Here is a 144179-nt window from a genome sequence, read left to right on the forward strand (position 1 = left end):
TGAGTCAGAAGCTGAGATCCCTTATAAGATCCTCCAAATCTAACTATGGAAACAAAATCACCACTGATTCTAAGGGCAACCACAAAGCATTCTATAGCTATGTCAAGAATCACAATGGCAACACCCAGATCTGTTCTGAGTTACAGCACAACAGTATGAAAATTACAGAACCAACTGATATTGCCAACATCTTGGCAGATAGGTTCAGTGCTAACTTTACCCCGCTCTCACCCCTTAAAGGGTCCATATCTATACAGGATGAATGCAGAGTCCCTGTAATGACATCTATGCAGGTAAAAGTTGCACTCGCTAAAACCAAAAACACAGCATCCATGGGACTGGACAACATCTCAGATTGCATTTTTCATGAACTTCGGAATGACCTGGCTCCCCACCTAAGCACCATGTTCAATCATAGTCTCATGTCAGGCTTTGTGACCACTGACTTGCACACAGCAACAGTTATCCCACTCCACAAAGGGGGAACCACCACTGATCCTGGAAACCATTGCCCTATTAGCCTGACAAGCCTGTTCTGCAAGACCATGGAACATATTATCATGGACCTCATAAACAAAGACATTGGTAATCTCCAAACTCTGGACCCCACCCAGTTCGGGTTTGTGAAAGGCAGATTATGCCTTCTGAACCTGATCAACTTCTTTGAGGCAGTCACCAAAGCCGTAGACAAGGGTAAGGTGGTTCACACAGCCTATCTTCACCTCCAAGCTAAGGCTTTTGACACCACCACCCATTCTGGAATTATAGCTAAACTCACTAAACTTGGTATAAATCCCTACATCACGAGACGGGTTGCAAATTGGCTCACTGACAGAACCCACACTGTAAAAGTTGCAGACTCCAAATCTGACTTTAAACCAGTGATGAGTAGCACAGGGTTCAGTCCTGGGACCTCTCCTGTTTGGTATCAACTTCTCTGAGGTACAGGCTAACACAGAAGGCCTCTGGCTAATGAAGTTTGCAGATGATTGCAAACTAAGAGCCATAGTCGAGTCACCAAATGATGTGGACATCCTACAGAAGGGCCTCGCTGAGACAGATGTCTGGTGTCAGAGGTATGCCTCAAGCTCAATGCCAAAAAGTGCATTGTCATCCATTTTGGTAAAAACTCTGTACCCATGAACTACCACATAAATGGCAGTCTACTTAATGTTGAATGTGTGATAAGAGACCTTGGGACCCAGGTGGACAGTAGTCTCTCCTTTGATAATCACATCAGCACAGTAGTCAGGAAATCCTTCTATGTGGCACACCTCATCACAAAAGGGTTCTCATCCAGGAAAAAAAAGGTAATTGTTCCCCTCTACTCGGCACTCATTAGACCCATTATAGAGTACAATGCCCCTTTTGGAATCTACCTCACAAGACATCTGCAGCAGCTGGAAAGGCCAAAGAAATACCTCATAAAGAGGATTACCTGCCTCAAACAGATGCCCTAAACTGACTGTCTCAAACAACTCCAGTTTTACTCTGTAGCATATCACCTACTTCAAGGAGATCTCTTCCTAACATATAAAGCTATGTTAAACCCAGAGCTGTTAGACATGCTACACCTAAAGAAATCCCAATCCCTCTGAGCTACATGCTCTAGGGACCTAAAACTTGTCACCACAATAAACAGGACATGCTGGAGGGATTTATGTCCCAGAGACTTCCTATACTCTGGAACAAACTACCCATCTATGTCAAGCAAAGTTCCTCATTAGCACTCTTCGAGAAAAATCTTGATGAGTGGATGGGAAATAGGAAATACACCCTGGGGATCACTTCTGTGGCTCTGCTCGACACGGGCACAGGAAATTAACTTTCTTGGGTGGTGTAAGCCAGGGAACCTTGTTGGCTAGGCTTACTTAGGCCCTTGGGCCAATAGCCTAGTACCTACCTATGAACCTATGAACCACTGCACAATTGCTGTACTGCTTATGTTGTATGTGTCTTGCTATTTAACTTCTTGTGCTGTTTAAGCTGGACTAAGTGTAGCTAAGCAATGGGCATACCCGCGCAGCTATGCTTAAACTTTATTGCATTTATAAAAAAAAATTATTTTTTTTGTGTTATTTTATCTGTACCCTTCAGAATATCCCTGCTAATGCTGAACCTGTTATTTTGTCACCTTTCTGCTTTGTGGGACAATTGTCCCTTTGGGCTTTGTCCACATTCCTTACTCTGATGGGTTGGGTTGCGCTATGTGCTTATGCTACCTGTGTTATCCTAACAACTTTTGTCTTGGTACGGATGATTGTCCCTTATGCCTTTGACCAGATTTGTTATCCTGACGGGTTGGGGGTATTATGAGCATTCTTACATCTTTTTAAATTGCAGAAAGGCAATTCTGGAGTGCAGGGGGTGTGTGCATTGTGAAAGCTCTGTTCTCAGACACACCTCCTGCACTCGTACACAGAACCGTGTCCATTTTAGGACATGGTAGTGTGTCTTCATAAATATGCAGGGTGCACTGCTGGGCTGAACAGGAACAGTCCCTGCCATGCAGGAATAACTTATTCCTGCATGGCTGCTTGCTGAATCCCAGGGTATGTCTACCATCTATGAGTTCGAGTCTGACTCCGTAAGTGGAAAGTCGGGTTTTCATGTGCTCCTGGTGGTCTGCAGACTCCATAATTTCACCTTTCACTTATCTGGACATTGGAATAAGGGGCATAGGCTGCTGCAGCCTGAAAATAGAAAATTAACCTACATTAAATGTAGAGATCTCAGCAGAGGAGCCAGTAGCAAGTGCTGCACATACCGTAATGACCTAGCCCACTTTCCTCACTAGTGCCTCATCCTTGGAAGTACTTTGAAAATACTTTCTAAACTTATTTAGGCAGTTCATATTTCGATGATGATTTTGTTGTGTCAATAGCTATACAACAGATGCTTATGAGTTAGAGGATAAGCTACACTGCAAAATGTATATAAATTAGTATCTGCACTAAGGAGGTTCAGAGCTATGTCAATATAGAGTCATAGGTCTATGCTAGACTAAACAATGACAAGGGCCTTTTTAAACCTAGCTACGCAGCTCAAATGTTTCCAACAAGTTTGGTGCCCTAGAGATTATTTTTAGGGGGGGGGGTCTGTGTAAGGTAGGACATAATTGGTAAAACATTTGCAGGTTGCCTCTACCTATTAGAGATATAGGTGATAGACCAAGGTTGCATTTCTGATTTTCCATCCACTAGTCTGGGTTACCTTGATTGGGTTCAGGGAAGAACTCTGCTTCACATGATAAGGATGCCTGCTCCAGAGAAGAGGTATTCTCTGAAACACATACCTTTTGCTCTAACATGTCCTTTTCATGTCGCAAGCAAGGTTTAAGTCATTAGATCGGATAGATCTGGTGCTATTTGTTTGATGGATATGCAAAAGGTCCATTAGAATGCAATTCTGGGATGCCTTGTATGCCAAGATCGCCCCTCAACAACCTGTAGGAGACAAAGCATAGGGACAGGGTTTTAAGGTGACACTCCGGATACATCATTAATGCTCTGTATTCTTTTTATGAGGAACCGTGTTGGCATTCTAGCTGGTATATGTACCTGGTCAGGTACATACCATTGTACTCAATGGTGGGCCTGACGATGACTGAATACAGTGGAGCCATGACTTCTTTGGTCATAGACCCTTGTTTATAAGTTGAACAAAATAGAATGACTTCCTTACTACCTTAGACACCTGTTGGTCAAAATCCAAGTTACCATCTATATATGTCCCCCAGATCCCTGACTACTAAGGTTAATATTATAAAGTTATATTTATAATTGTATTGTATTAATATTTTATTTATAATTATAAATATTATAAAATTATATATAAAAGTAATGTTATATACTAACATATATAAGTAATGAATGATTTTAGAGTTTCTATGAAAGCTACCATCTTTCAGAACTGAGGAACGAAGAAATCAATTCATAAAAGGTAAACTGAAGCTTGTGTACTGGAAGGTTACTAGACTGAATTGCCCTGTTAAGGGGATAAAAATCTTTATGAACCTACGAAAAAAATGTTCTGCTTATATTGTTACTGTAGGACACATACCCACAGATGATGAACACCACATTGTATAAATAAGGTTCTACTGAAACCTTTTACACCAGCTAAACTAGTGGGTTTTTTTTAGTATATTTTTGAAAAAAAAACTAGAAAAATATGAAGTTCTTCAGAAGTGGCTCGACTTGAGGAAGCTGATAGAATCCATATACATATGGGTCATTAGGTATAAGAGCTTTTTATAGGCTGGACAACAGTTATCTCAACAAGGCATGTTTTTATAGCATGACATTTAAAAGTAGGTCTTATAGATATTTCAGAGAATGCTATGTTATGAGTTAATTTTGTATCACAAACATATAGATTAGATAAGAACTTAGCACCATGGAATCCAAAGCTTTTTCATTAATGGCTCTGATAGATTGTTCAGTGTTGTGCAATTCCTCTGTGCAGGGGCCACCTGGTGAGGGGTGTGAAGATGTTGAAGACAGCATGTGATATCTGCTGAAAAACTATAGTAAGAATTAATTTGATGAAAAAAACAGCACGATCTCTGAATTGGGAACTGACATTAAACAAAACACTTAGACACACTACAGAAAGACTAGCAGGCATACAGAGAAGTGAGGCTGCAGGCTGACTGCACACAGTCTCGTTAAGAGTTATGTAACACATCACCATAACTGAGTAAGCCTGTAATCTTGCATTGTAATACTGCTTAGTTACTATCTCATAATCTTCTCATCCGTGTGCACCACCATGCAAATCTGTGACATGTTAGATTTAGGTACAAAGAGATAACCCCTTAGATCTGCTATTTAGCAACTGTTAAGCATGAGACATTTGGCATTACCAGCTGCATAACTAGCAGGCAGTGCATAGCTTAAACAGAGAAGGCAAAGAAGTACAAAACTGGTATGTGCTGTGCAGCACTTTTTCCCCACAAAGTTAACATTCATGATATGTAGCTAAGCAGGTTGCTTATAATCTCCAAAAATCCAAAGCCAGATCAAAAGACAGGGTCTTGCTCCTAGAATGTCTTCCTCACTGGAGTGACTCCTTAAGATGGAGAAGATCAACATCTGTGCAGTGACAGAGACCTGGTTTAAGGCTCCAGAAAGCACCCCTGCATTACCAGGCCACAATTCTTACCACACCTTTCAGCCACCTAACCTGGACTGAAACTCTAAAAGAGGAGGTGTGTCCATATTCATAAAGGATATCTACACCTCCAGGCTAGTTGCTCAACATAATGCATCCGAAATTATCCAAGTACAATTAACATTGGGCAAGACTGCAATTCAGGTTGTAGCTTGTTACAGATCCCCTGCCATGCCCCATGATGCCCACTCCATGTTTCTCGATATACTGGATAATATTAAGGTACAGCCCAATACTTTAATACTGGGAGATTTCAACTACCCCACCAACTGGGAAAACTACTCATGTACTAACTCATCTGCCCAATGTTTTCTGGAATTCATCAATTCCAATGCCCTGGATCAGCTTGTCCATACCCCTACCAGGGGTAGCAACATCCTGGACCTGGTCATTACCAATATGGGTAACAGATGCTTCATGCCAGAGGTCATCTCCTTACTGGTCAGGTCCGACCACAAGCTAATCACCCTAGACATCCATATCCCACCTCCACCTCCCATTAAGGAAATCACCGTAAAAATATTCTACAAAGCCAACTTCATGCTTCTTAAGTCAGAACTGGCCAACTTCACATCACCCACACAGATGGAAAATAGAGACATGACTGCTGAATCATATACAAAAGCACTGTATAAGCACATACATGAGTGCATGGACAGTGTCATCCCCAACAGAACCAAGGCACTATCCTCCAAAAAAAAGGAAGCCAATCTGGTGGTCCCCTGCCATAAACAAACTGTACAACAGAAGGAAGAAACTGTTGCAAAAAAGAGTGAAATCCCATGATTGCAGGAACTCACTGGTCAACCTCAGCAAGAAACTGAGATCCCTCATAAAATCATTCAAAGCTAGTTAGAAAAATAAAATCACCATGGATTCTAAAGACAACCACAAAGCTTTCTACAGCTGTCAAGAATCTCATTGGCAACACTCAGATCCACTTGGAACTACAGCACAATGGCACTGCATTTAATGAACCAACTGATATTGACAACACCCTGGAAGACAGGTTCAGTGCAAACTTTACCCCCCCCCCACCTCCCAAAGTGCCCATCTCCATACTGGAAGATTGCAAGGCCCCTGTAATCATGGATGCACAGGTAAAGACCGCACTCTCTAAAGCCAAGAACAAAGCATTCATGAGACCAGACAACATCCCATGCTGCATTCTGCATGAACGACAGAATGAAATGGCACCCCTTCTAAGTACCATGTTCAACCATAGCCTCACTTCAGGCTTTGTGCCTATGGAATGGTGCACAGCGATGGTCATCCCACTCCACAAAGGGGTGCCACCACTGACCCTGCCAACTACCGCCCCATTAGCCTGATGAGCCTGGTCTGCAAGGCCATGGAATGCATCATCCTGGAACTTATAAACAAAGATATAGGTAACCTCCAAACTCTGGACTCCACTCAGTTTGGGTTTGTAAAAGGTAGATCATGCCTTCTAAACCTGATTGACTAATTCAAAGCAGTCACCAGAGCCATAGACAAGGGTAAGGTGGTGCACTCAGCCTATCTTGACCTCACCAAGGCTTTCGGCACCATCCCCTACTCTGGTATTATAGATAAACTCACTGAACTAGGCATAAATCCATATTTCACAAGATGGATGGCCAACTGTCTCACTGGCAGAACCCACACAGTGAAAGTAGCCGACTCCAAATCCAACTTCAGACCAGTGACAAGCAAAGTACCACAGGGTACAGTCCTGGGGCCTCTCCTGTTTGGTATCTACTTCTCTGAAGTCCAGGCTAATACAGCTGGTCTCTGGCTAATGAAATTCACAAGCAGCTGCAAACTAGGAGCCATAATAGATTCTCCTAAGGATATTCTACAAAGAGGCCTCACTGATACTGATGCTTGGTGTCAAAGTCATGGCCTAAAGCTCAATGCCAAGAAGTGCATTGTCATCCCCTTTGGGAAAAACACCATACCCATGAGTTACCACTTAGGCGGTACCCTACTAAACACCAAAAGTGTGATAAGAGAACTTGGGACACAGGTGGACAGTAGTCTCTTCTTTGATAATCATGTCACCACAGTAGTCAGGAAATCCTTCTATGTGGCACACCTCATCACAAAGGGGTTCTCCCCCAGAAAAAGAGAGGTCATCATTCCTCTCTACTCACCCCTCATCAGACCTATTATAGAGTGCAATGCCCCATTTGGCATGTATCTCGCAAGACATGTGCAACAACTAGAAATGTCACAGAAATACCTCACTAGGAGGATTACTAGCTTCAAACAGATGCCATATGCAGACCATCTCAAAAAACTCCAGCTCTACTCCTTTGCATATTGCCTACTCAGAGGCGACCTCTCCCTAACATACAAAGCCATGTCTAACCCAGATCTGATGGACATGCTACACTTTAGGAAATCCCAATCTCTTGGAGCCACATGGTCCAGGAACCTAAACTGTGTCACCACAATAAACAGAACATGCTGGAGGGATAGATTCCTCCTCCAGAGACTTCCCTTGCTCTGGAACAGGCTACCCATTCATGTCAAGCAGAGCTCCTCATTAGCCCTCTTTAAGAGAAATCTTGACAATTGGATGGGAAACAGGAAATTCACCCTGGAGATCACTGCTGAGACCCTGCTCAACAGGGGCACAGGAAAAATAATTTTCTTGGGTGGCAAAAGCCAGGAAACCTCGTTTGGCTAGGCTTATATAGGCCCTAGGGCCGATAGCCTAGTACATACCTATGAGCCTATGAACCTTATTAAAAAAGGATGAAATACATTTTCAAATAAAGACAAGTTCAGCAAGCTAATAACTTTACTTTACAGCATTCAGGTAGAACGCAAGGTCACTTTATTTGGTTCTTGATAAAATTAACCAGTTTGGTAATTTGGCTGAAAAAGGTCTTACAAATGTAATTTATTTTTCCATATACCTGGGACAACGAGCACCATGAAGTCTTGCCTTTTCTGCAATAACAGTTTACCAGTTTTATTGTCTAACAGATAACACCCTATTAAAATATAGTAGTAACAGCCTCCACCACCATCACCAACATTTTTGTAGCAGCATCCATCAGCTTATGCTGAGGGGAGTTATTTGCATTGGGACATTGCACCACTCATTTTCTACTGCTGTGTACTATGAATTTTGTAAGCATTGTTTTTCCCCTTTTCTACATTATCTACGTGTTTTAAATTTGAGTTAGACAGCAGATGCTCTACTACTTTGCTGATAATATGTACGTTGAATATTTAATTATTTTACTGTTTTCCCACTGTAATGAAGGATATAGATTGTTTGCTTTTTTAATTATATTAGCTTGAGTTATATTTATCTGAGATGAGGGTATTTTATATTTGCTTTACTGCAGTTTACTTTTAAAGTCTATCCCCGGGATTCAGCAAGCTCTGCACAGCATGCAGGAATAGTGTAAGAGCTGCTTCACGCAATATTGCCGAAGAGCGATCCAGGAACAAGCTCCTGGGACGTGCACATGCGCTCCTACACCATTCCTGCACAGACACAGCTCCTGCATGATAATTACCTCATTTGTAGGTGACAAACATGCAAATGAGGTGAATTAGCGATCCAGGAAGCAGGCAGGCATCTGTGCAGGAATAGTGTTACCTGCAGAAATGTATTCGGCTACTAAATAAATACATTTCTGCAAATTACAAAATGGAGGCATAACATCTCCAAAGAAAGTATGTATTCAATGTAGTAGACATGCCAATGGCCATTGGCATGGGAAATAGTTGCAAAATTATAAAAAATAACTTTTATTTTTTTTGGCCGATATTGGCCGTTTAAGCATAGGCCAGCGGTGCGCAAATGGGATCGGCCCAAAAATAAGACTAAAGTTGGAAATAAGTTTTTAAACCAAAATCAGTATTTTGCCATAATAGTCAAAGGCATGCATAAGACAACAATACCATGGAGTAGTGGTTGCTAAGGGGGAAGGCTGTGTCAGTTTTGTAACAATGCATTAGCAGTCAGTTTTATGCAAATTAGGGTAATGATACTGAATCACAGATTTCCCCTCAGTGTTAGCTTGCACCCAACTATGAAGGTGCAGCAACACCATGGTATAAGCATGAGGAAGATGACCTCATAAGGGGAAGTATCATGCATGCTGTAAGCTTATTGGTGCTCTGTGGCCCTTGTTTGCCCTTAGCTAAGCACAGCTAAGGAAGGGGAGGGTGTCTAAGATGGCCTAGCAGTGTTTACACTGCCTAAATGGGTGTGCGTGCTGTGCACCAGGTTTAAACAAAAAAAAAAAAAAAAAAAAAAAAAAAACAGGAAATAGCAGCTCTGTTCACATCTGAGCACTGGGTATGCATGGAGCACCTCGGGGCTTAAACAGTAAGGCAACGAGAAAGGAAAACAGCAGTAGGAAGGTAATCAAGGAGAACTAGCATAGCGGGCAGATGAAATGTATTAAAATCAGCCAATTACACAGGCAGCAGCCCAGCCTATCATATTACTATAAACTATGCAAACACCATTCACTCTGGTTTTTCCCACAAATTCTACACCACCGATGTACACAGACGGAGAAATTTTACCTGACAAAACTAACAAAATGATAGGGGCTACTGTCGCTCATACATCAATAGGTGGAAGAGGCTGAGGGTGGTGAGGATGAGAATGCATACGACAAAGCCACAGTGAGGAGAAGGAGAAGAGTGTACAGACCCAGGGTAACCTACCAGGGGCTATATGAGCCAGAGATAGTGGAGCACTATAAGGTGGACAGGTACATCCTACAGCAAATTGTTGAGCTGTGCTGGCCACGCCTCACACCCAGAACCAACAGAGGGGAACTCATACCAGTGAATACCAAGGTATGTGTAGGCTTAAGAATACTAGCCACAGGTACCTTCCAAAGGCCAGCTGGGAATATCATGGGATCTCACAGGCATCAGCATCCAGGCTACTCCACCAGTTCTTGGATGCCATGTCAGCACATGTCGGTGAGTACATATATTTCTTCAACACCCATGAGGCGTTGCCCAATAATATGCATCTCTTCCACCAAACAGCAGAATACCCTGAGGTAGTGGGTGCTATATACTGCACACATATACACATCAAAGCACCACCCGGTGAGTGGGGTAGGGTCTACATAAACCGTAAGGGCTTCCTCTCAATCAACTGCCAGGTTGTGTGGGATGCCCTGGGCATTATAATGAATGTGTGTGCTGGCAGCCCTGGAAGCTATCACAACTCCCACATCAGGCATATGACACAGCTGTACCAGAGATTTGCCAGTGGGGACATCCCATATGGCCACCTAGTGGGGGATGCTGTTTTTATTGTTTTTATATATATATATATATATATATATATATATATATATATATATATATATATACAGATATTTACAGATGAAGATGAATAAGCAACAGTGGTCTACTAATGTGCCCTGGGGCCTTACTGCATGCTCCTCATCCATTGTGTGGGTAGCACCCACCTCCACAATGCTATCATCAGGTTCATGGCTTGGCTGGCAGGCGGGTTCCCCAAGGCTGGCAAGGAGCTCCTCAGCATATGTCAATGGGGGCTGAATGGCATGATCCCCACCTGTGGCTGGCTGGTCCCTCCTAACTGCAGCAGCATGCTGATGGGCATGGCGGATGAGGTCATCGCAATGAGGTCGCACCTGCTCATAACTGCGGTTATGCAGGCCAACATCGTTTACCCTGTGGGCGAGCTCGTTCTACAGGGCAGTCCTCTCCTGCAGATCGTGGGCCATATGCCCAAAGAGGGTTCTGTGGTGATGCACGAGGTAGTTGATTATTATTTCATTCTCCTCTGGAGTATAAGCAGGGAGATGCTCCTGTGACATGGTACCTGGAATACATAAACAGGAAAAAAAGGTCTGAGAACCTCATACTGCAAGGATATAATTGTTGTTAATTGACATCTCCCCCCCTACCATGTCTGCAACAATAATCTGAACACACAAAGGTGGTGCAGGGCCAGTGGATGAGGAGGTCCCGGGGTGGGTCCCAGGTGTGCTGGGGCCCGGTGCCATGGCCAGATGAGGTGGGAGAGGTGGGTCCGCTGGGACCAGCCTTCCCATACATGCTATGGTGTTTGAGTTTTAAAACATATGTGGGTTAGTAATAGTCAACGCAATCCAGGATTAGTTATAACAGCATGCATAGATATTGCCATTAACCCAAAACACCAGATTTGCAACAGTTGCATAGCAAACAGAACACATGCATATATGGAACCACAGTAGCCATTACAATGGCATGCAGGTTACACTGATAGCAACAGGCCACCAATGATAGTATTTCAACATGGAACATTAATAGAAAGACATTTCAATATTTATTGAACAATAGGACATATGTCCCAACAGTAGATTTGGTGTAAACATACCCATTGATTTGTGTATTTAGATTATTGTTGCAGATATGGTGGGGGGGGGGAGAGATGTCAATTAACAACTTATATATCCTTGTACTACTCACAACTTTAATGATCATTGCTCTAATCATTAAGGTACAGGTATTATTACAATACCCTATGGCCTTGGTTTGGGCAGTGGTATGTTTGTACACAGTGTATACTTCAACTGTCTTATAGTTAAATTCTTACATCTCCTACCTGCTAGACCTGTGGAGAGAATGTTTGTTAACACTACCTGACTGTTTCTACACATATTCCCAGATTCTAAGTTAATATTATGCCCATACCTCTCGATCTCTTAATGCACTCATGCTGGCCAAAGCTTGACAAGATGGGGGTACAAATAGGGACATATTTTGAATATTGCTGTCATAAACTTGGAGAGTTGCATGAGTGACAGGATTTGTTTTAATATACATTTTCTGGAGGTTTTGAGGTCTGAAAATCAAATGTATGTCATTATTTCATGAGTACAATTCTGAGATCATCCCACTGATTTGCCAGAGGGACAGAGGAACAGGCAGAAAATATGAGCCAATTGTCTGGACATTCTAAAAAATCTGTACAGTTGAGAGGTATGATTATGCATACAGTTCACTGCCACTCCCAGGATTCGAACCATAGCTATGTCTGCTAAAAATACAATTTAAGTCACAGCAGAGTGTGCTTTTTGGATATTGCTGTCTATCTCTTCAGTGTTTTCTGTTTAAGTCTCTCTTGGCTGTGCAATCTGATCTTGTACTTACAACAGTCTTATACAGACATTCCTAGACATTTTTTATGTAGCACAGTGTGGGTAACAGTGGTTAATACAATATTACTATTCAGAGAATGCAACAATAAATGCCATACAATACCAGAGTAAATACAACCAGTCCAGGATTTAGAGCTTTATTGCCAGTCAGTTACAGTTTTATTTAAATATGACCTATATGGGACTATTACTGTCATATTGTCTGGTTTATTCAGTACAACCCATACAACAGCTTTTATATTGCCAGATGACTTTCTACTACTTTATATCTATTTGGTATGACTACTACAAGCAGGATTGTTACTCACCAGCCTTGCAACTCAGCCTTTGCAGCCTACTTGCATGGGCTTACTGATTCACAGCTGGCTCAGCTGCAGCTGTAAAGGAAATAAAAACATATTTAGTCTATCCATCACATACACACACTGGACTTTAGTTAACAGTAATGGTATGACTACTTACACACTGCTGGGACATCACCCCTCTGCCTTGCTTTTTGGGCCCACTCATTCAAGACCTTCCTCTTTTTCCTCTTCAAGTCAGCATAGTGGTGCCTGGCTTGATCACCAGTCTGAGGGATACCAGTGGTACTGATGAGATCACAGGCGAGACAGTCCCAGGCTTCCGCTTTATATTGGGAGCCCTGGTACTGGCCATGCAGCAGTCTCTCATCATGGTTTTCTGATAATATGACCTTGGACTCCTGTATACCCCAGCTCTGCACCTGGAAGCACAATCCCTCTCCAACTCCAGCCATCCTGCCTACAGTGGGAAGCTGCAACCAGTTATGAGCTGTATTCCCACCTGTGGGGTTTAAGCACAGCTGATTTCCTGTCCATTGCCATGGTTGGACAGTTTTGAATATGCTGAGCTAAGCTAAGCTATGGGCAAACCTGCTTAGCTAAGGTTGGCATTGTTTAAAGGGACAGGTTCAGCACTCCTTACCAATGGGCAAATCTACTTAGCTGGGCTACTCATTGCTTAGCAGTCAAATTTACACAATGCTTATACCTGGTACGCAGAGCTGTCCAATGCTTAGCATTGCTTATTTTTCATTTTATAGACTATCTGCTGTATGGCATTGATTCCTCATTCATTACATATTGCAAATTTGTTTACTGTTCCTGACATCCCCCAATGTGCTTTCATGGGGCACTTGTGTTTATATGGGGATTTCACAACTTTATTAAACTGACACCTCACATCTGGACCTAATGCAGTACTCCAGTTAACAAATATAAGTTATTTAGCAGGTAATACTAAAAAAAATTGTTTATGTACTTCTTTCATATGTAAAATGTGAATTGGTTGCAGTGAGAATCGAACAGCGAATGGCTGTTTGCAAAGCGTACACTGTAACTACTACACTATTGCAATTCTACCATCCATCAGTTGAAGCACAAGGACATGATGGACAAGAGGACATGCACGAGTCAAAATGCAGACATTTCTTGCTGCTAAAGTGTTCAGTTAGATGTCTCCTTTCAACAGTCTTTAGTATCAACTATCAGTTTGTGACTAGGTTTTATGGGCAGACCAGTACCCCATTTGTGACTTTCCTTTATTTTTTCAATGAGATGTGTAGTTAAAGAAAATCTTTTGTCTGTCAGAAAGGGGAAATAAGTGTGTGGCAGGCAAATACTTTACAAGGATACATGATCTGCATTTTCTGCCTTGGTGAAGGTCATGACATATGGTGTTGTGGCATTTACCTTCAAACTATTAACAGTGAGCAGAGTAGCTTTTCCTAGAAAATCAGAAACTAAATGTTTTTACTTAGGAGTCCATAAATACTAATTATTTGTCAAATTACCCCCCCCCCCCAATTCAATCCAAGAAGAAAAGAAAAATTGCTAAATAAGGTCTAGGAGTAACACAGCAGTCTATCTATTTATCCTGGCGTGGAACTGATATATCTACTTGTGTAGTTTTGGAGCCCAATGAACAATCATTGCAATATTACCAATCCCTCTGCAGATCTCCATAGGAAGCCAATAAGTGTCAGGAGTCCAGCGCAGCCAGTCAAACAGGACATTTTGCATCACGCAAGAAGGGAGAACCCTGATAACTTTTGCCTAATGGGGAGGATATTGTACCTAAGGTTTTGGTAAGAGAAGAAATAGGTTCAGTCGTGGAGGTAAGGACATCCTAATCCTCTTGGATTATTTGGCTTTAGACACCAAAAAAAGAAGTCTCAGAAAATTAAGCCTCTTTTCCAGCCTTCAACTTCAAACAATTTAAAGGTTAGCAAGAAAACAATTTTGCCCAGGGTTTCCTCAGGTCCCTCCAATCTTCTCTCCCAGTGCCTTCTCGTTCTAAGAAGGAAAGATCTCCTTTATCTCTGAAGAACAGGTGCTTTCTGAGTCAGAGTAGGAAGGTCTAGGTTACATCTGACAGCTCTCTTCTCTTGTCTCATATGAAGCTAAATCAGAGGAGATTTGATCTTCTGACTCACTTTAGAAGAGATTTAATTTTTGGATACTATAGTGAAGATGAACAAATTCATTAAATTAGAGGGTAGAGCGATTTCTAAGACACAGGAAATGGTACTATGATCTCTTGAATCTGTATTCCCGCAACCCCAGGCAATTCATCCACTACTTGTGACTTTGTAGGATGCATTTATTTCAGCTTGTGGTTCTTCAGATTTTCAGTCTCCTGTATATAAGAAGCCTAAAAGACTATACAAAATACCAAATTCCCACAAATATCCCTTTAGGAATCACGTAGTTATTTCCAAAGATAAGGATGGCAATTCTACAAACTTGAATTCATCCAGTCTTGTTGCCAGTGGAGTGTATAGCAAGGCATTTGATAGAAATATAAAGAAAGTATATACTTCATCAGCTCTTGCATTCAGGACAATCAACTGCCAAATTCAAAAAGCAAAGGCCTGTTGTTGATATTTTCAGACATGCGGCCACATAATTCAAACCTGTCTTTATCTGACTAAATTTCTGTCAGAACTGATTTCTGCAGTACTGCATGTCAAAAAACATTTCAGTCAATTCTCTTATAATGCAGTTGGTGCTATGTCATGGGCAGAGTGTAATGCAAATGCATGCCTGAGTCAGGCTCAAAAGTCTTGCAGAAGATGTTAACTCATTTCCCAGATTTCATATGCTCCATTAACAGAGTTCTTTTTTGGCAGTTTGTCTGCAGAGGTCATTAAAAGAAAGGGTAAGTTAATACAGGGACTGAAACAGTCTTTGATTTAACCAATCCCTAAACACAACAGAAGCTGTCTTTTAAACCCTGGAACTTGCTTCAAGAATCCATTCAATCCAGGTCTACAGAAGCCATGTGAATAGCAATATAAAAAGAAATGGGAAGAGGGCTTAAAGAAGGAGGAGGAGATGGAGGAGGATGGCCCCTAGGGGTCCTCCCAGCCTAAATGGTGTGCATGACTATCCAAGCACTCATTCTCCTCCCTCCCCTACCTCCATTCCCCACCCCATCAGCCAAAAAACAGCAGCTTATCAGTGTCTTTCCCAGCACTTCTAGGAAAATAATAACAACAGATTCTTAGGTGCTAAGAATTTTCAAAATGTCTTCCATCCCTCCAAAAGCAATAGTCAGTCTTCCTCTAAAGAGCTACAATCATTTGTTTCCTCACATTCTATGTAGATATGCTGCCTCAGGGTGTTATAGAATGAGTTCCTTCTTCTCAACAGGGTAAGTGCATTTACTTCAGGATGATTCTTGTACCCAAGAGGGAAGAATTACGGAGCCTAATTCTGGATCTCTCTGTTGTGAATTTGTTTCTAATAATTCCAGTGCTCAAGACATTACCCCACAGTTCCTTGTTCCTCTTCTTCCACCTTATTAATCTTTAGTAACTTTAGACCTCAAAGATACATACCACCGCATTACAGTTCTCAAAGACTGCAGGTGTCATTTAAGATTTTTGTGTCTATCTTAACATTTTCAATTTATTTCACTTGTCATTTTACTATTTACCACTCCAAAGGTGTTACAAAATGTCTGGCTCCGGTCTTTGGCTTCTGGAGATTTCAGGGAATCTACATGTGCTCATACTTGGATGATTGTCTTATTTTTGCAGATTCCACCTCATACTCAAGCATCATTGCTTTTCACCATGAACGTGTTTCAAAACCTAGGTTTCAAATTAAACCTGGAGAAATCTTCCATTTCAGATTAACATTTCTGGGATGTAGCCTGGGCGTCTCTCTTATGATGGCATAGTGGCATACTTCCCTCCAGAGAAAGTTTCCTTTAACCATCTACATTTCATAGATCTGGCTTACTGGTCTATTTCCACTGTAAGAAAATTCTTCAAAACAGTAAGCTATGTGGTTTCAACTATTCTCACAGTCCAGATGAGATTCAATGACTCCTCAAATCTGTTTGGACCCAATAACATATTCCCACCTTTTGTGTTCCAGTTTTGAACTTCATCAGAAAGAAACTCATACTCTGGGCAAATCTGTTTAAATGAAAACCAGGTATCCCTCTTTATCCTCCCATTGAAATCAGTTTCATACTATAGACATCTCAGACATTGCCTTAGGAGCAGTTTTCAAAAGGATTAAGGTTCAGAAATTTGGATTCTACACATCAGGGGAAAAACATCAACCTCAAAGAAATAATGGCCCCAATAAAGACATTTAAAGCTGTTGGTCTCCAGGGCAACTGTTTGTAATAACAGGTAACACCACAGTAATGTGGTGCATAAACAAATTGGGGGGGGGGGGGAGGTCTTATTCCCTCTGCAGACTAATCTTAATTGTCTGGGAGCTGGCAGTTCAGCAGTCTCTCTCATTGGATAACCTGCTTTTCATCAGAGTAGAACACCTATGCAGACTTCCTGACAGGGGTGGCTCGTGCTATCGAACTGCCAGTCTGCAACCCTCCCACCTAGAAAAACAAAGAAAAAAAATATGTGAAACAAAAAATCCACTCAGACTGCCTTTATCAGCAGTCTGAATGCAGAGAAAGAGGTACCGCACTGCTTCCCTTGCAGGTAGGGCCAATGAGGAGTGTGTGTGTGATGCCTCAGTTGCTATATACTGGTGGCTAGAGAGAACAAATGGTGATGGGTAGAGATACTCAGGCTTGAACTCTGTACCTTGAATGCAGGTGGCAAGGACCTGAATTCCCTATCCACCACCATTTCTAAAAAAAAGAAAATTGCAGATTTTTGCCTCATATTTGTTCTGTTCCTCATCAAATCTGTGGTTTCTGTATCTACATTTTTCCTTGGCTTGCAAAGTCTGTAGTGCAGTGGTGCACTGGTAGCATTACTGCCTGACAGCTGCAGGCTCTCTGGTTTGATTCTTGGCTGGGGTGCCTTCTGTGTGGCGTCTGCATGTCCTCCCATCTTACAAAGATGTGCCTGGAGTTTCTCCCTGCTCTGCTGAAAGTTGTCTTTTGTTCCAAGTCAGACTAGTGTCCTTGTTAAATGTTTAAAAACAACAGGCATTTGAATTTCAGACGTCATAGTCTTCAGAAAGTACATGGTAACACAAAACTGTTTATTCTAGCAGATGCCTAAGTTTATAACATGGATATTTGAAATTTGTCCCTATTTTTGGGACTGTATTCCCCCATTATTGGCTTTGTCCACGTATTTTGTGCTAAGGTTGAGCGCTATCTATGGTGAGAACTGAATTCATTTAATGTTTGGGGGCTGTATTCCCCCCCATTACTGGCTTTGTCCACATGTTTTATGCTAAGAGGTTGAGAGCTATGGTGAGAACTGAATTCACTGAATATGCTTGGGGGTTGTATTCCCCCATTATTGGCTTTGTTCAGGTGTTTTGTGCCAAGAGGTTGACAGCTATGGTGAGAACTGAATTCAATAAATGGTAGCCATTTAAGTTTGTCTTCCTCTCTTTCACAAAACAGCTGATTTGGCATAGTGGTATGTTTCTCTGACTGTTTTGTACAGGGTCCCCTGGATTAAAGACATGGCAGTGAAATGTATGGTGGTAACACAGCATTTTATTCTAGCAACTTTCCAACATTGTACAAGCAATGTTTAAAATGTGTCCCTGGTCTTTGGGCTTTTGTCCTACCCCCCCCCCAATAAATTGCGGCTTTTTAAAGATTTCTTGTGCTGCAAAGTTCAGAGATACAACTGTGTGTCAAGTAGATTTTACAAGGAGCTGAGAGCTGCAGGGGAACAAAACTTTAGTGCTGCTTATTCAGAATCTGCTTGCATTGTTAATAGCACAACAGGTAGTATACTTGCTTTTGATGCAGAAGGTTGTGGGTTCTACTCCCACAGTGGATAGATGCATTGTTGATACTGTACTGTGTTGTAAAGTGGGTGGATGCTGCAGTCCTTTTTGGCAAAGATACCTAGAGTAGTAACTATGAACCTGTTATCAGTTTGCCATACAGTCCCTATTGCGATATTACTAGCTTATCATTTTTTTAAATGCATGCAACATAGGCAATTTATTCCTCAAGGGCAACAGGCACTTTATTTGTAGATGAATAAACAATGACATATAAAGTTGTTTACTAGCAGCAACCTCTTCATTATTACAGATTTCTTTAATGTGGAATTATTTAGATGACTTTTGCACTTCAGAGATTGTGCATATTTACTGATACTGGTGGAGTGTAGAAGGTTGAGTAGACTTTTATGATGGAAATGTTCTGAATTGGGTAGTTTTGTCATTGGTGCATGCATTTTGTTTTATTGTTTACTAATGTTCAAAACAATAAATTTAAAATGCCCTCTAACAACTGTACTGTATTGTACAAGGAATACAATTTAATACAATCGGGAAGGTGTATCAAAGAGCATGTGTATGTTTCGTGTTCAAGGGGCCTATGATTTGAAAACAGCCCAAAGTTAATCTTTATCTGCCACTGGCAAAATGTATTTTCTTTGAATGTGGGTTTCAATGTGAGTTTCAAGGGCAGAGAAGTTTTAACGCTAAGTCTGTTTTCATTGTGAGACTGCATTGCTTTGTTTAGCAGATATCTATTGGGGTTTGTGCTGTAAAAATGCAAAATAAAACTTTCAAATGAAATCCAAATCATCACAGAAGTAAAGCAGTATGCACATTACAGTGTTTATGGTAAATGGGGCAAAATAACCGAGAAATGGGACACTGGAATGGTTGCAGGGGGGAGGCTCCAATCAACCATGATTTTGAGAGGGGAAGGGCAGCAAACTCAGACAGCCCTGGTTGAGCTATATCTCTCAGCTGTCCATATTTTTGCAGAATTAATAGATATTTGCTTCTTATTTTAGGTTTGTTCCTCATAAAATGTGTGGTTTTCTGGCAAATCATTTAGGAATGAAGTCACTAAATGACAGACATTGAGTTTTACGTCATAACCTTCAGAAAATGCATGCTAAAGCAAGACCTGTTATTCTATCAACTGTCTTAAGTTTAGACAAGAGCAATTTTTAGTAGTGTCTGTATGTTCCCCCATTATATTTGGCCTTGTCCAGATTTCCTGCATTAACAGGTTGAGAGGTACGTGCAAATAAAATTGCTTTATTGAATTAAGCATATCCAAACCTCTCAACTGCCCCCGATTTTGGCTCAAAATGTTGCTCTTCCCCTAATAATCCCTCTGCAAAATGGCAATTTTGGAAGAAAACATGGAGGGTTTACAATTAATAAATAACTGTAATAATCAGTTATAGATTACTTTTATTTCAGAAATGCATGTAGATTCTTTTATTTTGTCAGCTGCTCAAGTTAGCAGTACTAATATTAAAGGTGTCCCTTCTTTGACAGGTCCCAGCTGTATTGTGTGGCTATTTGTCAGAAAAATATGTATTCAGACATATATAAACTGCTAGAAAAATATGTACTCAGACATATATAAGCTGTTAGGAAAATATGTATTCAGACATATATAAACTGTTAGGAAAATGTGTGCTTAGGCATATACTCAAACATATATGAAGTGCAAAGGTTGAAAACAGTATAATATGTAATGCATTTAATTCTATTTTACTAGAATGGCAGTAGAAATGAACTTGCATATTATTGCTTGAGGCTTAGCTGTAGTGTGATTAAAACATTGACCCTGACAGTAGCTGGCTTGGCTGGCTCATGTCTTTCAGTGAATATTATTTGCAAAGTTGGAAAGTAATGAATCTGTCTGTATGTGTATCTTTTCCTGCTTCCACCGAGGAGAATGGCCTTGTGCGCACTATCAGAGATAATGTCCAGCTGGTGGACAGAGAGACAAAGAAATGTATTAAGAAGACATTCATCCATTGTATTCGAACTAATCTAAGAGCCTTGAATTAGTTACATCCTCGGAAGGACATTGTGACTGACCAGGTACCTTGCAAGGCTGCAATATTCTCATGGGAAAAACTTTTTGAAAAAGCATTACCTCAGCATTTTCTTATGAATTGTAGTGATGTAAAGACCCTGTCACTGACCACGTCAGTGAGGTGGGCAAAAGCTGATTGTAAATAGTATAAAATGAAGGGTATTTCCTGAATAAAGTTAGTCAAAACTCTGTACATGTCTATGTATGGTTTTTTGCCTCCTAATGTACATTAGTAGAATGCATATTTGTTTGATACTTGAGCATCCTGTATTACCGTCTGTCATTTTGAAAAACCTAATGAATTTTACAGTCTGATTTAACAATTTATTTAACATTTTGGTCCATCTGAAAAGCCGGAATTCCCTTGGTAAGCTGCAGGTCAGAGTGCATGGGTGATAATAAATCTGCGCAGGAGAAGCTGCCAAAACAAAATGGTTCTTCTTAAAGTGAAAAGACCTCCGACTGAATTGTTGTGTGTAAAGAGACTGTCCACTTTCTGATCTGTGGCTGAAAAGCGGAAGACTGGGCCCCAAGAAAAAAAAAAAAAGACAGTCATAAAGCGGGAGGCTCAGGTAAGAAGAATTTCCCTCTTTGTCTTTGTTTTAGATCAGGGACCAGGTTACACTGTGCTATTGCTAAGGTTTGTGATAGCAGGGAGAGAGATAGTCTAAGTATTGTATCTTGAGTCATAGATCAGGGAATAACAAAGCAAAGTAAACAGTCATTCTAGACACTACTGTGGATACGGGGAAATAAGATACCACGTGGTACAAGAGAAGGGTTACGTAACAGTCTTTTTAAGACATGGGAAATGAGTGCACTAAGGGGTCGAGATCCGCCTAACAGATGACAAGTATATGCAATTGCAAAGAGCAGACAATGTGAGGTATTTTGCAAAATGGGTCAACAAGTATGAATTTGACGGTAAATTAGATAAAATATCACTAGTGAAACTTTTGAAGCAGTTAAAATCTGACGAGAAGGTCAGGCAAAAACAACGACAGTTGGGTGTTCCTCAAGCACATAGGTGGATTGAGGAAGTGAACCGAGGGAGCAGAAAATTAAGAATGAAAGCATTATTTTTAGACAAATAGGATAATAATACAGTAGTAGCAACGGCCCCTCCCCCACCACCTCCTCCACCACCTTATTTAGCATATGAAGCGGAGGCGGGCTGGACCCCCACGCTATCCTGAGACAACAGGGTATTAAAACAACCATTTGTAAGAGAACCTGTTGAAACTAGATCCCGAACACGTAAAACACTTAGAGATGTTCAACTAAGCAGAGATTCATTAGATGAGAGTGAGGAAATCTGTCCATTAATTGAAGTACCAAACCCACAGGCAGGACAGGAGGGCCAGGCCTCAACTCTCTTAGTATATAGACCATGGACACCGGAGGACATCCGAAAGCTACAGAGGAATTCCCCATCCAAAAATTAACTTTGAAAAGTTTGTACAAGATTTACAGGGTATGAGATTGAGTTACCACTTAAATGGGGAAGAGGTAGAAAAAGTAGTTAGACAAATTATAGGTCCGGACTGGCACATGGTTTGTGGCGCCTGGAATGCCCGTGGCCAGCAACTTAGGCCACTCCTACATAGTGACGCAGAGCTAGATACTAGGTTGAGGGTCTTACAGACCGCATTACTGAAAATGGAAACCTAGAGCAGATTGGACTTGTATTAACCAATGCGTACAACAAGATAATGAAACAGTAGATGCATACTATGGTAGATTATTAGAATGTTTCAATAACCATAGTGGTATGACTATTCCTGAAAATCAGAAAAATGATAGCTCATATGAACAACAATTGAAGAATGCATTTTTAAAGGTTGCATTGCCCTATCACTAGCTTCATCACGAAGCATATGATAGATCATCGAGCAGTAGGCTTCAAGCCTTATTAGAGTATGCTAGGCATGCTGAAAGACACTTTAACAGTAAAAGAAAAGAAAACGCAGGTCTTCACAGCTGAAGACGGAGCAGAAGTCTTTGTAGTACAATCAGGCAAAAGGGTAAGCGAAATACTCAGGGCAACAAACGTTCTGACAAAGACCCAGAGGTTTATGAGAACAGGAAAAAAAGAGGTGAGTGCTTTAACTGCGGAAGGAAAGGACATTTGGCAAGGGATTGCAGGAATAAAGCACCTGCCGAACCAAAGGATAAGGATGATGAGGATTGACTAGATGGCAGTCATACTGCTCAGCAGTCATCAGGAGAGACTAATGAGCAGGGAAATAATGTAAACATAATAGAAGAGACAGATGACATGCAAACGGATGTAGAAGTTGGGGAAAGTGAAGTTTTGGATTTGGCCTTGCTGAGCTTGGAGCTCTATTTAGCAGACACAAAACCGGAAGTTACACTTCTGGTGGAAGGGAGGGAAATTAAATTCTTGTGTGATTCAGGAGCATCGCGAACTTTGATACACCCTTCAAAGTTACCGGAGCACTCTGAATCACCTGACTATATATTAGTGAAAGCAGCAACGGACAGCTGTACAGGGAACCACTTTCCCATGATATAGCGATAACTGACCCTGTCTCGGGGATAACCCAGAGAAGTAAAATAGTACTTTCTGCAAAATGTCCCATGAACTTATTGGGAAGAGATCTTATGCAGCTTTTTGGCATAGCAGTAGTTCCTACCATGAAAGGTATGGAGGCACAGAGACAAATGGATGCTTTTGTAGTGCGATCGGAGGGTGAAGCTTATTATTGGTACAGCCAGGACCTGGTTACAACCGGTCCAGGGGCAGTGACCAAGGAACTGATGAACGTAGCCGTCAGTAAGGTGCCTTCCCTCGACTTTGATCAGCAACATTTGTTACATTGTACTCTATACTATTGTAGCACATCAGGGCCTGATAAGGAATATGAACAAAAATTGTTCAGAAATCCTGCAAATAGATTAATATTACGGACTTTGTATTGGGATACTGAGGGTAATAGTGTGGTAAGTTGTTCATTACCTCAGGAGTTCATGGAATTGTACAAATCCAACAAACTACCGCATGTCAGTCTAACCAAAAACAGTGATGTTAGGTGGGTAGATTTGGGTGACAAAGTGACAGGATGGGAGAAACAAACTGACTCAGAATTGTCAGACCAAGGAGTACAGAAACAGAAACTAAATTGGTTAACGCAAGCACGCCCAGCTGTACACTTACAACAGAGTGAGGACAGCTGATTGGCGTTCTTGATAGAAGAAGAAGAAAAAGCTTTGAGTGACGTACCAAGCATTCTTTGGTCAACAGGGAAATCAGATGTAGGGCTTATTCGAACAGCAGGTCCAGTAACTATTACACCAAAATCGGCTTTTAGACCGAGAAAAAGACAATATCCTTTGAGGAAGGATGCGGAGCAGGGAATCAAACCTATCATAATGGCATTACTTAAGGAAGGGATACTGGTAGAATCCTCGAATTCACCATGTAATACTCCTCTGTTTCCTGTTAAAAAAGCAAACGGGGAATGGCGGATGGTACAAGATTTACAAGCCGTGAATGATGCAGTAATACCGAGGGCACCTACGGTGCCAGACCCATGTACTTTGTTAAATGACTTAAAGCCGCAGCAGAAGTATTTCACTGTGGTAGATATCAGCAATGCTTTCTTCTCAATACCTATACACCCTGATAGCCAACATTGGTTTGCATTTACATTTCAGGGTAAAAGGTATACGTACACCCGACTGCCACAGGGATATAGCGAAAGTCCAACAATATTTGCACAAGAGATGGCTAGCAACCTGGCAGGATTTACTCCACCAGGGGGCAGTCAAGTATTACTTGTAGATGACATCTTGCTTGCAGCCCCTACCTAGCAGCAATGTAGGGAAGACACAATAGCATTATTGAAGTTTTGGCAGAACAAGGGCATAAAGTAAACAAGCACAAATTGCAACTTTGGAAGAAGCAGGTTAAGTACCTGGGATATGTGATATCCAAGGAGGGTAGAACATTAGATGAAGATAGGAAAACAGCAATCTTACAAGCACCTAAACCAACTACCAAAAAGGAAATGATGTCCTTCTTGGGAACGACTAATTTTTGTCGAAGTTGGATACCGAATTATGCTTTGGAAACAGCTCCATTGGCTGATTTAATATTTAAAGCACCGATGGCAGCACAAGAAATACTACATTGGACATCGGAAGCAGAAACAGCTTTTTGCAGACTAAAACAATTGATAGTTTCATCATTAGTTTTAGGGCTTCCGAATTACCATAAGAGATTTTTTCAGACTGTAGATTGCAGGCAGGGATATATGACGTCAGTACTGACGCAACAACATGGCAGCAAGCAACGCCCCATAGCTTACTACTCATCGCTGTTAGATCCAGTGGCACGATCATTGCCACATTGTGTACAAGCAGTTGTTGCAGCAGCTATGGCAGTGCAAGCTTCGGCCTCAGTGGTGTTGTTTCATCCTCTCACTTTGAGAGTGCCTCATGCAGTTGCGATAATTTTACTGCAAGAAAAAATAGCATTTTTATCCCCTGCTAGACATCTTTCTTGTATGACCATACTATTGAGTCAACCTCATATGATAATTGAATGATGCACAACATTAAATCCATCAACATTACTTCCGATTCCTGTGGATGGCACACCACACAGTTGCCTACAGGAAATGGAACAAATAACCTTACCCAGACAAGATCTCACTGATGTGCCTTTAGCTGATGCAGAGGTGACATTTTATGTAGACGGATCATGTAGAAGGGGTCCTACAGGAAAGAATCTAGTGGGTTATGCAAAAGTAACAGATGGTGAAATTGTAGAAGCGCAACCCCTGCAGCATAACCTGTCTGCTCAAGCAGCAGAATTGATAGCTTTAACACGTGCCTGCACTTTAGCAAAAAACAGATGTGTGAACATATATACTGATAGTCAATATGCTTTCTCTACAGTGCATGTTTTTGCACAACAGTGGAAGAACAGGGGAATGATAACATCTACTGGAAAACCGATTAACCATGCACAATTGATTTTGAACCTGTTAGATTCCATTCAGTTACCTACTAAAGTAGCTATTTGTAAATGTGCAGCCCATACTAAGCGACAGGATAAGATTTCGAAAGGAAATGCTCGGGCTGATGCAGCTGCAAAGCAAGCTGCCTCAGACCCAGAGACTTTGTTTTCAAATGAAGAATTGCAACCTTCTGAGACTCTAGATTTAGATATGTTGAAAACAATGCAGACATTAACTACAAAAGCAGAGAAGCAAAAGTGGGTAAAGCGAGGAGCAATTCTTGAAGAAGGACTGTACATCTCCAAAGGAAAAAAGCCAATATTGCCATCTAATTTATTTAGATATGCGGCTTTGTTGAGCCATGGGCAGAGCCATGTCTCAACAGGGGGGATGGTACAGTTAGTTAACAGAACATTCCAAACATACGGATTCACGAATTATACACAAAAATTTTGTGCAGCATGTCATATTTGTAGTAAACATCATGCACAGGGAGCATTTAAACCGAAGCGAGGGAGTTTCCCTACACCACCATATCCGTTCCATACTATTTGTATGGATTTTATAGAACTGAATAAATGTGAAGGAAAGAAATACTGTTTAGTGATCATAGATATGTTTTCAAAATGGGTAGAAGCTTTTCCGACTAGGAATCTGGATGCAGCAACAGTGGCAAAAGCCTTAGTAAAAGAAATCATTCCTAGATTTGGCATACCGGAGAGAATTTATAGTGATAACGGAACACATTTTGTTAACCAGACAATTCACCAGCTTGGGAGATTTTTTGGGATTTCTTTGAAGAACCATTGTGCTTATCACCCCCAGTCAGCAGGACTGGTGGAAAGGTACAATGGGATTTTGAAAAATAAGTTAAGAAAATTGATGAGTGAGACTCAGAAGACTTGGATTTGCTGTCTGCCTTTAGCACTGCTGAGCATGAGAACTGTTCCAAATGTAAGGGGTTTGACCCCCTTTGAGGTAGTATTCGGAAGAGCATATTATGTGCCACAATGGAAAGCCCTCATGCCTGCAGAGCTGGAGGCCGATAGCTCATTAGCTAGTTATATGAAGAAATTGTTAACAAATAAGACTGTTTTGCAGTTGAACTCTTTTTCAGACAAAGAAGAAACAAAGCCGGAAGCTGTGCTGACCCCGGGGTCCTGGATTTGGCTGAAGGTTATCAAAAAGAAGAATTGGGCGAGTCCAAAGTGGGAAGGTCCATACCAGGTACTATTGGCAACGCCTACTGCAGTAAAAATTGCTGAGAGATCATCTTGGGTTCATTTGACGCACTGTAAACCGCTCAAAGAGTTTAAGTTAGATAAACATTTTGTAACTGATATACCACAGAAACAGGATGGCCAGAGGCAGAGTGTATAGAAATGCAAAACAACCCCAAAGACATTGGTTCACTGGCCTACTGATCATACATCTATTAACCATGTTTGTGGTGACCTTTTTGTTGTTGTGGTTTTTCTTGCATATAACTACAGAAGTGAAACTGATGAAACGTGATGAACTTGCCATAGATTGGCATCCAAACTTTAACACATACCTAGCCATGAAACGTGTATATGTAGAGACTATGAACGTTTCAAATTGCTGGGTTTGTACTGCGATACCTACAGCATATGGAGGACTTTTGATGTCTGCTGTCCCTCTGGGGATAAATGAGACTTGGGAAAATCTATTGTTCGACACAGGTACTGTGAGATCACAGGACAAAGTGGCATTATATTTACCCGTTACTCAAAGAGGAATTGTTTGTTTTGTTAAAAATGATACACTCCAAGTTGGTTGGAGTAATTGTAACATAACTGTGTCTTACAAATGTTATATAAAAGCTAGAGACCAGAGTACTAGTTGTAGCACGAATTACGGTTCGTATTTAAGCTTGATGAAAACAACGTTGAGAGATGTGCAAAAAATCCTGAAATGTATAAACAATTATCTGTTATAGATAAGAAAATGTTTCATTCAGAGTTAACCCGCATCAGTACTAAAGTAGAAAATTGTTATTTTGTTTGTGGGAAAAAGGCCTATAAATGGTTACCTGAGAATTGGTCCGGCAGTTGTTTTTTGGGTTATCTGGTTCCAGCCATAAGACATACTGCAGAATTGCCTCTGGGTAAGATACGCAATGTAAGAGATGTAGTTCAACAAACTGGGAACATGGTCAAGAAACCTGCTAATCCAGTGGGTAAGATTGAAGCAAGCTGGAAAGACCAGTCGACTGTGAAGGACAAAGAAAAATTGACTCATATGGACTTGAGTGACAGTGTCATATCCTGGGCTGGAATATTCCCAGCCTATGGAGCAGTCAAATCGATTTGGGAACTGAGGAAATTGTCAAAACTCCTCGAAGTGATGAGCAATGCGACTTTTCCGCTCTTGAACTTGTGACTGATGAACTGAATGCAATGAGAACTGTTGTACTACAAAACCGAATGGCTCTCGACTTCACCCTAGCGGCGAGAGGTGGTACGTGCGCGCTTACCAAAGAAGAATGCTGTGCATACATTCCGGACAACAGACATGAAATCAACGATCACCTAGAGGTAATACAGCAGGTATCAGCAATGGCGGAACCAGGCCCAAACCCACTGACGAACTTTTCCAGAATCTATTTGGGGGGTGGGGATCAATCCTAATGAATATTTTAATTGCTATTTGTGTGGTTCTGCTCATAATTGGAGCATGTGTCTGCTGCGGGATACCCTGTATGAAAAGATTAGTTAGAGACTTAGTTGACATATCAGTAACTGAGACTATGTACCAGGACATGGAATTGAATCTGTTGATACCAACTGAAAGCCTATCTGAAATATAAAACAAATGACTTGCTTAGCTGAAAGTCCTTAAAGGGAAAAGGCTAAGAAATGAAATGATATTGTTTATGTTTCTAATAGAATGAAATGCATTAACAGGAGGGAGAATGTCAGAAAAATATGTATTCAGACACATATAAACTGCTAGAAAAATATGTACTCAGACATATATAAGCTGTTAGGAAAATATGTATTCAGACATATATAAACTGTTAGGAAAATGTGTGCTTAGGCATATACTCAAACATATATGAAGTGCAAAGGTTGAAAACAGTATAATATGTAATGCATTTAATTCTATTTTACTAGAATGGCAGTAGAAATGAACTTGCATATTATTGCTTGAGGCTTAGCTGTAGTGTGATTAAAACATTGACCCTGACAGTAGCTGGCTTGGCTGGCTCATGTCTTTCAGTGAATATTATTTGCAAAGTTGGAAAGTAATGAATCTGTCTGTATGTGTATCTTTTCCTGCTTCCATCGAGGAGAATGGCCTTGTGCGCACTATCAGAGATAATGTCCAGCTGGTGGACAGAGAGACAAAGAAATGTATTAAGAAGACATTCATCCATTGTATTCGAACTAATCTAAGAGCCTTGAATTAGTTACATCCTCGGAAGGACATTGTGACTGACCAGGTGCCTTGCAAGGCTGCAATATTCTCATGGGAAAAACTTTTTGAAAAAGCATTACCTCAGCATTTTTTTATGAATTGTAGTGATGTAAAGACCCTGTCACTGACCACGTCAGTGAGGTGGGCAAAAGCTGATTGTAAATAGTATAAAATGAAGGGTATTTCCTGAATAAAGTTAGTCAAAACTCTGTACATGTCTATGTATGGTTTTTTGCCTCCTAATGTACATTAGTAGAATGCATATTTGTTTGATACTTGAGCATCCTGTATTACTGTCTGTCATTTTGAAAAACCTAATGATTTTTACAGTCTGATTTAACAATTTATTTAACACTATTTTATATTTTTGCATCACATTTTTGGTCCATTTTTCATAAAATTGTGTTTTTTTGGCAAATTAATGGCAAATCATTAAAGACTGAAGTTAGAAAATAATGAAAGACATTTGAGTTTCAGATTTCGTACCTTTCAGAAAATTCATACTAATACAAGACCTACTATTCTATTATCTTTCTAAGTTTATAAGAGGAATATTTAAAAATTGTCCTTATTTTGGGCCTTTATCCCACTTCTATGTAAGGCTTTGTCCAGATTTCTTGCTCTGAGGTTGAGAGGTATGACAAATGTGTCAGGGCCATCACAGTCAGCCAGAGGCATTTCAAATTGTGACAAACTTGTTGCACCCCACTCCCCCATGTAGTGACTCTGGATGTGTCCAAGCAAGGCAAGGAGCAGTTATGCAGTGTAAATGTGCAGACTACCCCCCCTCCCATCCAAGGTAAACACAAGTACTACAGTGGCTTTTCATCTGTCATTGATTTTGCAGAATGTTCTGGTTTCTGTCATTTTTATACTGTTGATATATGCTTATTATTATTCAGAAAGTGCCTTTTGCTCTGTGTTTAAGTAGCAGTGCTTTAATGACCATCAGGTAAGCTTGTCTGATATTGTAAGATGCAAGTAAGTTTTAATAAGCAGTATTGCCAACATTGAAAGCCTTTCTGTTGTTGCCATGCAGAGAATACTTACATAACTAGATAATGTATAAGCCTTGGGTATTGAAATGCTTATGACAGTATTTGTAATAAAGGCCAGGATTAGATTATGTTAAGCTCATTACAGGCTTTACCTGCAAACTAAACAGAATGCCAATCTATCCATATCCTGTGCAGTAATCCTTTATGCAATATATGTTGAGCTTGTTTCTTGTTTGCTTTTCATTTTTTACTTTGATCATGTTTTCCCCATGAAACAAGTAGATAGTTGTCAGGCAGCAGGTCTTTTTTGGATAAGAAACATTTTTACAAATGAGGGTATCACAGAGATTGCTACTTTCAGCATGTTGCTTGGTACTTTAATAAAGCTGAATATAAATTATAATTAGAACTGGAGTGCAAGGAAAAGTGATTTGAGTTAAGTACTGCTTGTTTTTCTTATACATGATTTTGACTGGCATTCCAGTAATGTATTTAAAAAGTAATTTATTTTTTCATGCCTCACATCCTTTTTGTTTCCATCTAGATATTAAGTAAACTGTCATGCAGCCAATGGATTGAAATATTTTTTTTCTTCTACACTTCATTTTGTCTTGATTGGACTCTCATAATGATGGTTTGGCATCCAGGCCAGCGTATTTAATTAAAGTTTTTGTGGTTTTGAGCATAGCTCCTCCCCTTTCTAGTTGATCACACCCATTCTCATTGACCCCACCCATTTAGCTGTCTCCTGCAGCCCCCCTTTGATTTGAAGTCACCAGCCGCCACTGCTTCCTGAGCAGACTGATGTTTCACCCATAGGTATTCTAGGACATTGTCCACCTGGTGGTAACTCCCCAAGTAGATTTGTTTGTCTCCATTCACACTGGATGGTTACTTCTACATCAGGATTTCTTGCAAACAGGCCTAGAAATTATTTTTCTTTCCCCTGGATAGGAATGTTCCTCTATACCCCTGCTCCTCTGATTCCTAGAGTTTAACTAGAAACAAAGAAAGCCTCTCCAGAGATATTGCTGGCAACTCTATTTTGGTGCATACAGCATTCATTCTCTCTTCACATGCTCTTGACCAGAGGTAATTACCAAAATCGTCCACTCAGAGTGGACCAACTCACATAGTACAAGGGATCTCCCATTCACCCCAACATTCTGAAGTTATGACTGACTGACTAGATAACAGGATTCTCATTCCATTAAGGTACCTTTATACAGAGGACATGCAGCAGACATTAAAGAAGGTTAAAATACCTGCTACTAGAAAATCATATTTAAGTAAATGGAAGAGATTTTGTAGTTGACACAGTGGAATACATAAGGACCCACCCACTCAGGGATTTCACAACCTGGATGAATTGCCCAAATCTTGCCTGTCTTACTCTTTTTACCAAGGTACATCTCTTGGTCATTTTTGCTTGTCTGCAATTAGATTCCCCTTTTTTCTAAGTCAATTAAGTCTTGAAAGGCATTTTACATCTTAGACCACCAAGGAGGCAGGTGACTCCTTCCAGAGATTTTAATGTTGACCTGGGGAAGCTGTTCTTTCCTCCCTTTGAACCTAGAATTAGCTCTTCCTTAAGGTGCTTTACTTGGAAGACAGTTTTTCATATTGCTCAGACTTTGGCTAGAAGAGTTTCTGAGATGCAAGCCCACATGTCATCGGCTAAGCCCTTTTTGGCCTTTCATAAAGATAGAGGGACTCTTCAAACTAAACCTTCATTCATGCCCAAAACTATTTCTGAGTTTACTTTAAATTGGTTTATTCACCTACCTGTTTTCTTTCTTTGAGCTAAGATCAGGCAAGAAAGAATCCTGAACTCCCTTGGGGGGGGGGGGGGGGGCACAGAGGATGCTGATATTACCTGGTTGTCAGACCAGCTTTTTATTTACTTTGAAGATAAGTAAAAAGGCCAATTAATTTCCAAGGAAATCCTGTCAAGGGGTTATTTCAAACTGTTCAGCTCTTCTGTTCTCAACATGGAAAAAGTCAACTTCAGAATGTTAAGGCACACTCCACTAGAGCTGTTCTGACTTCTAGGGCCTTTGAGAAATTAATGGACTCTAGAGCTTTTCTAGAGATGGCAAAGTAGTCCCCTGTATATACTTTCACATAACACTACAAATCTGGCTCTTTTTTCAAAGCCAGAACTAGATTTGAAAGATCTGTTATGTAGGATGTTCTGGGCTCTGATCCTGCTTCATTGACCTTTCTTTTCTAAGCTTTGGTAATGGTCTGATAAAGCTTTATGCTACTGCAGCAGTGACCTAATATATCAATAACCCATGACTGGGTGTGGGTAATGCTGGATTTACCCATGGTTGGTGTGGTTTGGTCACAAGAGCAAAGCCTGAGTTACCAAACAAAGTCAACTGTAGGTAAATCAGCATTACCCTCACCCAGCCATGGATTATTACTATTATACAATGAGATTATTTAAGAAAAAAGTTACTTACTTTTCTTAAATAATGTCCTTGTATTATGGTGCTGTGCTGCTCTTCTGAGTTTTACCCTGGTATCCTGGGGTTTTCTTGATGTACTGCGCATGTGTATGGGACTTTCATTCCGATGCTTATGCAGTACATCAGTGTGTAATGGAAGCAACGGAGAAAGGAAGATCTCCATTGCTTTTTTTCTTGTTTGTTTTTAATTAAAGAAATGAAATGGGGAGACTTTCAATGTATGGGAGAGATGGGACAGAGAAAATATAAGGATAATTAGGTACGTTTCTCTAGTTTTGCATAATGTACCTGATTATCCTTGCATTTTTCTTTGTCCTGTCTATCTTGCTCTTTTGAAATCTTTGTTTTTTTAAAGTTTATTAAAAAAAAACTATATATATATATATATATATATATATATATATATATATATATATATATATATATATATAAATGTAGAATTTCCGTACCATATATTAAGAGAAGAAAGTCTGGGCGACCTGACTTTTTTCCATTGTTATATGCTCGATTTACAATGGGCACACTGGCTGGGCTGACCAATCTGTGTGCTCATTTTGGAATGTTAATGAACAGTCATTGTATAATGATGGGTATTGTACAGCTGTACAAGTAGTTCACCAATACAGTTACAATATCCTGCCTCCCTCCGTCTCCATATGTCTCTCTCTGCTGTTTACCTGTGGTGGGAGTGGGTTCCCAGATATTTTTGTCACAGTGTTTCTGGCATGACATTTTAACAACTTTTCTGCTACCTGGATATGACATATCTTTTAGCTACAGCCTCCCTCTTTAGGGGAAGAAAGCTTTGAATTTTGGTGCTGATACACCCTATTTACACTAGTATGCTTTCATAATTCAATATATGTGCAGTACACAAGAAAAGTGCCCAAAGGCTTTAGTATACTGGTCACATGTTTGATATCCTTTGCAGGATATGTCCCATACAGTTTTATGCTACTGCAGCATTGCTCTATTCAAGCATCTATCGTCAAGTTTACTTACACAACTATAATTTCTGTACTGCTAATTTCCCAGAAATCATGGCATGTCTTTATAGTGGGAATAATGTTGCTACCCATGGCTTGTTTATGTACCACATCACTGTGGTGTTGACTGTTATCACTAATGATGGCCCAGAGATCCACATGTGACTTATGGCTTTGTTATCTTTTATTAGAACCATCATCCTTCTATAATTTATATTCTCGCTCTTGAAATTAGGATCCCACATGCCTTGAACCCTTGAACTTTGATGCCTTGGAACACTGCACCCCCCATGTAAAGTGTGATGCTTCTGTTGTGGCTGGCTGGGACACATCGACTTAAAAAGACTTGATTGGCCCACCTTAGGAGTTCTTTCTTGATAAAACTGAGCACTGGAACATAGTACTACAGGTAATGAGGATGCAGGATTCAAACTGAGAGACCATTGGATTTTCCCTATTTATAGTCTGGCAAATGGAGCCATGAGGATGGCAGAAGCTATTAAACCCAGAATATTGAGAAAGTCTCTTGCACTGGACATGCTTGGGATGGCCAGATTCAGAAAGTGAGCTTGATTCATTGACATTTTGCATTGAGGGCGATATGCACTGACTACGGAGATAATTTGCATGTACCCTAGGAATACTAACATCTGAAATGTGCTTAAACAAAATTTTTTTTCAGATTTAGCTTGAAGCCCAGACTACTGAAATAGATGTAAGGTGAACTGGAAAGCAGTCATGTTGTCCTGGACTGACGGAGCTGAGATGAGACAATCATTTAAATATGGAAAAATGGATACCCTGAAATTTACAAAAGACCATAACTGATGCCAAGCATTTTCTGAAGACCTTTCGAGTAGTGGAAAGATAAAAAGGCAAAGATGTGCAGTCTCAAGTCAAAAAAATCTTAGTAAATGCATATGCATTTGTGCATTGGGATGTCCAAAACAGAAATATTTTAAGTTCAAGGTTACTAGAAAAGCCATTGGAAACAAAAGGGGAAAGGGAGTATATAATTTAACAGCACTTGAGGAAACAACTGGATTGATATTTTGGTGGATGAGGTATCCCTGTCTGGAGAGGATGAGAGGACCTCTGAAGTCTGTGATGTCTGTGATTATTTTTAGAATCCAGACATCTGAAGAAAGCTTTTTCCAGAAATGAGGATAGTGTGAGAGATTGCAATATGAGACAAATGGCCAGTGTGAGGGTTGCATAGGTGGTCATGTAAATGAAGATCCTTGGGATTCCTATCTTTTTCATTTTGAATCTCTCTGACATTTCTTCTTATAGTCTTGTCAGATGTTTTTTCCTGGAGGGCCTTGAGAAAAAAAAAAACGGTGATGGATAATTCCTTTGGTGTAGCAATAGGAGACAAAAATTGTTGTATGACTCATTGCACCAACTTCTCTTTCTTCCATTTTTTAATACTTCTGTTGAAGAATTGCCAAGCAAAAAGCATACATCAAGAGAGGCATTAGGCAACTGAGCCATGACATCATCATGGAAATTCTGCAATCATATCCATGCATTTCTTTGCATTACAGTTCCAGTAGCAGCAGCCCAGAACACATAATATGCTGTGTCATATGCACACTAGTATTCTTAGTGGCCAGTGAAGTCTATTTTTAACATTTCTAACATTGAATATTTAGAGTCAGAGTCAGAGTCAGAGTTAGGAAGTGAAGGTAAGGTTTGCTGCATATTCACACAAATAGAGAAAAAGATACTTGAACACGTGAGTCTGGCAACTAATCACTCTAAAAGCCAGACTGGAGGATATATACAACTTCCTTCTAAATATATCAAAGAAAAAAAACTATCTTTATCATTTGGACAAGGTTGGAAGCAGAAAAGGCCTTGGAAGTTCTGTCTGCATCCACAGAAATACTAGCAGGGTCTGCATACCCCTTAACCTCTTAACACCAGAAATCTGGACAGAACAAAAATTTTGGGGGGACAAGGCCCAAAAATAGTGACAGATTTTAAATATTGTTCTTATAAACTTTGAAAGCTCCTAGAATAACAGGTTTTGCATTAACATGCATTTTTTTCTGAAGGAAATGAAGCCTGAAATTCACGTTTGCCATTGTTTTGTGACTTCAATCTTCGGTGATTTGCCAGAAAATCACAAATTTTATGAAGAATAGACTGAAAATATAAGCCAAAAATCTGGACAGTTGAGATGTCTGAGGGTCTGTAACAGGGTTTTTCTAAGGAATTCATGCGATTCATGCACTCTATAAAATCGGTCAGTATTCTTAGGACAGGACGTTGAGAATCAGAGGAAACAGAGACAGAAGCACATGTATCAACCTTGTCACCTAAAACTGTCAAAATGGCTACTCATGTAAGGAAACTCATAACCAATAAATCACAATATCTCTTCAGAGATTCTGACACTTTCCCATCTTCCATTTAAAATATTCCTTCATTTTTAAGATAGTATCCTCAAAAGAAATTTCCACTTATCCGCGGTGGTGGTGCTGCGGTAGCATTGTCGCCTCACAGTAAGACGCTGTCCGGTTCGATTCTCAGCTAGAGCGTCTTCTGCGTGGAGACATGCGTGAATGGGCATACCTTCTTTGAAGGTTGCGTGTCAGGGCTGGTAACTCAGCATGTAAAAATCAACTACCAATCATTAGCAGGCCGGAGTTCTGCTGTGGCGACCCCTAACCGGGAAAAGCCGAAAGACACAACAACATCCTCAAAAGAAATTTCCACTTGAGGAGAGTTTGAGGATAGGGGTTCTTTTAATTCAGACTCACAAAGATTAGGGAAGATTAACTGGGAAGCATTGTCCAAGCCCTCATTATATGATTCAGTAAGAACCTTTTTATCTGAGCAAAATGGAGATCTCCTTCTTTTAAATGATGCAAAAACTTAAAGCAAAGTCTGAAGAGATTGAATTGCCTTAAAAAGTCCTTGGGTACAAATTATAACAGTTTTTGTGTGTAGAAGACATAGAGGGGCTGAAAAGTGTTTTGCTTTTCAAATGCCATATTTAGGATTCTCTAGCCTTAAAGTTGGGGGGTGGTCTGAAGCCCTGACATCTAACAAAGATCCGGTGATATCCTCAATCATCACTAACTGGTAAATACCCCTCTCACCCACAGCGACTATGATCCTAGTCTGTCTCTTCTCATGTGAAGCCTGACATATGGTTCGAAGGGATGCTCTTAAATCCTGGGTCACAGTGGCCTTTTAATAGGACATGCAAGAAAGACCAGAAGAAATGGACTGATGAGTCATAGGCTACATAAGTGTCTCAGCAGAGACATCAGATTCATACCACAGAAAAGAGGGTAAATTCTGGTATTCCCTTGATATCTCATAGGTTCATAAGCACTTAGATGTGTATTAGGCTAACAACCACAAGGGCTTTTTTAAGCCTATCCATGCATACCAAAACTATAACTAGCTCTGGTACCCTTGATAAGTGTAAGGAGGGGCTTGGGAGATAAAACATTTACAACCAGCAGTCTGGGAAATAAACTATACACAGGCATCCTGTGTTCATTTGCGACATAAGTGCCAAACCAGGGATTAATTTCCTTCTCCCAATCCAATTTTCCATGTTACACTTGAATTGAGTTAGGGAGGAACTCTGCTCACATGGATGGTGACCCTATTCTGGAGAAAGGGCAGTCTCTGGATTACAAACTTGCCTCTTCAGCAGTCCTATTTATATCACATGCTAGGTTTAAGTCTTTAGAACAGGTAATTCAAAGCTGCTACTTTTTCCCCCCACTCGTAGGTCCTCATCAATATTCTTTACCATTAAATCTAATAATGACACCATTATCTCTGCAGAAGCCCAAACTAAACTCTTAGCTGTTATAGTAGATAATAACCTTCAATTTGATATGCATGCCAACCAAACTATCAAAGCCATTAATAAAAAAACTTGGCCCCCTTTATAAGATGAAACCTTTTCTTACTCCACTTGCTAGAACTGCTATTGCCCGTTCCCATCTACTCTCTACCCTTCTCAATGCCTCCCCTTTATTCACCAATCTGAACAAATCCGACCATAGCAAGCTCTCTAGCTGTTATAACCACATTGCTAGATTTGCCACAGGCACAGCATTTAGGACATGCCACTGTCATAACCTAAATCTTCTAGGCTGGCTTGAATTACCTAGCCTACTTCAATGCAACCAGCTTATAGTGGCATATAAAGTACTCAACCAATCTGAAAATACACCTGCACTTAAAAACATCATTAGCCCCTACAGTAACCTCAGGCCACTTCGCTCATTTAACAGACTGCTGGTTCAAACATTCAAAACCAATAACTCAGCTGGGGCGTCCCTGTTTGCCATCTCTGTTGGCAAAACTTGGAACTCCCTTCCTGCCGACCTTACTGTAGTATCCTCACTAACTCAATTCAAAAAAAGTTTCAGACATTTTAAGACACACTGGTTACGTACTTGTTCTAATCCTGACTAGCTCCTTTCTATAACTGTGTGCCAAACAGTACTTTATACTACATGCAAGCTGTGACATAATTGTTAGTTTAGATACCTATATAAGTTTAATAATGATCAAATGTATAAGTTGCTTGACTGAACAGAGTCTGTAAACTGTTTGCAACATGTATTGATATTATGATTTTTCCTGCATTATTTTTTCTGTATGCTGTGTCTGGAGCTTTTCTCCCCGGGCCTCCGCTGAAAATGGACATGTATCCAGTCGGACTATCCCGGTCAACAAATGTAAAATAAATAAAATAAATAAATAATTCTGGTGCTATTTATTTTGCGGGTATGCAGAAGGTCCATCGGGGTGGGGTCTGACAATTCCTTATATGCAGGGCACAAACCTCCCCTCAGTAGGCTGTATCATGACATCAAACTCTGTTTAAGATACTTATTCTGCAGAAATAACTTTAAAGATTTTTGCTTGCCTTGGCTGTAGATGATTGTCACTGTAGTGACACCCTAACCCCATGTCTAAAATTGGAAACAGGTGTTGTGGATGGTTAGATTTTTGCCTACTACTTGAGATTCTGGGCGTAAGTTAATGGAAAATATGACAAGGAGTAATATAATAGTGATCCCCTGTGCATCTCTCACCCATGCCCCTGTTCATCTAGGGCCCAAAGAAAGGATTCAGAGAAAGGCCACACATCTGCTTCTTGATGTGTGCATGAGGCTGCGTCTCTACTGTTACTTCCACACAAACAGAACGTTGTTCATTTATATATTGCCTAATTGAAAATGAACTCTTCACAATGCACAAATACTGTGCACTATTCTCCTGTCAGTTGTTTGTCTAATGACCATGGGCAGAAATAAAGTGAAGGTCATAATCTAGATATGTATAGAAGTGCAGTAGAGAATTTACACAGTACAAACTCCCAAAGTAATTTTAGAGGTATGTCCCATTAATGATTTTCTTCAAGTTTTCAAGTGTGCAAGATATGTTTCCAAAATATTGTTACCCAATGTGATGTAAATATTATTTCGGTAACATTATTTTTATCACTGATTAAGTTAATTACCGGCAGGTTTCATTGTTAAAATTGCTGTTGGTGAAGTAGATTTGGTTATGCTGGGCTTGAACTGAGGAAGACTGAATGCAGTATAATTCATTTACTTTCTTTGTGGTTATTTGACAATGGAGTTAGTATATTTAATTTCTGTGAAGCACGGGGGTAGAGCCCTTATGCTGTGGTATGGACGCCCAAGTAAAAACATTTCCTGTTTGGCATTGTGCAGCCCAATGCTTGGTATTCTGTAACTGCATTAATAAAGAGGTGTTTTTATTTATTTATTTATTTTTTCAGTATACAAAGTTAGCTGTTTACGTAGTATGGGTTCTAGCTCTATGTTTTATTGTTGATCTGCTTCTGTTATTGTTTTTGTGATCGCTAAAGTAACAGTTTTGTTTCCATGTGATCATTTGTATTTGATTATTTTGTTTTTCAAAGTGTTAGTTGATTATTAAAGCAATTGCTTTATGCTATGTGCTCAGTCAGTCACATCTGTGATCTTTAATCATATAACCATTGCTTCAGATACTTTTACCTTCAAATCCTATTGTACCATATGTAAGTTGCAGTTAAAGGCCTGCAACAAAATTTCATATGTTTTAGGGTTCTTTTTACTGTAATCGTTCCTCTAAAATACAGCTATAAATTCAAGGAAATTGTGCTTCAGGAAGCCAGTGTTCTTCTACCTATTTTATGTGCTTATCCACACCTTCCTGAAAACTGTTTGGAAACAGCGTAGGGTAGTGAAAAGCAATCTTGGTCCGTCTTTCTCTTGTTCTTGTGAAATTTCATTAGCTGCATAGCATTGTTATCACTGTTTTAACATCCAATGCAGCACTAAGTCCAATACAATTCATGCATCCCCAGCCATGGAATAATGCCCCGATATTCCTGTAGTGCCTCAGCTCATGGTACTGTTCTTACAGTCATTCTTTACCTTTGATTCCCCACCCCCATCATGACACTCCTGATATCACCTTGTATTGTAATCGTAACGATATTCTCTTCTGTCATATTTTTTCATTTAAATTAACTGCAGCAGTACATTTTAATTTCCTTCACATCATATTTCACTCCTTCAAATTACCTGCAGCAGTTAGTTTTCATTTATCTGACTGTAATTACATTATAATAACATATCAAGAGTTTTGCATGGTAATTATAGACAGAGTATGCAGTTGTGTAATGCCAATATATGGTAGAAACCAAGTAAAAGCCCTATGCAAATCACAAACCACAACCTACAGTGGAGTGCCTAATACTGTGCCAATGGGTACCTGAAATTGTCCATGTACCCAGCACATATGTAAAGCATATATATTAGCCAGTTCCATGATACAGAAACTGCAAAGTATTGGGTGCAAACCTCCCCCATATTCAAAAGATATGGAGCTGGAAGTGAAAACTAAACACCTAATCACAAAATCAAAGACCTGGCCATACTATAAAGAATGAAATTTGCCTCCCTCCTAATATAAAAGGCAGTGCACCCCAGTAAACACAGCTATAATGCAATTGCATGGTACAGTCGTAATGTGTATTCTTAAACATTCTAACAAATCACATGGTACAGTGGTAATGTGTACTCTTACAAAACTCCAGTAGAAATAGCCACCCTCTTTAATTTTCACTTTATTAATGCCATAGAACACATCATTGCTACCTTTCCCCATCTCATAACTTTACCAATCCTGTTACTCCTTCTAAAGTGCCTAATCACTACACCCTCCCAGTCTACCAGCTCTTCACTTACATGCAGTTTTATATCCATCCCAACCACCACTGGAAAAAGACTACTGCTTAAACTCAAACCATGCTCCAATGCTCCCAACAACCTAACCAAATAATTCCTAAAGCTAGCTGCAGAGTCTAATACCTACCCTATAATTATCCTTCTAAACAGATGTGTCCAAAAATATTATGTCCCTAAAATCTGGGAAAAGGCTTGTATTCTTCCTCTTCATAAAGGAGGAAACAATTCTGATGTCTCAAACATCCAACTTATTGTTATTCTCTCTCCAGCCTCTAAGATCTTAGAAAAATGCATTCACAGTCAAATCCTAGACTTTCTTCTTCACAACCAAATTCTATCTCCCACACAGCATAGCTTTAGACCAGGCTGCAATACCACAATTGCCTCATATCCTTCATGGATACAATAAACAGAGCCTGTGACTCAGGCAAAATTGTCTCCTCTCTATTCCTAGACCTTTCAAAAGCTTTTGATACAGTTTCTCACTCCAGCTTCTAAACCAACTCTCTAAAACTGGCCTTTCTCTCTCCTCTCTTAAATGGTTCTCTAGTTATTTAACTGACAAATAACAGGCTGTCCTTCTCCCCATATCTCAGTACTTCTACTGGAGTTCCCCAAGGTTCTATACTAGAACCCCTGTTATTCAGCATTTTTATTAACAGTTTCTACTCCTCTCTAGGTAAAGGCTCACTCATACATTATGCTGATGACTCAACAATTATATGCACCTCTAATTCCTTAACTGAATTACAACAACTGACTCAGTCAGCATTCACCTCGACTGAGACATAGATGTACAACAATCACTTTTCCCTCAACCCTGCCAAACCCAAACTCATGTTCTTCACACCCAAGAAATCACCCTAGACAAAGCCCAGTTCACTCTAGTCTCACAAAGTAACACAGTCATTGAGGTTGTTACACATAAAAAACTGCTAGGAGTGTTTATAGATGAACACTTGAAATTTGACATACATATAAAACATATCGTACAGCGGTTAGCATTGGTGCCTCACAGCAAGAGGTTCTCCCATTTGATTCTCGGCTGGAGTGCCTTCTGTGTGGAGTCTGCATGTCCTCCCAGCAGTCGAGTGACATTAAAGACATGCAGGTAGGTGCGAGTGTGAATGGGCGTGCCTTTATTGAAGATTGGGCGTCAGGCTGGCAACTAGGCACTGCAAAAATCCACTGCCAATCATGAGCGGACCGGAGTTGTAACCGGGAAAAGCCAAAATATTTTTTATAAAACATATCATTAGCAAGATCACTCAAAAGACTGGGATCCTCTATAGGTGCAAAAACTTCCTTAGCACATCGACAAAGCAAATTCTTGCTTCTGTTTACCTACTACCTTCCCTACTCTACGGTGCACCTCTACTTACTAATCTCTCTTCCTTCCTAAAAGCTAAACTCAAAACTTGTTACAACAAAGTCGAAAAATTTGCCTCTAACAACATTCTACCCACCACTGTACTGCTCTGCAGTCACTCACCTGGCTTGAACTGCCTCATTACCTCTCCTACCTACAACTGACTACAGTCCACAAAATAATCTTTAAACCATCAGACTGCTCAGCCCTTAGCCAGATTTTCAGTGCCTAACAACCAAACAGGGCTTTCATATCCAAAAACCAGCACCTTTTGCGGGTACAAAAAACATTCCTGTCTGCTGGACAGCTTCTGTATTCTTGGTCTGTAGCCAAGGCCTGGAATGCCCTACATTAGACTATTAGAACTACAAAAAATCATGATGCTTTCAAAACCTCCTTAAAAAACTTTTTATCTTCCAATTGGAACTGTACCTGCCCCTTGCTTCCTTCCCTCAAATCACAATCAGCCTCTACTAAACATAAATCTTCACAGTGAACATGAAACCTGCTTAATTTAAGGTGCAATGCCTAAGTTATCTATACTAATACCAGGCCTGAGCCTCTCTATTATCCACTGTTAGAATTTCCCATTTATATGTGAAGCGGAATCGTGTCATTTTGTAGTTCAACTCGTCTGTTGAAATTTTGTGCAATGTGCTGAATCAGGTCAGTTTGTTATTAACTCAACTTAAAAGGCTTCACTTGGCTGCATTTAACCTTGTAATGAATTTACTCTCGTTGTAATTACTCCATGTCATACTATTGCTGTATACACTCCTGTAAACGTACTCATGTCAATATGTATTTGCTTTATGTCATACTCTTTTTATGTTTTTACAGTATGTATTTTTGTTTCGTTTTACCTGTGGAGCTTTTCTCCCTGGGCCTCCACTGAAAATGGGCTCTTTGGCCCAGTGGACTATCCCGGTAAACAAATGCAAATAAATAAATAAAATAATGTGTACTCTTAGTTTTCTGTAAACATTCTCACAAATCACATGGTACAGTTGTAATGTGTACTCCTACTTCTCTGTAAACATTCTGATGTACAGGAGGGCTATGATGATACACTCTCTCCAACATTACAGTAAGTAAGCTCCATGCTAATTCCCAGGTCATAGACTGCAATGGGGTTTTACAATTCATGTACCCCACTCCATATAATGTTTATGAGTATAATGGTTTGGCATTTCTTTTCTGTCATTCATTTGAATACAGTGGACTGCACAAGTGTTAATTTATATGCAAATCTGTGACACAGTGACAAACTACTTTTCTTCTTTCTTCTCAAGTGACTTATCTGCTGAATAACTGGACATTTCTTTTTTTGTTTTGTTTGATGTCATTAACTTTCTGAAGTAAGAAAGCAACAGAAGCTGAAACTGTAGCAAACTTGATTTGAGCATTTATGTACTTAAGTAATCCACATATGCTTGCTTTAAATTAAATGGTTGACAGTTCTTGTAGATCAGAGTGTGTGGTATACCTTTAAAAGCCATTCCAGTCTATGGGCATGTGCATATAAGTACTGTGCACGTGCAAGCAAGAGTGCAATTTGGAGTGAGCTGCCCGTGTGAAAGCATTTATGTGTGTAGCACTCAGTCAGTGGGTTAGTTTGTTTAAGTTTAATGGTACAGTCATCCATCCTAATGTGTTTGTAATAAACTACTTAAATGGACACCCAAGCCTCATCGTCTTATTAGAATTCACAAGACAAGCGTCTTCTTCAAGACCAATGCGGCATGAAGCCACATTTGGAAAAATATACAGAAGTGAATCATCTGAAGCTGAAAGTACTGGCAAACAGGTCAGAAAGATAAATCCAGGTACTAAAACTCATTTAAATGATTTTTTTTACTCAATGAATATAAAACAAAGCATTAAAACCATTCAAAAAGAGTTTCTTATTACATGAAATAGTTAGTTTGTTTAAGTTTAATGGTCCAGTCATCCATCCTGATGTGTTTGTAATAAACTACTTAAATGTACTCCCAAGCCTCATTGTCTTATTAGAATGCACAAGACAAGCAACTTCTTCAAGACCAATGGGGCATGCAGCCACATTCGGAGGAATATACAGAAGTGAATCATCTGAAGCTGAAAGCACTGGCAAACAGGTCAGAAAGATAAATCCAGGTACTAAACTCATTTAAATGATTTTTTTTACTTAATGAATATAAAACAAAGCATTAAAACCATTCAAAAAGAGTTTCTTGTTAAATGAAATGTTCAAAACTATAATATATTGATAAAGGTACTCAAAACGCTTACAAAAATGCTTAAAATAAGTTCTGAATCACATAAAATGTATAAAAAAGGGAAAACAACTATATTGTTTCACTATGTGCTTTTTTTTTCGTATTAACTAAAGCTATTTGAAATATCCGAGGTGTGCAAAGTGTTCGCAACTGTGTGAAGTATTATAGTACAGTTATTTTGCAGAATACAGTCATTTCAAAGGGACTGGTATGCAGTTGAATACTTTTCAAGTGCCTGGTGTGTGCATTTGAATATAATTACAAGAACATTTTCTTGGAATGGCAGAAGGATTTTGCAGACCTGGTCCACTTGTATTTGATAATAACGTTGCTGAAAATTGGAGAGTGTTTGAACAAGAGTACAATATCTTCAAACAGGCTGCTTTTTCTGATAAAGATGCATGTACAAAGGCATTTATTCTGCTTAATATAGCTGGTTCAGAAGCCATTGAAAGGGAGCATTCATTTGTGTATGCCCCAGTTGTGTATACAGGCGAGGGGAAAGACCGCCATATTGTGCTACAGACTGAAACGTGTTTGAAGACCCTGAGTGCTTAAAATGTAAATTTAGAGAAACGTGTAACTCCCAAACAAATATTATAATGGAAAGGCACATATTTTACCAAAGAAATCAAAAGCCTGGTGAAACTTTTGCAGCATATATAACTAACTTGAAAAACAAGGCAAAACATGCAGATCTGGTGATTTAAGAGATGAGTTGATAAAAGACAGGCTTGTGTGTGGTATTAAAGGTGATGCAGTGAGAAAGATTTTGCTTCAAGACAGTGATTTAACTTTGAATAAGACCATAGGGATTTGTCAGATATATGAGCTCACAGAAAAGCACAGGAATATGCTTACAAATGAGAAAAACATGCTTGCAGTACCTTCCAGTGCTAATGTTGATAGCATGCAACAGGAGGTTAAGAGATATAGGCATAATGGTAAAAACATTCTCTAGGCCTCCCTGGCAAAACCGTTGTTCACTTCAGCAAAAGCCAGAGCAGCTACAGTAAAACCTAGGGCACATTCAGCAAAGCAGAGGGATGAATCAGCAAAACTTGTGACAGGCCTCATAGTCAACTGTTATAACTGTGGAGGTAATCATCAGCCCAAACGAGAGAAGTGCTTAGCTTTTGGTCAGCAGTGTCACACATGTAAAAAGCAGAATCATTTCAAAAGATTCTGTAAATCAAAAGGGGCACATTCTTTTATTAAAAGAGATCATTCAAAAAGGCAAGCTGATCAACTAGAAAGCTGCGACCCTACTTTTTATGTTGATGGTGTGTCTGTGTTTAATGAAATGGTCAATGCAGTAGATTTGTTGGCAAAGAATGAAGTATTTTGTACTGTTCTGATTAATGGGAGACCTGTAGAGCTCAAATTTGATACTAGTTCAAAGTACAATGTTATGTCAGCAGAAATGTTTGCCAAAGTAATGGCTAGTGAGATGCTTGATCTGGCAAGGTGTGCATAGAGTGTTGCTTATGGTGGAAAATTCAAACCAAAGGCTCAGTATTGCTGTCATGTTATTCTGCTGGGAACAGCTATGACTTGCAATTTTACATAGTCAAGAGACACATGTAGTCATTGCTAGGCTTCAAAGATAGTTTGAAAATTGGACTGCTTTCATTTAACACATAATTCCACCATGTAACCACATCTAACAACGAAAATTTTACACAAACTATTTTTTCTGACTGTACTGATTTTTTCAAAGACAAATTGTGAAGTGAAGCTTAAGCTAAATCCCCAGAAATGCAAGTTCAAGCTACAAGAAGTTACTTATGTGGGTCAGTTGTTTACTAGTTCAGGCTTATGTCCAGATCCTTCCAAGCAAACTACAATTCTTGAGATGCCAGGTCCAGAAAATGTCACCTCTTTGCAATGTTTTCTTGGCATGGTCAACTATTTGGGAAAAATTATTCCAGATTTGAGTGACCTTTCAGCACCACTAAGAGAACTGACATGCAAAGATGTAACCTGGTCCTGGCTGGAACAACACCAAAGAGCATTTGATGTCCTGAAACAGAGAATTGCCAGTCCACCCACTTTAAGATACTATGACGTTGACAAACCTGTAACTCTTTCTTGTGATGCTTCGAGGTTTGGTCTTGGTGCAGTCCTTCTTCAAGAGGGCAGAGTGATAGCCTATGTATCCAGAACTCTGATCCAAACTGAGATGCAGTATGCTCAAATAGAGAAAGAGCTCCTGGCAATTGTGTTTGCATATTCAAAGTTCCATGATAATATTTATGGCCGACCTATTCAAATCAAGATTGACCACCAACCTTTGGTAACTATTTTAAAAAAGCCAATGCACACAGCTTCTGCGAGATTGCAACACATGATGTTGCAATTGCAAAAGTACAATTTTAATTTGGTGTATATGAACGGCAAACTTCTTTCTCTTATTGATACTTTATCCAGATGGCCCAGACAAAACACTGAACAGCATGAAAATGAGCAACCTGATTTTGAAGTCATGGAGGTGAGAAATTTTTCTTCCACATGTCTTGATGAGCTCAGAACTCACCCAGCTTCAGATCCAGTTCTCCAGAAGCTCAACCACTTTATCAGTTGTGGATGGCCATCCAAGCAACCTTGTTTACCCCCAGACATGCAACAGTATTTTCCTTACAGAGATGAGATTTTGATGGAATCATCATGAAAGGTCCAAAAGTAATTGTTCCAAAATCCTTGCAACAAGAGTATATTAAAATCTTGCATTATGGCCACCCAGGAAATGATTCGAACAAAAGAAGGGCAAGAGGACTAGTATGTTGGCCTTCTATGTCCAAAGATATTGAGAAATAACTTTCAGCTTGTTCTGTATGTAATAGTACTAAACCTCATCAACAAAAAGAAGCACTTTAGTTAAGACAGATTCCTGAACTACCTTGGTTGACAATAGCTACAGATATTTTTGAATGGAATGGTCAACATTACTTGGTGTTAGAAGACTCTTATTCAAACTGGTTCGAGATTGACCTACTTCCTAATCTCATGTCTAGCACTGTCATTACAAAGTTGAAGGGACATTTTTCTGCTCTTTTAGTCTGCACAAAGTAATTTCTGACAATGGTGCACAGTTTATATGTCAGCAATTTAAAAGATTTGCTGAAATGTGGGACTTTATTCATGTTACTAGTAGTCCTGAATACCCACAATCAAATGGCGTGATTGAATGTGCAGTTCAAAGTCCAAAACAGCTGTTGAAGTCCAAACGTGGCAATACTGATGTTTTTCTTAATCTGCTTAATCCCAGAAACATTCCTCACAGGGGCGGCTCATGCTACTGGACTGCAGGACTGCAGCCCTCCCAGCTGTAAAAGCAAATAAATAAAATAAATAAAATTAAAACAATAAATAAATAAAATTAAAACAAAAAAAAACTAAAAAAAAAAAACACGACCTCCCGGAACATCGCACATGCGCACACTCGTTTCCCAATATCCAGACTGCTGATGAACCAGTCCAGAGCATGCACACAGACTCCAGACTGTCTTACCAGCAGTCTGGATTCAGAAGACAGCAAGTACCTCCAAATATCCTGGACGTCTATGCAGTTGTAACTGCATAGATCTGAAGGGGATCGGACTGCAACGTCCGCAGGCTGGTACTCTCGTCGCGCGAAGGACCCTACTCTCTCTCACGGGATTTATTGCTGCAGGGACCATTGGATTATGTATTCACGCGGGTATTCATTGCTGATGGACCATTGTACTTTTGCAGGATTTACTGCTGCAGGGACTGCTTGGACTTTGATTCAGGGACCGTTTTGGCTGGCTTTGTTGCTGCAGGGACTGGCTTGGACTTTGATTATGTATGTCAGTTACAAGGTAGGTGTGTGTGTGTGTGTGTGTGTGTGTGTGTGTGTGTGTGTGTGTGTGTGTGTGTGTGCATGCGTGCACCCCTTGCTATATAGTTTACAATTGTCTTTATTCTCGATGATACAGCTAGAGGGAGAGAGAGGTTTTGAAGCAGCGTGCATTAGACAAGTATCGTGCAAGAGTTAAAGACTGCCTGCAGGGGCACTGAAAGCAATTATTGGAAGGCTGTCATTTTAAGTAGATGTAAAAATTTGCTTGAGATTCGGGCATGCATTTAAGGATGTGTAATGCCATTGCCTCTAATTTTCCTAACAGAGTAACGTTAAATGATTTTCAGTTGGGGGGGGGGTGTCATTTATTTTCTTTTACCTCTGACTTGTCTTTGTAGCCATGCTACTTCAAGATCATTTTGATTGTGAATCCTGCTCAGTCTCTCTTCCAGGGATTGCAGTTAATGGAGTTGGAAATTCAGTGGGGATCACCTATGGGGAATGTTCTTAAAAACACACTTCACTTTCTGACCACAGTGATCTTGAGTGAATACTAAACATGCTAACTGCGGAGCATTTACATGATAGGAAAGGAAGAGGAGTTTTGCTTGCTTACATGTGTTGTGTTCTGCAGGGGTGAAACTTAAGGGTATTCAGCATGTCTGTCTTAGAAGGCTGTGTAACTACACTGTTATGTGCAAACCAGATCATCATTGGAAAATGTTCTGTTCTGAGCTTCCAACAGAAGACTTATAAAGTTATTGGCAGGAATTAAACTGAACCAATCAACAATGTTGAAAACCTGGCACCTTGTAAAAAGCTTTTGTGGTTGAATAAAATGAGGTTGTGAACATCGCATATGTAGCTTTGAAAGCTGTAAGTGGGATCACTGATTTATATCTAGTAAAGAACATATTTGTAAGTATTCTTATAATTTTCCAAATGTAACACTTTTCAGAATGATTCTTCAGGCCCATGTGACACATTGGGAAGATCTGAGTTTGGCAAATAAATTCAAGATCAGTACTTTATTTGGATACCACTACAGTCCAGTCTCCCAGCAGTCTCATCTAGGGGTGCTTCTTCCTGGGTTCACAATTTAGGATTATTGTAAGTATTTTACAGATTACGTAGAAGGCTTGGAGTCTTAATTTGCATTTCTGCATGGAATTTTTGCACTTTTTGAAATCTGTTTTGTAGCTCTAGGGTTCATTTGACATAGAGTTGATCAATTTACATGTCATATTCATAAAGGAATTGGACTCAAGCATTTCTGAAGAGCAGACTAGCATTTTAAAAGTTGAGCACTTAAAGTGTAGTGGTTCATGGCATTGCACCTAATATCTCTCGATGCTTGTAAATGTGTGTCCTACAGCAGCAGATGGCATTTCTCAAAACTATTGCCTGCTTGTATACAGTGGAGAGGGATGCTGTACATGCTACAGAATGTGTTGTGCAGCCTTGCAGATTGAAATTGGGAGTGCTCTTAATATGCTTCCTTTGTAAAAGTATAATTTTGTTCTCACTTGCTCACCTGGATCCTTGGAAGGTGCATTGTAGAGGTAAGAGGGTTGGCCGCTAGGTAAAGTTTGTATGGAGAGTAGAGGTGTTTGTCATGCCAGTCCTTGTTTCTTGTAGCTGGGTCCAAATTTGTGGATGCATTAGATATGAGTGCCAGTAACCTGGATCTGTTTAGAAACCAGTATTCCACACTTTGAATTCATTATCTATCAAGTCTTATGTGGAGTGAGCAAGAGTCCCATTTCTTATGAGTCACAGCATGTTCTATGGATCTTACTTGTATCCATCTCAAGGGTGTGGGGGTTGAGAAACCACTAAGCTTTGCTTGCTTTCAGCACATAACACATGCCTCATTGAATATCCTAGCCCTAATGGCTGTACCTATTATAATGCCTCATGTAAGATTTTATACACGTTAACAAGAGGTGTGTGGGTAAGGGTCTGAAATCTTTGTCAGTAAATTGAAGAATCCCCAAAGGTTGAAGCTTGTATTTTATTGGGTTGCTGAACATTGGTTTAGTCTTGATTTTTCAAGGGTCTTTCAACATGAAAACCTGCCTTGGTACAGGAGTCTGTATTGAGCAGATAGTCATCTTCCCACTGGTGGGGAGGCATTGTAGTGGGTGGGTAAATAGTCTTTCACATTAGTGTCCTGGAGCTTGAGCAGTTCACATTTCATTTTAGCACATTGCTGGTGGTTTGGCACTGGGGAGGATACTTTCTTGAGATTAAATGTGAAGACACGAGAATCACTGAGTGGACTATTCCATCATATGGGTGTGTGTGTGTGTGTGTGTGTGTGTGTGTGGGTATGCCCCAGTTGCAGTGGCTAGATATTGAACATGTAACCTGGTGGTTGTTAGAGATCAGGCTTGAAACCTGTACCTTGAGTGCAGGTAATAAGAGCCTGAATTCCCTACCCACCACCATTTATGACATTTTGCAGATTTTTGCCTCATATTTTGTTCTGTTCTGTTCCTCATATCATCTATGGTTTCTGAATACTTAAATTCTGAGATATTTGATGGTGCAGTGGTAGCATTGTTGCCTCACAGCTACAGGTTCACAGGTTTGATTCGTGGCAGGGGTGCCTTCTGTGTGGAGTCTGCATGTCCTCTCTGTGTTTGTGTGGGTTTGTTCTCATGTTACAAAGACATGTGTCAGCATTATTTCTTCTTGGGCCTCTGCTGAAAATTGTTTTTTGTTCCGTCAGACTTTCCTGGTCAACAAATGTTAAATAAATAAAATTGACAGGCATTTGAATTTCAGACTTCATATTCTTCAGAAAGTACATAGTAACACAAAACCTTATTCTAGCAATTTTCTAAATTTATAAGTTGAATATTTGAAATTTGTCCCTATTTTTGGGACTGTATTCACCCATTATTGGCTTCGTCCAGGTTTTTTGTGCTGAGGTCGACAGCTATGGCAAGAACTGAATTCACTGAATATGTTTGAGGTCTGTATTCCCCCCATTACTGAGTTTGTTTGTCCAGGTGTTTTGTGCTAAGAGGTTGACAGCTATGGTGAGAACCAAATTCAATAAATGATAGCCAGTTAAGTTTCAGTCTTCCTCTCTTTTACAAAGCAGCTGATTTGGCATAGTGGTATGTTGCTCTGACTTTTTGCACTGGGACCTGGGGAGTAAAATATATGGTGGTAACACATCATTTTATTCTAGCAACTTTCCAAGATTATACAAGCAATGTTTTATGTGTCCCTGGGTTTGGGGCTTTTGTCCCCCCAATAAATATTTGGCTGTTTCCAGATTTCTAGTGCTGCAAAGTTGAGATACAGTTGAGTATTGAATAGATTTTAGAAGGAGCTGAAAGCTGCAGGGGTAGAGAAGTTTAATGCTGCTTATGCTGAGTCGACTTGAATTGTTAATAGCACAACAGGTTGTGTACTTGCTTTTGATGCAGAAGGCTGTGGGTTCTACTCCCACAATGGGTGGATGCTGCCGTACTGAGAATGTCCTCTTTGGCAAAGATACTAACTATGAATTTGTCAGTTTGCCATCCATTTCCTATTGCAATATTACTAGCTTATCATTTTTTAATGTAATATAGGCAATTTATTCCTCAGGGGAAACAGACACTTTATTTGTAGATGAAACAATGAAATATAAAGTTGTTTGCTAGCCGCATCCTTTTCATTAGTTACAGATCTCTTTAATGTGGAATTATTTAGATGGCTTACTTCTGCAGAGATTGTGCATATTTACTGATACTGGTGGATTGCATAAGTTTGCGTAGATTTTTTTTATGATGGAGATGTTCTCAATTGGGCAGTTTTGTCATTATTGGCGCATGCATTTTGTTTCATTGTTTACTGGAAAAATGTTCAAAACACTAAATTTAAAACACCCTCTAACGACTGTACTGTATAATACAAGAAATATAATTTAATACAATCAGGAAGGTGTATCACACAACGCATGTATGTTTTGTGTGCAAGGGGCCTATCATTTGAAAACAGCCCAAAGTTAATCTTTATACTACGCAAATGTATTTTCTTTGAATGTGGATTTCACTGCTGTTTCAATGAATGCAAGCTTCAAGGGCAGAGTTTTAATGCTAAGTCTATTTTCATTGTGAGACTGCATTGCTTTATTTAGCAGATGTTTCAGTGTTTGTGCTGTAAAATACAAAATAAAACTTTCAAGTGAAATCCAAATCATCGTAGAAGTAAAGCAGTATGCACATTGCAGTGCTTATGGTAAATGGGGCAAAATAGCCAATTAATGGGACATTGGAATAGCTGCAGGGGGTGGCTCCATTCGACCATGATTTTGTGAGGGGGAAGGATGGCAAACTCAGACAGCCCCGGCTCAGTTGAACTATACCTCTCAACTGTCCAGATTTTCACAGAATGAATAGATTGTTTCTTCTTCTTTTTGGTTTGTTACTCATAAAATGTGTGGTTTTCTGGCAAATTATTTAGGAATTAAGTCACTAAATAATGACAGACATTGAGTTTCAGACTTCATAACCTTCAGAAAAATGCATGCTTAAGCAAGACCTGTTCTATCAACTAAGTTTTTACAATAGCAATTTTTAGTACTGTTTGTATGTTCCCCCAATATATTTGGCCTTGTCCAGATTTCCTGCATTAACAGGTTGAAAGGTACATGCAGATTACTTTATAGAATTGGGCATATCCAAACATCTCAACTGTTCCTGATTTTGGCTCAAAATGTTGCTCTCCCTCTAATCCCTCTGCAAAATGTCAATTTTGGAAGAAAACATGGAGGGTTTACAATTAATAAATAACTGTAATAATCAGAGTTATAGATTACTTTTATTTCAGAAATGCATGTAGATTTGTTTATTTTGTCAACTACTCAAGCTAACAGTGCTAATATTAAAATGTGTCCCTTCTTTGACAGGTTCCAGCTGTATCGTGTGGCTATTTTATATTTTTGCATCACATTTTTGGTCCATTTTTCATAAAATTGTGGTTTTCTGGCAAAGTAGTGGCAAATCATTAAAAACCGAAGTAAGAAAATAATGACATACATTTCAGTTTCAGATTTCATACCCTTCAGAAAATTCATACTAATGCAATACTTAATTCTATTAGAAAGTTTATAAGAACAATATTTAAATAGTGTCCTTAATTTTGGGCCTGACTTTCCAGATTTCTTGCTCTGAGGTTGAGAGGTATGACAAATGTGTCAGGGCCTTTGCAGTCAGCCAGAGACATTTCAAGTGGTGAAATACTTGTTGCACCCCACTCCCCCATGTAGTGACTCTGGATGTGTCCAAGCAAGGCAAGGAGCAGTTATGCAGTGTAAGTGTGCAGAGTATCACCCCCCCCCATCCAAGGTAGACACAAGTACTACAGTGGCTTTTCATCTGTCTTGCTGCAGAATGTTCTGGTTTTCTGTCATATTTTTATACTGTTGATTATGCTTCTTATTATTCAGAAAGTGCCTGTTGCTCTGTGTTTAAGTAGCAATTATTTCATGACCATCAGGTAAGCTTGTCTGAGATTGTAAGACACAAGTAAGCTTACTGTTAAAGAATTACCAACATTGAAAGCCTTTTTGTTGTTGCCATGCAGAGAATACTTGCATAACTAGATAACGTATAAGCCTTGGGTATTGAAATGCATACGACAGTATTTGTAATAAAGGACACAATTACAGTATTTTAAGAAGCTCATTACCTTTGTTGGAACCTTGCAGTCATCTTTTCAGGCTTTACCCATAAACTAAACAGAATCCCAATCTATCGTGTGTGGTCCATAACCTGTGCAGTAATCCTATAAGCAATTTATCTTGAGCTTGTTCTCTTGTTTGCTGTTCATTTTTTTACTTTGATCATGTTTTCCCAATGAAACAAGTAGATAGTTGTCAGACAGCAGGTCTTTTTTGGATAAAAAACATTTTTATAAGTGGGGGGTATCATTGCTACTTTCAGCATGTTACTTGGTACTTTATATAAAGCTGAATATAAATTATAACTAGAACTGCAGTGCAAGGAGAAGTGGTTTGAGATGAGTGCTGCTTGTTTTTTTTTTTGTGCTTGATTTTGACTGGCATTCCAGTAATGTATGCCTCACAACCTTTTTGTTTCCATCCAGATATTAAGTAAGCTGTCATGCAGCCAATGCACTGAAATATTTTTTTTTTCTTCTACACTTCATTTTGTCTTGATTGGACTCTCATAATGATGGTTTGGCACCCAGGGCAGCATCTTTAATTAAAGTTCCCGTTTTTGTGGTTTTGAGCATAGCTCCTCCCCTTTATAGTTGGCCACACCCCTTCCCATTGCCCCCACCTATTCAGCTGTCTCCTGCAGCCCCCCTTCGATTTGAAGTCACTAGCCAGTGATTCCTCATGACAATTTACTTAGCTCACCTGCCCAGAGATTAATGTTGAGACAAACCAGAACCACACTACCAATCAGTAAGAATTTGTTGACTCCAAGTGCCAAAAAACAACAAAGAATTAAAAGCTCAACTCCTAAAGAAGCATTTGTCCCAAAGTCCTACTACACCAAAAACAGCAAGCCTCTGAATCCATTAAAAAAAGAGATAATGTGGATGCAGACAGCAAACAGATTTGACTGAATAGGACTTGTGAAACATTTGTGTGAGGAACAGAGATCATACATCACTGAGTCACAAGGAATGGAATTCAGGTGGAATCAGAAACATTTACTACCAGTGTCCGAGCCAGTGTTACAGCATTTTGCCTGTAATAAAGACACTAATTCTTAGAGTGATTTGTCCAATGTTCCTGTTCCAGAGAACAATTCATCATCTGTTCCTATTCCTGAAAATGTCCCTGGAAATTCTGGAGAAGAACATTCTCCAGTCCCTGTTGCTAAACCCAGTTCTAATTATTACATTATAAGGTCAGGACTTATCTCAAGACCTACTCTCAAATATATATAGCAACCTGGACATGATTGTTATTGTTTGTATATATCTGTATAATTTGCATGTTTATCCAATTCATTTTCATTACAGAACAGAATAGTCAAACAGGGAGGATGTAGATCAGAGTGTGTTCTACTTTTAAGAGCCATTCCAGTTTATGGGCACGTGCATATAAGTACTGAGCATGTGCAAGCAAGACTGTTATTTTGAGTCAGCAGCCAGACTGAAACCATGTATGTGTGTAGCAGTCAGTCAGTTAGTTCAGTCATTTAAGTTTAATGTTCCAGTCATCCATCCTGACTTAAATTAACACCCAAGCCTCATCGTCTTATTTGAATACACAAGACAAGCAACAGTTCTACACTCTAACATGCTCCTAAGTTAACTACCTGGATTTGTTAATGTGAAAAAATCATTTTACTTGATGATATATTGTATATATTCTGATTTAATGCATAGTATGCTAACTTCATTAAAACTTATACTTTCTGTATCTATTGATGCGCTTGGAAATAGTGTTAACTAATGAACATTATTTCAACTTCAGTTTGTGTATTTCAATGTTTGATGTTCCTCTGAGCTCAAACAATGGCTGAAAAGGGTCAGTAGACTCGCCAACCAAAATAAATATATACATGCATGCATACATAATTGTGTGTGTGTGTAGATATAAATATATATATATATATATATATATATATATATATTCACTTTAGAAGCTCGAAATACTGAAATATCGGAATTCAGCATTTCGTGCCCATAAAGTGGAATCCTGAAAAGAAAACTCAGAAGCACGAAATTCAAAACCTCGCATACTGGAGATTTTGAATTAGCGCTTCTGGTGTTTCACTGTGATTATGGATTCAGGTAAGCTTTTATGTGTTAAGGGTTTTGAGTACAGGTTGTGGTGTGTGTTAGTGTGTTTTGTTGCTGTGATGTGTGTGTGCGAGGAGAATGTAGATTGTGTGGTGGTGTTTTGTGTGTTTTTGCATGTAGTGCGACCTCGGAGATAGAATATTTAAGTAGGGGGGTGTGGGTGTGTGTGTGTATATATATATATATATATATATATATATATATATATATATATATATATATATATATATATATACATACATACACATACATACATACATACATAAGTCTTTCATGGTCGTTTTCTGACTAGAAAATGAATGGATTTGTATATTTAGACCTCACATCACCCTTTCCCTCTTTATGCTGTACATATCTCTCTACTTTCCATAACACATTTTCTTGTACTGAAGTAGCTTAAGGTACATTACTTGCATTCTGGCCATGACCCATTAGTACTGTGCATACTTTTCTTGTAACATGTTTGTTTTGTAACCATGGACAAAACAAAAGAAATGTCATAAAGCTGTTCTGTGATAAATATGGAAAGCAAGGAACTGCATCTGTACAGGTAGCTGTACACAGGCAGCATTCTGAATCTTGATATTTATTTGAGGTAAAATGCAAGGCAAGAAAAAAATGTATTCCATTGTTTTCTGTTACTTTTTACAGTTTTCTTTCCCATATCTCTTTTTGCAAACTTACATGAACTGCAGTAGTGAATTACACAGTTTATTTTCAGTAATAATTCTGGCTATGTGTTCCGTTTATGTGTTTTTTTCCCCTATATTATACGATTGCAAACTATCTTTGCAAAACACAGCTGCCCAGTCTGACCCCAGGTATTATTTGCAGTATATCTTTTTTTCTGAGAACATCATTTTGCAATTACATGCACTTCCTTATCACCTGCTCTGGATTACCCCCTGCTGGATCTGCTTTGCTATTACTATCATGAAGTCCAGTACAGGCACTGCTCAGTTTTGTATTTGCTTTATGTTGGGGGGTGGGGGTGGGGGCTTACTTTCTCTTATTTTTCTCTTTGGTAGTAGGTAAGTGACTAATCCAGCAAAGGACCCTTCTCAGCAGATATCTAAGCCAAGAAGATAGGCACGTTATACAGTTTCTATATTTAGGTAGACAATAAGCACACAATATTTGTAACATTTTCAATACGAATGCAAGCTTCTGTCTGTCAAATGATTTAGGCATACAGCTGTTATTTAGACCTTCAGATTTAACCTTGCTCCTCATACATATACTGGTTCTGTTAAAAAGTCTGACCAGTTTAAGGGTATATGCATCGTTATTTAAGGAAATACAGTTTGATATGCAATTTTGTTTGTCCCTGAATGTCTGCCTAGTGGTATGTGTGAGCAGTGGCAGCTTGCTACAGGTTGGAAAAATATGTTATTATGGGAGAAGGAGGAATTTCAGGGACAGGAGGATTAGGTTGGGCTGGGTAGGTAGGTTAATGGGGAGAAAGTGAGGAAGTCAGAGGAATGTTAAGTGTATAAGGCAGATGCAAGGAGCCATCAGTCCCTTTGGCCCTGATGTTAGGAATTCAAACATTTCCCGTTTTGTCAGCATCCACGGCAACTAGGGATGTTTTGTCCAAGTACTAGGTCATGGAGTTTAAGGGTACATCTGGCACTGTTGTTAGATGCAGAGGAGTCAGTAGTCTTCATTACACATTTTTAGGTTAGTCTCTTTGAGGAAAGTGATATGCAGGTTAATATAATTAATGTAGTTTAACATAAAAGGGAATAGTAATCTTCTTCTTCTTCTTCTTCTTCTGTCTTTTCCCGGTTAGGGGTTGCCACAGCAGATCACCTGTCCACTCACGATTGGCAGTGGAGTTTTTAACGGTGTCAAGTGGTCAGCCTGGCGCCCAACCTTCCACAGAAGGTGCACACATGCATGCACTCACGCCTAGGGCCAATTTAGAGTGTCCAATACACCTACAGCATGTCTTTGGGATGTGGGAGGAAACCGGAGCACCCAGAGGAAACCCACACAACCACAGGGAGGACATGCAGACTCCGCACAGAAGGCACCCCAGCCAAGGATTGAACCAGAGAACCTCTTGTGTAATAATAACAATAAAAGTTAAAGTGCAGAATGTTGGACATAGGTTGGAGTAGCTGCCTAAGATTTGGTGGCTATGGAGGTGGTTTTGTAAGCAGCCAGGGCAGGAGATGGTGTTGTGAGATAGTCGGTGGGCTTAATGGACCTATTCTGGTGGGAGGAGGCTGTCCAGTTTAGGGGTCAGAGGTAACTGTATTTTACCATTTTATTTGCTTACTTGGCTTAAAAGGGTCTTGCTGATGCAGTATGCTGGATCTCCATTGTTTCTGTTTCATTGTTGGGGATGGACATCAAGTTTTCTTCTGTGAAGGCAGTCACCTCTCAGCTGCCTAGTGTGTTCCAGCATGTTCATGGAATGGCTGGTGGTCAGAAAGTCCATTAGGGCTTTGCAGAGTTCTAGATCTGGGTGGAGACATACCCATGGTTCCCATGTCATTAATGGATTAGGGCATCCAACAAGAAGAGGACCTGTAGTTCATCTGTGGTTTGTCATCTTGGTGGTTTATCACAGATTTGTAGAAGGGCTTCCCTCAAGGTGGTTGCAGCTTCATCCTGGCTACGGTTCTGATCTCTGAACACTATCTGCATGAAGCAGAAAAGTTGGATTACTAAGGATCCATCACAGTGGTTTCATCCATATAGCTGGCCTTGGGACTAGGCCATTTAATTTAGCTTAGCCATCCTAACTAGGGGAGAATCAGTGCCATTAGTGTTGACTGGTACGAAGGCCAAAAAGGTGAACTTTTGAGCCATTTGCACTGCACTGAGGAATTTGTATCGAAAAGAATGAAAAAAAAGCAGAAATATTCTAGAGGATAGTGCCCACAGTAGCTTTAGCTTAAAAAATTATAAGTAAGCTTCTAAGTACAAAAGAACAGCGTTCCTAGCCAGATGATAGTGGATTTAGGTTCATTCACTTGACAGATGCACAGTCAGATCATGGATCGTTTGTCAAAGTTAGCTGGGGGCATCTGAACAGTTTGACCACAGATTGCTGGTGAAACAGCACTGGTGGCTTAAGGTATTATATTTATCTTCACCTTGATGGCAGAATGCCCCTGCTCTCTGCTCTGCCTCATATATTTACTTTGTTTCCTTGCAAAATCACTTTGGGGGGATAGGGCTCAGTCATATCACTCAGCTGACACCAGTTTTCAAGGATGTTACAGACTATGGCTCAGAACTTGTTCTTTCTTTTCACTGAATCTCCTTGGATAGCAATGACTTTGAAAAATAGGGTGATGGACTATGCTTAGTATATCTTGACTACAAATAGGTATGGACTTTGTTTACTTCACAGATGCAGCTTAAAGCAACCCCTCTCTTATTCTGTCATCTTCCCAAATTAGTGATCCTACTAACCTAGGAACATGTCCCTGATTTTCCCTAATTATTTATGGATTAATCCCTGATACTGGAAGCACAGATCTCAGCCTTCCATCTCCAAAATGTGGAATACTGCCTTTCATAATGTGGCTAAAGTGATCAAAATGCAGAACACGTGCTCAGAGCTTAATAAAAACTCCAACTTGGAAGATCACAGCATGGCTAAAATGTGTTCAATGAAGGTAATAAAAAAATTAATGTGTGTTAGACCCCTTGCAATGGGAACAGGGTGGCACATGGGCTTTCAAGACTCAAAATGATGAATATCCCTCATCCCTCATCACTGGGTACACTTGAAAGATAAGTCGGGAGGTATGGGATTGAGAGATAAACATATAGGCTGCCAGCCATGGGAGAGGCTAGCAGTTAAAATGAAGTAAAATAAAATAAAAATACATATAAAAAATATAGGAACAGGGTCAGCTTGCTTAGTGAGGAAGAGGTGTGCAGTAGGCATTTCAGTGAAGGAGAAATCTGTGGTGATTAATGCCGTTGGGTAGTAGCATGCTGGAGGTCAAAGCTGAGTATCATGCTATGGGTGTTTGAAAGGGGAGAGGGAGCACATCAGAGATTTGATGGGGCCACCCCCCCTTCTCCTTTCTTATGCATGTGGGAGGTCATTTAAGAAACTGTACCAGAACATAGACAAAGGGAAAAGGACCTCGTTGTTAATTACTTTCAATGGCAAGGTAGCAGCAGGTAGGAAGTGGTTTTCTAAGGTTATGGTCATTAGAGAAAGGAAGTGGTTTTAAGCATCAGAAGGGGCTTCACCCTGTAAGGGGCGCATGTGTGTATTAGAGAAGGGGTACATGAGTGATGTACAAGTTCAAATTTTTGTGTTTTCTTATAGGATGGTGTATATCCTTGAATTCTGGCAGAGATGGAGTGCGATAATATCTCAAGCAGAGATGTTCTTCCAGCAGGTGGAAGGTCAAACACAGGCTACAGCAGAGGTTCGCTTCCAAGATGCAAGCAAGAGGAAGCCTGAAGAGGAAGGTTGTGGAAGACCACCTATTCATAGAGACCTCAGGCAAAAGTGAATGTGGAGCAGGATAAAGGCAAGTGGGAATCACACTGTCCCATTAGTGGAGCCCCAAACCAACTCAAGATAATTTTAATTTTGATTTACTACAGTTGACAGGTCAAAACCAGTTGTCAGATGAATTCCTGTCAGGGCTTTGGAGGTGCTGAATTTGCAGGACAGGGTTAAGTCACAGGAGTTATTGAGGGTGACAGTACAAGGGTAGGATCCTGGGTCTCCATTCATTTTGGTGAAGGAAATTGAACAGAAGTCTTTGTAGCCTTCAGGACTGTGGGAAAATCTGATCTCTCTCACAGATGGTTGTGCAATTTTGTCCTGAAGGACTTTTGGACTAGAGAGGAAGCACCAATAGGAGAGGTTGTAAGGGATGGAACCCTTTTTTGGCTGAGGGTTTGGGCATTTTCATTATGCTACATATTCCACTATCGGAGAAAAGAAGACTTGGAAGAAGGGGGGGGGGGGTAGTAAGTCAGGATTTTGACCTTATAGATTCTAACAGGGTTCAGAGAATTGCTGATGCTGTGGCCCAGGGCAGTGAAGGAAATGACAGCTTATACTGGTAGTTCTTATTAAAAGGAGTTCAAGTAGTTTATGGCCAGGACATGGAATATCTCAGTCTCAGGTTTCATCTGCTTCATAGTAGTCATTCAAAACAAGGACCATCAGCAAGGGTTGCCCTTGTTGGACTATTTTGATGATTAGAGAGAATAAATGTTTGAGAATGGTAATGCCAGGTTATTGCATGATGTGACTAGTGTTTTAGAAAGCTACATGTAGCAGATAAGTCACTTCTGTGGGAAAGCAGGCGCGTTTATTTTTTTATTTTATTTTATTTTACATTTGTTAACCGGGGGTGTCTGACTGAGCCAAAAATGTCCTTTTTCAGCAGAGGCCCGGGGAGAAAAGCTCTACATAGAAAAATTACAGATACATTTAGTTATTTAGACATGATCAGTATGCACACAGATTACAAAAGACATGTTTTTACAGTGGTATGCAGCACATCAACAGTTACAGTGGAGAGAACAAACAAAAAAAAATTAATTTATAAATAAAGGTAATTAATAGATTTGTGGTGTACAGCTGAAATTTGGAACATAGGTAGAATACATACATAGTACACAGGTACAGTACATACATTGTAGATTAGGCAATGCTTGTGAGTAAGATTGAAAACTATTTTCAAATAGTCTAGGATTAGTATGTGTACCTTATCCATTTTCACTAGCATGGGAAGCAATCAAGGCACTGTTAACTTTGCTTGTGATGTTGCCTGATGAGGTCTTTAAAGGAGGCTTTGGATGATGTGTTTTGAATGCTTGTAGGGACAGAGTTCCATTTGTTAGCCACTGAACTACTATATAGTGCATCTCCAAAGCTATTGTAGCTGTTAGTGACTTCTAGTAGTAGTTTGCTTGATGATCTAAGAGGCCTTTTGGCTGAGTGATGTTGTACTAGGTTTTTGAGGGCAGGACACTTATTGGGGAGGTAATAGATCGAATGACAGAGGCAGAGCTGATTGTAGGTTAAGAGGTTGGGCAGTTCCAGCTAGTGGAGCTGTCTCAAAGCAGTACAGTAATGAGTTCTATAAGAGCAATTTGCAGCAAAGTGGGGAATTCTGTTATAGCAGGCTTCTATTTTACATAGTTCAGTTTTGTTGAGATTAGTCAGAATGGGAGATGCATAGAGTAGGATGGATAGAAGTTGGGAGTGAGCAATGGCTGATCTTGTGTTGTTAGTAAGAAATGGTTTGATACGGTAGAGTGATCCCAGTTTGGCATGTACTTTTTTAATAGAGAAGTTGAGGTGACTATCATATTTTAGGTGGGAGTCTATGGTTATTCCCAATAGCTTAGCCTGTGCCACTGGAGTGATTGGAGTAGCATTTGCAGAGTAGATAGTGAATTGACTGTTATCAGTGTTTTTGTTAGAACTGGTTATAATCATAAGCTGAGTTTTCTTTGGATTGAGGATAAGTTGGGTTTTGGTAAGGTAGTTTTCAATGTCAGAGAATGCTAGGGGAGTTGTTTGCAGGAGGGTGGGAATGTTTTGTGCAGCGCAGATTAAGGTAGTGTCATCTGCATACTGAATGATAGATGCATGCTGTGTGGAGGTATGGAGGTCATTTGTGAAGCTTGTGAATAGTAGTGGTCCTAAGATAGAACCCTATGGGACTCCTATAGTTATGGGCAGCTGAGGAGAGAGAAAATTTTCCCATTTCACAGCTTGGTACCTGTCTGTTAAGTAGCTTTGGAACCAGGTAAGAGTGGAATTTGATAGGTGATATTGGTTTAGCTTGTTTAGCAGGATTTGCTGCGAGACTGTGTCAAATGCTTTGGACATATCCAAAAAAAGAGTTGACACCTGCAGGCCTTCGTTTTTGAGATGGTTTACTGTGTCTGTGAGGCAGAGGAGGGCTGTAGTGGTACTATGGGCAGGTCTGAAAGCATGCTGAGTAGGTGACAGGATGCTGCTGTCTAGGAGATATTTTAGCACCTGGGTATGGATGCATTTTTCTAGGACTTTGGCCAGGGAGGAGAGTAAACGAATGGGTCTGTTGTTATTAAGTTAAGTGGAGGTCCCGCCTTTATGTATGGGTGTAACATAGGATATTTTCCAGAGTTTGGGCACATAGTTTTCAACAATTGATCTATTTATGAGAGTGGAGATTGGGATAGCAATAGCATCTGCTGTGAGTTTCAAGAAATAGTTGGGGAGTAGGTCAGCTGCTGTTGATGAGGTTTTTAGTTGGAGAGCACATGGCTAAGGGTTATGTTTATTAGGATAAGTGTAGAAGTCTGGAGTTGCCAAAGCAGTAAGAGAAAAGAGTAAGGCATGCTGGGCATTTAATACAGATGCCAGGGACAGCTCGTGCTATTAGACTGCAAGACTCCAGCCCTCCAGCTGTAAAATAAAATTAAAAAGAAGTAAAATAATTAGCTGCGAGTCCCAGAACTCTGTGCATGCATGCTCAACGAATTCCTGGAACTCTGTGCATGCTTATGGGAATCCAGTCCGAATTATGAAGAAAAGGCATCAGAGAACAGATTCCCAGAAGTCTATTCAATTACAACCACAAAGACTGGAAGGGGATCAGACTGCAACATCTGCAGGCCTGTATGGATAGCTGCTCTCATGGGAAGAAAGGTATTTGTATTATTTCGAACAAAGCTGCTGTAGGAAGATAGGACTTTGTAGAAGGAAGTTGCTGCAATTTCAAACTCAGGTGTGTGTGTGTGTGTGTAAAATGCCCCAGCTAAATATACCTGGTGGCTAGAGAGAGTAACTCAGGCTCAAACCCTGTACTTTAGGTGCGGGTAGCAAGAGCCTAAATTCCCTACCCACCACCACTTGTGAAAGCTATTCAGATTTTTGCCTCATATTTTTGTTCTATTCTGTTCCTCATAAAATCTGTGCTTTTCTGGATTTTGAATTCACTAAATAATGACAGGCATTTACATTTCAGACTTCATATTCTTCAGAAAGTATATGGTAACACAAAACCTTTTATTCTAGAAATTTTCTAAGTTTATAAGATCAATATCTGAAATTTGTCCATATTTTTGAGGCTGTATTCCCACATTACTGGCTTTGTCCAGGTGTTTTGTGCTAAGAGGTTGAGAGCTATGGTGAGAACTGAATTCACTGAATATGTTTGGGGGCTGTATTCCCCCATTATTGGCTTTGTCCAGGTGTTTTGTTCTAAGAGGTTGAGAGCTATGGTGAGAACTGAATTCACTAAATGATAGCCATTTAAGTTTCATTCCTCCTGTCTTTCAAAAAATGGCTGATTTGGCATAGTGGTATGTTGCTCTGACTGTAGTACACATGGTCCTGTCTTCAAGATCTGGCAGTGAAATGCATAGTAGCAACAACTTTCCCAGATAATACATGCAATGTTTAAAATGTGTCCATGGTTTTTGGGCTTTTGTCCCACCCTATAAATTTAGGCGTTTTCCAGATTTCCTGTGCTGCAATGTTGAGAGATGCAGTTGAGTGTTGAGTGGATTTTACAAGGAGCTGAGAGCTTCAGGGGAAGAGGAGTTTAGTACTGGAACAACAGGAACCAAGCAAGAATAAACAACGAACACAAACTCCACCAAAGGATTTATTGCAAACTGAAAAATATCTCTCTCTGACGTCTCGGCCAAAGCCTTCAAGGAGAATAAAATGCTTACATAGCATAGCACTATATATACACCAGCAATAAAATAATTATACAATTAATCAATTTGAACAACATCTTAACAAGATAATGCTCTCCAAGTGAGCTCTTCATTTAGCCCAAAAGGAGACATGGTTTTAAATTTTAAAATATACACAGTTTCTTTCTGCACTAAAAGAGTTTTTATACTCATATTATTAAACAAAGACATACAAATTTGTTCTAATACTGTCCCTTTCAAACCATTACTACAATTATTATGAACTTCTGAAAAGTGTACTGCCACAGGGCTATCCTTCTTACAATTCCTAATGTCTCTAACATGCTCTAAAAATCTAGTTTTAAATGCCCTCTTTGTCTCCCCGATGTAAAATTTGTTACAAGGACATTGTAAAGCATATATAACACCCACAGAATTACAATTAAAAAAACCATGGCTATCAAATCTAACATTATTAATAAATTCAAAATTAGTTACAATATGATTGCAAGCTTTACACTTGCCACAGGGGAAAGTACCAACTCTAACAGGTTCACTATACATTTTTAAAGAAGGCATGACAAACTTGGCTTTCACCAAGAAGTTTTTTATATTTTTACCTTTACGGTAAGAAAACTTGATATGCAAATTTAACCATTGTTGTACATTCCTTAAAGAACATAAATAAAACCAAAAACAACTAACTATATCAAGAAAATATTTGGTAAAGCAACCAAATGTAGTTACAAAATAAATATTATCCTTATTTATACTTAGATCATTCTGTCGTATCCTATTCCACCCCATAATATTACTATTCCTATCATAAATAGATTTTTCAACTCTGGGTTTAACTCCTGTCAATAATCTTGTAAAGCTTTTCTCCAAAATATCCTTACTATAACCTCGGGTTGAAAAAGATTTAACCAAAAAACCCATTTCTTTATGGAAAATGTCAGGTCTATTACAAAGTCTATAGATACGTAACATTTCACCATAGGGTAAAGCATTAATTATATGAGAAGGGTGCCCACTGGTACCATGTAAATAATGGTATGTCCCTTCAAATTTTTTATTGGGTGAAGTAATAATATTTTTACCATCAGATATATCTAATACCACATCCAGAAATGGAATAACATGTCCAATATTCAATCCATTAAATTTTATCAAATATTTGTTAATATTAATCTCATTGAAGAATTTAATAATTTCTTCCCTGTTACTGTCAACCAAAAATATTAAATCATCAACGTACCTAAAGTATTGAACAACATGTTCATGAAAGAATTTATGCTTATAAATAACTTCCAATTCAAACAATCTCATAAATAGATTGGCATACATGGGGGCAAATGAAGCCCCCATGGCTGTACCTTGCAATTGATGGTACAAGACATTATTAAACTCAAAAAAATTATGAGTTAAACAAAAATGTATCAATTCAATAACATATTCCGTAGCAGGGGAATCTCCTAGAAAAAATCTTATAGCCTCCAATCCAAACTGATGTATAATACTTGTATATAGGCTTTTTACATCTATACTAACCCATAACATATTATGATTTAATTTAATACGTTTTACTTTATCCAAAAAGTCAAAAACGTCACTTATGTATGAGGGTAGTTTTATAACATACGGAGACAAAAAATGATGTAAAAAGACACCCAGGTTATGTAAAAAATATTCAGACCCAGATACTATAGGCCTACCTGGAGGTCTGTACAAATTCTTATGGATTTTGGGTAAGCAATAAAACAGGGCCATTTTACAACCTTCAACATGGAACTTTTTTTTAACATCCGACTGACAAAAATAACCTAATCTTATTCCTTTGTTTATTAACTGCTTATATTCATCAATAGATGTGTAATAAACTTCTGGATTAACAACTTTATATGTGATAACATCACACAAATGTTTCATACACATACTTAAATAATCAGAAAAATACATAACTACTAGTTTGTTGCCCTTATCTGATGGTTTAAATACAATGTCATCCATCTTGCTTAAAGTTAGTAAAGCTTTCCATTCTTGAGATGACATGTTATAATTTATATTAGACCTGTTGCTCATGAATTCTTTATGAGCTAACTCAGTAAAATGATTTACCAAACTGACAAACTGACATACCTCCCCATTCAAAACATCAGGCATGAAAGTACTTTGTGAAGGAACCTTGGAAGTATCAAAACTATAATATGCATTGTTTTCAGTTTCAGAAATACATGAGTAAAAGCTATCCAATGAACTATCCATACTCTCTTCATTTGTTTCCAAAACGGAAAAGCCATCTTAAGAGGAGTTTAGTGCTGATTATGCTAAGTCTGATTACATTGTTAATAGCATAACAGGTTGAATCCTTGGTTTTGATGCAAAAGTCTGTGGGTTCTACTCCCACAGTATGTAATGCATTGCTGATATTGTCCTGTGTTGTACTTTTAAAGGGGGTGAATGCTGCAGTCCTGAGAATGTCCTTTTTGTCAGAGATACCTAGTAACTATGAACCTGTGATCAATTTGCCACCCATTCCCTTTTGCAATGTTACTAGCTTATCACTTTTTTAAATGTAAGCTGTATTGTGTGGCTATTTTATATTTTTGCATCACATTTTTGGTCCGGTTTTCATAAAATTGTGTTTTTCTGGCAAATTAGTGGCAAATCATTAAAGATTGAAGTTAGAAAATAATGACATACATTTGAGTTTCAGATTTTATACCCTTCAAAAAATTCATACTAATGCAAGACCTACTATTCTATTATCTCTCTAGGTTTATAAGAGCAATATATAAAAATTGTCCTTATTTTTGAGCCTTTGTCGCACTTCTATTTATGGCTTTGTCCAGATTTCTTGCTCTGAGGTTGAGAGGTATGACAAATGTGTCAGGGCCATCACCATCAACCAGAGATATTTCAAATTGTGACATACTTGTTGTACCCCACTCTCCCTTGTAGTGACTCTGGATGTGTCCAAGCAAGGTAAGGAGCAGTTATGCAGTGTAGGTGTGCAGAGTATCTCCCCATCCAAGGTAGACACAAGTACTACAGTGGCTTTTCATCTGTCCTTGATTTTGCGGAATGTTCTCGTTTTCTGTCATATTTTTATACTGTTGATTTATGCTTCTTATTATTCAGAAAATGCATGTTGTTGCAGTGCCTGTTGCTCTGTGTTTAAGTAGCAATGCTTTAATGACCATCAGGTAAGCTTGTCTGAGATTTTAAGATGCAAGTAAGCTTTAATAAGCATGGTGTTAAAGAATTACCAATATTGAAAGCCTTTTTGTTGTTGCCATGCAGAGAATATTTACATAACTAGATAAAGTATAAGCCTTAGGTAATGAAATGCATATGATAGTATATTTAGTAAAGGACAGGATTACAGTATTTTAAGAAGCTGATTACCTTTGTTGAAGACTTGCAGTCATCTTTACAGACTTTACCCATAAACAAAACAGAATGCCAATCTATCATGTGTGGTTCATAACCTGTGCAGTAATCCTTTAAGCAATTTATCTTGAGCTTGTTTTTTGTTTGCTGTTCATTTTTTACTTTGATCATGTTTTCCCATGAAACAAGTAGATAGTTGCTGTCAGGCAGCAGGTCTTTTTTGGATAAGAAACATTTTTGCACACGGGGGTATCACAGAGATTGCTACTTTCAGAATGCTACTTGGTACTTTTATAAAGCTGAATATAAATTATTATTAGAACTGCAGTGCAAGGAAAAGTGGTTTGAGTTGAGTGCTCCTTGTTTTTTATACTTGATTTTGACTGGCATTTCAGTATTGTATTTAAAAAGTAATTCATTTTTTCATGCCTCACAACCTTTTTGTTTCAATCTAGATATTAAGTAAGCTATCATGAAGCAATCCACTGAAATACTTTGTTTTTCTTCTGCATTTCATTTTGTCTTGATTGGACTCTCATAATGACGGTTTGGCACCCAGGGCAGTGTATTTAAATAAAGTCCCAGTTTTTGTAGTTTTGAGCATAGCTCTGCCCATTTCTAGTTGGCCACACCCCATTCCCATTGGCCCCACCCATCCAGTTGTCTTTTATAGCCCCCCTTTGATTTGATGTCACCAGCCACCACTGACAGATGCTCTGGGTTGGTTTCTGAGTTTGCTTACATCTGTCTGTATTGTGGAGGCCTTCTTAGGGTGGTGAAGTGCTGGCACAAAGTAGGGATAATTCCTCTCTCACAGGATAGTAACAAACCAGGAGTGCTGGCAGTACTTATATGGAAATTATAAGGGTGTTATGACTGGAATGGGAGGATTTTTACCATTTCATGGAGTGGCCAGTTGGTCAGCTCCTGTATTTCTGTATTTCTGTATTACACTTGAAGTTCTGAGAGTGCTGCTGGTGGAGTACTCGGATAAAGATATGGTCCAGGAGGTTCTTCATGGGTTTACACTAGGTTTTCCATTTATGTCAGGAGAGGACAGTTGAACACAGGTTTATTGCAAGCAAAAAATCAGCAAAGGGGAGTGAGGACGTAGCTTTGTGTATGGGGATCATTTAAAGTTCCACCATTTGATACTTTTAGGGTTTCCCCATTCTACTGGTTTGAAGCCAAGATGAATTTTTCATGATCCATCATCTCTTTCTTTCCAAAGTGAACTCAGTGAATGATTACATGGTGCAGGTGATCTTATGTTTCACCAATTCTTGGTTAGATAAAGTAAGATATTGATTTGGCTTTTCATTTGGTCCAATTCAGAAGCAAGACTTGCCATTATTTGGTATGTACCTGTAAGGGTATTTTTCTGTTTACAAAGCTATGCTAATGGGCTGTGCAGTGGAATGTGCCATATTTAAGAAGTTTAATATAGACTTGAATTGAGTTTCACAGGTGTGAGTTTCAGGTCAGAGAGTGGTTCATTATGTGGAAAACTTTCTTTCAGTAGAAGAAGACCTGGAAGCAGCCAGGGTGGGTGTATATCTGTTTGTGCAATTGTATAGATAAATGAGGGTACCTCTACCTGAGAGTTAGCAAGAAGGGGCACCTAAAGTTTTATTTTCTTGGATCTTGATGTGGATGCCAAACTAGTTTTGTACCGTCTTCTTCATGAGAAGTTAAGGCTTGAGTTGCTGACATGCTGATCAAGGAGAAGGTTAGGATTAATGAAGTGATAGAGGAGCTGGGTTTATTAAACTTTGCATTTTGAGCTGTAGGACTAAGGACAGCATTCAGCAGGTGTTTGCTAATTTGTTAAAGAGCACTATGCAGAAGTATCAAAGGCTGCAGGTGGTGAAACTGGTTCAGGAGGAAGTGGCCGCTTGGTGGAATTTCCTGCAGCATTTTAATGGAGTGAGATTCTGACAGGAAGATGGGGTTTCTCAGAGGATCTGTAGCTCTAAACAGATGCTGCTGTGGGTATTCGGCAATGGAGCATATTTTGAGGGCAAAATGTTTGCAGCACATTAACCAGGTGTTAGCTAACTGACTCGGGGAAGGGCAATATCTGTTTGGACTTTATGCCCATTTGTACTGCTACCATAATTTGGCAATAGGACTTGAAGAATAAAAAAAAATATTTTATTCTGGCAATTTAGCAATCATGCAGGTATCAGCTAAATATTCAACTAAATCAAGTTTAGTTTGGGGTTTGTGATGGATATTAGGATTCCTCTGGGAAAGCTGTTACTGCTGGGGTTGTGGAAAAGTCTATATAAGGTGGAAGTAAAGTTATGCGAGGTCTATATCTTTGTCTCCACCAGCTATTAGTATGCAGTTGCTGCAGATGTTGAGGAAAGGTCTATATAAAGTGGAAGTTAGTTATGACAGGTATGTTTCGTGGTCTGTGCTAGCTACTGCATGTATAGAAGTGCTTTCAGGTCTGCGAGTGTTAGAGAAACTTAGATCGAGGGATTTATGTATCAATGAGAAGGGGTTATGATTTGGCTAGGTAGAGCCAATAAAGATCACACTATTTAAAGTAAACATGCGGCATGTCATAAAAATATAGATATTATGGTTTACCCCTTGGTGTGAGTAGTAGCTTGGGGGAAATTAGTGTTAGGTGAAAGGATGAATTTGTTAGTTCAATAGCAGGATGGTAGGCCTGTGCTAGACAAACAGTTTGTCTTTATACTTAGGAGTACCTTGGAAAGTCAAATAATTGATGAGGAAAGGTAATAATGCATGTTGCTTTTAGAGAGATAAGGCATTCAATTTAACTTTCCTGAGCAAGTCCAGTGAGATCATATAGAAGGTGGTAGATGTGTTTCTAGCATCGTTAGTCTTAGATAAGAGTGCAAAAAGGGAGTTTGTGCTTTGTTATCATAAGCTTGGTTAATTTAGGGTTTTCTTTTGCAGGCAGAATGAATGCTATCATTGTGGGTCACTCATTCAAGTTCCAGGTAGTAAAGTGAGCACACATGATACCTGAGAGATTGTTTTTAGGTCATGATCAAGAATCATTGGGCACTTATAGGCAGGGGTGCAGAGGTAGGCATGGGAGTCATTCGGTGAATATTTTGGATTTGATGTAGGTACTGTGTGGAACTCACAATATTATGGTTATTTATCGAAGGGGTGATGACTTGAGTGCAATTCCCAAGTGTAGGCTTTTGGCATGGATTATAATAGACCTTATATTAGTGAAGCAGACGTTTCCAGGAATATTTATTTGATCAGTGATTATTCGGAGACTAGTTGGAGATTTTCTGTTAGCTTTAAGGCTATTGAGGCAGTTAAGTAGTTTGGAAACCATCAAGTGGAGCAGCATTAACTTTAAGATTCTCACTGCTTGAACACATTGGATTTGCAGACAGGCACCCAGTTTTCGTGCAGGAAAGATGTTATGCATTTGAGTGACATAGGGTTGGACTTATTTAATGTGCATTCATTTCTGTCACTGAAAATTTTGATGTGGATTATGAGCAGGAAGGTGGTAGCAATTTTACTTATTTGGGTTAGGAAGGGATAACAGGCTGTCATGTGGGTAGCCCAGAGAGTGGAAGAAAGGATCATCACTTCTGAAAAAAAGAGAAGTCCTTTTTTTGCCTTCCTTCCTTACCAATGTATTATTGAGTGACCAGTGGTATATGCTGCTACTGATGGGTTTTGAAGTTCGTTAGTGAACAGTATTTTAACTCTGCAGGTTTAAGATTGCATAATGGAAGTTAGCAATGTATAACTCTGACTATGCATATCGGTTGTTTGAATGTCTTTGTTTATCAACTCTGTTGACTGTTTCCTATCTGTCACAAGTCTGAGCTGTATATGGTTTACTAGTTTTGTAATAAAATGTCATCAAACTACCTGTGTGGTGTGGGCAGGTGATGTGGTTGAAAGTTAACTTATTAAATTATTCATTATTACTAACTTTGTGTGGTTAGTATCTGATGACTTCTGCCTTAAAAACTAACAAAGTGTTCCTCTGTTATACCCATTCCAATGTTTTTTTAAATTCTACTGCTATGATGTTTAATGATCTTTTGCTAGTCCGCAATAAATTATTCTTAACAATGAACAGTCTGTTGGTGGGCAGTTATAAAGGATAAAATTAGCAGTATACAGGTAGAAGTATGCAAATTTAGAATACACACAAGACACTGCTGTATATCTACAATGTAAACATAAAACCATGCATATTTTATAAAGTGTTAACACATATATACAATATTGGCAGTGCTATTTAATTATCATTATTATGTGTGATCCTACAATTAGTGCATGTATGTGAACTGCTTGTTCTTTGTTTTTGTGTATGGATAAACCCATTAACCCTTCCTTAACAATGGAATCTGGTGACTGGACAAGTCTGGCGATAGCCTCAAAAAACAGGCATTTTCAATGACCAAACTGTTAACCACTCTGCAAACAATACTGTTAGATGGACCTGATAAAGGTCATATGAAAGTGTTTCTTTAAATATAGTTTTATAGTGGTAGCCCATGGTTGTTTGTCATTAATTGTTTCTTAAAAATAAAAATAAAAACCTTTTAACTAAAAATTAGGTCTCACAGCTGCTGAGCTTTTAAAACCTCATGGGCCTTTCAGGAATGTTAAAATAAGGGAATAACCTCTAACCTTTAGGTTGGCTTGTTTTTTCATCTCCCAGATTTTCCTCCAATCAGCTCCTCTGGACTCTCCCATCATTGTGTGTAACTGCCTTTAGATAACTGACCTGTTGAATGTATTAGAACTAGAACACTCATCCATCTACCTACTTAACTGAATAAACTACTTGAAGCTTCATCAAGGTGTCTTTATTCCTCCCACAGGGAGGGCATCAGAGAGAAAGAGAGAGTCTCCTAGCTCTGCTAGCTAAAGTGATTTTACCTGGACTAATCCTTTGTACCTTGTTTCTTGTTAGTCTTGTCTCCCTATGGGTCACAGGTGGGATAGGGATACCAGATCTTACTCAAGCGTTCTGGATTGCCTCTGCCTCCTTAACAATGGAGAAGATCACAAAGCTCAGCTGCTGTATATTAAGCAACCAAACCAACCTAGATTACTGCTTTACATCTTGTATGAAACAATGAAAAATATAACTACCAAGCGGCAATAAGTTAAGCTCCGACTTAAATAATGGCATAAGTATACAACTGCAAATATTTAAAGCCATGTACCGATGTTTCCACTTGTGTGCAGCTTTGTCAACTCTAACAGGATAAGACACACACTGCTTACAAATGCAGATTGTCTAGCCATCTATTTAGAAAAATAAGCAGTAGTTACACTATAACATCTACATTATAGTGACAGATGTCAGACAAATTGGCTGCTATCGTTGTCATACTATCATATCTAGATTATTATTCTGATGGGTTTGAGTCCTGTAGTTCTGAAACATGTGGCTGTACCTTAATGCACAGCTCTGAGGGACTGAATTTATATCCACCACTTGCTCTCCTGGTATCTTGTCCTCAGTCTGCCATCTTGTAATATACACAAAAAGAAACTACCTATCTTTTAACTTGTACTCATTTATAAAACCATTTCTGAAAAATCCACTGCCACTCTCTGTCCTACAATATAATAACATTATCTCATCTAGAAAACGCATATTTTCTTGTGCACGTCAGCACATTTGTAATTGCAGCATTACTACTATTGCACAGGGATAGTACAGAATTGTATTAAATACTAACCTATATAACAGAAGTACTCTGTGGGTATACTAACATGTATTTACTCTGATGTTGAACCATGTTCTGCAACTAAACAATATACTTCTGATTGATGCATTGAAAGAAATTTCTGCTATACTTCTAAGCAAATTCTTAATCAGTCACTTATCTGTATCCATTTGCAGCGATATTTATCTTTATATGCCTCAGTTTAGGTATTCATGTAAACATCTCATGAGATTATTATTCGTCTGCATTAATTATTTCACAGACTTACATGCTTTATCTATATTAGCCTGGTTTTGATTGATGTCTTAATTTGTACATATAACACAGCTGCGCTTAAATGTGGCTAAGTTAGATTGGATTCTATGTATCCAGTCAAATAAATGCATTTTCATTGCACTTTGTCCATGGCCATGTAAGAACAATTTTCATTGTCGCAAATTTTCTTCGCGGGGCTCCACTGAAAACGGATTTCTTTTGTCTGGACCTTCATTATCAAGAAAGCAAAATGCAACAAATACCATCTGACATTTAATCAGTCAGTCAGTCTATCACTCAGTCAATTATTCATTACATTTATGATTTTATGACAGAAACTAAAAAAAAAAATCAAACAAAAAATTGCAATTAAGAGAAATGGCCTTTTATCCATTAGAGAAATTATTGAGAAATAGACCCTCATTTGCTTTACCTCTTGTATGCTACCCAAACTATAAGCATATGTGGATGGTGTTCTTTATCCATCTGTTTCTATTTGTCCACTAATTACATGTTCTCTAAAATAATTTTAAGTAGTAGCACTGAAAAAAGGAAGTTTTCCAGAAGATTAAACTGGTCAGATTCTAGACTGCTACATGTTCCAGTATTAGTCAAGGTTTAGGTCCTGTGCCAATGTATAAAGAAATAACTATAGTTTCAGAGGCCTATAATTATTATCCTATAATGTATAAATCTATGATTAGAAGTGTTTTAGTCTTTTAGATGTATTCTCAACGATCTTTCTCTAGTTATTTCAATTTTACAGTAAGGATATGATTTTTTTGTCTTTGTAATAGTTTATTTCTGTTTCAGACCTTTTTACCATTTTGTAAGTCTGGATTTAGAACTGTGCTAATAAAATAAAAAATGGTCCAGAGAGTCATCAGTTGAAAGACTGAAAATCATTTAATGGTTTACTTATATTGAATTATTTTTATCAACAGTATTCTGCATTTTTGAATTTATATAGTGCAATATTTCGGACACTTTCCTAATGTTATCTGAGTAATGAAGTACATAAAAGGCAATTCCTGTGTTATCTTGTTTATCTTTGAGAAAACGCTGAATATATATAACATTTTATGTAATCACAGGATACACTACTGATTGATACAAGAACTGGTGATTTTACATTTTGATAGTATTACGTTAATAAAATATACACAAAGCCATAAGACACGTCTACCGTATATCCAATGTCAATAAAGTCCACGGTAAAAATATACTAACAGAGATTAAATATCTTATTCTGAGTGGTGTGTATTCATAAGAAAATCACAAAATACAGGTTTCTATTATAAATTTTTCTGTCAGTCTTAACAGATGTTAAGCAGCAGGAACCATAAATTGCTTTTTAAACATACCTTGCAATCAGTAAAAATTAATAATGCAGAAAATGTTCCTAATTTAATAATATCATCTTAGTAATTATTTCTAATTCATGAAGGGATGTGGAACATGCTTGCTAATTAATGTAGAGCTGAAAATATAGCCTGTTATTCTGATCTTTCATTTAAAGTGGTCATATCTCATGGAATCTGACGGAAAACAGCATTACTCATCAAAACATTTCAGTGAACTAAAGTACTACTTGCCAGGGCATAATAGACCTTGAAAGTGCTTAATGCAAATTCCTGTATATCAGCTCATGTCATTATTCTTAGCAGGCAGTGTCAGTAAAATGGCCCAGAAAAAATTGCTAGATAGGCTATAAGTTCTGAATGACTAAACTTAAAAAGCTACTTTTTTCATTAAACCATGTACTATAAATAAATTGAGATATATTGAGGGACTGATAGATGTGTTGGATATTCTTAATTTGGTCTAATTCACTGAAACAAGCTGTTTCTGAGACTTTTGATAACTTTGTGCAATGTATAAATAAAAAAAAACAATGCATTTCCATTTTAGGGCTGTCAATTTTTTACTTGTGTACTGTATCAGACCTATGATATACTTTGTGAAGAGAAAGACACAGGTATGTAAATAATGGGATTAATTCTGCATGTGAATGATTAGTACCTATCATTAACATTTTTTATACAATTCCACACATAGAAAACCAACAAATATGACCACTACAATGACTCATTGCTAAAACTGGCTTAGCCAGCAGCAATAGAGTTCCAGCTGTTTATGTTATGCCTTCTACCCAGTGCTGGTAAAGGAAGGATGCTTATTCTGCTGGCTGCAGAGGCTCCGGCTTTCTCCACTGTACCCATTAGACTTGTCCATCACTCCATCCCTTCTTCGAAACATTGTCAGTCATCCCTTGAGAATATTCATTATTTTACTATGCTACTTTTTAGTTGAACAGCCCACTGTAGTCTTGCAATATGTAGATATTTCTTACACCATTACCTAAAAGAGCAATTTCCTGTTTGGAAAGGAAAACTGTAATGTTAGAGCTTCTATGCCAGGTCACCCCACCCCCCTTAATTAGGGTATGGTTTGGTCAGTGTAAAACACATCATGATGTACATATCTGTCAGCTACTGCAGGGCAGACTACACACACAAGTAAAGCACATCATGACCTACACATCTGTCAGCTACTGCAGGACAGACTACACACACAAGGAAATGCACTCCCAGCAAAGAGAGGGTTTTCCTATGGTAGATGATACGCATTACCCCTCACTAGCTGGTGACATATGATAGATGTAGAGCTCACTCATGCAAGGACCAGAATGGTAGGTCCTGTCCATGAAATACTGGCTGTGGTATTTGTATTTCATGCAATAATATGATAAGATTCAAATCCTCTTTTTATTTACAGGTGTTGATAAAAACAGTCCTCTGTGCATACTAATATGGCTGCTGTGTGCAGATATAACCTACACAACTATGTTACCTTTCCTATCACAGAGTGTAGGGCTATGCATGGAATACACCACTACATGGGTGTGTGTGTGTGTGTGTGTGTGTGTGTGTGTGTGTGTGTGTGTGTGTGTGTGTGTGTGTGTGCGGGAGGGGGGATCTCTGTATGTGTTAAAAATTGGCCACCTGTCAGCAATACATAAAAAGTTGTATATCACAGTTACAGTGACACTTACAGTACTTTGGAGGAAAGCAGGGTATTCAATAACATTTGGTATTACGCATGCTCGCACGCGTGCGCACACACACACACACACACACACACACACACACACACACACACACACACACACACACACACACACACACACAGACTTGATCTTGCACAACCACACCTGCACATCTTCCACAATATCTACTGCTTATTATGCATTGCTGTACCTGCACTAAGGAAAGCCAATAAACTCTGGATACTTGAATAGTTAAAAGTTCAATACCCACCTGAGGAAGAATAGGAAGCACTGAATAAGTGGTGAAAGGACAAAATTAGTGATCACAAGATATATCTATGAAAAAAGATAAATTGGTAAAACTTAATCCAAGCATTAAGATGGTGCCCCAATGCAAAGTTAGAATTATGTAAGTAGGGCAACATTAAAATGTTGGGTGTGAAGCAGGAGAATAGGAACTATAAGTAAGGATGATATTTCAAGAGATCAGGAAAATGTACATCAACCCAGATAAAAATATTGGGTCTACATATTCAGGTTCAAGAGAGACATTAATAGAGCACATCAGCACCCTGCAGCTGCTTCCAGAAGAAAACATTGATCCCAAGACCAGAGCTAGTGTAGCTGAGGCCAGGACTGAAGTCTTGCAACAACAGGTAGCAGAGCAAAATGGTTAAATGAAATGGAAAAATATTTCCATGATAGGAGTCAGAAAAAGGGCAGAAGGTAGTAACTACCTGGACTTCAGCGCAAAGCCACCAGTTGAATGAGAGCATAGCACTAGAAGACGTCAAACTTGAAAGGGTCATTAACGCTGCCACAGCTGTAAGAAGAGGAGTAGAGGCATATTGTATATTGATGTGATATATTTTTGCTGAAGGAGACAATTGAAAAAGTTATGGAGAAGGGAAAATGTGCTGAAATGTGGAGAATAAAATTTTTTTTAGAACAGGATTTCTCAATCTTGAACAGAAGGAGAAAGGGCCCACCCAATCTGTAACAGTAATGCAGATAATCAGGCTATAGGACTTGAGGATTAGACTTTTAGCCATGATCAACATGAAGGTTCTTTCCACAAAAGAGGTAAAAATCTTTGTTAATCATGAAATGGCACTGGGGAGTGATGCATAGTTTTGGGCAATTTGATAGTGAACTGAGGGGGGGGGGTCAAAAGGCTCAAGTGGTCAGTTGGAAGGAAGCATATGAAATGAGCAGCAGGTGCCTGCATCCAAGAATTGGAAGCCAGTCAAGCTACTTTGATATTTAGTAAGTCAGCAACTTTGATGGACAGAGTTAATATTGTCAGTAAATGCATCACCAAGCCAAAGTCCTGCTGCAGGAAGGCGCAAGAACTGGAAAACACTGGTAAGCGCAAACTCCCTGGACCAGATAGTCAATACACCAACCAGGGGTGCAACCATACTGCATCTGGTCCTCACCATACCTCTCAACCTCTTAGAGCAAGAAATCTGGACAAAGCCATAAATAATGGTGGGACAAAGGCCCAAAAATAGGGACACTCTGTAAATATTGCTCATACAAACCCGGAAAGTGGATGGAATAACAGGTTGTGCAATAACACAGATTTCCTGAACAGTATGAAGTCTGAAATTCATATTGCATAATTATTGTCTGACTTAAACCCTGAGAGTGATTTCCCAATGATTTGCTAGAAAACCACAATCATATGAGAAATGAACCAAAAGTATGAGGCAAAAATCTGGATGTTCTGCAAAAATCTGTACAGTTGAGAGGTATGGTCACTCCTCACTGATATGGGAGAGTGCTGCATGCCACCTACTGTAATGCCTTTCCTGGTAAGGTAAGACCACAAAATGGTCTCCTTTGAAGTAAAAATAAAACCTGGACCCCCAGCTAAACCAGGAGTATTCAGGAACTATTTTAAGGCTAACCTCCTGCTATTAAGTGAGAACCTGGCAAAATTTCAAGCCCATATAAACCATGAGAACACTTCTGCCTATGCAGAACTGTTCACAGAAACCTTGTACAAGCATGTTAATAGCTGCGCAGAGGCAGCTGTACCCACCAGGAAAAAGTACAGAACTAACTCAAAAAACAACCCACCCTGATGGAATCACAAAATCAACAGGCTGTATAACAGAAGGAAGAAAATCATGGCAAAAATTAGGAGGTACAGCACCCAGAAGGATAAAAGCACTCTCATCAAACTAACCAAATAACTCAGAGGACAAATAAAGTCTGCCAAAGCCAAATTTGAGGCAAGTTTGTCCTTGCAGGCCAAGGACAACCACAAGGCATTCTTTAGCTATGTCCGCAACCTCAAAGGCAATACACAATTGTGTGCAGAGCTCGTTGTAAATGGAGTCACCTATACTGAGCCAGAAGATATAGCAAACCTCCTGGCTGATAAATTCAGCTCCAACATTACTCCTCTATCCCCCTCAACCTTCCCTCAGGAAATATCATCAAATACAGCTACCCCTACTATCACTAGGGAACAGGTCCTTAAATGCTCTCTCTAAGACCAAGAATTCTGCATCAATGGGCCCAGATAATATCCCAGGATGCCTTCTAAATAGCATGCAACATGACCTATCAGGGCCTCTGAAATTACTATTTAACTGTAGCCTCCAAACAGGCTTTGTACCTCATGAATGGAGAACGGTAACAGTCATCCCTCTACACAAAGGTGGACCATCTGCAGACCCTGGAAACTACAGACCCATAAGTCTCACTAGTCTTATATGTAAAGCCATGGAAAGAATTATCATGGAGATGATCAACAGAGATATAGTAAACCTCCAGACATTGGACCCAACCTAGTTTGGTTTCGTCAAGGGCAGATCATGCCTACTCAACCTAGTGGACTTCTTTAAGGTCACCAAAGTAATGGATGAGGGCAAAATCGTTCACACTGCCTACCTAGACCCGGCCAAAGCATTTGACACAATACCCCACTTGGGGATTGTTGACAAACTCAAGAGGTTAGGTACAAATGAGTATGTCTCCCGGTGGATAGCCAACTGACTCAGAAATAGGACCCAGGAAGTTAGAATTGGGGAGTCCACCTCTACAAAGAGGCCAGTCACAAGTGGAGTCCCTCAGGGATCATTCCTTGGACCGCACCTTTTTGGCCTTTACTTCTCAGAAGTCAAGGCCAATGTCAGTCATCTCTGGCTGACTAAATTTGCAAATGATTGCAAATTTGGAGCTGTCATTGAATCTCATACTGACACAAATGTTATCCAGGAGAGGCTGACACAGACAAACAACTGGTGTCAGAGCCATGGACTAAAATTAAATGCCAAGAAAGCATAATAGTATCCTTTGGGAAGTCATCCATCCCTGGTAACTATCTTATTGACAACACACCCCTTATAGTTGACCCAGTAGTCAGAGACTTAGGGACACACATAGATAGTAATCTAGTCTTTGATCATCACGTGTCTAAAGTGGTGAGGAAATCATTCTATGTTGTGCAACTTATAAACAAAGGTATGGCATCTAAGTCCAAGGAAGTCATTGCTTGACTGTATTCGGCATTCATCAGACCTATCATTGAGTACAATGCCCCCTTTGGTATGTACCTAATCAGGCATATCCAGCAACTGAAACGTCCACAAAGGTTCCTCACTAAAAGAATACAGGGCATAAGTAATATGTCCTATCCTGACCACCTCAAGGCTCTATCCCTGTATTTTGTCTCCTACTGGCTTTTGAGGGGAGATCTATGCCTGGCATACAGGGCATAGTCAGACCCCACTCTGAAGGACCTCCTGCATATCCACAAAACAAACAGTGCCAGAATTACCCATTCTAAAGACTTAAGCCTTGCCTGTGATATACATAGGACCTGCTGGAGAGATAGGTATTTATCCCAGAGACTACCCGTCTATGTAACAAGCTCACCATCCATGTGAAGCCGAGTTCCTTCCTAACCAAATTCAAGTGTAACTTGGACAATTGGATGGAAACCGTAAATTCATCCGTGGTTTGGCACCTGTATCTCTAAAGCAAACAGGTAACCTGTAAATGGTTCATCTCCCAAGCCCATGCCTACACTTATCAAGGGTGTCAGAATTTGTCAGAGATTTACAATGCATGGCTAGGCTTAAAAAGGCCCCTTGTGATCGTTAGCCTAGTAAACACCTATGAACCTATGAGAGGAAGTGAGGAGGAATAAGTATCTCCAGAAAAATAATAGAGAATTGGAAGGAGATCACCTGCAAAGAATTATGGTAGTGCAATATCAAGACTTGAAAAAAGCAGCACCATTATACTGAAACAGGAATTCAGTGTTATATACTATAGCCAAAACTGAAATCTGTAGCAAACTGTTTCTGACTGACAAGACAGGTAGAGTTTGAACTGGTGTAACCGCTTCCTGCCAATAAGGACAGCTGTTACAAAGGACTAGTGGACATAATGCCATACCCAGCAAGAGGAAGGATGTCTGGGATAATGTTCAAGGATGAGGTTTAGGGAAAGTACCCTTAGAAAGCAGAAGCAGCTGTGCAAGTGGATGACAGTGAACAACTACGGTAAAGTTATGACCCTGTGACTGTAATTAGTAGACGATTTATAAGTACTGAAGCATTATTCTTAGGTATAAGGTGAAGGTACGACCTCCTACTGCCAATCAAGAATGTGTAACATGCATATTACCTGAACATAAATAAAAGCAAGTGGGAAAGAAGATAAGCAAGTAGAAGACTTTAAATTTGTAGTATTTTTTCATGCACTAAAACATAAAAAATATAGAAAAAGAAGCTGAATGGGAGGTATACTGAAAGACTATTTAAATGTGAAAGCAGGAAAGAGTGGGAAATCTGGATAAGTAAAACACCAAAATATGAAGGAAGTATTTCACAGGAATAATGCTGAACTGATACTATTTAAGGCATAAAAACTATATTTCTTTCACAGAGGAATGGGTAATGGCTGAATATTTTTGTGCACTCTTCTTTGTATTTTTTCTATTCATCTTTGTTACTTGGAAAATGGGTCTATATTCAGAGTTGAAATTATGCAATTAAGCATATGTTTTCATATCTCAGTGATAATAGTCACTGCATTCAGAATGTAGCCATGTAAGGGTGATTTTAATCTGCAGTCCTATTCAGAGTTACACAGCTTGTCCAGGGGGTGAAGAATGAACCTTGGTCCAAAATATCTGGAACACAGAGACAAGTATATGGTAACAGAATAGAGGCTCAGTCCTTTACTGAAAATGTATTGCTGCTTAGTGTGTATAGTTCTGAGTGTGTACACTGCTGTACAAAGAATAGGGGCTTTACTTGTGATAGGGATATTTCGTGAGATAATTTACAGTAGCTTCAGAAATAATACTTTGAAACAGACTGTCAACTATATATGAAGGGTAGAACTCTCACCAAGAAATTTATTCATAGTAGGGAGAGAGCAAAACCAATTAGGTTTAGGAAAAAATTAGGAAAAAAAGGAAAAGATGAGAAAGAAGATGAAACAATGGATAGCTCATTACAAGGAATCAAAAAAAAATACAATGTTAAAACTAGAAATTTGGAATGTAACTGGGTTGTTGAACCTGATAATGTGAGACCGTGTGATGAAGTATATTAAAAAATTCTCTGCAAATACAGTAGGACTCCACAGAACACACATGTATGACCAAAAACATAAGAAATTAGGGAGTAAAGGCTGTAGAATAGGAACAGAATTGGTGTACCAGGGTGTTAGAAAGTGTGGGGGGGAGTGGTTATTTTGATATTATACTGTTGTTGGGTGTTAGTATAAGAAACATGAATAAACTGGGGGTTTGCTATGCACTTGACACTGCTGGCTGTTAGAAAGGGAGAAGTTTAGACAGGCAAGCTCTAACTACCCCAAGCGGCTTAGCCAGCTATAAATTCACACAGACTGCAAAGAGGAAAATCCTGAGCATATCTAAACAATCCTACCTTGGTTTATGATTTACTGTGGAGTTTACTGATACTGTATTTGCTATCACTGTTTTTAACTGTTTGTAGGCAGGAAGGAAGGGATAGCTTGTTAACAAGATTTACTTTGATTCATATTTTGTTCTTTTACCTTTAATTTCTCTATTGGTTGCTAGAAAGGGAGATGTTTTAGACAGGCAAACTCTAGCCAACCCAAGCCTAGACAGCTATAAATTCACACAGACTGCAGACAGGAAAATCCTAATCATATCTAAACAATCCTACCTTGGTTTGTGATTTATTAATCTTTACTGTTAAAAGAAGTGCCACTGCAAGCAATAATGAGCAGAAGCTACTGTGCGCGACGTAAAGGAAATACAACTTTTGCCTGGCTTGCAGAACATATATGGTTAGAACAACTTTACTGTACTTAATTTATTATTCAGTTGCATATCACTGGTGACTTTTTTGTCATAGAAGTTGATTTAAGTTCTTTTTGAATTTTGTGGTTACTGTTTTTGATGATGCTTTTCTATTACAATATTTTATCTGAAGCTGAATATGGATTCCTTAAGAGTATGCAATTAATGATTTGCTAATGCACAAATATCTTGTACAGTATAATAAATGCTATGCATATTTAAAGTTAACACCTGATAACACTGGTGATATGTGTTCCTCATGTCAAAGTTGGATGATTTGCTTACCATTGTTAAAAGTAAATCTAGACTTAATGATGATGATTGCACTTGTACAGTTGGCATGGCTTGGAGAACTGCTGTTTCATATATTAATGACTGGACTGATGAACTAAATAATGTTAGGCATCGAACAAATAGAACACATTTAGGAAATGATGCACCTATTGTCTGCAAAGATCATTCAATCCCTAGGAAATACGACGATGCCTCTGACAACTTTTGAATTCTGGATGCAAGTATTCAGCAATCTGAGAATCCAGTTTGTTTATGAGGAAACAAAAAAGAAAGAAAGTTCACAACAAATAACAAGGAAGAAAAAGAAACTGATTAATGACTGTAAAGGAAAGAGAATACGTAGTAAAAAGGACACTGCTTTCTTATGTAGTACACTGGTGACAGGGAATGATAATATTTTTCTATCAGAAAACCTTCAGTCTACAGAAAAAGGCATAATTTTTCCAACAGACAACGTAGTAAAAACGCAAGTGGGCAGATGAAAATGAAGAAATCAAAACTGAATGTGGAAGGATTGAAGGACGTTACTGTAAGAAGAAAGAAGAGAAAGACAGATGTTAACTACATGGCTCAAGCTATGGATTTACAATACCAGCTGGATGAGAATTTAATATGCAATGAAAACAGTGGGATTCATAAGACTAACAGTGATGAAGATCTATCCTTTGTAACAATTGATAGAGCAGGTATTACTGTTAGAAGCTGAAGATTCTTCAGAGTTGGCTAGCAAATATATTCTTGTAATTAAAGATTCAATTATTAAAGGAGCCGATACTTACATTTGCAGAGAAGATAATGAACATCAAATAGCATTATGCTTGCCAGGAGCAAAAATAAAAGATGTGAGACACCCTTGGAATGCCTTAATGTAAGTATGGATCTGTTTTAATTCATGTTGGTACAAATGTTATCATCCACAAGGATTCTCTGACTGTTAGTAGGGAACTTGACAGCTCTCTTAGATAGTATAGCCTGGTGTTAGGACATAATTTTCACAAATCACCAATAGAAAGGATACTCAGGTCACCATGAATGAAAAGATTTTTTGGGTAAATACCTACATGGAAAAAATGTCCTGTTTTAAAAAATGGAAATGTGTAGAGCATCCAAGCCTTGTTTAGGGCACACGTGTTCAGACAGGATGGTATGAATTTCTCAGGGAAGAGAATTTTTGCAGCAGGCATTTTGCAATGCTTGACAAACACTAGGCAGGATTTTTGCTAGGTTGAAAATTTGACAGTTCATGGATAGCAACATTTGATGCATCTCTGATGGTTGGTAATGCTAGGAGCATTAATAATAACGTCTTTTTTAATGGGAAATTTGCTATGTTCTCACAAGATTTATGTTGTTATTGTTTGTGAAACATGGTTAAAGAACAATGACTGGAAACCAGTTCTGTCAGGGTATGTTTTTACTGTAACAGACGTTCTATCAAAAAATCAGGTGCAGTTGTTATGATAGGGATTAAAGATAATTATGAGACCTATGATTATTACATGTTCAGTGATAACACCAATACTATAGACTGTGCAACTGTGACAATAAAGACAACCATGGAACATATAAAAATTATTAGATGGTATAGACCACCAAAGTCAAGTGCAACACAGGAGGAAAGAATAATATTAGCTGGGGACTCACATTTATCAGAAACAGACTGGGATAATATTGATTCAACAATGTTAGTAAGGAAATTATTCACAATGCATATTCAGGAACAATAAGTACTTCACATTGCAAAAAAACCTACCAGGGGACATAGCATACTTGACACACTTTGTGCTCCTAAAGAAATTACTGTAACTTCAAGCCAAGTTATACCACCATTGATGTGCAGTGATCATGGGGTTATTAAGGTTAATTTGTCACTAGATAATTCTGCAAAATTGAAATCTAAACCAATGCACAGAAGCTCAATTACAGATTATATGGAAGCAAAACAGTCACTATGTAAAACTAACTGGAGTGATGTATAGAGTGGAAAAACTTCAGATGGAATGTAGAAAGTTTTGAAAGAGAAATTGTTTGAGTGCAAATATTCAAAAAATGTTTATCATCAGGATCTAGGCACGCAACATCAGGGGGATATATTTCCATAAGAACAAGATATCTGATTAAGGTGAGAGACAAAAAATATGAAACATGGAAGAGAGGTTGAACTACAACTTTGAAAACTGAAATAAAAAAATTTGGACAAACAGATTAGGCATAGTGTGAGATAAGGTCAAGAAAATGTATATAAAGATATTGGGCATAATAGGAAACTTTTTTATAGATACATAAGATGTGAAATGAGTAAAGACATGCAGATTGATAAACTCTGTGCAGCTTCTAAAATTACAAAATCTTATGCAAAGCAGTTTGGCTCCACAAAAGGAGTGATACGTTGTCCTAGTGACATCCAGGTAACCCCAGATACTGGAATCAAATTTGATTATATTGAAAAAGAACTGCACAAACTGGATCCAAACAAAGCACAGGGAGGAGACGGAATTAGTAACAATGACCTGAGAACACTTCAGCAAGAACTTACAGTACCATTATATTTATTATTCACTAGGTCATATAAATATGAAGAGATTCCTCAAGATTGGAGACATGCATTTATTAAACCTGTCTTTTAAGGGAAAGGGGAGTAGGACAAACCCAGAGTAATATAGACCCTTAAGTCTATTTTCATGTTGTGGAAAATAATGGAGAAGTAAATACTGGATACGTTATTGTCAGAACTTGATAGGCTGGGACTTGAAACCATATATCAGCATGCATATGTTGAAAATAGATCTATTACCACCTGTAACATGATGTTCTGTAACAATATAGTAACAGCAATGAAAAATAAATTGTGCTGTGATGTGATTTATATAGATTTAACTTCAGCATTTGACAGAATCATACACAAAACACTGGTGAATAATTTAGTACAACTAGGTATTGATGTACTCTTGATAAGATGGATAGCTACATGGCTTACAAATATGACATGGCAAGTATCATACAGCAACTGGACAAGTGAAATCCTTGGTTACAGTCATGGTGTCCCACAAGGCTCTGTCCTAGGCCCTTACTTGTTTAGATTGTATCTTTCAGACCTACCATTTTCATCTGAGGTGTTCTATAGTCTATTTGCAGATGACCTGAAATTGGGTAAACTGATTACATGTGTTACAGATAAGGCATGTCAGCAAAAGAACTTGACTAAATTGACCATTTGGGCACAGGAGAATAATATGCTGATAAATACATCAAAAACTAACCATGTGAGATTTGGGAGACATAAATTGAAAGCTGAATATTTAATACAGCACACAGTGATTGAAACTGTAGACTCATTTAAGGACCTGGGTATATGGGTAGATTAAGCTATGAGTTTTTCAAATCATATCAACCAATTGGTTAATAATAGTTATAGAATTATAGGTTGTATAAAAAGATATATAAAATCTTGGAAATCAAAAATGATGATGTCATTGTTTGTTAGTTACATTAGACCCAAACTTGAGTATGGAATAACAATATGGAAACCTTATAAGAAAACAAGCATGAGTAAATTGGAAAGAGTACATAACATACCAAAGGCATCCATAGGTATGAAAATTTTAGTTATTAAGACTAAATATCTGAACTTGTACAGTGTCTTTTCCAGATATCTAAGAGGAGATATTATTCAAGTATATAGGACATTTAGAGACAACTACCTCTGAGAATGTTTAGGGTTAACAAAAAGTACTAGAGGATCATCAGACAATGTATGTAGAAGATGCTATAGGAATGAGAAGTGTACTAATGTGTTCTCTGGCAGAGTAGCTGATGCTTGGAACAGACTACCAAATTACATTAAAGCAAGTACTAGTTTAGATATTTTTAAGAACAGCCTGGACACTTATTATGGGAACAAGTGTTTTGGTATATTGGCAAGCTAGAAGGGCATTATTGCCCATGCTTGAAATATTTGTATTTTATGTAAAGTGGTGCTGCCAAGGATTAAAAATCAATAAAGGTGTTATTTGCATGCCATCATGAGCAGAAATGAGTACTGTAAGGAATCTGCTGCCTCAGGTTGTAGCCTCTGTGAAAGGTTAAACAACATTGATTGGAGGTTTGCATATGGTATTAACTCATTAACACTTGTGTGGTGTAGAATGTCACACCTCTAGCAGCCTATGCACAACTTGCATTCCAGAGCATTTTCTGAAAATTACACTTACAATGCATGAGATAAACAAATGCAAATATTTTGTGATCATTAAATCTATTAAAACTGTACAAACAGTAGTGTTCTCATCAGTAAGATGTACACTTTGTAGTGATAATAGTCACTGCATTCATAGCCTCTGCATACATAGCTTAATATTGATAATGCACACAAACTTCAACTTATATTTTTTAAATGATCACAATCTTGTCATATCTTAGAAACTGCACTACTTACACATACATTGTTAGAACATTTTTGTTATCCAGACATAAGCTTTCACGTGGCAACAGGAAATTCCTGTATGTGTAAATGTTGATTGAGATGCTTACAGAAAAATGAAAACATATGCTTAATTGCATAATTAGCAATATAAATAACAATGACTATAACTAAAAATGTGCAAGTTACAGTATTTATTTATTTCCCGTTTGATGACCGGGGAGGTTCACTGGGCTCAAAGAGCCCATTTTCAGTGGAGGCCCGGGGAGAAAAGCTCCAATAATACATAGTACAAGCTCTATAATATGAAGTACAATACATAGAGGAAACAGAAACAAACTAAGCAAATTTTACATACAAAATAGCAAAAACTAAACAAAAGTTAAACAGCAGCTTGGAGAAGGATGTAAAGCATATTTACACGTTTAGTGGTTGCGAACAGTAGTAAAAGGTTAAATTAATACAGAGGTTTAAATTATCTGAGAATGATATAGAAGTAACATTAGCATGGATGAGTTCTTTATGCATGGTTATTAGCATGAGCTAAATTAATACAGAAGTTTAAATCCTCTGAGAGTGGTATAGAGGTAGCATTAGCATGAAGGTAGAACATAGGGTTAATCAACAGTGTGTAAGGTAGAACAAATTCTGTGTGTTATAAAGTATTTATGTATTAAGCAGGTTAGGTAGGTGGAGTGCAATTGCATTTCCATTTCTGGGAGAGGTAAGAATGCAGCTGGGTTTTGAAGTATTCAGAGTTCTCAGAATTTTAGAGATGGAGGGAGAGAATTCCATTTTTTGATGACAGAAAAGGATAGGAGAAGCTGACCAGTGGGACGGTTTAGTTTATAAACAGAGATTAGATTTTGGTGGGTAGATCTTAGAGTTCTGTTTGGGGTGTATAATGTTAAGATGTTTGTTAGTGCTGGGTATATAGTTGGTTTGAAAATAAGCTTGTGAGTGGTGATGAGTTGGAGGTAGTCAAGGTAGTTTGGGATTTCTAGCCATTGCAGCTGGTGGAGAGGTTTACAGTGGTGAGTGGAGTATTTGGAAGTGGTGGCGAACTTTGAGATTTTATTGTAACAGGATTCTAGTTTAGAAGAGATGGAGGAAGATAGGTTGGTTTGTAGGGGAGCACCACACATTAGTGAGGGTAGTAAGAAGGTAGTGGTGAGGGTCTATCTTGTTGAGGGGGAGAGGAAGTGGGAGTTTATTGTACAGCATGCCATGTTTCTGATGGGTTTTCTTTATATTTAGCTGAATATGGGTATTGAATTTTAGGTATTCATCAATAGTAACTCCAAGAAGTTTAGCAAAAGGAACAACTTCTATAGTGGAGTTGGCAAGGTTTGTAATCTTGAAAGAAGTTTTGTCTATGTGGATAGATTTTGAGGGAAAGAATAGAAGGATCTTTGATATGTTGGCATTCAAAGAGACATGATTTTGGAGCATCCAGTTCTCAGTAGTTGAGAAGCCAGTTTGAGTTTTTGTTTGGAGCTCAGGGAGGTTTGATGCAGAGCAAACTAAAATTGAGTCATCTGCATATTGTACTATCTTAGTGTTAGGAATGGCTGCATGGAAATCGTTAATGAAGATATTGAAGAGCATAGGGCCAAGAATGGATCCCTGGGGTACCCCGGATGGGGTGGGAAGGAAGGCTGAGGTGCCAGTCTTACATTTTACTGCCTGAGATCTGTCAGAGAGGTGACTGCTGAACCAGGTAATGGTGTTTTGTGAGAGGTTAAGATTGGAAAGGTGGTGAAGAAGGTGGGTATGGGAGACTGTGTCGAAAGCCTTGGAGAGGTCAAGGTGGACTGTGGATCCAGTTTCTCAGGAGTCATGGGCATGGTTTATGATGTCTAGAAAAGAGAGAAGAGCTGTTATTGTGCTATGGCCAGGACGGAATCCATGTTGTGTTGGGGTGAGGAGTTTGCTATGTGTAATGAATGGCATGAGCTGGAGATGAATGCATTTCTCAATGAAATATGGGAGAGAATCACTATGGGTCGGAAGTTGGAGATGTTATTATTTTTGCCTCCTTTATGGAGGGGTAGGATTAAGGCTGCACGCCACAGTACAAATATCAAACAGTTTTCTTCAAAAATATTTAAGGCTTCAATTGACGTCAAGCAACAGTTTGTAAGCCACTTGGTTTTTGAAGTATTAAACGTATTGAAATATTGTTTATTTCATAAATACTGACAAACTGCTTGCAATATCTCAGGCATAGTATGATGTACATGTATACTGACAATGAATTTTCCTGTCTCCCACCATGGCATTTCCTAACATTGGGCTCTCAATTAAGAAAATGTGAACATTAATATGCAATTATGAATAGCAAGTAACAAATTCATTTCTCCACTGCAGCACTTCCTAGACTAATAATGTTAGTATCATTTTGTTAATAACTCTTTGCACTTTCTAATACTGTCTCTTATTAGCTTATAAGTCACTTGGTTTAAGAAGCCAAGCCAAAAAAAATGCCTGGATGCCTTAATAAGGAGGTATGAGTGTGAACAAAAAATAATATAAAATTGTACTATAGGCTTGAGTGAGTTAAAGGCACTAGATACTGGGGAGGGAGCACAGAGTGTCAGGTTGCCAATGGTTGGGATTTTTTTTTTTTTTTTTGCAATATACTCTAAACAAACTGGGTTAATAGATAAGCCCTTCTCAAACCCTTCTTTCTTGTGTGCCTACTTTCTATCACAACCCATCCCTGTTATTAAGTCCATAATTCTACTTTTTATCACTTTGCTCATCCTGTATCCCTACTATGTGATTCTGTAAATATATTCAAATGTTATTTTTAAGCCGCTGCTTCCACTTTGTTTGTTTATGTAGGTCTTCATTGCAGTCAGGCCCTTTAATCAGTTTTAAGGCCTACACTTCTCTTTTTTCTTCCTCTTCCCCTAATCGATAGCTACAGCACTTCCATAATTTGTTAGTTATGCAGTACCATGCATGTAACCAAACTGTTTTCTTAATATTGCATGCCTTCAGACTAATCAGAGATTGTTCTCTGAATGCTTCTCTTTCCTGATATTCACTAACACCAGCAACATCCCTTCTTTCCCTTCCAACTAACTTAAAATCACTTGATTTTGTGCTCCTGCTTTGTCTATTACATTGCAACAACTGATTTTTAGATTTTGTTCACAGTTTATATATATATAGTTCCATATGTCTGCTCTTCCTTCTGGTGTGGCCATCGCCAGTCATACCACCATCACTTCATTTCTCAGGCCACTTGACAGTGTACTTCCCTTGCAACATGTCTCCTGTACCTCAAATTCTCCTCTGTCCATCTGCAACCATTGGCAAAGCTACCACTGTAGTTTAAGCCAAAGTTACACTCCTACTCCTCCACTCCCAGACTTACTGCCTGGTTCAGGCTTTTCACTAAAGTAAATAGTGTGGGAAGAAATAGCCAGGGAATTGTTATGGCTAGGCTTGTATAGGCCCTAGGGCTGATAGCCTAGTACCAACCTATGAACCTATGAACTACTGCAGATGTATTCTTCTACAACTCTACACAACCGCTTTGTATTTTTATTTATAAATATTACTAATGTGGTATTTTCAAATATTCAGCACCCGTTGTGTGACAGAGAAAAGCATTAAGGCAATGCGAGATTAAATCGTAAAACATAATATAAGCTGATTTAGTACGATGTATAAGTAATAAATGTGTATGTGTTGATGTGTGCAGAACTGAGTGAGTTCACATTTACAAAATGTTCAATAAAGTGAAGCTGCAAAAAGTTAGCCCATACTTTCATGCCAAGACAATATACATTTATAGTACACTGGTAAGTGTAGGCAATGAACGAAGAAACACCTAAATTATAACATTGTAAGCTTTGGCAGAATTACATTTTAAGAAATGACACTAAATAAAGGCATTACAATGTTGCACAAATTCTTCTTCTTAATGTTAACTTTCAGGTGACTGACAGACTATGCAGCTCTGTAACATCAATGCAATCCTGCTTTTAGTAGAATAAAATACCAGAAATAAATGCCAGCTTAAAATCCACAATTTATTGTTAGCGCTTTTGTTCGCTCACAATGAAGGAACTTCTTCAGACATCAAAGTGCAGTACTAAACAATTTAAATACCACAGTTTATTATGATATCATAATCTCTCCCAAGCACAAATACTACTCATAAACTCATAAAAGCCATTTAAAGAAATATATACCATACATGAAAATGCATATATTAAAAAAAAAAAAAAAATATATATATATATATATATATATATATATATATATATATATATATAAATAATTTTTAAAATTTGCATACTGAAAAAATAAATACAATCATTTATATTACTGTCAATGTTTTTTATCTGGTTAAAGATTTTAGTTTTAAGACACATTTTAACTCCCTCTCCTCAAGTATTAATGACCATGCCCCAGGGCTAACTTCTACTTTTACATGAAAGCAGTAATCAACTTGTTCCAATATGTGTCTGGCTAAAGCATTATTTTTATCCTTTTTGCTGATGGCATACTGGTGCTCATAAATCCTTTGTTTAAAATGCCTCTTCATTTTCCCAATGTAGAATATGGGGAAATGTTGGCATCTTGCTAGATAAATAACTCCCTTTGTGTTACTATCATATTTCCCTGCCAAGATGAATTTCATGTTTCCTATATTCACTGAACAGGTTATTTCTACATATTTACATATAGGGCATCTACCACACTTCTTCATGCCCTTATTTATTTAGTCATTTAGTTAATTAGTTATTTAGTTGGTTACTAAGCAACACAAGCCACTGTCTGATAACAATAAAGGCTGTCCTCCTCTGTATAATTCCAAAAATTTCCACAAAGGCGAATGGTGAAAACCTTTTATTCACAATAAAACAAATAAGTGAATGAAATAACACTACACAGATTTAGCACGCTTTCATCTTATACCCTGAGAATTCATCAGAATCATCTGTGAAACTCTCCTAACAAATTTAAATAATGTTACCCTCATTTTCATTGGTTGTCATAAATTCTCAATGCTATTACATCACTTTTTAAATAATTCATATCAATAACAATAAAAATAGTAATAATTACTTCTATCAAAACTAAAAAATAAAACAAAAATGATTGTGGTATAAATTAATAATATGATATAAATATATGTAAATACATATAAATACAAACATTCGTACACCATATGTAATTTATTAGTGTACGCTATTAAAACATTCTAAATATGCTATAACCACCAACTAAATACCCACTTAGAACATCTGAATATATATATATATATATATATATATATATATATATATATATATATAATATCAAAATAAATAATACAATAAAAATATATATATGTATATGAAAAGTAATATGGTCAATTCAAATTAGTTCTTATAAATCAAACCACTAAATATGTGGGTCAAAATACATAACTATGTATCCTAAAGAACCACAAATTGGTTGGTCAAGGTATGCCTGTATATGTATTCCAACCTAATTCTCAATAAAGTTGAAATAGTATACTGTATATATATATATATATATATATATATATATATATATATATATATATATTATGTTTTTTTGAAAATACATAAACACAAAATCTGAATTCCATAGAAAAAACACTTATATTCTCTTCGAGTTCAATGACAGTAATTTTAAGGCTGGCTTAATGGAAATATGATCATTCATACCAGGGTGGGTGCATAAGTCCAATCTTATTTGCCACATCATGTCACGAAATTCAAGAAAAGCTTCCCAATCACCACCTCTCTCTCTCTGTTTAACCACTTCCAATACCCAAAATTTAATGTCCATATTGGTAAATTTTACTGAATGTCTATAAAGGGCATTATTATCGTTCTTCTTATTAATATCCCTGGTATGTTTGTATATTCGGGTTCTCAGGCTCCTTTTTGTTTTTCCTACATAATGTGCCCCACATTTTCTACAATATGACAAATAAACAACCCCCTTAATATAACAGCTACTATAACTGTAGCTCCTCAATTTAATTCCAATACCAGGAATATTAAGTTCTTTTTCACCTGATATAAAGGGACATTGGGCACATCTATCCCACTTATGTGTGCCCACCTTGGAATGCGCTCCCTCCATATATGTAACTTTTTTCCTCTCCAAGATATTTTTCAAGTTCATGTTTCTCCTGAGACTGTATTTGAGGGGGTGTTGGAAAATATGTAGCCTAGTGGGCATTCTACTGAACATATTCCATACCCCATTAATACATCTCTTTAACCATCCTATATCGGAATAATAGTTAAAACTATGCGTGGCAGTTCCAAATCACGTGTCTCATAATTACTCTCTGTATTACAGGTTATACCACTATTTTGACTTGTATTACCTGTCAAACTGCCCATACTCACTCTTGGGCTTCTCTTCTTTTAATAAGGGGCCAAAATGTGTATCCCGCTTTTTCATAATTTCTTTTCTGATATTATATATCATCTTGTCAGGATAACCCCTTTCCCTGAACATATCATGAATATTATTCACTTCTCTAATAAAATCATTGTAATCAGATGTCATTCTAGATACTCTGATCATCTGGCCCTTTATAATATTTCTTTTAAGGTTGTTGGGGTGATCACTCTGATAGTGCAAATATGAATTTGAGGGACACCCTTTTCTATAAATATTAGGTCTATAGTTCTTTTTTCCATAACCTTTATCTATCCTTACATCCAAGTAATGTGTTCCATCCTTATTCCACTCAAAAGTAAAGCGTAAAAAATCTGTACTACTATTCAAGAACTCCATAAATTCATTGATGCTTTTATAAGTACCTTCCCATACAATAAATATGTCATCCAAAAATCTATAGTATCTCACTATATTCTGTTGGAACCTTGATTTAAGGACATACTTCAACTCCAAATATAACATTATGATGTTAGCATAAATTGGGGCACATGCAGACCTCATTGCCACCCCATCCAATTGATGATATATGTCTCCCTGGAAATAAATGAAACATTATTTAAATGTGTTAGGAGAGTTTCACAAATGATTCTGATGAAGTCTCAGGGTATGAGATGAAAGCGAGCTAAATCTGTGGAGTGTTATTTCATTCACTTATTTGGTTTGTTTTATCATGAATAAATGGTTTTCACCATTCGCATTTGTGGAAATTTTTGGAATTATACAGAGGAGGACAGCCTTTATTGTTATCGTACAGCGGCTTGTGTTGTTTATTGACTTTATTTGCAAGACTTCAGTATTTAGTTGGTTATGTTTGTTTGTTTGTTTGTTTGTCAGCCAGGTGAATGGGCTGGTGCAAGACCCTTTTCTGTCACTATGTGGGCTACTGTGAAAACACATCAAAGACACATAGATAACTAGCACAACAGATAAAAATAAGTCATTATTATTAGATAATATACTAAATATGAGTGTATTACAGTGTAGATAACGGGGTATAAATTAAGCATATGACATAATGCAGTAAATAGATTCAATTATTGTAACAGTATCAAATATTACATGGTACAGCTGGCAAGCAGTACATGTGAGATGTTGGTAACCTAACAGAGAACTTGGATTCATGGTTAGTACAAAAGGTAAAATACAACATGGGTCAACAAATTGTATGTGTGAAGCATTACTTAAAATTTAGTTATGTTTAGAAATTATATCCCTGAAAAATATCTGGTCATGCATGAAACAAAGCATGCCTGGAAATAATAAACTATTATACCCATCGTTCCTAAAGCAAATGTATATATATTCTTGAGTAAAATGCCATTTCAACTTTTTCTTGATAACTGAAATGGGTCTATATTATTTTGTTGAAAACAACTTAATGTGAATGGCTGTTCATCTAACACATTACATCGAACAGCTGTTCAGCGAATGTTCACATCAGTGAACATTTTTCATAGGGAAAAGAGTTAGTTGGCCATAATTAGAAATTTGTCCTTTTCCCCACTGTAGTGTGATCTTGGAGTTGATGTTTATAAGTAGGGGGTATGGGGAGTGCAGCCCCCAACACTGGGTGAGTGGGGGTGTAGTCCTCATGTTGGTGGATTTGAAATAATGCAGAGTGTGTGTGACAGTCACTGTGATGGACAAGTAATTCCGTTTCCTATGAAAAATGTTTGCGATGTGAACATTGGTTGAACAGCTGTTAAATGCATTGTAGTCGATGAACAGCCATTCATTGTAAGTAGTTTTTGACAAAATAATATAGATTCAACTAAAATATAGTCAGAAACCTCAAATTTGCTAAGCATGTTCCATGAGACAATGAAATAATTTATTAAAACTGAGTGACTCAATAGGCATCCACCATAAATAAAAAAGAGAAAAGTTTTTTATTCCATGAACGAACAGGCAAGCACTTTCACCCAGTTGGGCTTCATCAGACCATGTAAACCAGCTGAGATAACATCCATTTATACGAAAACAGTGAGAAATCTACAATCAATTAATCCTTAAAGACACATTCAAATAATTAAGACCATTCTGCAAATAAGAAAACTCATATAGTAGCAGACTTGCATAATATATATATATATATATATATATATATATATATATATATATATATATATATATATTTAAAGACAATTCCTAACCATCAGCATGTCTCAAGTAGAAGTAAAATAGAAAAAAAAAACAAAATTCAAAATAGAAATAACTAACAAAGTAAAGAATAAAGACACAATATAAAATATAGAACTTTCAAGTCTTTAATCCCCTGGATTTCAAAACAGGCCTAAGGGAAACCTTGTTATTAAGCCCAGGATACTGATCAGCCCTAAGCCTTATTATCCATCTAGTTTCTCGGGTTTCGGTTACATTCCTAATATCACCCCCCCCCCCCCCTCCATGGGTTGGGATAGATGACTTCCATGAACATAAACTTAAACCAATGGTTCTCATCAGTGTCCAAAACATACTTAGAAAGTGCATTCACCGTTGACCTGATCCTCCCAACCCAAGGGGGGGGGGGTTGATATTAGGAATGTAAATGAAACCCAAGAATCTAGATGGATTATAAGGCTTAGTGTCGATCAGTATCCTGGGCTTAATGACAAGGTTTCCCTTATGCCCATTTTGAAATCCAAAGGATTGAGGACTTAAAAGTTCTATATTGTATATTGTGTCTTTATTCTTTACTTTATTTGTTAGTTATTTCTATTTTTAATTTTTTTTTTTCTATTTTATTCCATCTTGAGACATGCTGATGGTTAGGAATTGTCTTTATATATATATATATATATATATATATATATATATATATATATATATATTTTTTTTTATAAGTATATTTTTTACATGTTATGCAAGTTTCTTGTTTGCAGAATGGTCTTAATTATTTGAATGTGTCTTTAAGGATTAATTGATTGTATATTTCCTGCTGTTTTTAGTATAAATGGATGTTATCTCAGCTGTTTTACATGGTCTGATGAAGCCCTACTGGGTGAAAGCACTTGCCTGTTCCTTCATGGAATAAAAAACTTTTCTCTTTTTTATTTATAGTGGATGCCTATTGAGTCACTCAGCCTTGTGTTGTTCCGTTACCCTGTGGAATTGCTGCTGTTATTATTTGGATTGCTGGTGGGTACTGGGATATTCACCCTCCATGAGATGTTTTTCATAAAATTTATTGAAGACTTTTCACATTCATCTAGGGAGAAAAGTGTTCTGTTCAGTTTGAGGCTGGAGCTGCTGGCATGAGACAGTATGTTGAATTGTAAAAGGTTAAGGTGTTTGTCAGTGGTGGACAATATCTACCTTTAAGCAAGGAAATTTAAGTGTGTTGAGAAAGTACATGGTTTCCGTGGTAACAAACAGCCCAGTTTGCCCTTTGCTTAAAAAGATAAAGATGTTCTGTAAAACTAGCAAGGTGAGTAAATCCGAGAATCTTATTTTCAGTTGTTTGTAATATGGATGTGTTTTTGTATGATAGAGGGTTATGACTGGCAGGGCATATTGTCTTCTAGGAAATAAAACACTGACAATTATAGCACAATGTGTTTCTATAATGTTAGGAGCATGTGCGATAAACCGACACTCTTTCATGCCTGGTTAACACACTCTAACCCAGACAACCTTGCTACTACAGAGACTTGGACTAAAACCAGAAATAAAAGACACTAAATTCTTCTCCCTGATTACAGCATTATCCGAAGAGACAGACCACATAAAAAGGTGTTGGAGTAGCCCTAATTTTCCCTAACAACTTGATGAGGCCATAGAAAGGCTGAAACATGCATGTCCACAGCTAGTGAGATTTGGCTTTATTGGCCTGGATTTGTCCATTAATCGACTTAAAAAGAAATAAGTCATGGGCATTCAGAATTGCCATATAGCTGGAACACCTGGTGTTGTTAAGGGATCATTTGTATATATCCTATGTTACCTATAATAATAGATGTTTTAAGGAATCACACAGTAGAAAATCCAGCTTGACTAGATTTTTCTTTTAGTTTTATTAATTATCCTAGGGATAACATTGACTGATAGACATTAACCTCACACCATCCAACAAATAGTATAAACCTCTGTTTACTCAACTTATAAATACTCCAACCAGATATAGCAAAAATAACATCTAGCTCTCCATGCTGGACTTTATATTAGTCTTAGAACCTTCTAACTTTACATCATCAGGCGCAATCCTGGACTCCTTAAGTGACCACCTATCAGGCTATACTCACAGGACTATCACTTAACTCACAAAGTAACTCAAGTTCAAAACTATATGCAATCTACAAATTTTCAGCAAAAAGGTATTTAATGAATCTCTCAAAGCTACACAGTGGTCTATCCTAAAAATACTTCCCCTTAATGATGCAATTGAACATTTCAACAGCACCTTTGCAAGCATTCTTAACTTCCTAGCCCTCAGCAAACAAAAATAATAAAAAAAACATTCCCCATGGCTCACCAAATCATGTAACATTCTAATGAAAGACAGGGACAAAGCATGAACTGCCTGGCTAAAGAATAAAAAACAACATAAATCTTCATACATACAACTCCACAATCAAACAAAAATATAAATATGGCATGATAAAACAATCATACTTTTCCTACATTCAAGATAACAACATAAACAACCCTAACAAATTCTGGACCTCCGTAATGTCACTACTCAACCCAGGAAATAAAAACAATCCCAATCCATACCCCAATATGCCACCTCTTCAAACAGCCTCAAATTCAACACATACTTTATACAGTCCATTTCCAACCTAAAAGTAAATCCAGCTCATCCAGCCCAACTCACTACATCTACTAATGCCCCAATACTATCCTCTACACACCCCACATATTACACACACACACAACCAACCCCTCACTCATAACCAAAAAAACAAACCAACCCAGCTTACTTTTCAGCCCATCCCTTTATCTCAAATAAAAAAAAAATACTACAAAAACCTGAAACCTTGCTCAACCTCAGCAGACACCCTCCCACCAAAATATCCAAAGCTTGCCACATTGGCAATAGCATTCCCTGTTAGCATCTTAATTAATAGATCCATAGCTGAATCACATGTCCCTAACCTATGGAAACAATGATACATTATCCCTTTACATAAGGGAGGCAAGTCCACTGACATCACATACTTTTGTTCTATTACAATCTTGTCCCATCTCTAAGATTCTAGAAAAATGTGTGCACCTACAAATTCTCCACCCTCTTACACACAACAACCTACTTTCCCACACTCAACATGGCTTTAGACCTGCACACAATATTTCAACAGCCTTATTATCTTTCATGGACTCTGTCAACAAAGCCTGGGACACTGGCAAACTAATATCTGCAGTATTTCTAGATTTGTCAAAAGCATTTGACATGGTATCTCACCACAAACTCCTTAAAGAACTTTCCCACATTGGTCTGTTCTCCTCCACACTTCAGTGGTTTTCTAGCTAGCTAGCTGACAGGCAGCAAGCAGTAAAATTGCAAGGCTCTGTCTCCCTATGTCACATCACTCCCACAGGTATACCTCATGAATCCATCCATGGCCCACTACTATTTAATGTTTTTATCAATAACTAACATATGTCCTTGTGTGAATGCCCTCTAATCTAATATGCAGATGACTCTGTTATCACTTGTGTATCAGATACAATAACTCACCTACAAAACACAGCACAGCAAGTTTTCTCTTCCATAAGAAACATGGCTCTCCAATGATGAATTCCTAGTGACCACAAAAAAAATAAACCTCCTTCACTTTACCCACACACCTCATAGCTCAACAAAACAAACTGCAAGATCTTTTCACCCAACAATACTGAAATTTAAGTGGTTCAGCATACCAAACTACTAGGTGCTACAATCTATGATAATCTCAAGTTTGACCTACACATACAAAACAGTATCAAAATAACCCACTCAAAACTAGGCATGCTATACAGGAATGAAAACTTCCTCACAGCAGCTACCAAAATTATCCTGACCAAAACTGATCTGTTGTCCTCAATGCTATATGGGGCCCAATTCTAACTAACTTACATACCACCCTAAGAAAAAAAAAAAAACTGGAAAGCTGCTATAACAAAATTGCCAAATTTGCCATAAACACAACCCCTCTAACTCATGAGTGTAAAATCTGTTATGTAAATATTGCTGCATCTTCCTATTATCAGGTGTTCCATATAATTTGTGCTTGAACGCTGACCTTATTATGTCTGTTGAGCTTTTATTCTGACAAACTAATGTGTAGTTTTTCAAATGTTCTGCTTTAACTTTATGACTTTGTTATGTCTGTTAAATTCTCATTTTGACAAACTAATGTGTTGTTTTCATATTTGTGCTTGAATGTTGTGACCTTATTATGTCTGTATAGTTTTTCATTCTGTTCATCTTGTGCATTTGGGGCTTTTCTAAGCAGGCCTCAACTGAAAATGGCTACCTCATGACCCAGTCAGACTTTCCAGGTAAACAAATGCCAAATGAATAAATAAATACATATAGTATGTAAATGCAAAATACTTAAAGCATACGTTGTTGTAATCCTTGTATGTTCAACATCATTATGAAAGGAAAGAGTCAACCCAAAAGTATATCTAGATATTTTTTGCTGTTTAGAAAGGGTAAGGATGATCCCATAAGATCAGTTATACAGGGCAACAAAATTCTGACTAATCTTTTTTTGCAGTGTCAAAAACCATAACAGTAGACTTGCTAATAACAATGAGTTTGTAGCAACCGAATTCAAAACCAAAGAAAAATAATTCTGCAGAACAGCTGTTAGATTGTAATTAAATTTAAAGTGCTACCCTTCATCATCTTTTATACATGTCCTTATTAACTATGCATGAGTCCAGTGCATGAAAGACTGGTTCCCCCTTAAAATCCAGTATCCTTATTACACACAGTATAAACACAGAATATTCTCATAAATGGCATCTAGCCAGAAGTGTACAGTGTTGTTCTGCACATTGTCTTTCATACTGTACTCATCTCTATTGTTTTGCTAGTAACATGGGTTAAGACTATTATCATCTGAGTACTGTGACTACATCCTATTAAGCATATGTCAAAATTCTACGTTTCATTTTTTCTCTCATTTCTCATTTGTGCTACAGAATTGTTCTATAATATATCTGAAATGTTTACATTATATCCTAACTCTGTATTTATTTGCATTTTTGTGGCCAACATCTTGGATACAAAGGGTCACTTGGATTATCCAAGCATCCAAGTTAACAAATTTAAATTGTTCCTAATTTGTGCCTTGCTGCCAGTTAGTATATTAATGATTTGCAGTTTAATATCTATTATCTATATACTGGCCATAGCTAGCACAATTGTTTTTAGGTTTGAGGGGCAGCATTTCACTACATCACTGTGGTTTTGTACTCTGATATATTTTGCATATAGTGACACTACTGGATGTTACTATAGTGTGTTATCTATGTGTCTGTGTTATTCCAGAAGATGGCATGAAATGGTAGTGGTGGCTGTATGTTATGATGGAATTGTTTCTCCTTTTGTCACATACAAGTGAATGTCTACAATAGGAATGCAGCTGTACATCCACATAAACTAAGAACCAAGGCAAAAATCCACAAGCAAAAGCAATAAATACCAGGTCCAATAAAGGCAAGGTGGCCACAGGTGTGCACGAAAAATAGGTTTAATAAATCATAAAAACAACAAACTGGATTAAGCACTTTCATCTGACAACATACATAGACTTCTTCAGAATCAATACATCTACAAAAAACTCTTTAAATCTCCCACCCACTTGTCAGCAACAAAAACATGGTACAGTTAAATGTGGGTTCTGTCCACAGCCTAAGTATATTTTCGTCCCTGACCTTGTAAGAATTAAACATTTTGTCATTAAACTGGGTTTTCATTGTAACATCAAAGGTATAGTCTAGCTGGCTAAATGTCAAAAAATGTGAGGGGTTTTATGTTGGGAAAACCCAAAGGAAGTTAAAAGAACGTATTTATGAGTACCTTTTGGACATCAGAATTCAAAATGTCAGAAATGTTTTGTTCAAACACACTGCAAAGCATCTTGAGCACCATTTTTTTATCTTTTTGGGTTGGAACAAGTTGCGAGGAACCCTAGGGGTGGATCGTGGGAAGATTTTTTTAGAAAAACAAGAATTACAGTGGCAGATTAAGTTAAATGCCACTGTTTTACCTGCTTTATATGATCACATATTTATTGAGAGTGTTTTGAGACTTAAGTCCTATTGTGTTTAACACTTATTTTAATTTAATTTTTGTTTTACGTTTTTTAATCACATTTACATTTCATAATTGCAACTTTTATTGAACTTGGGATGTAATTGGAGGGGAGTGCTCATGTGACTTTGTGGGTAGGAGATTTAGAGAGTTTTTTTGTAGATATAGTATTGATTCTAAAGAAGTCTGTGTATGTTGTCAGATGAAAAGTACAGTTGTGTACACTTACCATAAATGTAGATGCTCGAGTGTATTCACTGTTGCAGTCATCACCCGTGGGTTATCCCTGCTGTGGTTACCCTCGGCCAGCCCGAATACCAGAGTCAATTATATTATATCATTTTTTTCTTGCCCTAACCAGTCAGAGGCCCAAGTAAATATGGTGAAGTGGTCCTGGTGGCTAAAAGCCACCATTAGAAACTTATGTCTCCCAAAAGAAACAAGATATAAGGGGGAAGGAAGGTGGGAAACCAGGACTGCAAAAGTGAATACACTCGAGCATCTACATTTATGGTAAGTGTACACAACTGTGCTATGTTCTTTGTGTTTCACTGTTGCAGTCATCACCTGTGGGAGGATTCCCAAAGCTGAGGAGAGGGGTGGTAGGATTAGTAAGTGACCTAGAAATGGGTCAGCATGCCCTGCAGAACTGCAGAGGCAAACCCTGCCCTAGCCTTGGAAAATAGAGGTAGGTGGTAATGCTTGGTAAAGGTATGGACAGATGTCCAGGTGGCAGATTCCAGGATGTCCCTGGTGGGAACACCTCTGAGGAATGCTGTGGAAGTGGATGCTGCCCTAGTGGAATGGGTTTGAATAGACCTAGGGGGGTTTCCCATGCAAACTGTAGCAGAAATGGATACAGTGCGATATCCATTTGGTAATGGTCTGTTTGGAAATGGGCTTCCCCTCTGCCCCTGGGGCAAACCTGACAAGAAGTTGGTCTGTTTTCCTGAAGGGTTTAGTACGGTCCAGATAGTATCTGAGCTGTCTGTGCATGTCTAGTGAGTGCAGAATTCTTTCCCCTTTGTTTTGAGAGTTAGGAAAGAAGGTGGGTAGATGTATGGCCTGGTTGAGAGTTACATCAGATGCCACCTTGGGCATAAAGGAGGGATTAGACCTCAGGGAGACCCTGTCTGCATGGAAGATGATGAAGGGCTCAATGGCCATCAGCACCACTCTGAAACCCTGGCTGAGGTGATAGCTAGGAGAAAAGCAGTCATCCAGGAGAGGTACCTTAGTTTTGCTGAAGCAGTAGGTTTGAAGAGTGGTAAAGTTAGTTTTTCCAAAACATAATTCAAGTCCCAGGCTGTGTGGGTGGCCTTCTGGGAGCTCTGATATTAGAAGCCCCTCTGTGGATTTTTTTAATCAAAGGATGGGAAAACAGGGGCTGTTCTCTATCAAAATGAGCTGAAATGACTGAGGCATGGATTTTAATAGAGGAGAAGGAGAGGCCACAATTTAGTAGCTCTACTAGCTAGTCCAGGTTAATAGGGATGGAAGGTTGTGAGGTATTCCCACCTCTGGACTGGCTCCAGGAGCAGAATCTTTTCCATTTTCCAGCATAAGATTTTCTGGTGCTGTGCCTTCTGGCCTCTGTGATGATGTCTAGTACCTGTCTGCTTAACAGGGGCCCCTTGTTTGCCTTTAGAGTATTAGCCATGCTGATAGTTTGAGAGTCTGCAGGTCTGAGTGCAGCACCCCCTCCCCTCCCGAGTTAAGAGGTCTGAGATCAGGGGAAGCTGCCTGGGAGGCTTTAAGGTCAGGCTGCACAGTAAGGAGTGCCAATGTTGTCTGGGCCAATCTGGAGCAATGTGGATGGCCTTTGATCTCTCCTCTCTTATTTTGATTAGTACCTTGGGGATAACAGGCAGAGATGTATGGCCTGGTTGAGAGTTACATCAGATGCCACCTTGGGCATAAAGGAGGGATTAGACCTCAGGGAGACCCTGTCTGCATGGAAGATGATGAAGGGCTCAATGGCCATCAGCGCCATCATGCATACACAAAGAAGGTGTTCCAGAGGAAGGTCAAGGCATCCATATTGCATGCTAGGTGGTGATACTCCCTGGTACAGAACTTTTTCAGCTGATTATTGGGATGCGAAGCAAAGAGATCCACCTCCAGAGTCCCCCATGCCTGAGTGATTTGCAAAACAATTTTTCTGTGGAGCTGCCATTCATGACGGTCCAGTAGGTTTCTGCTTAAGTGTTCTGCCAAGGTGTTGTTGATCCCTGATAGGTACTGTGCTATCAGGTGTAGTCCCATGAAGAGGCTGTCAGCCAGGGGTTCATGGCTAGCCTGCACAGAGGGTAAGATTGGGTTGCTCTCTGTTTGTTGATGTATCACATTACTGTGGGGTTGCCTGTTTTGATAAGGAGAACCTCTGGCTTGAGATGGTGTTTCAAGGATGTTAGAGCCTTTTGTACTGACATCATTTCCTTCTGGTTGATGTGTAAGAGAAGGTGCTGAGAATCCCAAAGACCTTGGGTGGACCTGCCTTCTAGGTGAGTGCCCCAAGCTATGTCTGAGGCATTGGTGGTAATGGTCTGCGCATTGGTGGAAGGTGAAGGGAAGACCCTTTTTCTGGGCACAGGCCCCTACCCACAAGAGAAACTCAGCCTTTATACAGGGGATCAGAGATAGAGAGGTCTCTAGAGGTTGAGAGTGTTGACACCAAAGGTCGTTTAGGTACCACTAAAGTTTTCTCATGTGAGGCCTGGCCAAAGGAATTAGAAGGATGCAAGATGCCATGTACCCTACGGCTTGCAGGAATTTCCTCACAGTGAGGTGACTTTTGGAAGCCAGCTGTGCAAAATAGAGAGTCAGGAAGCTCTGTTTCCCTGGGGATAGGATGGCCATTTGGGATGCTGTATCGAGCAGTGCACCCAAGAAAATGATCTCCCTGAAGGATGTTTGCCTTGATTTCTACTTGTTGATGGTGTACCCTAAGGAGGTTAAGAGGGTTTTGACAAAGAGGAGGTCCTTGAGGAGCTTTTCTTTGCACTCTGCCTGAATGAGACAGGCATCCAGATAAGGGTAAATCTGTATATTTTTCTGTCTGCAAAAGGCTATGGTACTGGCTAAGCATTTGGTGAATACCCTGGGAGCAGTAGATAAGCCAAAGGGTAGCACAGAGAACTGAAAGTGTTGTGAGCCTGTTCTGAAGGGAAGGAATTTCCTGCAGGATTCCCTAATGAGGATGTAGAGGTAGGCATCTTTTAGATCTAGGGTAACTAACCAAGCATTTTTTTGTCAGCATAGGCAGCAGCTGCTGCAAAATTAGCATTTTGAATCTGGGGATCACCAGGAAGGTGTTCAGAATGGATAGATCCAGGATGGGGTACCAAGTGCCCTCTTTTCTGGGAACAAGGAATAATCTGGAGTAAAAGCATTTGTTTTATCTGAGGGGACAGGTTCTACTGCCCCTTGGGATGTGAGAGTTTGGACTTGTTTCAATGCCTCTGCCCACTGATTTGGAGGTAGTTCTGGGTACCCTCTTGGAATTGGGAGTTCGTTGAAGGAGAATTTGTATCCCTGAGAAATGATCTTTAAGACCCATTGGGCCTTTGTTACAGACAGCCACTTCTCTTTGCAGAGGGAGAGCCTTCCTCCTAGTTTTTGGTGAGTGAATAGAGGGCATGGGGGTAGAGGGAGTCCTTGAGAGTTTTTGCCATACAGGGATGGCTTAGAACTCCCTGCCTTTGGAGTGGAAGCAGTCCACTGTTTGTTTCTCTACTGTTCCTGGGATAGGAGTCTGGGTGGTCTGTCCCTGCAGGGTTTACCTTGCCCCTGTCTGCTAAGTGCAGGAAAGGACCAGTGTTTTGAGGGAAAATTCCTGCTGAACCTAGGAAGTTGTACCTGAAGGAAATTGTTTACTGTTTGCATAGATTTTGCTTTGCCTTTCATCTTTTTAAGCACCTCTTCTGATTTTTCTCCAGACAAGCGGTCCTTATCTAATGGTGCATCAAGTAATTTAGATTTGACATGATCAGGGAGAGGCTGTTCTTTCAACCATGCATGTCTCCTAATGACAGATCCTGACACTGCTGCCCTGCTTGAGGCTTCTAGGGCATCATATCCACAGTGTAAAGAGTGTTTAGCCACTTGACAAGTAGAGTGCAGTAAATCTGCTAGCTCTTTTGAACTGGCACAGTCAGGAAAGGTAGAAATCTTTAGTTTTAATAGTTCCAAACTGTGTTGTTGATATTTTAACACGTGGAATTGACAGTTGAGTGCTCTGATAGCTAAGGTTGCAGAGGTGTATACTTTTTTACCCCATCTGTCCAGAGCTCTGGATTTCCTTGTCAGAAGGAGGAGGATTCTTTGCAGAACTAGCCTTAGCTCCCTTTGGTCCCTGTGTAATGACCTCTGGTTCTGCAGCAGGATTTCTGTACAGGTATTTGTGAGAGTCCGGTACTCTGTAGTACCTGTCAGGTTTTCTGGGAACAGGTGGGAGGGCATTAGGAGTTAAGCTGGATTCATGGAAGACATCATCCATCACCTCTAAGATAGGGGGGTGGGCCAAGGGTCTGTGTTGGGGCAGGACTAGAAACTATCTTAGTCTTTTCTTAGACTGAGGGAAGTCCTGATATTCCCAGTGGAAATGTTCCCTGAGGGTGTGAAGGGTTTTCCCAAAGGAAAGATCTTCTGGTGAGGAGGCAGAAGGAATGGATTCCTCTGCATCTGAATCCTCATAAGCAGTGAGAAGTTGTTGTTCCTCGTCAAAATGTGAATAATCAGACTCCTCAGAATCTTGGTCTGTCAGTATTGCAGGGGAAGGGTCTCTTTTCCTTTTAGATGGTGTGGCCTGACTACCCCTGATAAGGGTAATAAGATCCTCTTTCATTTTAAGCATTTGAGCTTGGGGTAGTGGCGCAGGGGTAAAATGGTGGCTAAAGGTAATTTTCTTAGGCGTGGCCTTGCCTCTAGGCCTAAGAGTATCCATCAGTCTGAGAGGAGCAGTAGTCAGAGGAAAAGACATAGGTTTTTGGCTAGATTCAGTAGTGAAAAAGACCTCCTCAGAAGCCGGTGCCTGTGTCGTGGCTCCGGACCCAACCGAGGCAGAGATAACCAAAGGCTCAGAAGATGAAGAAGATTGCTGTGGCATACCAGACTCTGAAAGGGTCTTAGTAGAGGCCTGCAAAGGTATCAAATCAGGCATCAAGGGCTGTGAAGGTGCCTCACTTAATTCCAGAGAACTGCCTACCTGCTTAGAGGTAGAGTCATCGGAAGGCTTAGCTTTGTGTGGTCTGTCTCTATCTTTATCCTTACATTTTTTTTTGGAATATCTATGGATTGTTGGCTGATGGATGCCATTTTGGAAAGCAAAGACGGAAGATGAAAATACCTGGCTAAAAAAAGAGCTCTACAATGAATGGTTCTCGTGGTAAAGAGGGCACAGAACCGGCAATGGGGGACCTCGTAGTCTGGGTCTAAACAAGTGACACAGTAAGAATTGAAGTCTCGGTGTGCTATTTGTTTTCCACAGGGAAGACAATTGTTAACTTTTTCAGACATCAGTTAGTGCAAGAAAAAAGGATCCCCAATGGGGTACTTAGCTTTAGATGTTTTCAGCTGTAATTCGAACTCTGGTAGTGACCGACCGGCACACTTGCGAACTGCTTCTGCTACGGGCTCCGTGGCAAGAAAGACGGATGTAATTATGTTGGCTGCCTTTTAGAGCAATGATGACCTGTTATTAGCCAGTAAGCAACAGCAGCCAACACAGAAAAACATTGACTCTGGTATTCAGGCAGGCTGAGGGCTACCATAGCAGGGATAACCCACAGGTGATGACTGCAACAGTGAAACATGAAGAACATATGCTTAATCCTGTTTGTTGTTTTTAGAATTTATTAAACCTATTTTTCCTGTACACCTGTGGCTACCTTGCCTTCATTGGACCTGGTATTTATTGCTTTTGCTTGGGGAATGTAGCTGTTCCAAGAAACCCTATGCAATAGATAATATTTTAGACAACTGTAGACCAAATTTATTTGCTAGACTATTACAATATAAAGCACAGAACCTGTAAGTTTTGATAATTAATGATTACTGTTATGCACTAGGATTTTAAAAAGTTTGATAATGTTAAATGTTGATGAATAGATTCAGTGACACATAAAAAGATGCAAAAGTAATAAGATATTCATCACAGTTTTAATATTTTAAAAATGCAATGTTCACATTTTAGCAGTTTGGTTTGAGTGGTTTCTACTTACTGGAGTCAAAATGTAAATAGTGGTATGCAATTCTTTGGTAAATAATTTGTTTCTAACCAGTGCCATGGCATAGAAGGATAAAGCCCTGACTATGGCAAAGATGACCCAAGTTCAATTACTAGTTCAGGCACTTGAGGTCCTGACAGGGAAAGAATGGGTACCTGCAGTCCTGGGGAGGTGTCTGTATGGGTGTTCCCCATGATATCCCTGGGGAAGACCAGGGATAGAACATACGAGGGCATAGCCCAACAGGTGCATTAAGGTAGGAGTATGTCTGAGTTTCTGCACAGGCAGCATGAGATGTCACATGCTTCTATTGCATGCCTATACCTCAGAATGCAATTACATAGCTGGAGGGGTCCATAACATTGAAAAAAACAAAACGCTTGCAGATGATGGGAAGCACTGACACGCCCCCCCCCCCCCCACTAGGAGGATCTTAGATTCCATTGTCAGCCCTGATCTTAATTCAATAATAGTCTGAGGGTGAAATGGAGTGACTATCAGACCTGGTAATTGATGTGGGTCACTGGAATGGCTGTGAGTATGAAGCAGGGTAGCAAGGCAAGCTCCAAAACAGAAAGTAAATAATTTTTGCCATGTCTATTTATTATAGGTTCATAGGTAACTGCTAGGCTATTGATATGTGAGAATCTATTAAAACTTAGCCATACATTCCCATAATGGTTTTAGACCTTATATTTAAGAAAAAATAATCCAAGAGATGAGAAGAACATTTGCATGGATGACATAGTGTTGCAGCGGTTTGCATTGTCACCTCACAGCAAGAGGTTCTTCAGTTCGATTCTTGGCTGGGGTCCCTTCTGTGTGGAATTTGCTCGACTTCACTGCATTCATGTGGGTTTCCTCTGGGTGCTCTGGTTTCCTCACACAATACAAAGACATGAACCTGGAATGTTTCTCTTAGGGCCTCTGCTGAAAATTGGCTCATTCCAAGTCAGACTTTCCTGGTAAACAAATGTTAAATAAATAAATATATAAATGTTGCCCCTATACATGAGTGACAAGGGTGCAAAACTTGTATGAATTTGTGATTACAACACATAAGAGCAACATAGTGGTAAACTCAACCTCAAGTAATCCACAGCAATCAAAAAAAAAAAAACAGGCTGAGATACATCAAAAGAAATCACAATTTAATCAAAACAACCAAAGTGCAAAGCTTTCAGTCATAGCCCTTCCTCAGTGCAATATCTTTAATTGATTCCATTAATCTCACTTAAATATTTTCAATAAAAATCATGTGACACGACCTACCAATAATATTACATAAGCAATTAATCAGGAACATTTAAAAACTGCTCTCCAAATAAAAATCAATTCTAACATATAAAAGCAGCATTTAAAAAATCTTTATATATTTATTTATTTATTTTATTTATATTTGTTGACCAGGAGTGTCCGACTGGACATAGGTCCATTGTCAGCAGAGGCCCGGAGAGAAAAGCTCCACAGTTAAAATAAACAGACAGTAGTTACATTGGATTACATAGTGATTAACAATTTACATAGCAATTACTTACAACATATAAACAGATGAAGAACATAGTACATCAGTAGACAACTAGAATATTTAGCTGTGAAGTACATAACAGACATTAACAAATGTTACAATAAAAAGTTCCTGCTGTATAATAAGTACTAGACTTATGAGCATCAGAACTTGCTATAATCAAGGTAGTTAGTGGAGTGGAAAGAAAGGTAGTGGTTGGATGGGGTGGGTGATATTAGAGTGGGAGTTGCAAGGGCATAGCCAGCATGTTTTTAGGTGCGCTTTTAGTAAAGTTTTGAAGTGGGTGCATGATGGTACAGAGGTAATTGTGGGTGGGAGGGAGTTCCATCATTTGGCTATGGTGCAAGAATAGTGCTTCACCAGCAGAGTTATTGGCTTAAGTGATCTGCAAGTGATTTTTGTTGCTGGATCTTATATATATATATATATATATATATATATATATATATATATATATATATATATATATATATATATATATATATATATATATATAGTATATACATAATGCATCTAACATTTACTTATACTACATCAATCTTTTGACTAGAACTGACTTTATACTAATTGTACTATTAATTCCTGGGTGCCTATCTGCATACAACCTTAAAATCCACTCACACTCTCTGACTTATAGGGTCATAGATTTATAGGTAGGTACTAAGCTATTGGCCCTAGGGCCTATATAAGCCTAGCCAAAAAGGTACCCTGGCTTTCACCACCCAAGAAAATTATTTTCCTGTGCCCCTGTCAAGCAGAGCCACAGAAGTGATCCACATGGTGAATTTCCTATTTCCCATCCAATCATCAGGATTTTTCTTGAAGAGTGCTAATGAGGAGCTCTGTTTGACATAGACAGTTAGTCTGTTCCAGAGTATGGGAAGTCTCTGGGACAGGAATCTCTCCCTCCAGCATGTTCTGTTTATTGTGGTGACAAGGTTTAGGTCCCTAGAGCATGTAGCTCAGAGGGATTGGGATTTCTTTAAGTGGAGCAAGTCCAACAGCTCTGGGTTTGACATAGCTTTGTATGTTAGGCAGAGATCACCTCTAAGTAGGCGATATGCGACGGAGTAAAGGTGGAGTTTTTTGAGACGGTCTGCGTAGGGCATCTGTTTGAGGCCAATAATCCTCTTTGTGAGGTATTTCTGCGGCCTTTACAGTTGTTGTTGATGTCTTGTGAGGTACATACCAAAAGGGGCTTTGTACTCTATAATGGGTCTAATGAGTGATGAGTAGAGGGGAGCAATTACCTCTTTTTTTCTGGATGAGAAACCTTTTGTGATGAGGTGCGCCATACAGAAGGATTTTCTGACCACTTTGGCGATGTGATTATCAAAGGAGAGACTACTGTCCACCTGTGTCCCAAGGTCTCTTATCACACTTTCTGTGTTAAGTAGACTACTGCCTATGTGGTAGTTCATGGGTACAGAGGTTTTACCAAAGGGGATGACAATGCACTTTTTGGCTCTAAGCTTGAGGCCATGGCTTTGACACCAGGCATCTGTCACAGTGAGGCCCTTTTGTAGGATGTCCACATCATTAGGAGTTTCAATTATGGCTCCTAGTTTGCAGTCATATGCAAACTTAGTTAGCCAAAGACCTTCTGTGTTAGCCTGTACTTCAAAGAAGTAGATACCAAACAGGAGAGGACCCAGGACTGAACCCTGTGGTACTCCACTTGTCACTGGTCTGAAGTCGGATTTGGAGTCCGCTACTTTCACATTGTGGGTTCTGTCAGTAAACCAGTTGGCAACCCATCTTGTGACATAGGCATTTATACCTAGTTTAGTGAGTTTATCTATAATTCCAGAGTGGGAGATGGTGTCAAAATCTTTGGCGAGATCTATATAGGCTGTGTGAACCACCTTAACCTCATCTATGGCTTTGGTGACTGCTTCAAAGAAGTCTAGCAGGTTTAGTAGACATGATCTGTCTTTTACAAACCCAAACTGTATGGGGTCCAGAGTTTGGAGATTACCAATGTCTTTGTTTATAAGTTCCATGGTACGTTCCATGGCCTTGCAGACCAGGCTCGTCAAGCTAATGGGGTGGTAGTTCCTGGGGTCTGTCATGGCTCACCCTTTGTGGAGTGGGATAACCTTTGCAGTGCACCTTTCAATGGGCACAAAGCCTAAGTTGAGGATATGATCGAACAAGGTACTTAGGTGTGGTGCCAGTTCATTCTGTAGTTCATGTAGAATGCAGCCTGGGATGTTGTCAGGTCCCATGGATGCTGTGTTCCTGGCTTTGGAGAGTGAGGTTTTTACCTGTGCAGCCATGATTACAGGAATTTTGCATTCTTCTGGTATAGAGATGGGCCATTTAGTGGGTGAGAGGGGTGTAAAGTTAGCACTGAACCTATTTGCCAGGATGTTGGCAATATCAGTTGGTTCTGTATATTTAGTGCCATTGTGCTGTAACTCAGAGCAGATCTGAGTGTTGCCATTGAGATTCTTGACATAGCTATAGAATGATTTGGGGTTGTCTTTAGAATCAGTGGCAATTTTGTTTTCATAACTAGCTTTGGTGGATTTTATGAGGGATCTCAGCTTCTTACTGAGGCTGACCAGGGAATTCCTCCAATCATGGGATTTTACTCTTTTTTGCAGCAGTTTCTTTCTTTTGTTGTAGAGTTTGTTTATGGCAGGGGACCACCAGATTGGCTTCGATTTTTGGAGGATAGCATCTTGGTTCTGTTAGGGATAGCACGATCCATGCACTTGTGTAAATGCTTATAAACTGCATTTGTGTAGGATTCAGCAGTCAAACCTCTATTGTCCATCTGCATGGGTGTCATGAAGTTTACCACTTCTGTCTTAAGAAGCGTGAAGTTGGTTTTGGAGAAATGTTTTATGGTTGTTTCCCTAATGTGGAGTGGGGGCAGGATGTGGATGTCTAGGGTGATTAGCTTGTGGTCGGATCTGACCAATGAGGAATTGACCACTGGTGCGGAACACCAGTTGCTCATGTTGGTAATGATCAGGTCTAGGATATTGCTGCCTTGGTGGGGGTGGGGATAAGTTGATCCAAGGCATTGGAATTTATGAATTCCAGAAAACGTTGAGCAAAAGAGTTGGTACATGAGTAGTTTTCCCAGTTAATGGTGGGGTAGTTGAAATCACCCATTATTAGGGTGTTGGGTTGTACCCTAGTATTTTCCAGTGTATCAAGAAAAGAAGTGTGGGAATCCTGGGGCATGGTGCGGGATCTGTAGCAAGCTACAATTTGGATTGCGGTCTTGCCCAGAGTTATTTGCACTTGGATAATCTTGGATGCATTATGCTGAGCAACTAGCTTGGAGGTGTGGACATCCTTAATGAATATGGACACGCCTCTACCTTTAGTGTTTCGTCCTGGGTTAGGTGGCCAAAAATGGTGGTATGAATTATAGCCTGGAAATGCAGTGATGCTCTCGGGAGCTTTGAACCAGGTCTCTGTCACTGCACAGATGTTCTCCATTTTAAGGAGTGCCTCAAGTGATTGCATTTTGAGGTTTAGACTTCTAACACTGGGTAGCATTACCCGCAGATTTTCCTTGCTTGTACCTGTTATGGTGGTGAATTTGTCATTTGAACCTTTCCTAAAAAAGGCACTATGGGGGTGGCAAGAGTCTTAGCCAGTATCCGGAATCCCAAGGGTGACAGGTGCAAGCCATCTCTGGCAGAGCATCATGGTCTGTCGATCATGTCATCCCAGGCAGACAGATGCTGGATTCCCTTAAAACGACACCAGAAGCTTAGCCAATTGTTGAAGTCAATCATATTTTCTTTGTACTGTGGTATGATTCTGGGTGATGGCTGTATGTTACTCAGGGCTAGGGTCATACCTGCCTGGGCTACAAGATCGAAGAGCTCCTCCATGTCTCTTTTCATGTAATCCAGGGAGGTATGTCTCAGGTCATTCACACCAACATGGACGATGACAGAGTCATATTTGTACTTGTTGTGGAGTGACCTGAGTGCGTGCATTATGTGTTGGATCCTGGCACCCAACAGGCAGCTGACAGTAACTTTCTCCTTCTTTAGCCTGGTGAGTGGAACATCAGTGTGCCTGACTATAGAGTCACCTATGGCTAGAGTGTTGGGTATGTTATGCCTTTTGGGCTGTAGTTGATTGGCACACTGAGTTTATGGGCTATGTGTCATTTGGGTTGTGTTGGGGGGGGGGTGGAGGTTGCTTGCATTTCTGCTTTGGAGGTCTCAGTTGTTTGGGCAGATTTTTATTGAGAGCCTCCAGGGAATTATTATTATTTCCCCTTCTGGAGTTCTTCATAACCACATCTATGACTCTAAATTTAAATTCATGGCACGCATCATGTTCTAATATATGCTTAGCTAATGCATTGGTGGGAATGTGCCTACGAATTTCAGACCACTGTTCTATAATACAGTCTTTTAGTCATCAGTTACATTTACTCACATAAAACACAGTACACTTAACAAAGGTTGCAAGATATATAATATTTTCAGTTGCAAATCAAGTAAAAACAAATTCTTGTGATGTTTCAGGATGTTTAAATCTAATATCCTCATTAAAAATGTGCTTACAGAAACTACAATTGTAACATGGGAAAGTGCCCTGCTTTCTGGTTACTTTGTCTTTATCAGTCTGTCTCATCTGTTAGTCTTTGTTTTTAATTCCTACAATTTCTATACGCAAAACATTTTTTTTCCAATTAATTGCTCCCAGAATTCAACTGAGTTTCTGGATGTAAGAAGCAAAAAGAATGCTAATGGACTAACTACAAGTATTTTTCATAGGTTCATAGGTTGGTACTAGGCTATCGGCCCTAGGGCCTATACAAGCCTAGCCATAACAGTTCCCTGGCTATTTTCTCCCACACTATTTACTTCCCTGGACCCCTGTCTAGCAGGGTGACTGATGTGATCCAGGGGTTAATTTCCTTTCGCCCATCCAATCATCAAGGTTCCTTTTGAAGAGGGCCAAAGAGGTGCTCTGCTTGACATGTATGGGCAGTCTATTCCAGAGTCTGGGGAGTCTGTGGGTCAGGAACCTATCCCTCCAGCATGTTTTGTTTATTGTGATGACAAGATTTAAATCCATGGAGCATGTGGCTCTGAGGGATTGGGATTTCTGTTTTTGTGCATAGCGCAACAGTGGGCAGTGCCGCCTAATTGGGTTTAAACTATTCCTGGCTCCACAAAGTCTGCTCTTCACTTTTTCCCTTAGAACTGCTCTATCTCTCAATTTAAACACCATATTCTCATTCTAAGGCCCTTCACTGGTCCAATTAAGTAATCCTACAAGTTTGCACTATTAAACCATAAGCACTACTTACTCTTATACTCTCTACGATTACCCTGTCCTCTATTGGTCCATCTTAAATTCAGTTTCCCTATATTACTCTAGCATGTCCAAAGGTCAGTCAATGGTTTCCTCTCCAGTCCAGCTTGTGAATCTGGGAATTTTGAGGCAATGTTACAACTGTCTCATGTACACGGACAACCCTCTCCTCCTCCAAACAGGTTCAAATATATGTGAGAGATGCAACTATTTAGCCAAACTGGAGGCTGAGCTCTCTCATCTCAAAACTGATGTAACCAGTCAGGAGGAGAAGGTAACCTCACACAACACAATTCCAGTATCACATAGTCCCACCACATCAGCTGAACCAAACACATAAATACACAAAAACATACTCGGAGGCTCTAAATAAAAATCTACCTAAGCAACAGAGACCTCCAAAGCAGACATCCAAGCAAACACTTCCTCAAAACAAAACACACACAACACATAGCCCACAAAGTCAGTGTGCCAAGCAGCCACAGCCCTTAAGGCTGAATAACACACCTGTTACTCTTGTAATAGGTGACTCTATTGTCAGACACACTGATGTCCCGCTCACCAGGCTGAATAAAGAGAAGGTCATGGTGAGCTGCCTGTCGGGTCCTAGGATCCGCCACATAACGCAAGCACTCAGGTCACTCCAAAGCAAATACAAATATGACTCAGTCATTGTACATGCTGGTGTGAATGACCTGAGATGTACCTCTCTGGACTATATGAAAAGAGACATAGAGGAGCTCTCTGATCATGTAGCCCAGGCTGGTATGACCCTGACCTTGAGCAGCATCTTACCCTCACCTAGAATGATGCCACAGTACAAAGACAAAATGATCGATTTTAACAATTGGCTAAAATTTTGGTGTCATTCAAAGGGGATCCACTGTCTGTCAGCCTGGGATGACATGCTCGACAAGCCACGTTGCTTCGCTAGGGATGGCTTGCACCTGTCACCACTGGGCTTTCGGATATTGGCAAAGGCTCTTGCCACCCCCATAGTGCCTTTTTTAGGCAAGGCTCAAAAGTCAAACCCACCCCCATAGACAGCACAAGGAACAAGAAACTAAGGGTAATGCTGCTAAACACCAGAAGTCTTAACCTCAAGATGCACGCACTCAGAGCTCTCCTCAGTATGGAGAACATCGATATCTGTGCAGTGACAGAAACCTGGTTCAAGGCTCCAGAGAGCACCCCAGCACTACCAGGCTATACCTCATATCATGCTTTTCGGCCACAAAACCCAGACCGAACCACAAAAGGAGGGGGAGTTTCCATATTTATCAAGGATATCCACACCTCCAGGTTAGTGGCATTGCACGAAGTATCGGAGACCATCCATGCGCAACTAACAGTGGGCAAGACTGCTTTTCAGTTTATAGCATCCTACAAACCACCCTCTCAAAGTCAGGAATCCCACTCAGCTTTCCTGAAAACATTGGAGAACATGAAGATCTCTCCGATCACCATTATATTGGGTGACTTCAACTACCCAAACATTGACTGGGAGCACTACTCAAGCCCCAGCACCTTAGCCCAAAGGTTCCTGGAAATTATAAACTCAAATGCTATGGAACAACTAGTCACCACTCCCACAAGAGGGGACAACATACTGGACCTGATCATTACCAACATGGGGACTCTATGCTCCACACCAGAAGTATATCCCTCATTGGTAAGATCAGACCATAAATTAATTTCACTGGATGTCCACATCCCGACCCCACCCCCAGCCCAGAAAACCACAGTGAAAAACTTCTCAAAAGCAAACTTCTCACTTCTCAAAACCAAAGTGCAATCCTTCAAGGCCCCAGGGCCAGTGGAAACTGTGGCCCAAACTGCAGAATCCTATATAAATGCATTCTACGGACATCTCCAGGAATGCATGGATCATGCTATCCCAAACAAAACCAAGACCCAATCATCCAAAGGCAGGTGTCTAGTCTGGTGGACCCCTGCCATAAATAAACTGTACAACAGAAGGAGGAAGCTACTACATGATAGAGCAAAATCCCTAATAGGGAAGGCATCTCTGATCAGTACTAGCAAAAAATTACAATCCCTCATAAAATCCTCCAAGGCCAGCTTCGAGAGAAAAATTGCACAGGACACCAAAGACAATCATAAGGCTTTTTTCAGTTATGTTAGGAACCTGGGATGCAACTCCCAGACTTGTTCTGAGTTGATTATAAATGACAAAAAATACACTGAACCCACAGACATTGCCAATATCCTGGCAGACAGGTTCAGTGCAAACTTCTCCACCCCCCCCAAAAGAGCAAGTATCTATCCCAGCAGAGGGCTGCCTCCCAAACATCTCTGATGCTCAGGTGAAGGCTGCCCTTTCCAAAGCAAAAAACACTGCTTCCATGGGACCAGATGGCTTCCCAGGTTGCGTCCTACATGAACTCCAAGAGGAACTAATCCCACAAATAAAACAGCTATACAATCTCAGCCTCACTACAGGACATGTGCCCACAGAATGGCGTACAGCAACAGTGGTCCCACTCCACAAAGGTGGAGCCTCTACGGACCCTGGAAATTATTGCCCCATAAGCCTGACTAGCTTAGTCTGCAAGGCTATGGAGAGGATCATCATGGAGCTCATAAACAAAGACATTGAGGGCCTACAGACACTACATCCTACCCAGTTTGGCTTTGTCAAGGGCAGATCCTGCCTTTTGAACCTGGTTGACTTCTTCAAAACAGTCACCAAAGCCATAGATGAAGGGAAGGTAGTCCACACAGCCTATCTGGACCTTGCAAAGGCATTTAACACAATACCACACTCGAGCATCATAGATAAGCTATCCAGCTTAAATATAAACCCCTATGTCACAAGATGGGTCGCAAACTGGCTCAAAGGCAGAACCCACAGAGTGAGAGTTGCTGGAGCCATGTCAGACTCGAAACCGGTCACAAGTGGCATCCCACAGGGTTCTGTCCTGGGACCACTCTTGTTCGGTATATACTTTTCCAAGGTACAGGCAAACGTGGGAGGACTATGGCTCACCAAGTTCACAGACGACTGCAAACTGGGCGCCATAATCAACTCTCCAGCTGACACAAACATCCTTCATAAAGGTCTCACAGAGACAGATAACTGGTGCCAGCGCCATGGTTTAAAGCTAAATGCCAAAAAATGTATAGTCATACCCTTTTGCAAAAACAATATGCCCACAAATTACCACATAGGCGGAAACCCATTAAGTACAGAGAAAGTTATTAGGGACCTGGGGACCCAAGTTGATAGCAATCTCTCCTTTGAAAACCACATTGTCAAAGTGGTTAGAAAGACCTTCTACATAGCCCACCTCATCACGAAGGGTTTCACATCTAGATCAAGAGAGGTAATCGTGCCCCTTTATTCATCCCTCATCAGGCCCATCATAGAATACAATGCCCGTTTTGGGATGTACCTTACCCAACACCTGCAGCAATTAGAAAGACCCCAAAAGTATCTCACCAACAGGATCAAGGGTCTCAAACAGATGCCATATGCTGCTCGGTTAAAAAACTCCAGCTCTACTCAGTTGCATACCGCCTACTTCGAGGCGATCTATGCCTGACATACAAAGCTATGTCAAATCCAGAATTAATGGACATGCTCCACCTCAGTAAATCTAAATCCCTTAGAGCCACACGCTCAAGGGACTTGAACCTCAGCACAGAAATAAATAGAACTTACTGGAGGACAGGTTCATAACCCAGAGGCTCCCTTCACTCTGGAATAGAATTCCAGTTCATGTGAGGCAGAGCACCTCACTGAATCTCTTCAAGAAGAATCTCGATAGGTGGATGGGGGATCGATCGTAGGTTTGTCCCAGGGATTACTCCCGTGTCACTATTAGACAGAGGCACAGTAAGCTAAACCTTAAAAAGGGCACAGTATACTCAAATCAAGGGGTGGCGTAAGCCATACAGAATTGGGCTAGGCTTATAATTGCCCCAGGGCAGATAGCCTAGTATGAACCTATGAACCTATGAACCTATGTAGCATGTCCAACAGCTCTGGGTTTGACATGGCCTTGTATGTTAAGCAGAGATCATCTCGGAGAAGACGATATGCGACAGAGTACAGCTGGAGTTTTTTTAAGGCAGTCAGCATAGGGCATCTGCTTTAGGCCTGTGATTCTTTTAGTGAGGTATTTCTGTGACCTTTCCAGTTGTTGCAGCTGTCTTGAGAGGTACATACCAAATGGGGCGTTGTATTCTATAATGGGTCTAATGAGGGATGAGTACAGTGGAACAATGACCTCCTTTTTTCTGGATGAAAAACCCTTAGTGATGAGGTGTGCCACATAAAAGAATTTCCTGACTGTTATGGCGATGTGGTTATTGAAGGTGAGACCACTGTCCACCTGTGTCCCTAAGTCTCTTATCACACTTTCGGTGTTTAGTGTACTGCCACCTATGTGATAACTCACGGGTACATGTTTTTTCCCAAAGGGGATAACTATACATTTCTTGGCATTGAGCTTGAGCCCATGGCTCTGGCACCAAGCATCTCTTTCTGTAAGGCCCTTTTGTTGAATATCCACATCATTTGTGGAATTTGATAATGGCTCCCATTTTTAGGAAAAGCGTTCATACTAATCAATATTCTGATAAAAATAGTATGCATGCACCGCATGTTTTTAAAGGAATAATTAAAAGTCAAATGTTAAGGGCCAGCAGACGTAACACAGGTGAGTAAAAATATAAAAAATAAATGTTAGAAATGGCCCAAGATTTTAAGGAAAAAGGGTATGATGAAGCAATATTGGATGGAATTATGTATGAATCGATCAGGGAGAGAGTTGCCATGGCAAAACTTTTTTTAAGTAAAAGTAACTTAGTAGCTGGAAATCAAAGTAACATGAATAGAAAATGAGAAAAATGATGGTTCATGACTACTTATACTACTAGAACATCAGAAGTGAGGCAAGTGCTATTAAGGAATTGGCAAATCCTAAGAACAATGCCTAACTTGGAGCAATTGATTGGAGAAAAAACAAGTTTTGCGTATAGAAATTGAGGGATTTAAAACAAAGACTATGTTAAAAAGAGATGAGACAGACTGATAAAGACAAGGTAACCAAAAAGCAGGTCACTTTCCCATGTTACAATTGTAGTTGCTGTAAGCACATTTTTAATGAGGATATTAGATTTAAACATCCTGAAACATCACAAGAATTTGTTTTTACTTGCTTCACAACATGTAATACTGAAAATGTTATATATCTTGCAACCTGTGTTAAATGTACAGTGTTTTATTTGGGTAAATATAACTGACGGCTAATTACAGAACATCAGTCTGAAATTCGTAGGCACATTCCCACCAACGCACTGGCTAAGCATGTATTCGAATATGATGTGAGTCATGAATTTAAATTTAGAGTCATAGATGTGGTTATGAAGAACAACAGAAGGGATAATACTAATAATGCCCTGGAAGTCAGAGAGTATGAGTAGATTTTAAGGTTGGGTGCAGATAGGCACCTAGGAATTATTAGTACAATTAGTATAAAGCCAATTCTAGTCAAAAGACAGATATAGTATAAGTAAATGTTAGATACACTATGTATATATAAAGATTTTTTTTAAATGTTGTTTGAATATATTAGGATTGATTTTATTTGGAGAGCAGTTTTTAAATGTTCCTGATTAACTGCTTATGTAATGTTATTGGTAGGTTGTGTCACATGATTTTTATTGAAAGCATTTAAGTGAGATTGATGAAATCAGTTAATGATATTGCACTGTGGAAGGGCTATGCCCAAAAGCTTTGTACTTTGATCATTTTCATTAAATTGTGATTTCATTTGATGTATCTCGGCCTAAGTTTTGTTTTTTGTTGAATTTGTGATTACCCATCCATTCATTCAGATTATGTTTGAATAGTAGAAGAGATTTACTTTGCTTTATGTGGAGAAAAAGACAATTCCTTAGAAGTGGTATTCTCTAATGCATATCTGTCTCTCTAACATATTCTATTTTTGTTGCAAAAAGGATTTAAACCTCTTAATTGTGTCTGTTAATGCTCTGTATGTGAGACAATGAGGCTACAATATCTTCCACACCTTTAGGCCAGCTGCTATAAAGACAGGGACTAAAGATGGTGGTGACTCAGTCAACATCAATAGGAAGGTCACCTCATGGCTGCTCAAGGATGATGAACTTAAGCTTCTCCATGTCCAAATTACCATAGGCAAAGTCCCATACCATATCCTTGCTAGCTATAGGTCCCCCCTCTGTGAACCAGAAAACCAGGAAACTCATAAATGAAACTTATTGGAAACTCTCCCCATTCAAACAAATACTATATTCATGGTCAAGTTTAACTGTTCCAATATAAACTGGAAATCAAACACAACTCCGAACCTGCAGGCCCAGAGATTCCTGGACTTTGTAAATGTTAACTCACTGGACCAGATAGTCCAAACTTGTGAAGTAAACATATTGGACTTGGACCTCACTAACATGGAAGAATGTTTCACCACTACCCTCCTGACTCAGAGCTGAATCCAGCACTAGGTGACCTAGGCAGTTGTGTAGGGTCTCACTCACTGGGAGGGAACCACTGGCCAGGTGAACTGCCACAACATGTACTTCTTATTTTAAAATAAAAAAATACATGTCTTCTTTAATGGTCCTTTGTCTTTAATAATGTCATCTGCATGCAAAGTTTACATCTAGTTATGCATCCTACTGTTGCTTGCATCAAAACGCAAACATCTGCTGTTGCTCGCTTCTTTTGTTCTGCATCTGCTTGTGGAATTTAAACACATGACAATTCCTGCTGCCTGATTCTTCTGTAGAATGTTATCAGAAGCACAATCTGTAAGATTAGGTGCTTTGCTTCTGGAATTGTGTGTGTCTGTGTAAAATGCCCAAGTTAGGGATGGCAGATTAGTTAATTAAACCAGGCTCCAATCCTTTACCTTAATTACGGGAAACACAAATCTGAATCCTGTACATCAACTACAAGACTCCGACTTTCAGTGCATTTTCAAGGAATTGTGAGTTTTAGTACATTTTCAAGGAGTTGTGAGCTTCAGTACATTTTCAAGGAATTACAAACTTCAGTGTATATTTAAGGAATTGTGAGCTTCAAGGAAAGATTACTGCTGCTCATGCTAAGTCTGCTTTCAATATGCAACTGTTTAGTTTAGCAAATTGTCATCATTGTTTGCATTAAAGAATTTAAAAGCAGTGTTAGTAGCACAGCAGGTAACATACTTGCTTTTGATGCAGAAATCTGGGAGTTCTATTACCACACCATGTAGATTGCTGATACTGTGTTCTACTTTGAGGGGTGGGGTGCTACCAGTCCTGAGTGTGTCCTCCTTTGGATGAGATTGAAAGTATGAACCTATTGTCGGTTTGCCATCCATTGCCTATTGCAATATTGCCAGCTTACCATTTTTTTTAAAGTAACATAGGCAATTTATTCTTCAAGGGCAGCAGACACTGAATTTGCAGATGAAACACTGAAATATAAAGCTGTTTGATAGTAGCAACCTCACCATTAGTTACAGATCATTTTAATGTGGAATTATTCAGATGACTTTTACTTCTGTAGAGTTTGTGCATATTGATTGAAATCAGTGGAATTTAACGATAGAAGTTTGAATGGGCTTTTATGGTTGAAATGTTCTGAAATGGGCAGTTTTGTCATTGTTGGTTCATATATTTTCTTTCATTGCTTACTGGAAAAATGTTCAATTTAAAATTCACTCTAACAATTGGTGCTATATTATACAAGGAATATACAAGGGATATAATTTAATGCAATCAAGAAGGTCACTCAAAGAACACATGCATGTATGCACTATCCTAAAAATGTGTGCAAGGGCCCTATGGTTTGTAATTAGCCCAAATGTAAACTTAATCTGCCACTGGCAAGATGCATTTTCTTACGATGTTGGTTTCAATGCTGTTTCAATCAGTGTAAGTTTCAAGGGCAGAGAATTTTACTGTTAATGCTAAGTCTGTTTTCATTGTGAGACGTACTGTTTTGTTTATCAAATCACTATCCATGTTTGTGCTATAAAATTTGAAATAATCCAAATATCTGTAATCATCGTAGAAGAAAAAAAAGAAAATAGGATGCACACTGGCAGGTTTGAACAGTATTTATGGTAACTGGGACAAAATAACCAAATAATGGGACACTGGAATGACTGCAGGGGGGTTGTGGGCGGGTCTGTAGGAGGAGTGATCAGTTACTAGGGACACATTTGACCATGATCCAGCTCTGCCCCTAGTATAATGTCCTCCAAGGCAAATTCAGACCATAAAACTGACTCCTTTGAAAAAAAATAAATAGATAAAAATTGCGACTCCAGATAACCCTGCAGCATTTCAGACCTATTCTAAGGCAAACTTCTTATTATTAAGTGACAGCCTAACTTAACTTCAAACTCCTCCAAACACTGAGTATACAGAAACAATAAATGCCCCCAACGCTGTGGTGAACTGTCTCAAAAATAGGAAAACAAACAAAAACAAAGACAGTGGGCAGGATTCACGAAGCCTCCGTTTAAGAGTTATAACTCTAACACGGAGGCTGCAGTTAAACGGAGTGATGTCAGCATGCTCTGCATATTCATGAGAGCATGCTGAATCACACCTAAGTCTTACACAGTCCGTGTAACACTGTAGGGGGCGTGTCCATAGGCCGAGCCCTGCAAGCGGACATGCCCCCAGAAGAGTAAAAGTGCCCAAAGTAAACACCCACGACAGAGTCCACGGACATGTGAATAAACACAACACAACACATGCCCCCACAGACTATGAAGATAAAAGATATAAATGAACATGTTATATATTTTTTTTAAATTGTAAAGATGTTTGCCCATGAGTGCGCTCGTGTGCACGGGCGTGCCCGTAGAGCAGCTACAGTTAGCAGTCAGTGGGAAAGCATATAAGAAGTAAATATGCAACATAAGCCAAAAAGCAATAGCGTAGCGGTAGAGATGTCGGCTGAAGAGCAGGCACTCATGGTTCGAGCCCTCACAACGCCAATTTTTATTTTTAGCAAAATAAGCGCGAAACAAGCCCTGACAAACATGTACACATATAAAATCACATTTTATTTAAAATGTAATGAACTAGTCCATTTATGTTGAAGAAATGTGAGGTAACAAAACAATAAAACAATGCCAGATGTGCCTATAGCTGAGCTACAGTTTAACAAGGTGAGTGCATCTGCCTGTAGGTGAGCAGTGGTTTAACAGGGGCAGAATGAGTGCCCGTAGCTGAACAGTGGTTTCACATGCTGAAACTGTGTGACCCTAGCTGAGCTGAGCGTAATATGCTTGCTGATAGCCAAATGAGGCTTAAACCAGCGCACCCCGTTTGCGCGGAGCTACACACCGCACCAACAAGCTAACCGACGGGTAACGTTGAGCAAGCTGTAACAAAACTGCCTTTACACAGACACACCTCCTAGCCTGTCTAGACAGTCATAAAATATAAAAAGCAGTGGCCAGGTTCGAACCCAGGATACCATGCACCATAGTCAAGGTACTAAGCCATGACAGCTATACTCAGAAATGCAGTAATAGCAAATATATAGGAATGAATAGAAAGTGGAGCATGACAAAGCAGGTTTTGTGAAGTGGATACAATTCCAAAATGGCCAATCACAGATAAGTGTGGGAAAAACGGCATATATAAGCCCCATAGGCGGGAATACACAGCATAAATGATTGTAGAACTGACTTGCAGCCAGAATGTCAGGTGTAGGTGAGGGTAGTTGCTTTTGAGCACAGAGGTGGGACGTTGAGGAGTCCAGATACATGGTCTGGCTCCTAGTCCACAATCATGAGGCCCAACTCATGCATGGCCATGTCCTGTGGGGAGCATATAGGGCTGAGGCATGGGACCGGTTGGCTCATGATCTTACCAGTGCCACAGGGATTCCAAGGACTGGTGAGTAGGTCCGTCACCACCATGCGGACCTGAAGAGACACAAGCAGGACCAACTGAACCTATGGATCCAGGAGGCCCGGCAAATGCCCAATGCCCCACTACTGAGTACGTTACATTTAATTATGTATGTAAGAAATTAAATTAGCTGATATTATGGAGATGTGTATTCCAATATGACTTCATTTATATTTCGGCTGCAGGTGTCCGTTCTGCGAACCGCAGAGCCTATGGTGATAGGCTGGTGTGGCTGCGCCACCAGGCAGGTCAGTAATCTACACCCAGTAACTGTAAAGAAATATAAAAGTATGACAGTTAGCAAAGGAGTGCAGTGTAGTCACTAAGTAATAACATGTGCAAGTAACAGTGTAAACGTTTTTGCAAGTATTGCTTGATTACAAAAGTGTGTTGCAGTCTGAAATCCACACAGAAAAATGAAAATGTCTGACATAAAGTATGAAATAAAGATGCCCCACCTATAATATCATAGTGCACAACCTGCAACAGGCTGAAAAGTAGAGCTGCAGAAGATGAGCAACTCACATCTGTGAAATATATCCCTGTTGAAATACTGAAACATGACAGAAGTGAGACTGCTGGAAAGGATTGTAATAACTACAGGTAAAGCATGTCAAGAAAGCCTAGAAGTAAGTACCATCCTGAATAGTAAAATGAAAACAAGTGAGAGGGTGTGAGGAAGAGTTATGAGTCCACCAATAAAGTAGTAATAACCCCTGAATAAAGTATACTGCAGTCAGTACAGAATGAAATGAATGTGACAAGTAGAACCAAACTGCGAAATGTGTCCAAAGTGTTGCTGCAGCTGGAATGTGTATCTCAAAATCTGGATATGTTGCTCTCAGTTTGCAATATGCAGATAGTATGATTGTCTGTAATATCAAACATCCACAGTTGTCTATAGCTATATAAAGCAAATGTAGCAGGATGATGTAGCTGAACAAAGCCAGATATGAAAATGTGTATGAATAACAATAAAATGTATATTGACATAGCAGTAACAGTCCTATCACCAAAGTGAAGTAGTATCATACAGGAAACTGTAGTTAGAACAGTAGTGTGTATATATCTGTAGCTATTAGAAATGTACAGCATATATATTGGTATTCGAAGTTGTTAATAATATTTTCTTCACCCCACCCTATAACCACATATAATCCATTCCACGTAAAAATGGTATGTGCAATCACAATTAACACCCCTAGACATTTGTCCTGATGGGTCATAAATATTTGCATGTCCGTTGATGCATCTGCCCTGTTCATACATCCAAACCTGATGGCCTGTTGCCATCAATCAACCCTGCATGTTGTTGGACTGTGTATTGCTGTTCAAATTATGCATGTGTTATGCTCGCTGTTCAATGGTGTGAATATCTGGGTGTTTGGTTAATGGGAATACTAATGCATGCTGTTACAACTAATTGTGAATGGTATTGTATGTTACTAACCCAAACTGTCATGACATAATGCAAAACATAGAACGACAGGGAAGGCGGGTTCCAGCGGACCCACCTCTCCCACCTCAGCTGGCGAGTGCACCTGGCACTAGTGCCCAGTCTGGACCCTCCTCCGATGGCCCTGTGCCACCTGCGGGTGGAAGCGCTGCAGGGGATGGGGCCCGTCCCCCCTCTGCAAGCGTGGCCAGAGGAGAACCACCACTCACCCTCCGTAGCATCCAGACTGTGGTGCGTAGGGAGATCCAGGACTCTGTTCTTGAGCCCCTACACCAGCTTGAGGCACAGGTGGCACAGCTCACGGGCATGCCTGTTGCCCAGCCTACATAGCCCCCAGCACAGCCCCGTCCTGGGCAGTGAAGGAACAGTGGCAACTGCCCATGGGTGGGGATATCCGTTCCACTGTTGCCATCTGTGGGCTCATGGGCTCTGGATATCCAAACCTCTGTCCCAGTCAATTGTGTAACCCCCCCAAACGTGTCATACACCGCCCCTGTATGTGTCTTGTTTGTCTTGTCTGTTGACCTACCCAACCTACCTCCCCAGCTATACTGACTTCCTTCACCTGACATACCACTCTCACCTGAAAAAAAAAAAAAGGCACTCTGTACCCACAAAAAAATGACCCCCCTTACATAGCTGCCCATTCCGCATACATGTCTGCTGGACATGGAAACTATCAATTACAATTGGCTGTACAACTATCAGTCCCGAACCCAGGACCTTGGAAACAGTTGTTTGTATGACCTACCACTAAGCCATGACTCTTATACAAGAACATTGTGCTAAAATAAATATATCATGTAATAGTAGGAATGAATGTAAAGGGAATATAGGATGTGTAGTACACAAAGCATGTCATTTAGAAGTAGTGTAACAACTAGTGGATTCCCATAATAGTAGTATGTGAACAGAAACAGCCATGCTAGTTGGTAGCTAGTAGGTAATAATGTCAGTTAATGTACATATATATAAATGTATGTATATTTACATATAGATATATATAAATATATATATATATATATATATATATATATATATATATATATATATGTATATAAAGTTGTAGGTGCCATTGTGCATACACACCTACTACAGGGAACAGGAGAGAGGAATGGAGAAATGTGAATCTACAACACAGCCTGAATAATGAGAGAGATACTAACCTTTACCCTCACAGAACAGTCTCCACAGCATACCAGCATGGTCTCTGCCCTCACAATCTGAAAGGGCAACGCCTATCTCACATACCCTTTTATAGGAGTGTCCTGAAATCACAGTGAGAACTGCAATCAGTGCTCAACTGGCTGCATGCAATTAGCAAATGCTGGCTTACAATTGGTGCAGAGGCCATCACATGGACCTATGCAGATACCTACAAAAGCAGCCTGTACTAACACTCCACACATGCAATACATTCATTGCACTGTCTGGAAGCAGACAGAGGGAGAGAGACAGACAGAGACAGAAACAGAGAGTGAGAGAAAAAAAAAACACACGCTACACACCGTGACTCTAAGCTGTCAACAGTGACACTAGCAAGCCGTGCCAGCAGCAGCAGGAAGTAGAAGCAGTGGTAATGCAACCAGCTGTGACAAACACAGGTAATGTAAAGTAGCAGGTTAATAGTCTGCATACTGTGAACCCTCCAAATGTGTCATAGGTCTGTATCTATTGGTATGTCCATGTCATATGTTGTGTGTACGTAGTTCCATCAAAAGGGGATGACTATACATTACATGTCAGTCGGTGTTAGGCCATGATCCTGGCAGCAGTTGTCTGTGCGTTGCCCTCAGCAATGGCTGTAGTGACTGTCTTGAAAGGTCAGCCAGGTTCAAAAGACAGGATCAGCCCAACACAAAGGCAAACTGGCCGGGAACAAGTGTCTGCAGGTACCCAATATCGCCGTATATGTGTCCCATACTGAATAATTCCATAGCTTAGCAGACCAGGCTGGATATGCTTATGATGTGGTAGTTCCCAGGGTCAGTAGAGGTGCCTCCTTAGTGGTGTGGGACCACTGTTGCTGTATGCTAGTGTCCAGGTACATATCCTGTAGTACGGCCAAGGTTAAATAACAGTCGTATATGCGGTTGTATGTCCTCTTGGAGTGCACGTAGCACACATCCAGGGATACCATCAGGTCACAGTGATACTGTGTGTTCTGCTTTGCTGAGGGTGGCCCTCACCTGGACATGTGAGATGATAGGGAGGTTACATACAGCTGTGATACGTATTTCAACATGTGGGGTAGAAGGAGGGGGGGATACATGCACCGAACCTGTCTGCAGGAATGTTGCCAATATGTGTGTGTTCGGTGAATGTCAAGTAGGTGTGTATTAACTCAGAGCATATCTGAGGCATTTGGTCCATATGTGTAACATAACTGAAGAAGGCCTAGTGGTTATCTATAGTGTTTGTGGCCATTCCCCTCCCAGAGTAGGCTGTGGTTGTTGTTATGAGAGACCGTAGCGTATTACCAGTGCTGACCAGAGATGCCTTCCATTAATGTGAATCTGATCTGTCCTGCAGTAGCTTCCTGCTATTGTTATACAATCTGCCTCTGGCTGGGGTCCACCGGGCAGGATGCCTAACCTTTGTGCATAGGGTCTGGTTAGACATGTGTGTGCAAGTTCCATGCAATCTGTGGGATGTCCATGGTAAGCATTCGCAAAGGGGTCAGCAGTGTGGGTTGTGGCTTCCACTGGCCCAGTGGGCTGCATGGATACCATCCCAGTCCTAACAAGAGAATAACTGTCTAATCGCATACATATCAAAGTAGTCTACTGTGCTGGTGGTGGTGGTGGTGGGATATGTATATCCAGGCTGAGTAACTTGTGTCCACATCACACTAGTGGATGGCATTCCACATACAGTACCTTGGTATGAACCCCCAGAGTGAGGATGTGCATTGGACCTGTCGCAGTATGCTGACCGATGGGCCATGCTACTATGGTGTATGGAATGTGGCAGGTATTGTTGCACAGGTGTTGGCTGAGCACTATCTGGCCATGTACCTGTGTATCCACCACGAGACACACACATGCAACATGTGGGAGTAGTAGTATATCACTACACTTGAGTATCATGTATAGTATGTGTGCCATATATTGCTGACATAGTCTGTTGATATCCTGTTTGTGTTCCCTTCCAGGGAGATGGCGCGTCAGCTTAATGCTGCCTACTCTGCAGCGGAAGATGAGGAGATACACCAGAGCCTGGTGCGGGAGTATGACATACTGTTTTCCCGCACCAGCCAGAATCAGCAGGAGAGGGCTGCACTGTGGCAAGACCTTGTCCGTAGGGTAAATGACATTGGCACGCATAATAGGACATATGAGCAGGTACGACATCACTGCAGTGATTTAATCAGAAATGTCCGTCAGCGTGCGTCGAATATCCACAGGCAACAGGTCACCACAGGGGGTGGGGTGGCCACACATCCCCCCTCACCAGACTGGAGGGGCTACTCCTAAGTGTTGTGGCTCCAGCCCCGGAACAGCAACAGCAATACACCTGCATCATGATGGAGGCTGGATCTACACAGCAGCATGACATGGAGCATGCAGGTAATATGCCATATGTACACTTGACTGTTCTGTACACTGTTAGTTTATGCATGTGTAAGGTGTGTCCGTGGTATGTAGCTGTCAACATAGTATGTAAATGTGCATGTGTGATTTTGGCATTATCAGCAGCTGACGTGTGAAAGGCAACTGGTGTACTACTGCACTGTATCATATGCAGTATCAATGGCACAGTTGTGCCCACTGACATTAATCCCCTCATTTCTGCAGGTCCCTCCGGGGTTACAGCAAGGCAGGCCATCCATGCTGGTGAGTGTGTTTAACAATACCTATAAAAGTCCTGATTGTGCTAGTAACACTAGTGTAGCTCAGTAGTGCTCTGTGTGTATACTGCGGGGTGTGCATGTATGCATGTGTTCAGGTGTGCCTGTGCCCATGTGTGCATGTGTACATGTGTGCATGTGTGTATGTGTGCCTGTGTCCACGTGTGCATCTGTGCATGTGTGCCTGTGTCCACGTGTGCATGTGTGCATGTGTGCCTGTGTCCACGTGTGCATGTGTGCATGTGTCCACGTATGCATGTGTGCATGTGTCCGTGTGTGCATGTGTGCATGTGTGCATGTGTACATGTGACCACGTGTGCATGTGCCCATGTGTGCATGTGTGCCTGTGTGCATGTGTGCCTGTGTGCATGTGTGCCTGTGTGCATGTGTGCATGTGTGTATGTGTCCACGTGTGCATGTCTGCATGTGTGCCTGTGTCCATGTGTGGATGTGCGCATGTATCCATGTGTGCATGTGTGCATAACTGCATCACTGGTAACAATGTGTGGACACTGTAAACTGTGTTTCCTGTCTTCCTCACACAGGTTCTGGGGCTGCTCTGGTGTCCTGCAGCAGGGAACCTGAATCTGGTGCCACAGGTACTGGTAATGATGACATCTGTGTAATGGCACAGGAAGGTGTGTCAGGGTCTGCCACTGGTCAGCCAATTGACAGTACACAGCTGTCAACCCCATCATTGCGCACAGTCATCCTGCCAGTACATCCATTGTCACCATTGTCCCTAGGTGATGGACAGGATACAGTGGGCATTGACCAGGGTAATGTGGTATCTGTGGCACATGCTTCCCCACACAGCAGCCATGGGCAGGGTCCTGCGATGGTACCACACAGACCGTCGCCCATGGGTCCTCGTGGGAGCATCCGTGGGTGTACTGCCCCTGGCAGACATGCCCAAAGAGGTCTGTCAACCTCAGCTATGTTTCGGGCTGTCATGCAGGCACAGTCGCGTATGGAAAGGTACACCAGACAGGGTCTGAGGGAGCTGAGAGCATGTCGTGTCGCACAGCCATGACTGACAGTATGCGTGACATCACGGATGCTATCCGTAATTTTACCGATGTCATAGACAGACATTGTGGGGACATATTACAGCAGTTCCACAACCAGATGTCCATGAGCCAGGGCAATGGTGGGCGGTTGTGGCATCGACGTGGCCGTATGCCAGCAACAGCAGCAGCTGGCAGTCGGCGCGGACGACAACAGGCCCACGCACGCCCCCATAGTGCCAGCAGCAGCCCCAGCAATGCTGGGTCTGTGCTGTCATCGGAACACCCCAGGAGACCACGTGCACGTGGCTCTGGACAGTCCCAACAGGGACCTGTGTCCAGTCACACTCCCGCTTCTGATGACAGTACCCAGTCTGGCTTAGTACTGGATACGGTCCGTAGCACCCCTGCCAGGCACAGGTACCATGTCCGTGCCCACAAACACTGATCTGTATGACCTGCCAGGTGCAGTCTGTGGCTGTCCACAAACCCCTGTATATGGCAGCCATGAGGTGGAACTGTGTGCGTGCATACACACATGCAAAATGTCAACACCTAGGGCTAACACATACACGCACACACTGCACCAACAGTGCCCCACCCTGTACTGCTGTCCCCCACCAACACACATATACACACATGTCAATTGGTGGTATCAGTGGCAGTCACAGGCATACCTAATTCACACCCTGTGCATATGATGACACTGTGCCACCTCCTGCAATCTCCAACATCATTGCGGGAACAGGTAAACACATTGCTGATGCACAGGGTGACTACATAGAAGTGTATTAGTAGTATCATGTTGGTAACAGTACAGTGTGCTGATATGACTGTGTGTACATCCCAGCATGCCTGACGCAGTAACCGTATGACTGTCCTGAATTGTAATCTGCACCCACAGTACGTACCAATGTGTAACAGCTGCAGTATTGCATGCCGGTGGTAAGGATGTCAACAGATAGCCACATACATGGGTAGCACAGGGGGTAAGCTAATGCAAGTAGTGATATGCAATGATGGACATGTACAGTAATGGTGTCAGGTTGCCCACAACAACTATGCAATGTGGATGTTTGCGCATGTTGATATATGTGCAGTACCAATGTAATCCATATCACAATTAAGTATGACATAATATCAGTTCTACCATGGGCATCTGCACTGTGCATCCATGGGTACATGTTGATAGTGCCTACATATTTTCACTGTTACTTAATGTTAGTGTTACCCCTTCTCTGTTGTACAATGAACTACTTCCAGCCCTGCTTACTGTAGCTTTGTTTGCATGCATGTTCGCTTGGGGTTCCCTGGAACACTGCTTCCACCTGCAATGCAGAGTTACAGTGCTTCTGTGGACCCCTAGTGACATCTGCATAGTGTACAATACGTATGTCACGTTTACACATGACAGAATGTCACTGTCCGTCCTGTTCGCATGTACGTTGCCTGTGACTCATTGCACATTTCTTACCTGGCATTTACCCACATGTGCAGTCATATATGCCAGTTGTATGAAACAGTAGCAGTACACCCACACATACACACCTTCAGTATGTCATTACCCATTGGCCCTATGTGTTGCTACTCACCATGGCAATCACACTACTAGGGTAGCATGTGCAAAGGTAACCTGTGAATCACCTCTATGGTCCAGTTGTGGTTTATGTGAGTCATGTGGCAATGTCACAGCTGCCACATGTATGCAGTCCACCATCACCCTTGGCCAGGAACGTACAACACATGGGTGGGATGCCACCACATAGCCAATCTGGGGACTGAGCTCTCTGAACCCAGTAATGCCATACCCTGTCAGGTGGCATGTAATACTACAGTGACTACACTACAAGTCAGACACAGACATGCACTGATGGCAGGCTAAACACACTGGGGCATATGTGGGGACTCAGAATAGCGTCCTGCCTGAGCATCACACACCTCTGCAGCTGGCACACAGGCATATGTTACGTCTGAACAGAGCACATGCCACACATGGCACACACATCCCATGTACCACACACTCACAGCCTGTAGGTCTACACAACACACCTGCTACAGATGTGTCAGGTACCTGTCTCGGCCGCTGCAGTGGGGTCCCACTCAACAGGCTGTATATGGTGAAGGTCACAGTGATATGCCTCAGGGGCACTATGGTCCACCACAAAACACATGCATACAAGTCAGTCAGAGGCATGGACACATATGACTCAGTCATTGACCATGCCACTATGGATGACCTGAGACATACCTCCGTGGACTACATGATAGGGAACATAGAAGGGATCACTCAGCATGTGGCATGGGCCAGTATGAGCCTGATCCTGGTTGCCAACATACCCTCACCAGGTATGCTACCACTATATGTAGGAAGGGCGTTGTATGTCCACATTCTGCTCAGTCTCCAATGCCATTCATAGGGTATCCACTGGCTGTCAACGTGTGCTTACATGCTAGGGGAGCCACAATGATGTGCAAGGGGCAGCTTGCATGTGACACCCATGGCCCAATGTATATTGGTGAAGCTCCTTGATACACACCTACTGCCTTATGCTGCAGGACATGGATGACATAGCCGCCTCTGCGGCTATCACACAGGTTAGGACACAAACAGTGCTGCTACACAACACCAGCAGTGTACACCGCAAGATGAATGCACTGGACACTGTCCTCGGCACGGTGAACTGCAATGTCTGTGCAGTACCACACTCCTGAGTCATGGCTCACAGGTGCAACCCATCACTGCCAGGTTATGCCTCATACCATGCCTGTTGTCCCCTACGCATGTAAGACACATGGACAGGGGGGTGGTATCCCAAGGCACCACAGATACACACACCTCCAAGTTGTTGGCACAGCACAAAGCATCAGGGCCTACTCATGTGCAGCTAACAGTGTGTTGGACTGCCGTCTGGTTCATAGCCTGGCACACACAACCCTCACATACACAGGAAGACCACCCATCCTCCATAACAACACTGGCAATATGACAGTCTCAAGAACCGTCTTCATATGGCTGGACTGCATCCAGCAGAACATTGTGCATGAGCATTACTGTAGCTACAACACACTAGTTGAAGGGTTCCCAGCATGTGGTCACTGCATTGCAGTGGAATGACATGTTACCACACCCACAACAGGTGGGAACATGCAGCACCTGTACATCGACTACATGTAGACTATATGGCCCAGACCAAATGTGTATCCCCTGCTGTAGGTATTTTACCATATACACCCACACTGTATAGACACATACCACGTGCGGCCCCTGCACAGTAAGACACATTCATATTGTTATGCATTGCAAATACCATTTATCCACTCGAGGCATGTGTCAGACATGGTAACTACTGCAGGTCACAGGTATTAATGTGTATGTGTCACACACATACATCATGTGTGCAATGCCATTGCTGGTTTAGGCAATGGTATGCATTGTTATGCAGAAAGACCCACACAGGGCCATAATGTGTGACACAACCACACGTGGCAGTTGTGGCTTACCAGAACATACCTATCTGTACTCTGACAATGGTAATAGACACATTAGCAGAGCGCACTATTGGCATTACTGGCCAACTAGCCCTGTTTGGCTGTTGCTGATAGTGTGGTGACACCCCCTGTGTTTACTGGGGGAATATGCAGCATCTGGTGTATTGTAGTATTTGCCAAAAGGATCTGTTCTCACACACTTGCAATTACACACACCCTACTACCCCCACACACACTTGCCATTTGTGGGATTCATACTCCTACCTAACTAGGTCACGACACATGAGAGAAATACATTAGCAAAACGCACTATTCGGATTACTAGATGGCCCCTCTTCTCTGGCTGTACTCATAGGGCGCTGTCATCATCAGTGTTTTGAAAGGGTAATGTGCATCAGGTAGTGTGATCTCCTGATTGCCAAAACTGACATGTTTGCATACATAATTGCACACACACAAACTCCCCACATCCAAGCACACACACATGCCATCTGCAGGTTTTAAACTCCTACCTAACTATATTATGACACTCGAGAGAGACGCATTAGCGGAGCACGCTATTCACATTACTGGGAGGTTTCCCTTCCCCTGCTGTACTTATAGGGTGCTGACATCATTAGTGTTTAGAAAGGGGAATGTGCATCCTGTAGTGTGTTTTCCTAGTTGCCAAAAGGGATAATTCTTTTATACAGACTTGCACACACACTAGCCCCCTCCACACACACTGAGCATTTGCTGGATTCAAACCCCTACCTATTTATATTATGGCACTCGAGAGAAACACACTAGCGGAGCGTGCTATTCGCATTACTGGGAAGTTTCCCTTCCCCTGCTGTACTTATAGGGTGCTGACATCATTAGTGTTTAGAAAGGGGAATGTGCATCCTGTAGTGTGTTCTCCTAGTTGCCAAAAGGGATATTTTTTTCACACAGACTTGCACACACACTGAGCATTTAAACCCCTACCTAACTATATTATGGCACTCGAAAGCGACGCATTAACAGAGCGCGCTATTCGCATTACTGGGAGGTTTCCCTTCCCCTGCTGTACTTATAGGGTGCTGACATCATTAGTGTTTAGAAAGGGAATGTGCATCCTGTAGTGTGTTCTCTTAGCTGCCAAAAGTGATATTTTTTTCATACAGACTTGCACACACACTAGCCCTCTCTACACACACTGAGTATTTGCAGGATTCAAACCCCTACCTAACCATATTATGCCACTCTAGAGTGGCACATTAACAGAGCACGCTATTCGCATTACTGGGAAGTTTTTCTTCCCCTGCTGTACTTATAGGGTGCTGACATCATTAGTATTTAGAAAGGGGAATGTGCATCTTGTAGTGTGTTATCCTAGTTGCCAAAAGGGATATTTCTGTCATACAGACTTGCACACACACTAACCCCCTCCACACACACTGAGCATTTGCAGGATTCAAAACCCTACTTAACTATATTATGGCACTTGAGAGAGACACATTAGCAGGGCATGCTATTCGCATTACTGGGAGGTTTTCCTTCCCCTGCTGTATTTATAGGGTGCTGACATCATTAGTGTTTAGAAAGGGGAATGTGCATCTTGTAGTGTGTTCTCCTAGTTGCCAAAAGGGATATTTCTTTTATACAGACTTGCACACACACTAATCCCCTCCACACACACTGAGCATTTGCAGGATTCAAACCCCTACCTAACTCTATTAGGGCATTTTTGAGAAACGCATTAGCAGAGTGGGCTATTCGCATTACTGGGAAGTCTCCCTTCCCCTGCTGTACTTATAAGGTGCTGACATCATTAGTGTTTAGAAAGGGGAATGTGCATCCTGTAGTGTGTTCTCCTAGTTGCCAAAAGGGATATTTCATTCATACAGACTTGCACACACACTGAACATTTGCAGGATTCAAACCCCTACTTAACTACATTTTAGTACTCGAGTAAGATGCATTAGCAGAGCGCGCTATTCACATTACTTGGAAGTTTCTCTTCTCCTGCTGTACTTATAGGGTGCTGACATCATCAGTGTCTAGAAAGGGGAATGTGCATCAGGTAGTGTGTTTTCCCAGTGGCCAAAAGGGACATTTCCCTCACACAGACAAACACCACTCACCCACGCACACTAAGCATTTGCAGGATTCAAACCCCCACCTAACTATATTATGACACTTGAGGGAAACGCATTAGCAAACAGCACTATCCGGATTACTGGGCATCTGCTCCGCACCTGCAGTATTTATAGGGTGCCGGCATCTTTATTCCTACAGAGGTATGTACATGTAGTACTACCTGTCAGGTGGGGGATAGCATATATATGCATTTGCAGCCACCTACGTCAGGGTCAGATATGCACATCGCACTGGCAGGTTATGTTCTATACCATGCTTTGTGACCACAGGACCTGTAACACACAACACAACCAGTCCAGATCACCACACCCACATCCAGGACACACACTTAGCTTCCCTGGGAACAGTGCCAGGATATGCATGTGTTCACATACACCATTCCAGTTGTTAACATCAGGTACAGGCATATTGTGTGTGAGAACTACGCAGGCCTCTACTACTTTACCCTACAGCCACTACAATTTGTGGGTCCATGTGCTATGGCAGAACCGCACACCACAGCCACATGGGGGAATACATATTGCACCTGCCCATCTGCAACATGGGTACTCACTGTTCCACGCCAGAGGTAGACCACCATTGTTGATATCTGACCATACCCACCTTTCCCTGGACATCCATCTCCACCCCCAGGCAAGGATGTCACTGCACACAAACTGTATTTAGCACATGCAGACTCTACACTTGTGAAGACTGGGGTGGACGACTTCAGAGGACCCATGCTGGGGGAGTTTACTGGCCATTCAGCATAATCCTTGACAAATGCATTCTATGAGCATGTGTACGGTTTGCGTTGATCATGCTATCCCACATATACCCATGACTGTTCCACAACAAGACACCTGTCAGGTGTACACCAGCCATATATGAGCCGTACAACAGACAGAGTGAGCTAATACATTGCAGACATGTAGCCCAAAGAGAGAGGACATCTGTGAACAGTTCCAGCACGGCACTTCAGTCACACATGATCATCACAACACAGTGTTGACAGTGGAATTGTCCAGAGAATGTGGATAGGGCTACCTTCAGTCTGTTATTGACAGCCACGTACTGTTGGATATCCTCAGTAACCCTCTTCCAGCACACACCGACAACATAGCTGTGGCTTAGCACATTCAAACCCTGGGAACTCCACTGTGCCCCTGCTTGACAGAGGCACAGCTCACTAGCCCTACACATTGCCTTATGTGACCTACTTTACAGTGGCACAGTAGCCTACTGTACTGGGGATGCAGATGCCAAGCACACTCTGGCTGAGCTGTCATTCCCTTGGGCAACAAGCCTAGTATTGACCTCTACACCCATATGTTCAATTGTCAGATGCACAATATTTGTTGTGCTGTTCTACTGTTTGCAGGTCTTTATTGCCATTGCATTCCCTGTTCTTATGCCCAACCTGTGTATCTGTGGAAGATATTTGCATAAGATGGCGATCCACTATATCACTTATGTCTCTGTAGTCATTTACTGTGTGCACTGGGCAGATTGATGTGTTGTGATTGGTTCCTGGAATGACGCGTACAAATACCAGATATGTGTGGCCAACTGCTAAATGGAGATATGGCCTAAGTGTGTGAGCATGCCCAGTTCAGCCTTTCCATGGCATGTTGTCTGACATATGCCTCATTTATCAAAGTGTGCAAGCATGCCCAGTGTGAGCTTTCTATATGTTGCACTCTGAAGTCCTCCACATATTTGGGCATGTGTGCAGTTCAACAATATGTCATGTTTATGGTTGTGTGTTGGGTGTCATGTTGTGTACTAACTGGCCAACTGCTTTGTGTCTGCCACAACAGGGATTATACTGTGCCTGCAGGGATTGCATGGGATACTTTGCAGACAGTTCTCAACATCCTTTCATACTGACCTAACACTGTAGTACCGTATAGTGTACTGGTTCAGTACTTTCACTGTGGTGGACAGTATCCTGGGCTTTAGCCCTATCACTGCTTGACATCTTCATAGTGAGCACAACAGAGTGTAGGGGCCAGTTGTGCACATATGGCCATGTTGCATTATGTTCAGATATGGACTACCTACACCAGGCTCGTCCAACATTGGTAGTGTATTCCACAACATGGGTGGACATTGGCAAACACTAGCGATGTTCCCTAGGCCATTTCTGATGCTAGTCACAGGGTGTGTTTGTCCTTCGGCACACATTGTAACTGGAGTTTGCCATGACATATGTCATGGTTAGTATACTGTGCCTCCGTCTACCTCTGACATAACAGTGATACCCAGGGTTAGCCTACCATCTCACATCCACACATCAGGATTCCTCTTGAGGGGTGTCGATAGGTGACTCTCTGGCTGACCTGTACCGGGAGTTTACTGAAGAGCGTGGGTGCCTTCTGTGTTATGGTTCATTCTGTACGGCTTGCCTTATGTATGTCAGTGCTGGGGTTCAGGTCTGTCATGTGCATAGCTCACAGCCATTCAGATTGTACAAGGTGCAGCATATTCAGTGATTCCAGGTTGGACATGGCTTCATACATCAGGCACAGCTTGCCTGTAGCTGGTCAGTATGGCAGTGTGTGGGGCTGCAGTTTGTTTACTCGGGCAACACATGGCATCTGTTCATGCTCTTTGCTACTCCTGGTGGGGTACTGTCGTGGACCTTACAGTTGATGGAGGTGTCTGCTGAGGTATATCCCACAGGGGCTATTGTAGTCAATTGTGATGCTGATGAAGGATGACTGCAGAGCCACAGTGACCTCCCCTTATCTACATCTGACAACCTTCATGATTGGGTGGGTATATAGTATGTTTGCGCAAACACTACAGCCACATGTTTGTCCAGTGCAGGGTATCTATCTCCTTTTGTCCCCAGGTCTCTCACTACATGTTAGGTACGTTATGGGTTAACACCTGTGTGGTACTTTGTGGGTACTTACTGTATATCCACAGTGGTTGTCTATACACGGTTCTGCAATTAGCTTGCTGACTTGCCTATGGCTCCAGTTGTCTGTTTCTAGGTGGCCCTTTTGTGGGATGCTTGTGTCAGCTGGGGGTCGGATATGGTGGTCTGTTTGTACTCCTCTGCATACATGTTCAGTCATTGTCCTTCCATGTTGGCCTATACCTATGGGACATATATACAGAACAGGGGGTGGGCAGGACCAGGCCTTGTGGGATGCCACACATATCTGCTTTGTAGTTTGACATGGATGCAGCATGTCTGACCATGTCAGTTCTGTCCTTGGTCTGGTTTGCAACCCCTCTACTGACATAGGAGTATATATTTCATCTGGTGAACATATCCATACTGAACTCGTATGGTATTGTCTAGAAGCATATGCATGGTCCAGCTACACTGTGTGGACCACATTGCCCTCATCAATGACCTTATTGACTGCTTCAAATGGGTCACACATGTTTAAGTGCAGGATCTGCAGTTACGACAGCCACACTGTGTAGGATCCAGTATCAGTAGGTCCACAATAGCTTTATGTCTGCGGTACATACTGATCCTTTCCATTGCTGTGCAGACCAAACTTATCAGGATCCTGGGGTAATAGTTTGCAGTATCTATTCAGGCAACAACTTTGTTGTGAAGGACCACTGTTGTTGTACTCTGCTCTTTGGGTACATATCCTGTGGTAGGGCTGACATTGGGCAGTAGTGTGATTTTGCATTCCATTATTCTTGGAGTCCGTGTTGGCCTCAACCCAGGACACCATCACATACCTTTGCTGCTGTGTGTTTTGCTTTGCAGATGATGGCTGTTACCTCAGCATCTGCAGTGTCTGGGGACCAGCAGTCTGCTGGGATAGATATTTTGCATTCTGGGGGGGGGGGGTTGCACTGCACCTGTCAGGTTGTATGTTAGCAATATGTGTGTGTGTTTGGTATGTTGTTTGTAATATCCATGTGATTCGGAGAATATCTGTGGATGCCCAACATGGTTCCTACCATCAGTTTAGTAAGTCTTGTGATTATCCTTAGTGCCCTGTACAATTTGTATCTTCATAGGTTCATGGGTTCATACTATGCTATCCACCCTAGGGCATTAGTAAGCCTAGCCAGAGTGTGTGCGTCTTTCGCCACCCCTTGCTATGTGACTATTATGGCCATTTATGAATGTCTTTACTGTGTCTCTGTCTGGTCATGACACAGTGAAGACCCACAGTATACATGTACGATCATCCATCCACTTGGCGATATTCCTGTTGAGGGGTGTCAGTGAGTGGCTCTGCCTAACATGGATTGGGATCCTGTTTCATGGTGTGGGGAGCCTCTGGGTTATGTATCTGTCCCTCCAGCACATCCTATTTCATTATGTGTTGGGGCTGACATCTGTCACTCTCACAGCTCCAATGGCTTTGATTTCCTGTGGTGGAGCATGTCCATTACTCCTGTGTTGGACATGGCCTTGTACAACAGACATAGAATGCCTCTGTGTGGGCAGTCTGTGGCTGCATTCAGCTGGGGTGTCTACACCCAGGCAGCATATGACATATATTTCACACCCTTTATCCTCTTGGTGGGGTGACTATGAGGTATTCCGAACCGCTGCAGGTGTCACGTACGGTACATCCCATATGAGTCATTGTACTAGATTATGGGTCTGCTAAGGGTACAGTACAGCGGCACAGTGACCTCTGTTGATGTAGATGTGAATCCTTTCATGATACGGTGTCCAGTATCAACAATCTTTCTAGCCACATTGGCATTGTGAGTGTCACATGACAGAGTACTGTCAACCTGTGTCCCTAGGTCCCTGATGACTCCTTGCATACATAACGGTTTGCAACCTATGTGGAATATGTGTGTACCTTGTCTGGTATTTGGTGGGACATTCATACTGTACAGTGTCTTCAGCATGTCTGGGTGGAGGTCCTGTGTGTGATTGTGTGGTCTGTCGCATGCTACAGACTGTACAGCAGGTTTGACTACACTTGGTGCACATGGGTGGTCTCTGCTGCTTTCTGCATTGTCAGTTACCTGGCCGTATGGGTGTCTGTGCTGCATATGGATACTCCCCCTCCTTTGATGTTTTGGTCCAGGTGTTGGGGCCATAACGCATGATATGTGGTATGACCTGGTAGTGCTGGTGTGCTATCCCTAGGCTTGCAGCAGGCGTCTGTCACTGCACAGACATTGGTGTTCTCCATACTGGGAAGTGCCTCAGGGGCATGCATATTGCAGTTTACATATCTGGCATTGGTCAGCATTACCTTTATGTTTCTTACCACTTATGTTTTATAGGGTGGTGGGTAGTCTTTTTGGCCTTGCCTACCTATGGCTCTATGGGGGTGGCAAAGGCCATATCCAGTATCCAGACGCACAGGGGTAACAGGTGCATGCCATCCCTGGAACAGCAGCATGGCTTGTCATGCTTGACATCTCATGCAGACAGACATTAGACCCTCTTGGACTGACAGCTGTAACTGTGCCACCTGTTAAACATGATCATTCTGTGTTTGTACTGTAGCATCATTCTTGGTGAGGGTTGGATGCTGCACACAGCCAGTGTCATACCAGCCTGGGGTACATACTCAGAGAGCTCATCCATGTCTCTTTTCATGTAGCCCAGGGAGGTACATCTCAGGTCATTCACACCAGCATGGACATTGAGTCCATCATATTTCTGCTTGCTTTGGGGTGACCTGCGTACTTGTGTTATGTGGCATATTGTGGCAGCCTACAGGCAGCTTACTGTACCCTTTCACTTGTTCAGTATGGTGAGTGGGACAGCAGTGTGTCTGCCTATGCAGGCACTTATTACAACTGTATCAGGCATGTTGTTTCTCCTTCTGGCCTGTGACTGTTTGGCACACCAGCTTTGTGTACTATGTGTTGCATGTGCTATGTTTGGAGGTTGTGGTTGCTTGTGATCTGCTTTGGAGGCTTCTGTTGGTGTGGTGTGTTTGTAATTGGGCCTCCGGGAATGTTTTTGTGTGTTTATGTGTTTGGTTTACAGTTGTAGTAGGTCAATGTGGGACTGGGCTTGTGGTGTATGTGGTTACCTTCTCGTCCTGACTAGTTTTGACAGTACTGGGTTGGTGGAGCTCAGCCTCTGGTTTGGATACATGGTTGCATCTCTCACATATATTTGTATTTATTGGGGGGAGTTGTGGTTGTCTGTATACTTGGGACAGGTGTCACATTGCCTCTGGATTCACAGATTCGACATGTTGTGGCTGGCCTTAGTGGATTGTATGTGTGGACATATGTTATTGCCAGTGATTACTCAACTGATCAGTGATTACTTCCCTTTTTATGTTTGCTCTATCATGTGGTAGCTTCCTCATTCTCTTGCATGGTTTAGTAATGGCTGGAGTCCAGCATGCCAGATGCCTGCGTGTATGGCATTGTGTCTTGTTATTTGTGATTGCATACTCCGAGCATTCCTGGCTGTGTTCATGGAATTCCTGTATAACATGTTCTGCGGTGTGTCCCATATTCTGCACTTGCACAGGCCATTCGTGGATTCCACATTGGTCTGGAGGGGTGAAACCTATGCTTTACACATGTTTTTCACTGTGGTATTCTGGCCACGGACTGGGGTCAGGA

Source organism: Protopterus annectens, chromosome 1.part1 (assembly GCF_019279795.1).
Source record: "Protopterus annectens isolate FY-2018-M chromosome 1.part1, PAN1.0, whole genome shotgun sequence".
Classification (NCBI taxonomy): Eukaryota; Metazoa; Chordata; order Ceratodontiformes; family Protopteridae; genus Protopterus; species Protopterus annectens.